The following is a 122,500-nucleotide window of genomic DNA, read 5'->3' as shown; positions in this document are numbered from 1 at the left end:
AGTATGTGTATATTTATATACGAATGTTTAGTTGTGTTTATATAGTATAGAATGAGACTTGCTTCGAGATTAGTTGCTAGTAGGCCTAGTTCGAATATTATGCGAGAATGGGTTTACAAAAACGCTTCGTTAAAACCCCACGTGCTTCCATAGACCTAGGTAAGGAATTTTTGCACTTGGTAGCTAGACGACTACTGTGTTGACAACCAAATTCAGAAAGGGCATTGGTTAACAGCTTCATCTTTAAAGGGCTAATATCCTAGGCCTATCCTATTGAAAGAGAATTGGTTATGGTGCAGGCTATATTTTTCTGCTCACTGTTTGAGAGTTTTATCCCGGTCGCCATGGTAACAACTCAAAACCAGGAACCATTAGCCCGTAATTTCGTCATCTCGGGAGCTCTCTCACGACCCCCTCCCTCCCTCATCCCAGGATCTACAACCCCCACCTCCTTACCTCTCCCTTTCTGCCGAAGAATCCCTTTGCACGCTCACTTGAAATTCTCACGGTCAAACCACGTGGATCGTAGGGTCGACGATCCGCAGCTTTGGACGGAAATGCGTCAGTTGCGGATGGAAAAATCGACCATGTGACCTTGTATTTACTACGACGCCATTCTCCTTCTCCCCTCCCCCCCCCTCTCCCTTTTCAAAGATGAATGGGGCTGTTTTACTACTACGGTATCTTAACTGTGTGTGTATGTGTGAGAGAGAGAGAGAGAGAGAGAATGAGAGAGAGAAATGACATGGATTCATATAGCTTATTGCAAAAGTCATCAATAGCATTTTAACGTTTTTTTTTTTTTTTGTCGCTCCTTTCGAAAATCTGTTTTTCAGTTATCGTGGGGATTTTGTTCCTAATGGTAATTTTGCTGAATTATTTTCAGAATCAGAATAAGTTGTCTGTGGTTTATAGATCTCCCATTCTACCGAATTAAAGTATTTTTGTATTTGAATAATTTAAAAACAATGATGGAAGTAGTTATTGCTTCTTTTGTTTATGGAGTACTGCAGTGCTAATATATATATATATATATAGATATATATATATATATATATATATATATATATATATATATATATATATATGATGTTGTGGGTGCAATGTATGTATTTATTTATCTATTTATAAATGTTATATATAAAATGATATATATGCAATTTTTTTTCAAATCAGAAACGGAAATGATGTTGAAAGCAATGAAAGCAAGATATATATTTCGTACTTGATGTACTTATAAAAAATAATGATTGATATATCATGAAATTAATCTGCTATGGTTTAAATTATGATGACGAAAAGAAAAAATACATCCCCAGGAATGCAGGGGGGTTAGGGGTTAGGATTCCATTTATTACTAATTGGGTGGGGGGATGGGGGAGGGTCCTTTTGGAGATGTGGGGAAGGGGGCGGGTGGGGGAGGAGGAGGAGGAGTCAGGGGGTCCAGAAAATAGTCGGCGGTCTCAGAACATCTGTTTTTTGGGGAACGGTTCCTCTTAGACTTCCGACTTGCGACATCTTTTTGAAGCAACCGGAAGAAGGACGTGGAGGTCCTCTTGAGGAAAAAAGGGGGGAGGGGGAAGGAGGTAGATAGGACGAGGTCCCCCACTCGATCAAAAAAAAAGCAAAGAAGGCTAAAAAAAAACAATTCAACAGCTTATGTTTATTTTTTTCTTATCTCCGTTGCTATTTCATCTTCTCTTACGAAAGACTCAGTGAAAATTTAGCTTTTTTTTTTTTAGTTCACTCTATTTAAAAAAAAAAAGCAATAGAAGGCTAAAAAAAAATTTCAACATCTTATGTTTATTTTTTCTCACCTCCATTCCTATTTCATCTTCTCTTACGAAGAACTCAATGTAAATTTAGCTTTTTTTTGAGTTCCCTCGATTAAAAAAAAAGCTAAAAAAGCAATAGAAGGCTAAAAATAAAAATTCAATAGCTTATGTTTATTTTTTTTTACCCACCTCCATTGCTCTTACGAAAGTCTATGGAAATTAAGCTTATTATGAATTCCCTCGATTAGAAAAAAAAATGCAATAAACGGCTGGAAAAAACCACCATTTTTTATTATCTTTTTTTTTATTCTCTCACCTCCACTGCTATTTCATCTCCCCTTCCGAAAGACTCGGTGGAAATGTTGACACTTTTTTATGAACGCGGGGAGTGAGAAGCTTCAAACAGCAGTTATTGAATGAAAGGCCTTAGAAAGAAATTTTAATATTCAGGGGCGATACAAACCTTTGAAATGCGTCTTCTTACTTTCCTCCGTCTTCTTCTCCTTTTTCTTCTTCTTCTTCTCGTTCGTTCGTTCGTTTTCACGGTATTTCATTTCTTCCACTTCCGTAGGAACGCCGCCCCTTAGGCCCAGGTGTTTGGGAAGTTGCGTCAAAGACGCAGAAGACGGAGTTGCGTCACGGGAGGAATTGCGTCATCTCTTTCCTATGGCCTCCAAGAGGCTGACGGGACTCGAGAGGAATATCTTTTAATCTCCTTATTATTTTCCTTGTTTCATTTTAATGAAGTCAGTTGCATACAAATGAAGTGCCCTTCCAAGGCATCAGTGAGTTGGAGAATGCTGTTGTATGCAATAACTTCGGCTTGAGAGATTCCGCATGTTATGCTTTCCTGCATGTTTATGCATTTTTTGCATGTCTATGCATTTCTGGGTGTCCGTGCAATTCTGCATGTTTATGTATCTCTACATGTCCATGTTTCTGAAATTGTGCATTTTTGCATGTCTGTGTATTTCTGCATTTTTATGCGTCTGCATGTCCATGTTTCTGAACTTGTGCATTTCTGAATGTCTGCGCATTTTTGGGATTGTGCATTTCTGCATGTCTGCATTGTGTGCATTTCTGCATGTCTATGCATTTCTACATTTGTGCATTGTGTGCATTTCTGAATGTGCATTTTTGGGTGTCTGTGCATTTCTGCATTGTGTGCATTTCTGAATGTCTATGCATTTCTACATTTGTGCATTGTGTGCATTTCTGAATGCATTTTTGGGATGTGTATTTCTGCATTCTGTGCATTTCTGCATTATGCATTTCTACATTTGTGCATTGTGTGCATTTCTGAATGTCTGTGCATTTTGGGTGTCTGTGCATTTCTGCATTGTGTGCATTTCTGAATGTCTATGCATTTCTACATTTGGGCATTTGTGCATTTCTGAATGTCTGGGTATTTTTGGATGTATGTGCATTTCTGCATTCTGTTCATTTCTGCATGTCTGCATTTCTACATTTGTGCATTACTTTTGTCTGTGGTGATATCTGTGCATTTCTGCATTTCTCAGTGCATTTCTGAATGTCTGTGCATTCTTGGGTATCTGCATTTCTACATTTGTGCATTTCTTAATGTCTGTGCATTCTTGGGTATCTGTGCATTTCTGCATGTCTTTGCATTTCTGCATTGTTGTGCATTTCTGAACGTCTGTGGATTTTGTGTGTGTGTGTATTTCTGCATTTGTGCATTGTGGGTATTTTTGAATGTCTGTGCATTTTTGGGTGTCTGTTTATTTCTGTATCTATGCATTTCTCCATTTGGGCATGTCTGTGTATTTCTGCATGTCTGTGCATTTCTGCATGCTAAGTTCACAAATAGTTTTCTCATTTTATCAACCAATATTTAAACCTTTGAATAAACAGCATAAAAAAAATTAAGTGAAATTAACACCTGATTGAAAATGAGCGTATTATACACAGTAGAAAAATTCAATTTGAAGAAAACGGAGAATAATAAAGAAAAGAATAGTATCCCTCTATTTCTGATTTATGAACTATCCATTTTCTATGTTCAGTGATCAGTGGAAAACAACTCTTGATGCTGTGGGAACCGCCACGCTTGTCGAGTCTTGACAATGGATCAAAATAGATCAAATGTGGGGCTCTGAATATCTCTCTCCTTACCTCATACAGGCACGTGCTTTCACACACACACACACACACACACACACATACATATATGTATATATATACATATGTATATATATATATATATGAATGTATAAATATTGATTTTTAAGAAAATCTCGAACCTCTCTGTTGGGTGACTTTCTTTCACCAACTAGTGTGTAACTGAGATTTTCTCCCTTATTCGGTGTTTCCTGATTCCCCCTTTTAAGGACAAAACCCTTCTCTTCCCCGTCTTTCCTGGTTCTCTCGTTTTCCCATGCCTGGGGGAACAAAATAGGAAAATAATGAAGTCGGTCTAATCGTCAGCCTTCGCTTAAAACGAAGAACTCCATTAGAGTGAGATTCACAGACCGCAGCGCAGATGGTTTCCCAAAGAGGTTCTCATATCAACAGAATCCAGATCTCATAAACATCTCTATTTTCAGAACCTTCCACCCACAGACTTGGTGAAAAGCAGGGCTTAGACCTATTGTAGACTCTCGTGCACACACACACTTACCCATATTTATATATGCATCACATATTTACACATACAGTAGAGAAAACGGCACATTTTTCCTTATAGTCTTTTGAAAAAGGCTATAAATAATTTACGAAACGACAGCATAACGTGAATTGCGTATTCATTTCAAAGGAAAAGCACCAGATGTTGTTGGCAATCGCTGTGGCATTGGCCATTACATTCTATGCTAACTTTTCACGTAAATACGTTATATGAAAGAGTATAATAAATTATATTCAATCGTATGGAAAGTGTATAATCCACTGTCAGTGAAAAATGTACACATAACAGAAATAAATAACATGTTTATACCAACCACGAATAACATAGTACTAAAGAATGGCCACTCGGTACAACTAGGGTTACATTGAGCAAAATAGATGGCGTTCATTGTCAAGAACCATTATTAAATAAAATATAAGTACAGGGTGATCATCCCATTAAACACGTCACTGACATTGTGCAGGAGTACATAGATCGATGCCCACCATTACGGGGATTTTTTTTCCCCATCCGAATTGACCCTAGGGAGTTGCCTAACGGGATTTGGCGATCTTTAGGCCTAATCAGTGTGTGTAAATCTATAATGCCTTCGATTGGCCTGGCATCGCTTTTGTTCCACTGGGATTTCCGTGAGAATTTTTAAAATATTTCTTTCGTACATCATAATAAGGGCATATACACGCGCGCGCGCACACACACACACGTTTTATGAGTCTGCATATATGTTTATAGATAGACAGATAGCCGCAAATCTTAGTTTACTGTAGTCTACCGTTAAAATTTATGAGGTCATCTCCCCTGCTTAGGAGAAGCTATGTTTTATAGTCATGACTCATTCCATAGTTACACTTTGCGGAGTCACATTCTTCATCTTATCTTATTTTTTTTTCCGGGCTTTGATATCGATGCTCTTCTGTTACTTCGAAGATGGAGTTTCGAAATTGTTTATACAGTAGAACCAGCAAGAAATATTATATTGATTGTTTTAGTTTTTTGCAGTAAACTCAAATCATATTAAACTTTTTGCATTAACTTTTTACAGTATGCTCAAATTATAGTTCATCCCGTTATGGAATTGTGTGGCGTGGATTATTATTATTATTATTATTATTATTATTATTGTTGTTGTTGTTGTTGCAAAGTGCAAAAAGGCAAAAAGAAGAAATTTGAATGGAACCTGGATTGATTCGTTCTGTAAAAGTGTGGTCGTGGAGTTGATAAGTTCTTCAGCAATTCAATTATTATTATTATTATTATTATTATTATTATTATTATTATTATTATTATTATTATTATTATTATTATTGCTTACAGTAACCACACTCTAACAAAGATGAATTTAGATAAAATATTTCCAGTCAGAACGATTTGCAAATTGCCAGGAAAATAGTTTAGGAAATAACTACGGATTGCAAAGTCTCCATTGTCAACCTGAATGTGAATGGAAAATGAATTCAGCAGCGGTTAATCTTTTCATTTCTAAACTGCACGATTTGTGGTTTATTTTCTGATCAATCAATAGATATGTCACAGTTCGGTAACTCGGTGACCGCACTATAAAATATTGTTCAACCATTCGGTCGAAATGGTTGTTATGAACTCAAAAATCGAGTGGCGGAACCGTGAGTTGCTTTAGTACGATGTAACGCGTTTTATTTTGTAGACCCACCACCCCCGTCACACCCGCCCACCCCCTAGGTGGCTTCCCCCTACCAAACAAAACCGCCAATCCCAGTAGCCAGCCGGTTTTTGTTATTTCATCCTTATAACCAGCTGCCTACCCTCTCCTCCTGCTCTGTGAGAACCCTTAGTACAGCGTCCGTATCCCCCGCCCCTTTTATCGTCATTATGCACATGGGTATATTGGTATTAGTTACGTCACGGCGTTGGTGCGTCACTCTGCGCTGGCGGGGGTATTGCCGAGACGGGCGGGAAAAGGGAGGGGGGGGGAGGGGTGAAGGGATGGCAGGCCAGGGACAGATGTAACTCACTTTTACGCACATGCCCCATAACGCATCGGAGGCAAGGACAGAAGGCATCTTTCGTATTGTCTCCAGTGTGCTTTTTCGAGATTACTGGAAAGTTTCGAGTAAATTTTATCGTTCGCGTGGACGCGAGAGGCTTCCGCGTCCCCTAGTCCAGGTTAGCATTGGCCTTTTTTCACCGAACGGAAACGTGGTGACATATTGACCGAATTATCCTGTTGTCAGCCAACCCAGCTGTATAACTTTTGATCTTGCCAGGCGGCCTCTGACTTACTTGGGAGTAATATCTGAACGATAACAGCTAATTTTCCCTTGACCATAATAAAGAAACGTAAGCTCCATAAGAACCGTTTAATGTCATGTCGCAATTGTTTATTTTTCTAGTCGCGCAAACTTTGTTTATCACAAAACCCACCACTTGTCTTCCGTATAGCTAGATAATTGTTGTCATCAGCTGAAGGACACTCGAGAAGGTGTCTAGCTACGGCAAGCTGCATCTGCCCGGCCGGAAATCAAGACAGCAGCTGGCGGTGGTGGTTGTATTTGTGGCAGGAGAGAGAGAGAGAGAGAGAGAGAGTCCCATGGTCAAAACACACTCTTTATTATGAAGCGTGCCGGGCATGGGCGAGGTCCCACGTTTAGTCAAGTCCGGTGAGAAAGAAACCAGTGACAAAACGAGTCGGCGTCGTAAATTTGTGCCACAGTTGAAGGAGTTTGTTGTCTTGTAAAGGGGGATCCTATATATACACAATAATAACCTGGTGACATAAATCCTGTGTTTACAGTCACGAGAAAGGGTCGCTCGCTCGAAGTTTTGGACTGAAACGACGGATGTTTCCGTTGAAGGAATGCTCGTAATCTGTGTTACTGAGCGGAAGGATATCGCTTCGCTGTTTGTGAACAAGAAAAAGAGTTCTCACACATGTGGCAACAACAACTGGAGTGATTCGTCAACGCGGTTGATTTCAGCCGTAAGCCTATAGCAAAACAGCGAAGAAAATTTGTGAAAATATAAAAAAGTGACATGCCCAATTAACCGCCATTCGAGTGACTTGCTCTGAAAAGAGCGTTTGGAAACTCAGCGCGTCTACAAACAGTCCGGATAAGATAAGGCATGATAAAAGCAAAGAGAATGCAGTAAAGAATAAAGAAGGAAAAGCTCACAAGATGGAAGACACAATTAACGCCGAGTTTTTAACTCCACTCCAGGCTCTACTGTGGAAGCGGCAACGCGATCTCTTCAATGCCCGGGTAAGTTGGGGGTGGGGGGAGGGGATGGGATTTGTCTGAGGACAACGGGACCTATTGTAAATCTCTTTATATAGAGGCATGTCGTGTTTGCGTTTGTGGAAGCGAATCATGACATAGTTGTTTGTTTATTCTTTTTTATAGATCGCGTTTTACACCAAGCATTTATATCATTCTAGTGGCGAGTCCTTAGAAGTTTTGTCTACTATACATTGTACTGACAATCCAAGGAAGACTCGAATTTGTTTGTACGTCCGCCAGCCTTGTGTTTATGTGTATGTGTGTGTGTGAGAGAGAGAGAGAGAGAGAGAGAGAGAGAGAGAGAGAGAGAGAGAGAGAGAGAGAGAGCTGAATGGTGGAAGGACGATGGGCGAGTGAGTGAATGTAGGTTGGTAAGGTGGTATTGTTCCTTATTCAGGTACATAAGGATATAAAGGTACGGGACGCCTCCCAGATTGAGCAGTGGACTGTGGGAAAGTGTTCTGGAATTGATTTTTAATATTTTCAGGGAGGAATAGTATTGAATTATAAAAGGCGTTAGGCCTAGAGATAGCTCGAATTTGGGCCTATTTAAATAACTATTTTGCTTGATATAACGAGAACTGCACTTAGAAGTCTTTGATATTGTTATAGTAGATGTAAAAAAGGAAAAAAAGCACGTGGTAGCCTAGTGGCTTGGGCCACCATCTCCTGGGACCACCAGGTGGAATGCGAGTAGCACGCGTCGTCACGAAGCTGTAATCGGTGGGGAAGAAGGGGAATACTCTCCCCCCCCCCACCAGCTTTCCCCCCGACACACACACACACACACACACACACACAGGGGTGATCGGGCACTTATGACACGAGGTGCGTTCTCTTAGAAAGGCTCGTAGGTCTAATGTATACAGGTTTTTTATGTGTAGTCTATTGTGGTATTATAGTCATTTTAACTAGTATCTTGACGTTGCGTCAGTTTTATTATTATTATATTATTATTATTATTATTATTATTATTATTATTATTATTATTATGGAAAATGTTATATAGTAAAATTCTTTTAAAATGCAACAATAATGCGTTTCCTGATAGTATGATTATCCAAAATTTTACACGTATAGTTACATAGATACATGTGTACACGACTATACATATCTTATTTCTCACGTGTCATTCATATACTGTACTGAATACGTTTTTACTTTTTCATAGGGTTAGATTCAATTTCCAGTTATTACAAGTTTTTCTGAAATCAGTTATTGAATGCAAATATTTACTTCATTCATTTCAAGATACTCTGTTCTATTCCAATTCTGTTGGTCCAAATTGCCAACAAATAAAAACCAAAATATGCTCCGAAGTTTCTTCGGCGCAATCGAATTTTCTCTGCAGCCGCTACAGCGTATAATCAAGGCCACGGAAAACAAATCTATCTTTCGGTGGTCTTGATATAATGCTGTATGAGCCGCGGCCCATGAATGTTTAACCACGGCCCGGTGGTGGCCTGTCCTATATAGTTTCCAGAAGCACGGTATGGCCACTTTAGCCTTAAATAAAATCAAAGCTACTGAGGCTAGAGGACTGCAATTTGGTATGTTTGATGATTGGAGGGTGGATGATCAACGTACCAATTTGCAGCCCTCTAGCCTCAGTAGTTTTTAAGATTTGAGGGCGGACAGAAAACTTTTACAGAAAACTAAAAATTGGGACAAAATCAGTAAAAGAGCACAGATCCTCACAGTTTTTTATACGGGTGTCCAGGAGCAAGAGCCTTTGCTGGCATATGGCCAGCTTAAGCTAGACTACTATTCACAGTTGGTATATTTCCATTTAATATCAGGATTTTTTTTATAGCATGTGGAACAGGTAAGTAACTGAAAGGTTTCTCACTTATAAATAAACATAGAAAAACTTATCATTTAAATAAAACTGAAGGCCGTTTGGTATTTATGCTTGCATATGATTATAATTATAATTTCATTATAGTTATTATTTAACAACAATGAGTCTTCACCTTCCACTTTTGCTCATCATCAAACTAAAACCTAAAGTACATTCTTAAAGTGAAATCATTTTAGTAAACAGTAATAGCAACAAGGTTTTAACCAAATCATTCTGAGATTACTGTAAGTGCAGTCAGTACCTTGATACTTCCAGAGTATATCTTAACATTATACTGTATAACTATTTCTTGTTCTGGCCTAAGTTTCGTCGATGTTATGATACTATTGGGTTCAGCAGGTGGAGGCACCTGCTTCCCAACTAAGCAGTCACCTGTGACTGAGAGCCATCTTTCAGTGCTTCCTTAATTACCTGCTGAAGGAGGAAAATGCAAGAGTATTTGAATATGTCTGATATATCTCAGACATTGTCTGTGATTGAATTCTTACAGATTGCATAAGTCACGTTCTCTTTTTGGGTAAAACTGTAGCCTTTGTCATGTGTGTCATTTCTGTCAAAAATCCTATTAATGTGTTATATCTAAGCATTATTTTTAATTGTCTTAACCATGCCGAAGTGTCAGATAATTTTACATGCCTTCTAAAGGTTAGAGTAAGCCGAATGGTTTGACACTGCTTAGCTAAGCCCCGTTGTTTTGGTTAGTATGTTTAACTAGGGATCATAAGGTGTGTCACTTCATGTATAAACCAAATGAATATGGGGACAAGAAGTAATTGCATTGTAAGTGCCGTGATAGTCAGGTGGTAATTGCTGTCTCCATGAAATTACAGACGCGGCCAATGAGAGCAACAGGTCTACGGTAGCTAGGCTAGTAGTTTGGAAAGTATCACTATTTGGTTTCATGTTACATATAACTGTCTTTCAGCTTTACACAATTATCCTTATTTTTTCTATTTTATAATTCTTCACGCTTTTATGCACTTCTACATGCTTATGAATCAATTTAGATTATTTTAGATTAGTGAAAAAGATCACATATACGTGAAATAACATGGAAGCTTCTGAGATCTGACCAGAGATGTCTGCAGTTCATGAAGGCATTATTGAGTAGAGCTTACCACCTAGTTAATACTCATTGTTTTTTATTTCTTTGAAAATGGCAGAATTTGTTACATTACAATCCTTTAAGGGCGAGGTATCTTGAACGTAAATGATGCTGTTCAGGAATCTGAATTGCCTTTGATTCATCAGAATTCGCCAAGTTACAAAGCATCCACTTCCACGTGGTAGAAGGCCATATAGTGATAAAGTTACACTGTCAGAAAGTGACAGCGAGGATGATGTACCAGTTGTTTCCCGATAACTTCTTGGGAACAAAAGAGCGATCTTTCTTAGATAGTGACCCCCAGCATAGTTCGGGTGTCGTTATCCAGGACTAATATTTCTTGGCGGCCATTGTCTATATTATATTGACAGTCTTTTGTTCATGTTTTTACGGTAATCTCCAACGTGCTTGTACTAAACACGTCGCAAAGGTAGACACATAACGGGTTAAAACCCATTGTTTGTGCTCGTAATCGTGGAAATGTTGTGCAATTTGGATCTAGCACTGTAACTAACAACTTGGCCTACAATCATCCTAGCTTAAGAGGTGTGTGAGAATGGTCAAACGTTTTTTCGCACCTTTCCAGACCTAGTATCACCTTAAATATATTTTTTTTATCAGTTTGAAGGACGTTTGGTTGCCCTTAATTGTTATCATGTGAAACCATCTCTTCGTTAGTAAGGTACTCCATTTCTGTAGGACTACGCTCTTGGGAAGTGCTGCTGCTTTCCGAGAACTACTTCGATGTCTAGTACCAGTGGTGGTTGGTTTAGATTAAGCCGTTCTCATGCCAACTGTTGATGGCCAAGAACCCGAAGGTCCACATTTGACCTTCTACTGCCTTTCACACCTGACCATGCCTAGAGCAACTGCTCGAGTTAGGATAAATCTGGCTTAGTCTCGACCAATCAACTGGTTGTGAGGTAAATAAAAGGCTCTCTGCCTAAACAACCAAAACGATAGGCCCTACTTTAGATTTGACTAATCACAAGATTAAAAAAACCCTTCCTGTGCCTTCTGTTGGACAAGTTGATCATGTTCCCATAAAATCCTTTGCAACAAGTACAAGAGAATTAGTGGGTATAACAGTCAAAGATTTAGCAATATGAGTCTAGCTTTTACGAGTCTCGATACCGAGAAGGGTTCTCATATGACCACTTGGAAAATGGCACGTGAAAACAGAGATTAAGATCTGGAATATTTATATGGAGAAATCAATGGCAGATGTGTATTGAGCTATGTCATACCTTCCTTTAACAAATGCTCAACTACTGATGCACAATGGGTGACGAAATTGTTGGAAACTTATTTAAAATAGCAAAGTTGTTTTGTAACTTCCGACAGCCGTTTGTATAATTGGGCTAAAAATCCCAAGTAAGTAACTTTCTTGAACTTGCTGGAAGTAGGATTGGTAATTACGGTACTGAAAGTTCAGTGTTCTAAGCCAAAATAAGAGGCGGATGATCACCCATATTAACGAAAGTTAAATGTGTGGTTTAAGTAACAGACCCAGTCAATTTGGCATTTGATGAATCAGTCAAGGTGAAAATCGGTCTAGCTCTAATTTTCGCCTAAAACACACACACACACACACACACACACATGATATATATACGTGTGTAAAGTAAAATGTGATTTCATAAAGCATTATCTCTTTTTTCACGATAATGTGGTATTTTCTCTTTCCATACTCTATACTGTATATTAGTTTTTGGACTGTATTTCAAATGGTTGAATTAAGGATCTTATTTAATTAAAAAAAATACAGGGATTAGTTACAAAAATACAGGGAGTTAAACAAATTCATTGTATGATGTGTAGTGTTTTCTCCTAATGGGATACCATCAGTAGTTGGATATTTTGTTAAATTGTTACACAACTATGCCTATGGAAATCGTCTCCAAATCGCACCCTATAATTGGTGCTTGGACCAGCAAAGAGTAATATAAGGTTGTTATAACATTACACTTCAGCCCATTCTTTCAAGTTAACTGTTTTTTTTTTTTTTGTAAATCCTTTTAAGGCCTTTGTTACCCTACAACTACCTGGATAACTGCAGAACCGCTTATTAAAACTCTGGCACATGTTGCTTCCCCTTTAACGATTTAGTCAGTGATAAAAGTGTGACAGTGACAGTTCCCGTGGTGGTGTAAAGGTGTATTTTTTAAGTGACCTCGTTAACGCTTAGGAAGGTAAAGGATTACGTACGGAAAAATATTACGTAAAGGAATGTTAGCTGGCGTGTTTTAACGTTTGTTAGTCACAAGAATGCAAGTAAATTAAGAAGGCTAACCAGCTGATTCAGACGAATCGTGAATGGCAATCTTGTTTCTGCATGTTTAATGCTCAGTAACAAAGCGCTAACGCTTTCTTCCACCCAACAGGATTTAGTGTGATTTCGTTTTTTAATTATAGTGCCCGTTTTCTTTCTGTATGGAAACCGTCAGAAATTTAATCCATCTGCTTTGCTGGGATTGAGGAAATAGATTCGGCTCTTAATTTCAGTCAAGTATCCGTTAATCGCAGTATCTTTCAATATTTTATATTCCAGTTGTAAATGGGATTTGGTGACAAGTGACATGATGGTGTGGGATTAGGCCTACATGATGTTCACGCGGTTGAAAGGATTACAGTATTTACTCCGAAGATCTCCGTCATGTCACCTAATTTTTCTGTTACATTCTGTGGCTGCTTGAGATTTATCAGCTTTTATCCAGTCGTTTTGTCCAATTGGGAGTAAGATCGTGAAGAAGGAGCCCCAGACAACAGGTTGGAAACGCCGCTTTAACGAAGTTCCCCTTGAAGTAGGAAAAAACCGACGACTTCTTTAGTAGCCAATGAAAGAAAACGAGGACGTTTGATATATATTTATAATTTTAATCACTTTTTAATTTCCCGTTTGTTTTTCAAAACGCAACAGCGCCGAGACATTTCCCGCATTTAGGGCCTTCGGGGTAATTAGAAATTGAAAAAGGTTCAATATGTCACATTTTTTTAATATCTACCAGATTTGTATTTACATTGAATCAGCTGTTTATAACAAGAGGTGACCTGACCCCGCTTATTTCCCTCTGAAATCTCTGCGTTTTCGGATTATCACGATATTTCCGGCCTTCGAAAAATCTCCAATATACAGGGCATACACATACACAGGCGGGGTGAGTGGAAAAATAATAATAAAATAAGAAATTAATAAATTAAAAATGATTGTGAGGATGCTATTGTATGGCGTCAATCTTACGTTTGTCTCTTATATCGGTAATTATTGTTTTTAATGGCCACATTTTTCCCGCATCAGTGACAGTTGGGCCTGTGTGACCGGTGGGGAATTGGCAAGTGCCCCGGGGGGTTTAGAGGAGGGCGTTTGGAGGGTATTTAATGGTGAAAAGATTAATTCAAACGGGATAAAATTGTGACGTGTGATTGATGGCCCCCTTTTTTTCGGGGGGGGGGTCTCGATTTGCGGTGACCGTTCGCCTTGGCAGCGGCATTGCTGTCGAGTTTGCCGTTGCTCTGGCCGAAAGGACCTGTTATTGCTCTAAAGCAACTCTAAATGACCACAATACATTGTTTGTAGGCTATTCCAAAGGCCAGAGGAACCATTTATCTGGGCAGTCAGGCCTAGCCTGCATCTTGCCCAAGGCTAGAATGGTAGGCTAGCCTAGATCAGCATAGGCCTATGTACTGGTTCAAGCTTTAACAATCAGCACAACATAGCAATTGTAGTGTCTCCCATACTCTGGGGATGATCTTTCAGACGCACGTGAGATTAGGAATTGACATTCTGTTAGCCTAGGTCAGGTTAGGGTAGGGTGGCTGAGTAGGGAATGGCTATAGATTTAGAATATGGGTTTAGTAATATTATGTTTAATTTTGAGCAGGGAAATAATAACCAATGCTTTTGCCAAGATGATTAATAAGAAACGAACTTTTTAAAAATTTTTTCTTCAAAACCATGGGCAGATTGATAAGGCGTATTGCCTATATAGCCTAGGCTAGTGGTTAGCATTGCAAGGCTTGGGAACTTGCAAAGTCCCAATTCAATCTCAATTGTTTCATGAGGTAATCAGAACCTTACAATTCTTAAGTGGAAGCTAAGGAGTGAGGTAGAGGCAAGCCAAGGGTGCCCCACCCCAAATTTAAGTAAAACATAGACAAATATCTTAGGTCACAATTTTGTAGGTGGGTGGGTTCAGATGAAACAAAGGGCTTCTCCCCAACCCCACCCAGTCAGTTGGGACCTTAACTTTCCAAGATGAAGTTAGGTGAAGTCAGGATGTATCCTCTTGTTATTTTTATCTAGGTAGGGTGTTACATCATAGGCGATGCTCTGTGTTTGGGAGGGATGTCTTGGTGAGGTAAGAAGCTAAATCTTATACATCTGAGGTGAAGATAAGGTTGACTTCATTGTGATGATGCACCAGATTTTTGCATTGGGCTTTTATTCTTCTTTTAGTTTTATTTTGCCATTGGCAATCACATGATTTGGTTTTCACCACCCAAAGGCCGTGGTTTCAGCAGTGGACTCCCATGACTGTTTGTGGTATATGGGCAGAGGAAAACATAAATGAGTGGTTTACTCCAACCGTAATTGAAAAAAATATACACACAAAAAACACAAAATAAACACCAGGGAGAATATAAATATACTAAATGCTTCTTGTTGAAAGGCAAGAATTTAGGCCAATTTGTCATTCTGCTGCCTTCCATAGCTTTAACTTTTTATAGTAAACATTTTATGTTCATATTTCACACTGCTCATTTATTATGATGAATAGGCTATGGCCTGTCAGACTTTGTTTGTGGATGGTATTCATTTTTGTATTTCATTAACCCAAAATGCTAGGTTGAAAATATCTAGTGTGCAAACAGTAAGCAGATGTTTTCTTTATAGAGGCTATTTTTTTTATTAAGGATGGCAGTCTTTTACATGAAACTTCTTTAGCTGAAACAAAATTGAAAAACCATGTGTGCAAAAAACCATGTGTGCAATATTGATGCAAGCTTATGAGTTAGAAAAAATTATTGGAATCACATTAGTTTCTGCACAACCACTTCATGTACCGGAGTTATATTAAACAGAAGTTATCAATACTATTATGCCCGTATTTAATCGTATCATAAGAGATGATAGCTGTGATAAGAAGAAAATTCTGTGACATGAAATTTCCCAGATTTATGATGTTGGTAGTTACTGATTGACAATTGCTGAGGCTTGTTAACTGGAAAATAAAGCCTAAAATGGGGTTTGTGAGCATTCCATTTCCATACGTTTTGCGGTCCTAAAACCGCACTTCCTGAAAACCTTTGAATAGGCTGAAGAAAATTTTAAAAAATATTGCATGGTCAAAGTGAGTATGATTAACATAGGAAAACTGTGACAGTGGTGTAGATTCTAGTGAAAAGAAACATGGATATTTGCTGTGTACTGGAGGTACAATATAAAGGAGCAGGAACAAAAAATACTTTTTGATGACAATGACAAGTGTGAGTGTTGGTGGAACAGTTGCAAGATGAATGAAAAAGTGATAGAAGTGGGACAGTTAAACTAAATAATTATGACACTTAAAATTAAGATACGAAAGAAGGTAATGCATGTGTTTTCAGTATAGGCAGTCCCCGGTTATCGGCGAGCTCGGTTATCGGCGATCTGGTTTTACGGCACTTGTCTAGCGATGAAAATGTTCAATTTTCTGTGCCAAAAAATCACAATTTCTGCTTATCTGCGCCGATAATTGGGTATTGGCGTTGATACATACCTAACAGAGGTCCTGATCTCTGGTTATCAGTGCCAATAGGTGCCGAAAATTGCAGATTTTCGGTTATCGCCGATTTTCGCTTATCATCATGCTGTTGGAAAGGAACCACCGCTGATAACCGGAGACTGCCTGTACATTACCACTTGGTGCAAACAGGGAGACCAGAAAAAGAAGAGCGAGAAATTTTGGACAGGTCATCAAATGCAGTGACAGAAGTGCCACAGGCAGAGTATACGCTGGTAAGGGGGAACCTGGATGACCATGTAGGAATTTCAGCTGGTTTGAGGATGTGATGGTTAAGCTCTGGAGAGATAAATCAAGAGGGAGAAGGAGTTCTGGAATTCTGCCAAAGCCGAAGATTAAAGTTGCAGAAGACAACATATTAAACAACTCGTACACTTACAGTGATCCAGAATGGAAGGCTGAAATACCGATTGATTATAATATGACAGAAGCAGACAATATCAGAGAATAGGATTCCACTGTGAGACTTTCTAGGAGATTTGGTAGTGAAGGAAATAAAGATGAAGAATGAGATTTGAAAAAGGAAGAATTTAGTGAAGAATACAATGAAAGCATCAAAAACTACTACTGTATAAGAAAATAAACAAAAGTCAGCAGAAGTAGGATGTTGTGTGACATTGGGTAGAGGAGTCTGAGGAAGAGGGACTTGACGGTAGAATTAATATGTACAGTGGGAAATTTAAGAGAATAGAGCCTTGAAGCACTGGCAAAGCACAGGCAGGGAAGTGGATATTTGAGATATACTTAGGGAGACGAGGGAACCTAAAAGGCAGGTGTCAAGGGAAAGAAAATAATTTTGTAGGAATTTAATCAGAATCTTAGCATAGCAGAGAGAAGAGAGAAAATATTCAGGATAGCAAAATGGGTGAGGAAAGATGTGAAATGGGCAAAAAGGCCCTAAGACTTAACAGAATGACAGAGGCAGTGTGTTTTTAAAATCTGATTGACGAGAATGAATATAGACTGAGGATGTGGACGTTAGAGAGCAACCAATGGGGAATATAATTTCTGAATAGGTTAGAACAACCATAGTTCACTGTTTACTTGAGCTAGGGTCATTCATGTTTGCCCACTTTGGTCAGGTAGTGTTGGTATTGCATTTCTTTCTGTGCTTGGGATTGGTGTTGACGTAGCCAGGGAAATTTTCTTTAACTAGTGTAATATTGCTGTAGTATAATTTGGTGTATTGTAATTTAGGCTCAAAGGTGCTGTGCTAGTTGGTTGCTTGACAACAAGAACCTCTTCATATGAGTTCTGCAGAACCCCTTACCTCCAGAGATGCTATTGTACTTGGATGCATTAAAAGATGGGTGGAGCACACAATTGACAGGAGACAATTTTCATTTGCATATCAACTTCCTGGAGATGCAAACAGCAATGTTACGATTACAGCCCGATAGTCCGAAGGCCCGATAGTCCGAAAGGCCCGATAGTCCGAAGGTCCGATTGTCGTAGGTCTAAGCCGGCATTCCGAGGCAAGCGTCCCCCACCCCCGCCTGATTAATCCCCCCGCCTCCATGGCTAATACGGCAAAATTGTAACCAGTAAACACCCCTAGGGTACGTTATGTTGGTATTTTTATGGGTGTTTACTGGTTACAATTTTGCCGTATTAGCTATGGAGGGGTGGGGGGCTGATTACAGTCCGTCGGACTATCGGGCCTTCTGACTTTCGGACTATCGGGCCTTCGGACTATAGGGCGGTCACCAATGTTACAGCCCTACAAGCATTCCAAGATGGAGTGATGTGCCATTGAGATGTGTTGATAAGCAAAAATACAACTAGTAGCATACATCCACAAAAATGAGGGAGGACAATTCTCTTTCCTTCTGTGTCATTGGGCAAGTCAGATTACTAGATTATTAAGCTGTTGACCAGCTACGTTCCTGGCAGGATGAATCTTGAATTAGACCAGCTCAGCTACCATGGGCAATTCATAATGATAATGGTCTCTTTTGTCATTGCAAGGCAGAAAAGCTGTTTGAGCTCTGGGGAACACCAATAATTGATTTGTGTGCCTTGTGGCTAAACAAATAGCTCCCAGCATTCTGCTCCCTCATCCCTGACCTTGGAAATCGCAAAGCTGCCTTGTTATTGGCAGACAGCTTCCCTAGTAATTTTTGGATTCTCCAGTCCAAACCATCTTTGGAATATATGCATCCATCCGTTAATTACATTAAATGGCTTGGTTTTAATTGTTTCAGGGATTCCTTGCCGAAATCTTCACGAAGGTTAATTGCTGGCTACCATAACACATTTTCTGTTCATGTGTTGTCCCCAAATTTAATGCTTTCCCGTGTTTTTGAAGAACATAGTACTGTAGGCAGTGAGGATATAATTTTCCTTGGTTTAGGAGCAAAAGCAAAACTAGCATATTTTGTTCATCTTGATCACTTCTGCACTCTTCATCATTTTTTGGGGGGCGGGGGAGGGGGACATGCATTATCATTAGTTTGGCAGGATGACCGAACTCCCTATTTTTGCATTTTGGGGTGGCAATAATTAGCGATATGTATAGTGTGTGTGATCTTGCATACACTGTTCTCAACACCATGAATGCTACAGCTTGACTGACGAATAAACAGGGTAGGATTAAATTGGGTAAAGAGATTATTCGTGCAACTGGCCAGGAGGGCATCCATACACAAAATTTTAAATCAAGCGTAAGAATGTGGTTTTCAGTACTGTATGTAATATTTTCCAATTGTGTAAACATGAAACTTTAGAAAATACTTTTACTTTACTGGATGGTTTTTTTTGTCTTGGTGGAAGCTTGTTGAAATTTTTTTATTGAAAGGTTTATGTTTGATATTGATGTTTGTCTGATAGTAGAAAATAGGAACCTTTGAAAATCAGAACTGTATAGTTATATTTTTCTCCTATTTCACTGAACTCCAAATATTTAACAATAACAATGAATCCAGTAACCAAAGAAGAAAAGCTTTGTTACAGAAGTGTTTAAGAAATGCATGTGAATTACTAGTTATTATTATGGGGAAACACAGCCACAGTCACAAGAAATCTCTACATTTTTCACCTGTTAAGGACAAAGCGTCATTCTAGTAAATCTAAGAAATTCAAGGGACTGAATATTTCTTGTTTTACTTCACAAATCCAATTTTCATCATTTTATGTGTCTTGTGTCATTATAAATGTTTTGGTTGTAAGATGCAATATGGACTGTTTGTAAGTGGTTTAAATATAAAACGTATTTCATTTTTCCAGGTGCTACATTTCCTCCTGTGGACAATGAACGAGAAGGAGTCACATGAGGTTGAGACAGAAGATCCCCGCCCCAATAAAGGTGATCACGAAGCAGAGGAGCAGCAGGAGCATGGACAGACTGAGTTGCGCACAAATTCATCCACTGATCGGGTGGATGAAACCAAAGGACTTGAGGATGAAAGATTACATCCGATGTTACCTATTTACATACCAAATCAGCTGGGAACAGAAGGACCAAAGGAACCAGGAGGATATGTTCGGAGGCCTGGATTCAGAAGCAAGTCTGGTATTGGGCCTCCTCCACGCCCATTCAAGAAGGCAAGATATGCTTGGGAAATAAAGAATTATGAACACACTTTAAACAATATGACTCAGAATTTAGGTGAGTGCTCAACTGATCTTCATGATGAGAGCCAAGATTCACAGTCTAGTGATGTGAATAGTGAAGGCAGTCAAGAAGATGGCGTTTTAGACCATCGAGAAGGTTTATTGCCTGGTACTTTAGAAAGAGCAGCTTTTATGGATCCCAGAGCACGCCCACGACCGGATTTAATGCCACCCATCATGCCAGCACCATATCCCACAACCTACGGTATGATGACTGCACCCCCTCCTCCAGATAGTGGTTTACGCCCAAGTGACTGTTTGAAGGAGGGTCAGCAAGTTCCTCCAGATCCTGATGCTGGCATATTGAGATGGCATACAAGACAGTTGTGTCGAAGTATATTTGATAACACTGTTAACCGAATGTTAGAAAACATGGGGTTCTCTCCAGTCACAGAAAGAAGTCAAGGGATCCATCCCTTGTTAGTCTTAAGTTTAAGTGACGATGAAGAGCGTGAGGCAGATGAGGCCCAGCAACGTGCACTAGAAAATGAGGCACTGACTGCAGCTATGCACCACAAAGGGCTTTTTTTGCCTCCCTATCATTATGACGCTTTAGAAAGTGGTGGAACCACCACCGACTATGATTCTTCAGATGATGACAGTGACCTTGGGGAAGACCCAGTTCCTGATGATCTGTCTCATGAAACTCACTTGCACATGACACACATGATCAGCAGACCCTTGCCGCGAGTACCTGTCATTCCTACAATGCCAGCTATGCCGGCACCTCCCACTGAACCTGTTGCTCCCCCTTGCCCCCAACCTGTTTCCCCTCACCTGATTCCGCCCCAACGGCCTCAAGAGCCAGACTGTGATGAGCATGCCTGTGATGCTGCGGTACCTAGGAAAGATATAAATTCTGAAGAGGAAGAATCTGTTCTAGACAACAATAAAAACTCTGTAGTAGGGGACCAGAACGGCTGTATGACTGAGGATACTGAAAGTAGAGGTTCTGCTGAGAGACAAGTAGTGGACACTCCTAATAACAAAACTGAAAACGAAAACAACAACGACAAATATTTTGTAGACCAAGCCATTGAAATGGCTATCAAGCAACAGGGCTTGGGTTACCAGCAAGCGTGATGATGTCCCCACAGTCTCTAGTTAGCTTGATCAATTTGCATTTCTCTGTTTCTGCCATCCCTTCCTGTGAGTGTTGCCGAATGTGTGAATATTAGACTAGATTTTTTGCCGAACATTGAGATTGTCGTTACTATGTTTGCTGTCATCTGCCATAATATCATGACGATTTAAGAGAGACTTAAAGAAAAATCTTTGCTAATGAAAGTCCATAGGTGATGAATGGACATGGAGCTCTAATGGTATTTTCCTAGTCTTTTCAGTCAAAGTATGTTTATATTTTCAGAGCATGATACTCATTACTTTAGGGTTTATTTATAGAATTCTGAATGTCAAATTATATGTGCCTTTTGTAGTGGTCCAGTTAAGCTGAAACTGTTGAAGCTGGCCTTTTTTGCCTTTTGATATTTTTCTTGGTTTTGGAAAATTTAAACTGGTTGATGAAATCACATTTTAATTTTTGGTAATGAGAAAACTGTTACCTGGCATCCATGGTAGGTGAAGTTGAGCAGAACTTGACCACTACAGAAGACATTATTTCCAATCTGACTTTGTTTTGTATGATATTTGGGAACAAAGTCTCAAAATATTTTATTGAAGATTGATAGTTTAAAGATTATTGAAGCTTTAATACTTGCAGACTATGTTAGGTTGTAGCAAAATGTTCCAAATTTATTGTGCATTTTGTTTCCCACAAGCTGATCTTTGTTCGCTGAAGGTGATTAGCGTACAGTACATTCATTGCGATGAATTATCCAGACTTGCTTCAACCTGATGTAAGATCTCATGTTTCATATACTTTTGACACTAAAAATATCTCAGATTGCTGTGAAAGAGTTCCTTAGTTTTAAGACCAAATCAGATTGTATTTATGAACTCTTTATTGTGAATGAGCCGTTTTCTGGTAGCTGACTCGGATCAGATTTCTAGGCTATTAGTGAAGGGCTTACAGTAAATCACACATGATTAGGAGCTTTCTGAATCTCACTACAAAAGTACTGTATGGTATTTTGTACAAATGCTGTTGTAAAAGCACTTGCGACAATTTCATGCCAGAATGAAAGGGACTTCTCAGATGTAAATGCATGGGTGTTTTGATTTACCGTGAGGGCCATAACATAGGGGCATAGACTATGAATGCCTTTATAAAGGAATAGATAAAAGTATATAGACTGATGATGCCATTGTGTTTGTTTTCATGAATATCTTGTCTTTAGGTAAGGTGAGCATACCCATGAGGGCCAGCAGAGCAGTAGACGTGGTCTGGTGGAGTTAGTCAGCTTGGCATTACAATCCGTCCTATAGATTAGTTGCAGGACTTTATGACCCAGTTTTTTTGGAGTTTTCTGCTGTAGTTTCCGCTGCCTTTTGATCTTCATAGTACTCTTGCTTTCGTAGTTACGTGAATATTTCCAAGAGCTCCGTTTTGTAAGTTATGTTTAGTGGTCATATTTTTTTCATACTGTATTGAATTTTTAATTAGCTCAAGAGAAGGTTTACTTTAAACTCTTTTTACAAATGAAGATAACTCCATTATCTCACATTTAGCACTGTCATGCATTGAAGTTTTTCATGAAGAATCTTAACTGGTTGTGATGCTGTAATGTTAAATAGGTGAAGTATATAATTTCATGAGGACTTATATGTTTCCTCTTTAAATTTTATGCTTTTTGTCCACTGATACTGGGTCTTGGGATTCTGTCTCCAACCATTTTTGTATTGCTTAAAGTTGATGCTATTATGAATCCTTAAAGTTTGAAAAGCGTTTCACCAATGTACTGAGTCAGGATGGCACATTATTTGCTCTGTCTGGCCCTGAAGGATATGCTTTACCAGTTACCGTATACATTTGACAAAATCTGAATTATCAAGTTTGGATTTGGTTTTTCACTTTGGCATGTCATTTTAAATACTAAAGGTTTTACATTGATTAAATGGTATTCAAGGTAATATGCTATGTTAATACATTTGTTATTGAAGTAGTTTTCTGGAAAGATTTATCTTTGATTTCACAGTGAGTAATGTTCATAATTTTGGGTAGTATGCAAGCTCTTTAATCTCCTAAATATAGACATGATTCCTGATTCCTTGGGGCATCCCTGTGAAAACTGTAAACTGTAGTCGTCATCATGATTGAATGGTATCTTTGCATTCACTTGGTGGATGCCACACACTGGTGTGAAATTTAGTATGTGACTTCACATCCATTCAAGCGGTTATTTTATTTTTATTTTTTAAGGAAGGTGTCTCTGACTGCATAAAAGTGAAAAAAAGTAGAGTTCCGGGGACAAACCCCTACCCTAAGGCTCAAAATACAGTACAGTACTAGAACTAAGTGGGGAAATCCGACCATATGTTCTAAAACATCTGCACTGCCAAAGGTGCCATAATGAAAATTAATACTTGAGGCTTGGTAGAAGGTTTCCTGTATTCTGGAGAAGACAGCATATATTGAATACAAAAAACCAAAAAGATTTGGCACAAAGCAACTATTCTTTGTACTATATTTTAAATTGTTTAAAGCCAGGTGTATGCTCAGCATCTGACAACATTGAAAAGCTTCATGACCCAATGCATGTTGAAGATCTCTTAATCGGCACTGGCATCTTCAAGTCCCCCTCAAGTAAATTCATAGAGGACAGAAGTGATGAATTGCCTCTCTCTCTTGTCATAAACAATTATTAACCATACAAGTGACTAACCATCAGAGTTATTTTGATAAAGAAACAATTGTGGATAATCAGTCACCATTGTTCCAAGTAAGAGCCAAGTTTTCAGGATTACAAATAAAATGCAATAAAGATGTAAATGACATTTAGTACTCATATTAAAAGGATTCTGGTGGATTTGTAGTGCTGTACTGTAGTTGATAGACGTGTATTTACATATAATACTAGTGGATTGCAGATTTCTTTTGTTCCTGCACGAACGTCATGGCATAAGAAGTCCATAGTATCATTTACTGAACTGTCATATGCTGTGGGTGTTCTGCATGATTTTTCTTTTTCTTCTTCTGTATTCCCTTTGCAGTTTTGTTGGATAAAAATGCTACTTAGAAAGAAAGTGAGTGAGGGTTTGTTTTGCTGAGTACATGCATACACCCAAAACTTTGTACATTATTCACTGGGGAATATGCTAACTTTGTATTTTACATGCCTGTTGAATATTTACAACCTGATAGTTTTTTCTCCTCACAGGAGAACTCATGCGTGCTACATTTTGTAGCTGTTATGGTTTAGTTAAAAGGACAGTGATAGGGTAACTATATTGGAAAGGAGTATAGGGTATGCTTTTTTTAAATTTTATATTCTCAACACAGTGTATGTTGACTCGCAATTGATGTATGTATTATTTTGGAGTAATAACGGGATTGATGTTATAACAGGATTGATGTTATCCAGTCAGAATAGTATGTGTAGGGCTACTTAATTTACAGATCAACTAAAATTTTTGTGTTCATTCAATTTTTCTTGAATGATTCCTTGTGATCTTGTGGTCAGTCATTTAAAAATATAACATCGCTTTCTCAAGTTTTTCAGTGGTTAAATAATGAAGATAATGTCCTCATATTATTCAGTCAACAGGATAAGGTTCGCTTAACATCTGTAGTCGATGGGTACTGAAATAGCCCATGCTAAGAATGGGCCTTTAGGAGAAACTTTCCTAAATCATGTAGTTGCTGAGAGTATTCCCTTCACATTGTGATTTATGGATCTTTTTTCAAACTGTTTGTACGTCTTAGAATAACACTTGTGACTAAAAATATGATTACAGTTGCTGGTTTTTAAACTGGTGTCATGAACAAGATCATTACAGTCTTGTGAAGTATGAGTCACTGTGCAGTACTCATATCAGCATGTCAAATGGCTTCCAAGTTCCATCTCCTGTTATGTGTGCATTTTACTTCGAGGGTTTTATTGAAACTGCATATTCAGTAGGCGAAAGAAATTCCTTCATGGAGATTTTGTTTTTACCATTCATCTGGCAATGTGATAGTGTGTTCTTGGCCTATGCTGGTTACAGAAGTCATTCTTTATCCATACTTACATTTGAAACTTTTGAATATTTTTTTCCCTTGTGTGCCATATTCCACTGCTTCCACTAATGTTTCCCATTTGTATCTCCTAAGATATACATTATCTTCATTTGTGTAAATTCCTTGTTGTATTACTTAATTAGAATTATTCTTAACTTGAAAGAGTAAATCCATGTAAGTGAGTTGAACTTCCATAGGTAGTTGGGTCTTTGCTGTGTGGCCTTGCTGCGTGGAAAAGTAATATAACATTAGTAATTTTGAAAGTGAAAGTGACTTCATTTTAGAAGCAAATTGTGAAATATCCCCAGTTATCTTATTCCCATTGGCCATAGTAGTTTAAGTGAGATTATTAATTGGTTTGTTTACTTAGAGAGAGTTACACAACAGAGATGTCTCTTAATAGAACAAAATTTTTTATTTTCTTTTAGGTATTGTTTAACTTGTGTTGAAGTGGCCCCATCTTTGTTCTGAAATTTTTGGGAAATTTGGTGTCTCAACAGTTAAAAGGAGTGAGTAATTATGTGATCTAAAAATAATTTTAAGTCTTGCACTTATACTTTAGCCATCAGTAGTACATAGGGAACTGCCTGTTAAACATACACCAGGTATATTTCTTTTATAAGAACAAATTAGTGATGTTGGTAGAAGATTCTAGTGATTACACATGGTGGAAGGGTGCTGTCCACAGCATGGATAGTATTCAGGCTGAGAATTGATAAGTTTGTCTCATTGGTGTGGTTAAACCTTTTTTGACAGTAATGGTAATGAACGAAATATAGATTGCTGCAATAACTGGTGGTCTGGAATATTTGCTGGTTATTTGAAGATCATAGGCAATTTGTAAAAAGGTTTCTGAAAATTGCTTAGGTACATCTTTGTGGTCCACTTGAAGAGTTAAATAATAGATTTTTAAAGGCAAAATTTTTCTGTTACAGTATTAGTAAAACTTTGCATATATAGATGTATAAAAACTTATGATAAACATCACTAATGTTTTTAAAAGGTTAACACTAAAAGCACAATACTTTTTAAGAGACCTGGTCTCAGAATTTAAGCTGGTATTATCTTCCATAGATTTGCCTCAGAACTCCAGTGTTAAAATCAAGTAAATGCATGAATTTTGGTGTAATGTTTTATAATAGAATATATATAGGATACTTGAGGGGGTGTAATTTCACTGTCCTTGAAAAAGGGAAATAGGTACTAATTGAAGTTGGCTTTGGTTTTGAATAGAAACATTCCTTTTCTGTAGTAAGGTTTCTCTGTACTGTCAGTGTGGTTAGGCATTATGTTTTCAATAATTTGTTAGCAAAGGATGCTTTGATAATTTATGAATGTAGTACAATATATGTACAGTATATGTAGATTTTATTTTGTGGAAGTTGGGAAGGAGTTGGATAAACTGAATGTTCAGACAAAATAACGGATGTTTATTAAAGCACTTGGGATTTGGTCCTCCTGTCATTATGAATACATAACATACTGAACTCTTGGCTGAATGTGGTTAGCTTCCATTAGTGGGCAGTTCAATGTATTGCAGTAATTCCTGTAGAGATAAGCAAGGCCTTTGCCCTTTTATTTTGCAAACGATTGCACGTATACCTATTATGATATGTGAGAGTAACTTTTATCTCCCTCATTCTCGTTTTAATTCCTAATACTTTGGAAGTAAGAAGTGGTGGCATGTTTTCATTTAGTCGAGATACAGTTCTCAAAGAGGATTGCTGGCGAACTTTAGCTCTTGAAAATGTGCATTTCTTTTTGGGAAACTACAGTGCAGTGAATTAGTATACTTTGTATAGTCAAACACAAATTGTCAGTGAATCGTGGTAGATTTTATTCATAATATTGAATAAAAACGTCATTGAGGGATACAAATTACATTAAAATAGAGAAGATTGTTAAATAAAATGAAGTTCTAAGTTGAAACCAATCTTGGCATCCCAAACGGTTGACATTTGCTCTCTTCCTTAATCTGTAATAAACATTATCCCTTCGCAGTGCTTATAATGCTCATTTTCTTATTTTGACATTGATGTTCATCTTTTTCTTTCATATTAATATATTATGATGGGTAACACTTCAGGATACTAGGAAAATTGTATAATTTTCTAACAGTATATGGGAGTAATAATTTTTTGCAAAGTTCACAACATTTTTTAACTCTCCAGTACTACAGTACAGTTTTATTACCTAGGGGAATCATTTTTTTATGAGAAAATAACAGTTGAGTTCATTGTATTGTTGGAATTTTATGGGCTATAGATATACTGTTTATTAATTTTATTAAACATTACATATTGGTAATATTACTTTAGTATACTGATGTCAAAAAATTATGGTATCATGGTGTGCTATTCCCTTCGATAACTTTAAAATGGACAAGTATTAGGTGTTTATACTTGAATGCCAACCTATCTTGCTTACCAAATACCTAATGTCCTTGTACGAATAAAGTAACTGCAGAATATGAACCATTATGATGATCATAGGTAGTGTGAGTGGGCTTTCTTCATCACATCATCCTTCTGATCTTGAGCACACATCTTCAGTACTCTGACAAATGTTCAATTGTTATTCCATTTTCTTTATTTTGCTTTTAAGCAGCTGTTAGCAATCTTTGTTTTATAAAAATGTCATCTTATATTTTGAAGTCCACATCGTTGGTACCATTTTACGTTAAAAATATTCAGCAAAAGTGAATTGTTTCTAAGAATGCCAACGTACCCAACTGTAATGTAGATTCTTTCTGAAGAAAATAATGTTTTAGAGTTTGACCAGGTGACAGTTTCTCTTCTTTACTGGACTAATTAGGTACATCAAGTATTATTCCCTTGAACTGTGATTGAGTATTGTGCTCGATGGCTTGCCACAGAATTGGATTTGATTGCAAAGTGGCAAGCCTGGTCATAATGATCATTTTTCCATTGCAAGGCTGGTAACTGTGAAATGAATTATGATAATTATTGAATAGTAATTATAATTCATTTCAGAGTTAGGGGCAGTGGGCAAAATTGTTGTGTAATGCCTGTTGACTCGTTTCCGCCAGAACTTGATGGTACACTGCCAGAGTAAAACAATGGCTGGCTCTGGGTCATGCCATTGTATGAAGAATTTTCTCCATGGAAAGCCTTATCCAGGAGACTACAGAATTCCTAAGTGTTAGGGACTTGGCTTGCTGTGTTTATCTTGCTCCTCTGTAAATTAAGGGTGGACTCCGTTTGGTGGCCTTCCAGTTCGTGCATAAACTGCTTATGAAGGACAAGTGGTTAGACAACCAACACCTGAGCAGCAGGTTAGGAGGACCGTTATTCATGTAGCTAAAACAGTATGGTGATTTTTCATTCTCTTCATTTCCCAGTAGTGGTTCTGTGCCACAACTTATTGTATGTCATTTATTTGATTGTTAGATACTATAGTGAAACTACTGCAACCGTACATCCAACCCAAACATGGTGATTGGAGGCAGATGTGTTCCAACACTGAGGCTAGCAGAAAAAACAGTGCTAATTGGTCTGATCAGAGAAGGAAGGTAGGGTCCTCTTATGCCTTAGTGTTTCCCCTTTTTATGTATCCAGTTTTGTTGGAAGCACCTGAGCCAGGTATGGATGTGCTGTAAAGGATAAACACTCTAGTGACATGATCCTGCTGATTAGGCAATCCATCACTTTTTATTTTACTCGGTCAGTAGGATGAGATATGTATCATTTGGATTATTTGTGAGATTACAAGATAGAAATCCTGATTTAAATGGCACCTTAACCTTGCTCATGCATCGCACCTCTCTGGGATGGATGCTTGGGGCTTCAAGGTCTCTGGATAATTGGATATAAAAGGTAGTTTAACCAGACCACTGAGCAACAGCTCTCAACTTAACGGCTGTAAGTAAAACAAATACTTTCATGTTCTGTGAAGCTACCAGATGGGAACCAAAGTTCTAAAACTTTTATTATTACACGGGGAAAGGATAGACCATGATATCTATCAACTAAGTAATTTTTACTCCCAATATTTTTTACACTACCTGGAAAGCTCCTGTAACATATATATGAAATCTTCATGTAAAGATACCATAGAGTTAATTCGAAAACTGTCCTGTTGCATAAATGATAAAAGAATCTTTCACTACCATTTCTTTACCTAATAAGACATCACTTTTCAGAGTAGAACACCTATTTTCAGCTACCAAGCATGTTGAAAACATGCCACCACCAATTTTTATATTCATTTATGTTTTAATATCTGTAGAGGCTCCCGGTACTATTAACCCCAAAAATCTTTTGTATTATAAATTAAGCATTCATTTCACATATATGAACCCAGTATAAATGAAGCAGTATTTTGAGTGGTTGTTCAGTATCATTAAATCCCATTGTCTGAAATAACTGATACTGTATGGAGTTAATACGTAATTAGATATTAAATTGGACTGGCACTCTTCATTCAGAAAGTGTTACTAAACTATTCCAATTTTAGGATTTTTTGTTTCTCAGAATAATGACGTTAGCCTTGATTTTGTAATTTTGCAGGGATCCTTTCAATAGGCAACTCCAGGAGAAGCCATGAAGACGTACATGTTTACTTGCCTCCTTTCCTTATTTCACCTCATTGTTCAAACTTCCTCAAATGATGTCAAAAATTTGTGTCATTTATGTCTTGCAGTACCTAAAGCTGATCATCTGGCCTTGCTTCTCTTTGCATATACCAGCTTAATTAGGTTGTAACAGTTTCCAAGAACTATTTTTTGTATCATTGTCTTACTCTAACTTTTCAGGTTGACTTATTACTAGTTTCCTGAGTGTTAAGATTTGTCTGACTCCAATATCCCAACTTCCAGCCATACCCATTACTGAGTACTTCAAGATCTCTTGGTAATTTCATTCCCAACCCAGCACAGAAGACAGATATACCCTCTTATCCCCATTTTGATATTCCAGTCCTGAATAGATGCAATAGTTGATGTAGGAACTTTTCAAAATTGCTCAAAATGAATTATTTTTTGAACAGACCTTCATTTCAATAGGAAACCTCTCTCCAAACACTGCAGACTGTACTTCACCTGCTGTAGCAGAAGGACGTTTTACCACTATGTTAAGCTGGGACATCTTATTTTGCATTCAGTCACTGTCTTGGTACTCATTTAGCAGTTGCTTTGGATGTGTAACTTTTTCTATATCTGCAGGTTAAAATGCAATGTATGTAATTGAAGGATTTTCTCTTTTGTAATCATCAGTTCTTTACAGAGGTGAAAGTAGAGTAGTTAAGTCAAACGACCACTTACACACGAGCTTTAATTTGGCCTGAAATAGATATAAAAGAGATTTCGTACAGAATTAAGACCGTGCATTTCTCAGATATGCTGTTAGAATTCATGTTCAGAAATTTTTCTTCTCTCTCTCTCTCTCTCTCTCTCTCTCTCTCTCTCTCTCTCTCTCTCTCTCTCTCTCTCTCTCTCTCTCTGTATGATAAAATTTGTCAAGTTTAAATGTGGCTCCAATAGTATCGAAGCTCACAGACTTGCCTTTTAAGACCCCTCCTATCAGTTTAGGCAGTTCCAGGTTTACCATTTTTTTTTTTTAACAGAAATGTGAAGAGATATAGAAGCGGACAGCTGTGCCATGCTTTGCAGTCTTTTTCAAACTGTAAATTTGCCTCTTTTTTTTTTTTCTGGTAAATGGTGTTTAGAATTTTATGTTCTTTTCACCTTTTTCATCATGCCATATCTCCCATGAATTCTTGTTTGTTCTGTCTGGGCAATTTTCTTAACATTAGTACTGTATTCTTTTATTCATTTGTGATTTATGTTATGTACTGAAGGATCCTTTTTACCGAGAGTATTTACAACTGTTTATTGTTAACATTTTATCTTGACTTGCAAAGTATTCTTTTAAGGTTTAAAGTAGATTTTCCCTTTGAACCTTTTAGGTTGAGTTATGTATTAACTGAGGCTTCTTTGGCTATCATAGTGGACTTTTCAAAATGGTTGTTATCAAGAAGATAGCACCATCAGTTATTTGAATACCACCATTGCGATTATAAAATTGTTCAGAATAAAGGAAGAAACACAGATTATGGGCATTTAGAAGTTATTGATTGTGATTTTTGAGTTGAGGGTGGTGAGAACTTACTGGCTTGTTCCTTCTCTTTTGAATGTAAAAGGGGAAATCTTGTGTAAATATGTAGTGTTTGATATGCTGTCAACCATATAAGTCTTTCAGTTGCTTTTTATGTTTGTATGTTCCTGTAATGTGATGTCATAGAAAATGTGATGAACAGGAGTGGCATTTAAGCTCATAACCTGTCCTTACATTTGAATTAAGATGATCGCACTCATTTTGATGAAAACATACTCTCTCAGACTCGTGTTTTGTCAAGCACAAATGGAACAATTTACGGTGTTAGTGTTTTTTTTTTTTTTTTTAATACTTGACATGCACAACAGTGGGCGGTGGTTACTCACTTCAACAAGGGCTTTATAGTGCTCAAAGCTTTTGAGTGCTAGGGGATTTTGAATCTCTCTCCTTTATTTCTTTTTTTAATTTACATGTTCTTAATAGAGATTTTTCAAAAGCTCAACTTTAGATGTATCATATATCACTTACAACATGAAGATGGTGTTTGAATAGGTTTTGAATGAGGAGTTCACTTGTGAGGAATTGTTTGGTTGCTCCTGTACGGTTAGAATGGCCAATTTGTCATCAGAAGTTCACTTTCGTTGGACTTGCTGAGAGATGGAACTTCATGATAAACCAAAAGCTCTTTGAATAAGTCAAATTTATTTTAAATTGGTAAAATTACAAGTCATTGTAAAGAGCAACTTGCGTAATACTTGGTTAGCCCTAAACTTTTTTTGAGGCTAAGGAAATATGGTTAAAGTAAGATTTAGTGGAACAAGAGTTAAAAAGGACTCCCAAATTTATTTGAATAGGCTCATTTTGTAAATAATGTAGCAAAATTATATGTATAGGGTTTATTTACAACGTTAGATATTGACATATTATTTTTTGTTTCTTCTTTTTTACTTTTTTCTTCATGACTATTGTTGAATGTACCTTACACTTACATAATGTAGCATAATTTATTGGAAGTGATAACTTGTTTTTGTATGTAAAAAGTCATTCTATTCAGAAATATTTTAAAACACTTTTATAGTTTTGTTTAAAAGTATCCACCATCTTGAATGCAGATGAATATGCATATCCTTCTAAGTGTCTTTTCCAAAAGGGTGGAATTGAATTCAAAAGTATCATTTTCACAGAAGTATATATTTGTTACATCTCGGCAACCTTTTCACACCAACAAAGGAATGCTGTTAACATTATCTCTGTAGTATGTTTGTATTAGTGGTGAGCTGCATTCAGCAATAGTCTCCGAAAGTGAGCCACACCTTGACAGGATTTTCCGCGAGTACGGAACGAAGAAAGTTTTGAAAAAGAAACAGAAAGGAAAGACATATATTTAGTTGGTGTTTATTATTTTGAATTTTATGTTGAGATGAAAATTTTATTTATTTTCCTTTAGCAAGCATTTACTTTTATTGAGGTGCTAAAGCGTTGAGTTTTTAAGTGAACACTTGTCATACTTGCTAAATTTTCATTTTTATCATTTCCCTAATCTTTTGTTTTAAAATGTTGAACCATCTGCACAATCCTGTAGGCAGAAAGTTCATTTTTCAGTGGACGTGTTATTAGATGCCGTTGCCTTCTGAACTGATAATGATGAACTTAATATTGTGTTAAATGTATTGCCCAATTGTGTTAATACTTCCCATCCTGTGCAGCTGGAGTGGTAATAGCAGCTCAGTCTTAGTCAGCTGAAAGAGAAAATGAATCTGGAAATAAAAAAGTGCTCACCTAATTTTAGTTCCATCAAGGAGCATAATTCTTTGTTCCCTACACCTGCGACATGGCTTTTAACTGGTTTGTCAAAGGTGATTCTCTCTTCTTGGATGCTTTTATTTTCTCATGAAGTTTTTTTTTAAAAAGCTCATATCACAATAAGATAGAGAACATTTTCTTAATCTAATAACAAAATGCAGTACTGTATCTGGATATACAGCGTACCGTTTGCCTTAAACCACGTTATAAAAATGTGGTTGGTAGCAGATCCCTTCAGCTGATGAAGCCTGAAATGAATATTTGTGAAAGCCATCTTCTGAGCTACGATACTTTCTCTATTATAGTTTATTTTTATAATTATGATGCTGTGCTTCATTTATTATTATTGTAGAAAAGCTGTTTCAGTCTGAAACTGAAAATAACTGTGATCACAACTTACTGAAATTCACTAGACGTTGTTTAAGGAGTTCTTGTGATGATGTGTGACATGTTGCAGTGTCTTGTGAAAGATGCAGTGGCAATTTTTAATGGGACACCATTGACTTTTGGGAAAGTATTTTTGCGTTGGAAATTCCACTTTGAAACGGCTGTGGAGAGGAAAGTGTCGTCACTCTCCAATCTCAAAAGTAAGGCTTTGTGAATTATATACATGATTGGTAGCTTTATATGAATTCTATTTGGGGTATTAGGGAAAGCTAGAAAAAATCATGGCATATGCTTTGTACTATACCCTTGGCTGTAAAACAAAACTAAATAAAAATGTTCTAGTACGAGTGGTTTTATTTTTATTCTTGGTGTAAGTTTTTCTTTTATGTAACATAGCAAATGAGCAGCAGTTAGTAGAATTCTCTTTTTTAAAACTAAGATCTTGTGCTTCGGAGTAGCAGTGGGGCACGGTATTGTGGATATTTAAAGCACATTTTGTCAACAAAGATATAAAGCATTAGGCTACTAGTAGTGGTGGTACAGGCCAAAGGTTCCGAGCCTATTGAGTTCTCTTGGTCCCCCAAAGTTACTGCTCTTAGCTCTTAGTAATCTGACATAACGATGTTTGTAGTTTGGATAAAACTATGCACTCAAAATACCACCTACTCCAGTTGTAAATCAATGGACATCGTAATTTGGGTGAGTTTCATTAAAAAATATATATATATATAAATTTATATAAGTAGTTTGTGTACAATCAACATCTTCCTTCAGTGCTTTGCAATGTGATTCTTGTGACAGGTGCAGAACTGCCAGTTTGTGATGTTAGGACCAGTGTTGTCAGAGCAAGACATAATTTTCTCTTTTCTGTATACCAAGGCATTTACAAGACTTTAAAAAAGTGAAGAAATAACCCAACTGAACCAAGTAGGTTGTTGGGAGGCAAATATAAACAACTTTAACACCTTTCCATAGTAGTGGAAATTCTTACATTTGTTCACTCATCTGCAGCTTCTGGTATCCCACTTCAGGACCTTGCTTGAGCTGTTGTGTTATGTGTCCTTTGAGGTTTTCTAGTTGGGTGAAATTTTTCTCTTAGCTGGTAGCCCTGAAAATTTCTCATGGCCCCTGGAGTGGGAGGGAGTTGGGCTATATGGCCTACATTGAGAAAGCCTGGTATAAGCTACCCAAATTAAAATACGTGCAATATTGCACAGTGCTACTGCCAAATTTGGCACCATTTTAGTGATTCTAAATAACCAAAGACAAAGGAAGCTTTTCATTTTGAGGAACCCTTCATTAATTTTAATTGATTCATCCATTTTTCTTTTTTTTTTTATCTTGCTGGTGGATTACCTTTTGATTGTTAATAATAATTTGCCAATTTCATAAAGGAACTACTTAATTTTTTCCAGTATTTAATAGTTAATAGCAATTAATATCCCTATTCAGTTGCTTGTCCTGCATAACCATATAAATGTATTTGTGGTTACTGGCTTAAAGTAATTTCTGTGACTGAAAATAAGATCATGTCCTGATGCTTTTGGGAAGCTATGCAGTTGGCTCATATATCTCTACAAAAATTGACAGCCATAATCTTTGCCAATATATCAAGGGGTAAGGATGAATATGTTGAGAGGGAATGTATGCTATCAGTCAAGAAAACAGTACATAATTGATTCAAGATGTATTACAGTGTTAACAGGCCCCAAACCTGTGAGTTGACCATCAGAGAGCAAATACCTACATCACACTTTAACTGCTAAGATTGATTTTTTTTTTAGATACTGTACTAGATGACTTACTTTATTTCCTCAAATGAAGGTTTATGGGTCTGGCTTGTTTTGAGTACCAAATTAATTCATATTGATCTCGTGATGAATCATTCCTTGTGGCCATAATTATTGTACTAGAATAGCTGAACTACATTAAGTACCCTTTCAAGTAAGTGACCAATAAATAAGATAACTAATGCTTCATAAATAAGTAATGCTTTGGCTGAACACATTGCTAATATAATGAATAATATCAAAGCCACTCCATTTAAAAGGCTTATGATCAATCGAGAGGCATTGTATGGAGCGCTGAGAATGTATGATATAAAAGGTGATTTAAGAGTGAATAAAAGTTATTAAGATGGAATATGTAGAAGGAAGATTTACTGGTTTGGTGTAAAAGCAAGTATCAGACAAGGATGTGTTAAGTCTCCAGGTTGTTCAATAGCTTTATGATTGATGTGGTGTAAGGACAGTAGATTGATGAAAGGCGAGAGACCTATATAAGACAGCAGCATTACTGCTGGGAGTATATTCATACAGCTTTAATATTTTGATACATGGTATGACACCGGGATTATTGGTGCATGTTCTTTAAAACTAGCATATTTGGTACAATTCGTCCCCGCTTACGTAATACCGTTTTGAAATGAGGATTGACAGTCTTCAGTTACAAAACCACTGGTGCAAACATCATGTTAACTCTACTTGTATTTCAAATACTAGTTTTGAAATATACCAAAAATTAATAAGGTCAATACGAGTCATGTTCATGTTTGGCGCCCTGTTCCGGCTAATGTTTACTTGGAGAGGAATGACACGTTGCCATGGAAACAGCGAAGCGACCGTTCGCTCGTTCAGCAATTATTCGGCTTATTTAATTCACATGAATTCAATTAAATTCATTAGCTTGCAACAAAAGCATGAATTGCATAGCACGTATGCAAGATAAACTAGATACATGCATAATATCTCTACGACGATGGAAATAAAGCACTGAAATAACATTCCGGCGTGTTTATTATCTGGTTACGACGCACTCAAAACAGTTCGGTGATTGCTTAGTTCGTTTTTTTATATTTTATTGATTATTATGAATCTTATGTAATAGGTAAATTACAGAGATTAATATTATTAGAAATTTTTTCATCAGTAATGAAACAAACTTCCTAAAATTTTGTGAGTTTTATACTTTTGTCTAAAACTGACAGTGTGGAGGAGGTTAATGAACGCGGCCCAGCTGATTACATTCCGCGTGTCGATCTTTGAAAATCAACAGCTCCGCTTCGACTAGGACTATGGCCAAAGAATAGCACACAAATTAAAATCAAGATGTTCATCTATCTTAGCAAAAAGGTAATTATTCTGTAATTTTTGGAATGTGCAGTTTCTAAAATGCCACGCTTAATTTAATAACTAGGCCTAGAGATACTGCGGTAGGCCTAGAGGCTTTTAAGCTAAGCTAAACTTATAGGCCTATGCCAATTAGCCTGCCTTATTTATGCAGGACATTCGACCTGTTAGGAAAAACTGAAGGCATAAATGTCATATACCGGCCTGTCTTGGTTTAAGGCGATAATCAGGAGCTATTGTATTGCAGGCCTATGTACTGGCGGTGTAGACTCTATAGGCCTATTCAGTTGTACAGTAACTAGACTAACACCATAAATAAAGCAGGTCTTTGGTGCAGGATCACTGCTGGTAGGCCAGTTGAAGTCGATTCGACCGTCAAAGTGCAGTGCTCAAGATTAGTAAGGTTTAGGCTAGGCCTATGACATGGAGGAGCTGTTTTACCAGGACCGTAGGCCTAAGTGGCAGTGCTGCAGAATAGGGATAATGTTCGTTTCTGGTCCGAACATCCCTACTTGATTTTTTTATTCTTTCGAATCTTCACAAAAAAAATTTTTAAATATCATATAATTTTTGCAAACTAATATTTATCACAATAAAAAAATAAAAATTTAAAAATATTCGTTTTTATATGTTATTTTATTTAATTTTGCAAAACTAATGACCTTTATCACAATAGCTAATACGGCAAAATTTATCATAATAAAGTTTTTGTTAAATAACTATGGGATGCCTGGCGCTAGGGCAATTCAAGTCATTTTTCAAAGGTCAAGTTTCAAACATGAAAAATGCACTGTAGGGACTTTGGAGGGACATTTGATAGATCCCCAGCCGGGCAATAAAGTACTAAATAACTGAGGATTTGCAAAATTTGCGAAATGCACTTAGGGACTTTAGGGGACAACCTCCCAGGGACTAGTACTAAACACAGCAAATAATTTGACCCACTGTTAGATGAATCACAGTTTAGAACACTGTAGATTCACTGTTTCGCCATGTTTAGTACTGTCCCTCATGTGGAATTGGAGTTCGGACCAGAAACGAACTTTTTATAGAATAGTTGCAACACATCATTCTGCTGTGCATGATGTCACGCTGGGTGACCCAAGGGTGACGAAGACTTCTCCCTCCCTCCTCCCCCCCACCACCTTAAACCCACCCCTTCATAGAAATAAGTCTTTGATCTTTTAAGTAGGCAATGACCTCCTGAATTAGGCCCTAAATTCACAACTCCTCTGCAGCTTTACTCCCCAAGATAGCAAAGATGTTTAGTCCAGAGTATGCAAAATGGTAAAACTTGAATGTTATATATCCATGCTGTGTCAACAGGTCTCAGGCTCACAAATTTGCTAAAAAAAAGTACATAATAGTCACCATTCTGTAACCTCTGTTTGCCCTGTGTCCCTGCATCATATCTTAGCTATGATATAATTCAAGTTTTGCTTTTGATAAAATACTGTACAGGTATTAAGATCACAAGGTTTAAGGTAAACCAGTTTGATCAGTTCTTAATTTTTATTACCCTTCAGAATTTAACCATGGCATTTCAGTGTATATCTCCAACAAAGGTATTTTCTCCATTATAATATCAATGTTTATCCTTAGTATTTTTACTCATTTAGATGAAACTTTTAGAACCAGATTTATTTTCTTATTTAAAACTTGATACTATGTCTTGATTAGATAAGAAATGGATTTGTTTTTTATATAGATACTGTATACATTTTTGAAAGTGATCACAGAAATTGATACTTAATAATTAAGGAAATATAGGAGGTTGTTCTTATCTGAGCTGTTTTCCCTTCAGATTGCCATCCCTAACAACACTCGTTTACGATGTGTTGGATGGAACAAGGACCAAGGTTACATCGCTTGTGGCGGAGATGACGGATTGTTAAAAGTTCTAAAGCTTGAGGCAGGTTAGTGTTTCGAGTTTCAGTTCATACAAGGACAAACCCCATATTTTGGTTGTATGTATCAGGTTGGCCAAGATATGAAGTTATTCTTCTAAGAATTGTTGGTGTTAGTTTAGCATTTTGTTGCTAGGTAGCATCTCCCTTGCCAAACAACCTTTAGTTTTCATTCTTAACATTCTTTTAAGAAAGAAAATGCTATTTCATATTGCTATTAAAGACTGATATTTTTATGTAATGTAAAGTCAGAACAGTTTTTTTCTCAAATATAGCAAAATAGTACAGAATATTGGGAACAGTGTTCAATAAAGTTTCTAAGGTTGAACCTTTGAACTTGAAGACCCATCAGTCTGACTTTAGCTTCTGAGAAGATACTAGAGCTTATCACAGCAGACAACAGAATTAGAAATTTAGAATCATAATTAAAAGATAATGTTCATATTCTTTATTTCCAAAAGATTTTATAGTTTAATATTTTTGGAAGGCAATTTGGTCATTATTTAAAAAATATCCATTTACACTTTTCTTGCTGCACCTGAGTTTGGCTTGTATGCTTTTTCTATTGCCTCTCCATAAAAGGGCAGTATTATAGTTAGTAGTATGTAAGTCCTTCTTCATAGACTTCTTTTCTGACGTGTGTGGATCAGTTGGTAGTGCCTTGGCCTTCCACTTGAGAGACAGGTTTGATCCTGATGTGAGTCAGAAATTTATGCTGTTCCCAAATAATTTCAGGATGCACCCTTTAGTGTTTTGTCAGCGGGCTTCTTGTAGAGATGCAGTATTACCATAAAATCCAGAGAAAATGGTGGAATGAAACAGTATCATGAAGTCTAGTTTAATTAGTTATTTTTATTTTAATGTTGATGCAAGGAGAGAGAAAACTGTAGAAAGGGGTAATAATGAAAGTAAAAAGAACAGCTGAACTTGACTGTGCACCAGTTGCCGATAGTCATCTCAGATGTGCAGGTAGCAAGTTAATCAGTAAGTTCATTTAGAGGTCAGTTCCTTAATGAGACCCACTGGCTGGCAGCAGCAGTTGACATTTTAGATGTACGATACATATTATGCTGCCTATCTCCAGAGTATGTATGTTGATATCAATGCTTCTACTTAAGGAGGCTAGTTGATTATTTATCAAGTGGTTCAGGTTTAAGATGATAGAAGGGAAACATGATTGTCATACAAGAAGTTTCTGAACCTTCAAGGACTCATAGTGTTATACCTTATAAGAGTACCATTTTTTTTTTTTTTTTTTATTTTAGGAAAGGACACCAAGGTGAAAGGCTTAGCTGCCCCTTCAAACCTTTCCATGAATCAAACTTTGGAAGGTCACAGTGGTGCAATTCAGGTTGTGACTTGGAATGAATCGCACCAAAAGCTTACGTCTTCTGACCAGAGTGGGCTCATTATTGTATGGATGTTGTATAAGGTAAGTTTAGAGTGGATTTGGGCTTTTAGCAGCCCTATATATACCACTTACCATATATACTTGATACTGGATAGACCTGTAATGTAGTAGCTTTACCACTTACCATATATACTTGATACTGGATAGACCTGTAATGTAGTAGCTTTACCACTTACCATATATACTTGATAGTGGACTTACCATATATACTTGATACTGGATAGACCTGTAATGTAGTAGCTTGGAGAACCACTCCTGTTGGTACAAAATCTCTGTCCTCATTTATAATCAGATGTTATGATGTTAATGCTCTATGTATTTTATAGTGATGCTATGGTGTTTCTGAGCATAGGTAAATGAAGGTTATTCAAAGGCCTGTTTACAAGGAATGCTATGTAAGTAGCTAGTGGTTTTTTTGTGGTGGCATACATCATTGAAATTTATTTTGATGGTGACAAGTTATTAATTTTTCTTAAATTTTGTCATTTAAAAATGCACATTTCTCCTAAAGCTCTGCATCGTGTGGGTTACCCCCATTAGGTAAGATCCGAAACATTCATAACTCATGAATGATTACTTAGGGTTCATGAGGCTTACATCTACTTTAATGCTATTTTCAATGGTCCCAGAAGGTGAAGGGTATTTCTTATTGAAACAGCTTTTAAAATTTGTAATGATTTTAGGGATATTCATATAATTTTCATTTTTTCCTGTACTTTTGAAGACATAAAATTTATATTTTTTTATCTGCTTTATGAAACAATACATTTTTCTTTTGAAAGTTTCAGTTTAGTGAGGTTGTATAGTAAATTCGATCCTGTCTTCCAGGGTTCTTGGTACGAAGAGATGATAAACAACAGGAATAAATCGGTAGTGCGCGGAATGGCATGGAACAGTGAAGGACAGAAAATTTGCATTGTTTATGAGGATGGTAGGTAGCTTTGAGTCACTTATACCATTGCTAAAGTCATTACACATTTCTCAGAGTAAATAATTTTTAATATTGTTTGTGTTTCTGTAAGTTCATAATCGAGAGAAAAAAGCACAAGTTGAATGTATTCATATTTAAGCAGACCATTGCTTCTAAATGAAAGGATGAGGAGTGCATTGTAGAAAAATTCTGAAATGGTCAAATGCCTAACCCTTCTGTCTTTATGTATGGGGAAAATCTCAAAGCGTAAGCTGGATCCAGTTTAAAAACAGAACAAGGTTGGTGGCATGAGTGTGTTAGCCAATGGGGAGAGGGAGTAGGTGGAGCCTGACCTCCATCCCCTTCGCATACGGCGTGAAGCAGTAGTTATCTCTCAAACCATCTTTACACAAGATGAGCACTGCCCGTTCTAGCTGAGAAGCCGGTTTTTTATGCACTTCCTGTTCATTCTTCGCCTTGGCGTTCTGGTTTTTTGTTTGTTTCTGTCATATATTTGTGAATATCTGTGAATTTTTTTTTTTTTTTTTTGTACATTTGTCTATTTCAGAACATGACTGACTTCATTTCTATAACCAGCTATGGACAAAGAAAAACTTCCAAGAATAATGGTGAAACATAATCAGCATGTAATTACATGATTGGCAGCAGTCTGGTGATCCAGAGGGTTAAGAAAGGGGTTGCTGTGAAGGTGTAACACATGTTCTTGTGAAAGAGATATCAGATTAGGTTACGAGGGTCTGAGTTGTTCTTACATCATATGGGTACCAGCATATGAGGATTGTTGTTATTAAATATTTTATGAATCTTACAAGAAAGTTAGCCAAGCTGCAAGTGCTTTTAGAGAATGTATCCCTCACTTCTGTAGTAGTGTTACCAGACCAGCAGTTCCTGGCACCCATTGACCACTACCTTGTGCTTGTTTGGTTGTCCACACAGCAGACTGGGCAGTGGCAAGTTGCTCACTGTCAAAGTCGGGCAGCAACCAGAGTAGGTGGTCGGCAGAACTGAGTGCGGTAAGGTAACGTGTTATAGTAAAAACTATCAAAAGACAGTCATAGCTGTAAGTATAGCATATACAGAGAAACAGAAACTGACAGATGGTCCACAGGTTCATGTGCAACTTCATGTGTCTGGCTCAACAATAGGCAAAGGCTTGGAATGTGATTTGTTCCTCATGCAGACCTGCCCCTAGATATGTAGAATGCATCTGGTTGCTTATCTTCCAGAAATTAAAGATTCTACTGAATGACCCTGTTTCCATGAATGTTTTCTCAACTAAAACTATCCCTACATTCATTGATAATTGTTATGGAATTGCTTTTCCTGCAGGTGCTGTGATTGTAGGCAGTGTTGATGGCAATCGAATTTGGGGCAAAGAATTGAAAGGACATCACTTGATGGGAGTTGAGTGGTCACCTGATTCAAGATTGCTGTTATTTTCACTTCATAATGGTGAAGTCCATGTCTATGATAACACTGGTGGATTTGTGGTAAGTACTTCTTATTTTATACAGTAATAGAGATATGTGGAGGATACCTTTTGTTAACTTGAGGTAATAGTAAATTCTTGAAGATCTTTGCAAAGATTCATAACTGGATAGTCACAAATGCAGTTATAACACAAAACACTATTTTTGTTTGGCTGTCTCCAAGTGAAATTGTTGAAAAAGATAAAATTACAGAGGAATACATTAGGTTTTCTTTAAATAATAATTTAAAATTTAACAGAGAAAGTGCAGTAGGTAGTTCCTGTTGAGGGACCCACTTTTTATTGATTTTTGTAATGCTCACTAACTTGGTCTTCAACAACTAACATTTTTAAAATATTATTCATGACAGTCTGTTATATATTGTCATTCAAAAAAAAGAATATTGAATTGACAGTTGAATTTTTGTAGGGACAAGTTATGTAACTCAGTACATGATAATTATTTGATTTAAATTACTCTCAGAAATTATTTTTTTGTTTTGTTTTGTTAGAGTCGTCTGAACATCCAGTGCCTGGGGAGCATGGGTCTTGGAGCAACTATAGTAGGACTTACTTGGTACAATGGAAGCAATGGTTATGTTGAACCAGATTGTCCTACTCTTTCAATATGCTATGACAATGGAAGGATGCAAATAATGCGGAATGAGAGTGACGATAGTAAGTTGCAGATAGTTACAATACTTGAAATTAGAGCAATGTTTTGCTGTGTTGGGTTATATGTTCAGTAGCCAGGTTTACAATACTTGAAATTAGAGCAATGTTTTGCTGTGTTGGGTTATATGTTCATTAGCCAGGTTTACAATACTTGAAATTAGAGCAATGTTTTGCTGTGTTGGGTTATATGTTCATTAGCCAGGTTTACAATACTTTTGCAATGTTTTGCTGTGTTGGGTTATATATTCATTAGGTTTACAATACTTGAAATTAGAGCAATGTTTTGCTGTGTTGGGTTATATGTTCATTAGCCAGGTTTACAATCTGAAATTAACAATGTTTTGCTGTGTTGGGTTATATGTTCATTAGCCAGGTTTACAATACTTGAAATTAGAGCAATGTTTTGCTGTGTTGGGTTATAATTGTTTACTTGAAATTAGAGCAATGTTTTGCTGTGTTGGGTTATATGTTCATTAAGATTACTTTAACCCCTATAAAGAAATGAAATAATAATGTTTACAAAGAAATTCAGATTACAGTATAGAAATGAAACAACGAAATAGAGAGTGCATTAGAAAATGGAAAAGTGAATTTTGGTAATCACCAGCCACTTCTGAAGTTGTGTGCTTGGGCCCATTGCCTTAAGTATCCATCAAAGTAAAACTTGACCAACGCCTTTGCGCATTTACTTGAAACTTACAGTCCCAGAAAATATAAATAATTAACCAGGGGTGTTATATGACGTATGGCTGTTACATATGATTTTGTCAGAAAGGTTCACTTATAAAAGTGGTTTGGATAGAGGTGATTACTGTACAGATAGCTTGTTACAACTACATTGTTTGTATAAAATGGTAAGACTTTTAGTGGTTTTTGCTTTCTCTCCAGCTTTGTAAGTGATGCATTCAAATACTTCTTTACCACGTTTATGAGCAAAGAAAGTCCACAGTTACATGTGTGTATCTTTTTTCTCAGTGAAAAAGGTTTTGCCAACTTGATCTGTTGGCCTCTTAAGCCTTAAGTGATCAACTTGGCAGAAGCTTCTTTTGATAAACATAATAAAATTTGTTTTCACCCATTCTGAAATCACAAATGCTTGATGATACTCATTAAAAACATTCATATCACTTGGAAGGCTTTAGAGTTGATTCCTTAAGCGAGTAATGTTTCACGAACACCTTTATTAAGCTGATATAAAATTATACCTTTTGTGTTTGTTAATCCATGAGTTTACTTTCAAGGTAATGATGTTGATTACTAGTGATTTTATGAAATTTTATCACTGGATGCTTTTATTTTGTTTCTGTAATCTCTGTACTGTATTAAGGTTGACTGTTCTGTATCATGAAAATTCAATTTCAGTGCCTGTCTTGATTGATACTGGAATGTCTGTCTGTTCCTGCCAGTGGAACCACAATGGCAGTGTTATAGCTGTTGCTGGTACATTACAGTTGACTGGTATGGGAGATAAAGATTGTAATGTTGTCCAGTTCTATACACCCTTTGGTGAGGTAAGTTTGCATTTGAGTTTTAGAGAGATTTCATAATGGATAAATTTGTCTAAAGAAGTAAAACGACATTATGGCTTGTTATCTGGTATCATTGTGTTATGCAGCTAAAAACCTTGAGATTTTATTGAAAGCATATTAAAATTATTAGTTGTTCTTACAGAAATACAGCCTGTGCTGAAGACAGTCAGTAGGCAGCATTCAGCTCTTTGAGTATTAGACACACTGAGCATGTTGAGTAGCTCAGTCTGTTTGGCAGTGTTCCTTTATATCATGTATCCCAAGGTTGTTATTGAGTTTATAGCCCAACCCAGAGGTTTTGGTTGCTGCCCACTCGTATCAAAATATTCAAACCAAACTGACGGATTCATCAATTGTAAAATTTTCACAACTTTCCAAAAAGGACTTAATGTATCATTGACCAGATAATGGGTGAACAAAAGTTGGAAAGAGATGCTTTTTAGCAAATGATAACAAGGGTATAGGTGAATAAGTGCATCAGCAATCATTAAATCTATTTTTGTATGGTCTAGAAAGTATGTAGGTACTTGTTATATTTAAAGTATATGTGAAAATTTTATTAAGCTTTTTTGTAGAGATAACGTATATATGTATAAACTGTATGCCCAAAATACTGTACTTTATTATTTATATGGTTGAACATTTTCCACAGCATCTTCGCACACTCAAAGTTCCTGGTAAGCAGATAACAGCTTGTTCCTGGGAAGGTGGATCACTTAGGATTGCTTTGGCTGTGGACTCATTCATATATTTTGCAAACATCCGTCCAGACTACAGATGGTGCTATTTTGCTAATACTGTTGTATACACTTATACAAAACCTGACCGCAGTGAAACATGCGTAACATTTTGGGACACCAGGAACAATGAGGTGAGAAGCCTTGTTTTAATTTGATTATTAAGCATACAGTATATTCTCACATAAACCAGATCCTGTTTGGTGAGCAGTTTGAATGATTGTATTCATATCATGCAGGAATCTTTTCATTTACATTTCATGGAATAAAGATTATTACAGCTACAGTGTTCTTATCGAATAGAAATATGGCTTTGACTGATTTTTTGTTTTTGTCTCCATGACAGCATTTTATTAAGCACATCAAGTACTTAATGGGAATGTCATCGTCAGGAGAGCACTGTGTTTTGGCTGTGCGAACTGACGATGGTTCAGGACAGTTTGGACTTATTTTATGCAATGCTATTGGAACTCCAGTAGATAGTAAGTGGTTGAGGACTTTTTTTTTTATTATGAAATGGAAATTGTAAGTTTGTCATATATTAAGCATTAAAGTAAGCTTCTGTGGATGGTAAAATTGAATAAAGCTTTTGTTCCATCATCATAAATATATTTTTGTCAGCTTTTCTCATTTTGGGGTTAGACTCATTCTCAGCTCCTCTGTATCCCACGCTCTTTCTTCTTGAACTCACATCAGGTCTAGATCTTTATCTATTCATTTTCTCCATGATTTTGTGAGTTTTCCTGTAGCTTTTTTTCCTCGTATGAATTATTTTTCATTTTTAACCTTCTAAGTAAAATTAATCTGTTCATGCAAATAATTGGCATATTATTGATGTCGCAATATGTGTAGATATAATCTTGCCCATGATGGTTTTTCTTTATGTGAGTTATAAGGCTTACTTCTTTTACTATGATGTTAGACAGGCTATAAATTTTTTCACATCCTGAAATAAGAATTTGAGATCGTTTTCAAATGTCAGTAGAAATAGTTTTCATTATAGGTCAACTGAATATTTGATACTGTAATTATTTACTAATTGATAGTGAAATTTGATTTTTGCATGTCATGTGTATCCTAGTTTATCAGTGTGTTCTTACCGTTTTATTTTTGCAGGTAAATATATAGATATTGAACCACATTATTTGGCCATGAGCAGCAGTTATGTCTTTGCTGCTTCCAAGGAAAACTTTTACCTCTGGCATTTCAAGACACCCAAAGCCCATAGTTCTCTTGAATTGGCAAGTAAGTAATTGTTAAAGATAGTCACTCATTCCTTTGCTTATCAAAACAAAATACAAGTGTAAAGTTAGTGTACTAAGTACAAAGCAAGATCATGTTATCTCTTAACATTAGAATTGATATTCCCAAAATAAGGCTGTGGAAGATTTCAAATTCCTGTGCAGTACCAACACCTTTCAGGAAAAGCTTTTATGAAGTGCCTTAGAAAATTGGTCAACTGTTAACATAACGTTATTAGCAGGGTTTGTAAGGGCCATTTATGATATTGTCACTTTTAGGGTTGCAATATTACATGCCCATTACTCTTGAAACCACCGTTCTGTCTCAGCTAGCTCATGCTACACAATAAGTGGCTCCTATTTGCCACGAAGGACATGGGGAAGCATGTGCGTGCACCAACTCAATTGGAATAGCAGCTCCTCTTCCTTAAACTAAGAATGTGATATCTGAGATTTGCACACATGAATGAATAGGCTATGTAAAAGTAAATAGGTTTGTAATAAAAAAATCATTTTGATGTAATAAAAAATGTATTTATTTTCAGACACACTGAAACCTGACCGTCAGGAACGCTTATACCATATTGATGACACACCGACTGGAGTATCAGATGCATTCAGAGAAGGGGATAAAATGTATGAGGTGTGTTTGTTTGAGCAACATATTTGATAATCATGACTCTTAATGAGTCACTACTTTATAGCAGGATTTTGTAGTTTTCATAACTAACAAATTGGTTTGGCCTTAATGATTTTTTTCTGTCAGAGGATGTATTGTTGGCAGTTTATATGTACACTACTGTATGTCTAAATAGTTAATGCTGTTTGTCATTATCCTTTTCATTCAACTAAGACATTTCTTAACAAGTCTAAAGTGTGTAAAAGTATTGAAACTTACAGGCAACTGGTGATCCAGTGTGTTGCATGACTGCAAGTGAAAGAACTTTAGTCATTGGTAGAGAGTCAGGAGGACTTCAACGGTACACTTTGCCTCATGTAGCTTTGACTGCCCGTTACACATTACCATGTCGTCCACATAGACTAGCTCTCAACTGCAATTCATCGTAAGTGCAAGATACAATTTCATGGGGTGTGACTTATGTGAGTGCTATGAGAAGTACCAACTAACTGTCACTTTTGTACATTTTTCTGAGGAAGCTGAAATTATATTTCTATTCTTTTTTTTAATATTTGGCTATTAGAGAAGTGAAAGCTTACATATAACTAGGAGATTGTAGAAAATGTGCTGCTGATGGTGTTCGTTGCATTTCAGACGCCTGGCAATTATTGACATCACTGGTCTGTTGACTTTCCTCGATCTTGATACTCGGAATTCCGATAATGGACAAGAGGTTAGTATAGATTTATAGATTTATTTTTTATCACCTGGATATATAACACTGGAGAGGTTTAGAGAGCTAAGTTCATTTTATAATTATTTTTGCATATATCACTGTACTGTATTTTGCCCTCAGCTTGAGAAAAAGTATTGATTATCTTATTGCCTTCATTTTATTATCTTATAACTTTCTGAGTAGGCTGAGGAATATCTGGAAAGAGCAAACTTGACTTATTTTTCCACTTTACTCTGTTTACACTCAGTCCAGTCACCAAACTGTTTTGCAAATTCCTTACAGCTGTGTTCTGAAGCCTTAGGTTTGTATCTTTTTCATACATGTTCCCATAAATCATTGGTAAGAAGACCAAGAACTTATATCGTGTAATACTCAGCATTATTTTGGATTATATTTTATAGGTGATGGGCTCCATCCTGAAATTTGAACGTAAAGATGTTTGGGATATGTGTTGGGCTCAGGACAACACTGAACTCTTTGCCATGATGGAAAAGACTCGCATGTATGTATTTCGTAATATGGATCCAGAAGAACCTATTGCAAGCTCAGGATATCTTTGTAGTTTCCAGGTAAATCATATTTTTATATAAAACATACAAACATAAAAAAATAATGCCACCTTGTTTTCAATTTGGTTATACTTATTTGTGTATACAGAGAACTACAGAACAGCACCAGCAATTTAAGTCATTTTTATGATTGTCCAGTATGCAATTAACAATTAACATATAAATATAGTATTTAAAACAAACCTGAATGAAACTTTGTCTGTGTCCAATATTTCCAATTTATCCAGTCATTAGATTTCAAGTTGTATTACTGTATATTGAGTAAAGCCTAATGTATTTATCTCAAAGAAATCTAGTGGCCAAGTTAAAAATGTATTATTAATATTAATCTTTATTTTTAACTGACTTGTCCTTAACATTGTTTTTGTGTGTTATCAGTACAAGTACATATCACACCCTGATGTTAGGTGGATGGCAGAGAAGATTTTCTTGACATGATTTGTTTTGCTTTCAGGACTTGGAAATAAAGGCTGTTTTGCTTGATGAGGTTATGCGTGAACCAGAGGCTCCGACTACGGATCATTTGCTGACCTTGGAAGTGAAAAGTCTGAGAGATACACGTGACTTACTGGAGAAAGTGTCTGTGAAGGATGCTGCAGCTTTTATTGATGAAAACCCACATCCAAGATTATGGTAAATGTTGCTTTAAGAGTGATTTTGAATAGAAATCATTAACATTTGTTGGCATGTAAGATATACATGTATTGAAGGCACACCCAATTTTAGTTTAGAATTTTATAGTAAAAACTTCATTGTGAGGTTGAACCTTTAATGGAAATACTGTATATACTGTATATTAGCAAGGGTTACAATAGTTTAGGTAGTTATATGGGCATTTTTATTTATTTATATGTAAATGTATATGAATAGAGGGATAACACAAATAGTAGGCAAATGCTACATGTCCTTATTGATTGATTTTTCTGGTAGTTACTGTCCAAAGTCAGATTTGTTATCATTCTTATCAACTTCACATTTCTATTATTTTACAATACATGTTGAATAATATATGCCATCATTCTTAATGTCATCATCATCTGTATCTTTTGTCATTTTCTGTGGTATTATATACAACATTATTATCAATACTTATTTTTATTTAAAAAAATGCTGTACTGTAGTCTTTTAACCTTTTATGGCCCATCTTCCATAGTGACTGATATTCTGGTAAGAGTTGGGAGAGATGGATATAAAACAAATTAAAAATGGCTTTCATCCCACCTACTGCATCAGAATTCAACTTACTATCTTCAAATCCTAGTTAGTTAGTTATAAATGATTTGTTTAATCAGACCTCCCTCTTCAAATCCTAAGTCTGATGCCTTATCCTTTAGGTCACAGTCTTCCTAAGGAGAATTTGTTCTGTAATTTATATCCTTGAGTCACAGTTTATAGAAGGCATCATGACAGACAACTCTTGAATGAATAAAATTTACTACTACAGTGGTGGCTTCACTCATGATTTTAGAGGAACAGGTTAAATTAACAGAAGCACTGCATAGTGTTGAGTCACCCCACATGCAAAGCCAACCATAATGTGTATAATGTGGTCTGAAGTTTTTTGGATTTGATTTAAAAATTTATTTTTACTTTCTATACCTGTGAAAGATGATTTCAGAACAGCATGTCAAACTTCTCTCCAGTATCAGTTCTTAATTCTTTAATCCTAAACCTCTTACTGTTGGGCCAACACTCCACCTTTCCATTAAACTGTAACAGCAATTTTTAGGGCAATGTTTGAAAAATGTGATTGTGAATGTAGTTAGTCAGTCTGTTTTACTGTGTGCAGCATAGATATTCAATATTTTCTGCAGCAAGCACTTTTGTTTTCTTCAGGCGCCTACTAGCTGAAGCTGCCTTGGAAAAACAGGACCTCAAAAATGCAGAAGCAGCTTTTGTGAGGTGTAAGGATTATCCAGGTATCCAGCTTGTCAAAAGGATATCAAATATTCAGAACGAAACTCTGCGAAAAGCAGAGGTAGCAGCTTACTTTAAAGATTTTGATGAAGCTGAGAAGTTGTACCTGGAGGTGGATAGACGGTAAGGATGTATTTGTGTCTGTGAGTGTGTATTATATATATATATAAGTCCTTCTACAACATTATTTACTGATACAATAATGAATCTTTGTATTTTTGTTTTTATGATACGTTTATTTACTGCAATACTGTAATTAAGTATAATTTTTGCTATATTAGGATGGACCAGTTTGGGAATGAAACTTTTGTGACTATATATTTTTTATGACAGTTTTGTTTATTTAGCATTAAAGTGTAATTTATACACAGTTCTAATTATTGTGTAACAAGGATAACCTTCCGCTTAGGTTAGGATAGGCCCATGAAAAACATAACCTTTGGCCTCTAGGATGTACAGTAGATTTCTGGACTTATTTCTGGAAAAAAATTGCACCTTTCTTGCTGAGAAATGCAGTACTTTGTAGTCCAAAGGCATGAGAGTGCAGATTTTTTTTAGCTGGCTTCATCATCTGTCTACTTTTGCTGCCATCCAAGCTTTTTACTTATCATTCATATGGTAGTTATTTGGTTTCCAAGGAACATAACATTGTTTTATTTCCACTAATTTCTTATTGAACAGGAAAACTAAAGAACTGTGGTAGAGCTTTTCTCCCAAGTAGCATCTTCATTTGTATGTGTACTGTATATACAATGTGTGAATATACAAAATTCAGATTTGTATGAAAAGTCCTTTGCATTTTTGGTGAGTGCATCATTGAAGCTTTTGATTTAAGTAAGGGAGTACCATCTGTCATCATTATTATAGTGTAGTTTAAGGAGACCATCACCACCTTTATATATTCATATATAAAGGTGAAAATTCAAGAAGCATATGAAGAGATCAAAGGAAATGAGTTAGTAAATTAGTAAAAGGTAGACAGCCATGTAAGCTAAAGGGACAGTGCAAAGATTCCAGAAATCTTCTTTTGTGTGATGACTATACTAACTGCTGCATTTTGAGTAGTAGCATATGTAAAATAATAGGCCTGTAATTATGAAACTTAAATATTAATAAGATTTTATTTTTCAGGGATCTTGGTATAAGTCTTCGACGCAAACTTGGTGACTGGTTCAGAGTTGTGCAGCTTTTAAAATTGGGCTCATCTGGTGATGATGTTAAAATGGAAGAAGCCCTTAATAACATAGGTCATTATTATGCAGACAGGCACAAATGGTAAGATGATTTTAATTTTTTTTAATGTTAAAAGTGAATATTCAGTGAATACAGTAAAGTGTTTCCCTTTGTGGAAAGGAAGTTAAATTTTACCTGAATTATGTCAAATTTCTTCAGGTCCATGTATAGAAAATGCTCAGGTTTTCAGCTCTGTTACCTAAAGTGAAATTATTCTTTCTTACACACTCTAAGGATGAAGATTTAGTCACAGAATGAAATGGAGGGTAATAGGAGGAAATGAAATTTTAACAGTTTTCAGCCAAATTTCGGCAGGTCTGCACATGGAAAAAATCTCTTAATTTTTCAGTGTTTAATTTTCAGTTACTCTGTGACCCAGAAAGAAAGTTTATTACTATTCATCAGTTAGAGGAAGATGTAATTACAGAATAAAATTAAATGAAACTGGAAATAAAAATTGACAAGATTTGTCAGTGTATGGAAAAATGTCATTTTTCAGTGTTTATTTTCTGGTATTTTGTTACCCAGAAAGAAGAATTACTGTATTGTCATTTATGTACTTAGTAGATGATTATTTAGTCATAGAATGACAGTAAGAGAAAATGGAGAAAAAATCTTAAAAGAATTTTCAGTCAAGTTCTAGCATGTCTGCATATGTACATTTACAATTATATGTGTTATCAGCTCCTTGGTTAAAACATATAAAGTACTGCACCACTTTCAAATTGTTAAATTTTTTTTTGACGGCCATTTTTACCCAGTGCAGATTTGAAATACTTTTGATGTGTATAACTTCAAGTCTGGTTAGGTGTTTTTCATCAGTTTCTTACGAAGTAGAAATGTAGGAATGATGAACTATTTTTGAAAGTTAAGGGACAATGTTAGTTTACATTGAAGAGAGGTATGTAAGATTTTTTATTTTTTGGAATCAGGGATGATGCAGTGAAACACTTTGAGTTAGCTCACAATCATGAGATGCTGTCTGTATGCTACTATCAGTTGGAAGACTTTGAAGCCCTAGAGTCCCTTGTGCGATCTCTTCCCGATAATTCGCCTTTATTGCCATCCATAGCTGATATGTTTACAAGTGTTGGGATGTCACAGCAGGCTGTTGCTGCTTACATGAAGGTATTGTAACTTGCAGGTTATATACTGACAGGCAACATAAATGCTTATAAGATTAATGTACAGTATACTGTGTGTGTACTTTGAAGATTATTGTGATAGATTGCAATTTTAAAAATAAGTTTTCACAAAATTAGTTTAATTTTGGATGGGAAATTAAACACAGATTTTAATTTCTTTTAAAATGATTTAATATTTACTGTAATAATTAGAAGTAGTTTTCTACCTTAATATGTTAACCTTTGTCTTCATACATGTCTTCTGAATGATATTAAGTTTTTCAATATTTTGTTTCTTCAAAAGTGTAACAAGGTCAAAAATGCCATAGACACGTGTGTGGCATTAAACCAGTGGCATGAAGCTGTGGAACTAGCCAAGCAACATAACGTGACAGAGATCAGCGCTCTTTTAGCTCGTTATGCCTCTCACCTCTTGGAAAAAGGGGATCGTCTCCAAGCCATCGAGTTGTTCCGTAAGGCTGACAAATTACTGGATGCAGCAAAACTGCTATTGCAGGTAAGCAGTCTTTTTAACAAATGTTTGCTTATGACTCTCACCATAGAGCCTTCTTCATATACAGTACAGAGATTATATCAAGGTACTACTTTGTACTTTTATTAAAATTTTCATCAACAGATTGCAGAGGAGGAGGGGAAAAAGAAAGCGAGGCCCTTACGAATAAAGAAAATGTATTTGCTGGCAGCCCAGCTAGTTCAAGAACATAATGCCAAGATGAAAGAAGCAATGAAAGAGGGTAGGATAACTGATCGTATTGTTGTCTTATAAAGTTGGAATATATTTTTCCAGTGAATCTCCCTCATATTATTGTGTTGTTCCATTCATGTACAATGTGGTACAGGAATTATCTCATTCATGTACAATGTGGTACAGGAATTTTCTCAAAAATCTTCATTACACCCACTCCTTAAGGTGCAGATATTTCACAATTACAATTAGAATATTGTATCTGTTAAATTGTCATATATTTGGCATTTTTTACTTGAAGCATACATCATTAAAAGTGTTTGACCATATTATTTTAATGAAGCTTTTAGAAACTCACATTTTTGCATAATAATAACTTTGCTAAGTGAGCTGATCTTGGGAACCTAAATAGGCCGTCAAGTGAAGAATGGGAAATACAGTACCAAAACAACTTGTATTAGTACACTTTTGTCCCTCTTGATAAAATTTAGTTGTTCTTTACTGTATTTGATCACTATGGTGGTTTACTTGCAATAATTTGTGTGCCGATATTTCAGTAAATCCAGAAGATCAGTTTATAACTTGAGAAGTACTGCTTGTCTTTCAGCGGAAGGAAGTCGAAGTGCCGCACTGATGGGCCTTTTTGATGGTGAAGATGGCGACTTCTCTGTGGAAATGAAGGGCTCTGCTAACAATATTTTAGATAATCCATGGAAGGGGGTAGAGGCTTACCACTTCTTCTTGTTGGCACAGAGACAACTGTATGAAGGTCAGTTGAGCTCCATAGTCTCTTTAGTTGCTGTGTAGAGAAACATATGATTATAATGTCAGCATTGCCACTTTTACATTGTAAAATTACATATGTTACAGAATATTTTCTGGCATTTTATACTTTCAGTGTCTTTCTTTTATAGGGTATGTGGATGCTGCCATGAAAACATGTCTCCATATGAGGGAATATGAAGGTATTTTAGATCCCGAAGACATCTTTGCTCTATTAGCTCTGGCTTCATGTGCAAATAGAGCCTTTGCTACCTGTTCAAGAGCTTTCATCAAGTTAGAGGCTCTTACAGAGGTAAAAAACATTGTCGTATATTAATGGATGTCGTAATTTTATGATTGTTTCAAAGGATAACATGGGGTGGCTCCCTTGATGTCTCCAAAGAGGAAGTGTAAACTTTCAAAACTTGATGTTATATTTTTTCCAAAGGTGACATATCATCCTCTAGTAACAGAAGCTCATCATGCCACTCATCTACTCACAGGAGGCTTCTGTCTTATTATTTACTGAGGATACTACATAGTTTTAGTTCAGTATATGTTTCCATGTGATTCCTTTTGTTTAAGTAGTGGGTGTTTCAGTGATTTTTATTTTTTTTGCAATCTTGGCATATAGGTATCTCTAAGTATTTTACACCTATATTGTCAATTTTGGTGGAAAATAATTGATTTAAAAATGGATAAAATGAAGTACCACCTATATCGTCAATTTTGGTGGAAAATAATTGATTTAAAAATGGATAAAATGAAGTACCATCATCACTTTAATGCTGATGACTCACTCTGTAGATCAGATATCATGGTTTGATTCTTCATCAGAGAATTTTTTAATAGTGATCAAGAAGACATATACAGGTGTTTAGTAAGATGATTTTGATCCTCCTGAAGTCTTGCGAGGTTTTTATTTACTTATGCCACATTGCATTAATTGCTAGGGTGCTTTCCTTGCCTTCTACTCAGGTAGGTGACCCCTACTGGCATTAATCAAAACCAGTTACTGCCCCTGTAGCAAGATTACTTATTCTTGTATCACAAGTTGTTTTTACTGTTTTGTGTATTAACATAATGTGTCTTATATGTCTTCCAGTGAATGGCATGAATGACTTCCACTATCATGTAATTCTTAAGACCCAGATTGTGAAAGCCCCAATGTTTGTATGACAAGGTATTAGCTGACATTGAGAAAAGTAGCATAAGCTGAAAATTGAATTATGAAAAAAATTCTTCTAAAAGTTGACATGTAGACTTGTAGTATGAATACTATAGATAAGTTCCTTGCCCTTCATTTACAGTCTGTATAGGTCATTTTAGATTTCTTGGTAGCTTATTAAGACCCTTTAATTGGTTGTATTAAGACCCTTTAATTGGTTGATGAAAACAAAACTGGCTTCAAGACACTTCATTACTTATCTTTTACAAAGTTGTTAAATTACAAAGTTGTTAAATTATCTCCTTCTACAGGTATCTCAATCTAGGAGGGAATCATATGAAGACCTTGCAATGAATATATTTATGAAGTACAGTCCAAAGGATTCCCGGAGTAACAGGGCTGAATGCACCAGCTGTGAAACTATGATTCCTGACTGGTAAGTTTGCATTCTGTACTTTATTTTTCTCTGTTATTGGCATCATCAAAAATGAAAAGTCCATATGCTGGCCATGTTGCAAACTGCCAGATGTGTCATGACAGTCACTACTTGGATGCAGAATCCAATGCCAGTTTTGCACAAGAACGGCAGAAGAGAACCAAGAAAAGTCTGTAGATTGTAAATGCAATAATGGAGAGTTTCACTATCTTGAAGGCTGTCAACAGTACAGAAAACCAAGAAAGTTCAGCGCTGTACAACGACTAATTCTCAGAGGCTTCAGATTTTCAAATGTATCTCTAGGAGGTCATACAGTCCATTCTTACAGAATAGTGCATATGATGCAGATGATGCACTTCCACAAGAATGGACTATATGACCTTTATATAACTGAAGATACACTTCAAGTCTGAAGCCTCTGAGAATTGGCTGTTTTACATTGCTCTGACTATCTTGGTTTTCTCTACTGTTGACAGCCTTCAAGACAGTGTTAGCCCTGAAGCTCTCCATTATTGCATTTACAATCTACTGACTGTTCTTGGTTCTCTTCTGCAGTTCTTGTGCAAAGCTGGCATTGGATTCTACATCCCATATTAGTTGACTATCATATGGTTTTTTGTGAACCTCAGATGGCTGTTAGGCTTGCAACTTTTAGAACTTACTTGTCAGAGATTGTACTAACATACTCAGCTGCACAGTCCAATGTGGAACCACTCTGTGTCAAGGTTTTGTCTCCCTGGTGATTCAGAAGGAAGATACCATCACAACTCACTTTTGACTATGGTGTGGATGGTGTGGACTGTTTCTACATTTTGCATGAGATCTCCCATGACAGACTTGTTTAATAGAAGGTAGTCTCTTGCAGATGGTTCACCCTTGGCTACATTTTTTCTCTGCTGAACCACTTTCAGTAGTGCATTAGGAAGTTCGTTACTTGGAGTAAATTGACAACCTCGATCACTGATGTGGACGTCTTATAGTAGTAAGCAAGCAGTAATCATGGTGGCTGCGAACCAGTACTGATCATTTTTCTTCATCACCTAGCCTTTTTTTCCAAGTCACTCTTCATCATCTTCACCTCTATGATTGTTGCTTGATGCTGGAAGAAATCTCCCTTGCTCTTGTTGTCCAGAAGTTATTTCTGTGGTGCTGTCAACTGTGTTTGGCAAGAGTCTTTCTTAGTTCACTTCCAAAACTCAGTTTGGCCTCCATTATTCACCTCTTTAAACCAGTCTGTCCTCTTGTCTTGAAAGCCTGCATCTGCCACCTGGTATGCTGGTATCAATAGTTTCCTGAATATTTCCACCATCCTGTCTTGAGAGCCTGCATCTGCCACCGGGTATGCTGGTATCAATAGTTTGCTGAATATTTCTACCATCCTGTCTTCAGAGCCTGCATCTGCCACCGGGTATGCTGGTATCAATAGTTTCCTGAATATTTCCACCATCCTGTCCAGGGGTTCAACATCATGACACTTTTCTCATGACCTGTATAGTTGTCATCTGTGAAGTTATACTGATACCACAGCAGTGTAGCATCTTTTAAGTCCATTAGATATTTTCTCTGTCCAGGCCTTTGCAATGATTATCACACTTCATCAAAAACACTACTCTGGATTATACCCTCCTGCTGGGTCCATCATAGCACATGGCTCATCACCTTTCCAGTGCAGTACTCATACAGCTTATTTGTCTCCAGATTCCACATTTGCATTGAGTAGACAACTATCAGAGGCCTTTATCAACTTTTCAATTTAGAGGGTCATTTAGTAGTCTTGTCACATCCAATAACTGCATCTGTAGACTATCATCCACTAAAGTAGGATCATGACCTAACTTCCTAAGTTTTGTCTCCTGAGACTGATTACAAGTTTGGTGGACCTGCTTTTGCTGGTTGATAACCCCTGTGACCTGCTTGGGTTCCTTTTATAAGTTTCATTCTCTGGTGTTCTGGCATCACACTTAGTCAACGGTGAAGATGGCTCAATGTGCTTGACGGATATTTGGCTGGACCTAGTGCCTTTACTAACGAAAAGAGCACTAACTCTATAATAGCCTCACATTGCAGGTTTACAGTGCATTCTACTTTGGTATACTATTTGACCAACCTCCAAATAAGTCTTCATAGTTGCTGATTCTTTGCTGTTAGTGTACTGGTTGATACCTCTCCAGCTACGGATGTCAACTTCCAGCTTGACATTTTCTAGTTGCCTCCACCTTCACTGCAACCTGCCCTTCATTTCAACGTAGTGATGTCACCACTCTGCTTCAATGCAATGTTGCCGAGCCTCTCCAACTGTTCATTTTCCACAACCTGCTTGGCATGAGGAAGAAGTGCCACTCTTGCTTCCTAACCCTAGGCACTCTGGTTGTGACATGCAGGCAGCCTATCCAAAAGACTACCTTCTTTTTCTCAGGGAATTGTATGATGTTCTAGATTCCATTACCATAAGCTCGTCCAGTTGTCATCACTTGCAGAATACAGTCATTCAACACCTTACAACAGCATGTTCTGAGCATGTAACGCTGACTTTTGCAACCAACTCAGCCCATGTCTAGTCTGAAAAATCAGAATTTTACTAGAAACAATTTTATGAAATGTAAACGACATTTATAATGGCTATAAACAAGGTAGATAATTTACAAATTAAAATTTGAAGAAACAAACTTGCTGTTTTTGCATTCATGTAGGCATTTTACTGAATAATTTAATTTGCTCTTTGTGTTCTTGAACACAAGATGACAAAGAGATTCTTCTATTTAATCCTGACACTGAATAATAGTGAACTATGGTGTCCCTCCCAGTGATCCGTTTTCCATTAAAAGGGCTTATTTCTCAACTAGTCAAGACAATAATTACCCCATGAAAACTATTGTACTGTATAAGTAAAATAAATGTTTATATTTTGCAAAATGGAATTAAAGTGATTAAGAGTTTCCACTAATTACTGTACTATCAATGGTGGCCCTTTATTTCAATATGTGCTTGGAAATTTTTGCATTTCCTGAAGCTATGAGGTAACCAAGAAAACTGGCCAGCTTCCTTCCTATGAAATAAAATAAAATCTGGATAATGAAAAAGTACTTATTTTTGTTTCCTTTCAGGGTAAGCACGTGTCCTAGTTGTAACACTCGTTTCCCAACTTGCATTGTCACTGGTAGGCCTATAATGGATATGACATCTGTGTGGACCTGTCGATCATGCAGCCATTCTGCTTTAGAACAAGATATGACTATGAGAGCTCATTGCCCTTTGTGTCATGCAGTTATTATGACTAGTCACTGAATGGGGCTTTCATGTATGCCAAAGCCTGAAGACTGAAAATGTTTTTCACAAAGCTGTTCTAGTCCGTAACAATAAAGGTTTAATAACTAGTCAAGCACCATAAAGTGCTTTAAAAATAATGCACATTTAAAGTTTCAAGTCTTTCTGTGATATTTATAAATGTTTATATTTGAAATTACACTAAATTGTATTTATGTGATATGTTTATATTTGCAGTGACACTTAAATTGTATTTAAGTAATCTGTAATTTTTTTTCCCCTCTAACTGAAACAAACTGCTTCTCTGACAGTTTTCAGGTATGGCAAATATTCATGCTTTCATCTTGAGAGACTTATGATACATTTCGGTTACCTGAGAAGCCATGTGAGGCTACAATGAACTTTTGAATTCTTAACCCAATACTTGGGCCTAAGAACATTTCACTCTGGTCACTAAAGATTAATCTGAGGACTTTTATCTAACACACACTCAAGGACAACGTTTTAAAAACAAAATTTTCACACTACAATTTACGAGCAACATGACCTCTTTATAATACATTATTTCAGAAATATTAACCAACTTTTAAACTCCCACAAATAGCAAAACAAAGCCCACAAATGGCAAAAGAAGGGTTACTACTAATGACACTGGCCAGTATTATCAATCCTCTTACCTTATCTCCTTTAATAAGTCCACCTTGTTCTGTTTACCTCACATAAGTATTTTTCATTTGCTCCATGTTGTGCTTTCAAGGATATCTAGATGTGAAGTCTGTTGAAACATGTAAAAATGTTATTTATGGAGCAAAAAACTACATTATTTGCAAGTTTATCTCATACCAGTGATTATTTACAAGGCAATATCTCAACTGTTCATTGCACCTAATAGGTTGATGAAACTAACAAAAAATTATAAAAATGGCACATTATATGTACGTTATGAATTTACATAGTGTAGAAGTTAACAACTATATGACACTTTTTACCAACCTTCCTTGACTTATGTGGCTGGATGGGATGTATGAAATGTTTCTTTAATCTGTTAAATACTTAAATAATGAATGAATGATTATACAGTACATGACATCAAAACCAACAACACTAGAAAGCTACAATAAAGTAATACAATATATTCTTATTGAAAACAAGACTGCACATGAACAACACACTATTGCATGATGTCATGCTTCTAATATAATACTGAAAATGCCAGTGGTATCATACATCCTCACTTAAAGGATGCCGGCAAAAATTTACCATCATCCTTGTCTTGAGCCTTTAAGAATTTTAGCCTACTACAGTCTCCCAAGAATAAACATCCAAGTAACAAATGCCTCACAGTAAGAAGGATTAGGCAGTCTTCAAACTGTGACTAGTATTAACCCATCATAAAAAAAAATGTTGCGTGGGTCAGGAATGTTGCTATACTTCCAAGAAAATATCATCCTGGTGATTATTTCATTTTAATCTAGCCTACTGTATTTAGCCATACTAGCCATATATTCTGAATAAAACTTATGATTTCTGGTATAAAGTCATTGCACAAGAGAAACCCAACTAAAGTTTACCTGTATTCCTCTATATTTAATGTGTAGCCATTGCACAATCTTTAACATCATTGGATTTGTTGGGTTAAGCAACAGAGCCAGTAAAATGCTATTTGCATCAATAAAAGGTAAACTTTCCTTCACTGGCAGTTGCTACTTCCTCAGCAAGTTGAAATCCCATCAGGTTCTGATGTACAAATACTTTACATGCTGTACACGTCTATATTGTGTTTATTTTGGAATAGATTCCTTATGTATATATATCTGAAGCTGAATGGTAAGTGAATTAATATACACTTCTGTATTGTGTGTATTTTGGAATAGATTCCTTATGCATATATATCTGAAACTGAATGGTAAGTGAATTAATATTTTTAAATTGTATCACGTCTTACAGGGAGATAAGACCCACACTGTACATAACCTAGGGTGCCACTATAAATGAAGTCTCAAGTACAACAATCATTAAAAGCAAAGAAGCACATACCAATGCATCAAAAATTATGCCTATTACTCATTAAAAAAGTTAAGAATAAATGAATACCTGTCATTAAACTATCAATATCTCCTAATAGGCTGCATGGGGCTTGAGTAAAAACTTTCTCCTGCCACTCCTAAATCAGAAGCAGCACACCAGAATGTGCTTAACCAATAATGACCTGTCACAATAAGCATACACTGTGCATTGCTTCTATTGAAAAAATACTTGAGTGTGAGGCAGGTATGTCTGCTCTGCAATCAAAACATTAATATTGTTTGTAAGGGGCTAATGTTAACCCTGCTTTTTTATTTTTTATCACTGGCAAGAAGGGGTGACAGTGGCTTCCCTTGTCACATTTAAAATGTATGACCTAATTATTCTTTTCATATTAAGTAAGGGCCTGGCATCCTAAGACAGGTTAAGTGTGGTTGGATTAGGTCACAACTCTTATAATTCACTTTAATTTACAGAGCCATTGGTGAGATTAGAGGACTAAGAGATTTTTGTGTTATTAAAGCTTTCCCCCTCCCCTAACCTCAGGCCAGGGAAGAGGCAAAAACCTGGTATCCTCAGTTGGGTTAGGTCACAACTGTGGTAATGATTTAAATTTACTGGACCCTAGAATAGGTTAGGTTCGGGGCTGGGGAGGATAAAGACCCTTAGCCAAGAATTGGATCCAGCGCCCTAGATTAGGTTAGAGTACATCTCTGTATCTCTCTCATTGTGTTTTTCCCATCCAAGAAACCAAAGTTCTCACAGTAGTTTCCCATAATTGTGGTATATATGGGGGGAGTCCAACTCTGAAACTTGCTGAAGAAAATGAATTTCAGAAATGTTCAAAATAGACACTAAAACAAAGAAATCATACTTTAAAATGTGGAATAGGCTAAAATTATCATTCACAGTAAATTATACAATACGTATATACTGTATATTATGAATCTGTTTACAGCAAATACTGTAGTGGGTGTCCATGTAACTACACAGCTAGCACCGCAATAATGTGTACAGCCTTCAAAGTTAAGGATAGATTTGGATGTGGACCTATCCCTGTTAATGGCCTTGTGTCATTTTCACGATTTACAATTTTTTGGAAGCTTATGCTTATTACTGTCGGCATATTTAGCATGAACTATGTTTTTTCGAATGATTAAGTTGAGATTTGTGTACTTTTACCATTCTCACTGGAGCTCAGAGTATTATGGTATTACAAAACTTAAGAATTTGGGCGACTCACACTCACCTTATCAATATAAACCAAAGTTTTCCCAACTATGAAGGTCAAAAGTCACAAACTGCTTGGCCAGACAATTGGAATAAGCCTTATAAAACTTCAATTTCGTTAAGAAATTAATGTGCTAATTGAGGCCTAATGTGTCTCATTTAATCTGAGTTACGTTAATAAAGTCATTATTCTTTGCGTACGAAAAGCACCCTTCACAAAGTGGCCCTAGTTTACATAATTTAAGAATATCGGGCATAATTATACGTCTCGGCTCTGGAATTATGACTTGCTACTAAAGTTTTAAAGTAAAACAGTAACTTTAGCTTAACATGGGAAAACTTCCTTGCCAACAGAACACCGTGTAAGACGATATACTTATTATTCTAAACTAATCTAATGATATTATCATACCAAATGATAAAATTCACATAAACTGCCTCAGAACCTTATATCTCTCAGAAGTAAATTTTTGATGCTGCAGAAGGCGAAGTTTCACAGACAACATTTCACAGCGATTGTCAAACACACACTGACAGGAGACCGACCGTCACGGAGTCACCGTCACCGCACTGACACTTGCCAGATATTGCCAGGGTAGTAAAGGTAATTTAAATAGTGTATCTGGCGAATAATTTCACGGTATTGTATATGATTATAGATAATCTTAACTGTTTCTCCTTTTCTTATTTACAGTTTTCGTAAGGTTTTGTACTAACCGGTTACTTATGAAAAACTGCTCAACTAATAGGCCTACAACGCGTCTACCTGCTTTACAGTAGTTTAAGCATTTATTTTTCATGTGTCCAGCAACCAAATGTTACGCCATCTACTTTTATTGAAGTTCTTATGAACATGGTATGTTGCCATTCTAAAATTCAGGACTAGGGGGAGGGGAGGGGCGATTTTCCACCACACGTGGACCTCCATGATAACTGCCCAAGTTTAAGGTGTAGCCATAGATTAATTTCCATAAACAGGGGTTATTGACTGATAACTTTTTAAATTTCCTGATGAGATAAAGGCACCAGACAATTACAACCACGGTTATTCACAAAGCTCTTCCATAAATATGCTGTGATCAAGCTAAACAGAAAAATGGGACAGAAGGGAAACCAGACATGACCATGAAGAGTCAATAACATGGAGTGGCGATCTCCCTGCCCAACATGTTCCCTCGGGTGGCCATATTGACACTCCCAGTCCTGCACAGTACTGTACCTGAGAGACCAAACACTTTGACAGCACACTTTTTTTTTATTGTTTGGTTATTATAAGAATCAGTTTTATTACTGTTAAATTAATCACTACAAACATAAGGAATGGCAGAGAGCACTGCGAATGTGAAAGGATGCAACGTGTGAGACAATTGTGGCCTACAATTTCCCTATGGGAATTAGTCTGTAAAAAACTGACGTTTAAAGTTTTGTAAACTTACTATGAAAGAGCAGCTCCATACAGCTTCTATTTAGACTGGATTTGTTACTTTTCTTTCTAAGAAGTTAGGACCTGAGTAACCTTTTTCCATAGGTATTGTACTCTTCTTCCTCCAGCCAATTTTTGTGTTAGTAAACTCACATGGGTACCTTTATTTCTTTATTTACTTTACAACCTAAAATGACTATACAAATACATTTTCTTTACCAAAATTAACCTTTTAAATAAATATTACATATAAGAGTACTGTACATTTATTTGTACAATGCCAAATATATTTTAGTACTACACAATAGCAAGTAATATACAGGGTATTTAACAATAAATTTATAAATTTTTACAATACAGTATAATTTATCATCAAATGTGTGAATCTTTTATTCTGCCATAATTATGGAAGGAATATTATTCAACAAACTGAACCATGACTGCATTATCACAGCTTTGGTAGTGGAGAGAGTCGGAGTCAGTACTTCTTACTGGTAATGCAGTTGCAATGGTCCTCCATGATACGCTGGGAAATTTATCAGCATATAAATAAGTGCCAATATACATCTAACATACCTCTTCCAAGATTTTTATTATAAATCTAAAATTTGTTAAAACATGAGCATTCGACTGACCACAACCTTACCACTTCTTGACAATATACTGTAAATCTAGAAGTTCATGATACAGTTGTAAATGTTACCAAAGTCCCTCTATTAAGCCATTACACTGTCACCATATTCTTGTCTTCTTGACATATTTCCAACAGAAAACAAACAATAAATTCCTTTAGTACCTAGACTGAATATAGTTACTATAAATTAAATTCATAAAACACGTCATGACAATTGTTAATGGTAAACCAAGCATTAAAAATAAACTTTAAACTGATTCAAAAATACTACAAGTAAAACCATCTTTCAATACGGAATTTTCTTTTCTCTTACGTCAATACTCAGTTATAATTCAGTAAGGAAAATGTTTGGTCAAATTACATCTTCACAATATATAAAAATACAGAGTAATGATACATTCATATTTCACAATAGAATGGAGCCTTACACATAAACTTGTATTGTCTTACTTTGCTGCTTAACAAGAATTTTTAAAAATCTGTGACATCATTTATCCATTCTTATTCATTTGAAAATGAAAAAATATCACAAGATGCAAAAATTTCTTTCTTTTAAGATGCTTTTCAAATCTTCACATATAAACAGGCTTCCGAATATGTTACAATATTCGTTCTAATGTTGATGTCCTGTATTAATCCAATAATCTCTCTCTCCTTTCTGGAGTCACATGAACAAAATTGTATGAATGATCTGAAATCTCTCATTTAAAATTTGTATAATTTACTTCACGTAACTTGAAACAGTGGATATAATGGATATTAATAACAATAAGGTCTTCAACTGATAATGTAAAGATCTATACCAAATACAGATGAGTTAAAAAAGGATGAAATAAATAGTCTGTCATATTACTTCATAGCAGAGTTGAAATCTAAGCATTAATATTAAATTATGGAATATTATTTCAATCTCTTTACATCAAAATAAATCACCCTTGGTCGTTCTACAGCACATCAGTGTACTTACGATTAAAGCATTAAAAATCTATTGCTTGTCATCACAATTATTCATATTGCATTTACTAAAGTTTTACAATGTGTTGTTTAGTGTAAAGGACGAATTCAGGATACCTTTTATACAGAATACAATGCACTTAATTTTGTTACAGTAAAGATAATAAATACAGTGCAGTACTTTTCCTGAAATAATCTCTCAGTGGGAAAACATGTGCAAGTTTGTGCATAAACACAGTTGGTGCATGGGGTCAGTTACTTTTGAAAAATGACTAACAGCTCACTACTGAAGAGAAAAAATAGAACATCATCCTATTTTGAAGGATTTCTTCTAAGGAATGTAAGTATAATTCATTAACTCTCGCAGTGTTATGTACAATCATGCTTGCAATTTTTAAAGAAACAATAATCAATATTTAAGAAAAAGCCATCAATTATCCAGTACCTCAACAATGGTAAGAATTATGAGGGATATTGTTGACCAAAGCTTTATACTGAAGAAGTAAAAAAGATTTGGGGTTCTTTCCTCAATTGATGGGAATCTCACCCTATACAGTACCTGATTTGGAATAATAAAGTTGATGGTTGATAGCTGAAAGTTATTGAGGTACTTAATTCATAAGAAGGAAGATCTCAAGTCTAAGCTCATTAAAATTGATTTCATAATGTTAAAGCCTTACAAGATTAAAAAAAAATCTGTGAAAATAAATCTATGATGGAAACCACTTGTTGGAAAATTCATGAATCCCTTTTACTGAGAGAGAGAGAGAGAGAGAGAGAGAGAGAGAGAGAGAGAGAGAGAGAGAGAGAGAGAGAGAGAGAGAGAGAGAGAGAGAGAGAGAATCTGAAATACCAACATGGAAAGTTTAAGATGGGATGTAATCACTCAAAGATGTTTGATATGTATATCTTCTATTTCTTCCTGTTTTACAGATATTTCTTGAATATCAAGAGTTTCTTGCTTCACTTCTACTTTGGCAATTAACAAAGGATCTAAAGCTCTTGACGAACAGGATTCAAGTTGTTCTTTAGATATTTGACTGTCACCCACATCAACTGTAGTTGACTCCTCACTGGAATCATTTTGTAAACCCACATAAGAAAAGGATTCAGTTTTACTTTCATATTGCTTTTCATCCTCAATTTTAACGAAAGATATTTCTGCTTTGTGTTTACACTCATGTTTACAGAGATCAGATTTACTATTGCAATCCTCCCCACATTCATCACAAGGGAACACTTTGCCCGCTGCATGATGTTCCATATGTTTATTAAACGTGACTGTACTTGGAAACTTCTTGTCACATTTCAGACAAGAAAATGTGTTGTCATTATTCATTTCTACTTTTAGATTTTTTTCTCTACTGATATCACTGCTAGACGAATTAATAGGTGCTTGATACTTTGCATGCACTCTTTTGTGCTTTCTAAGGATATTTTTTAGAGCAAAATTTCTTCCACATAAGTCACATTGAAAAGGCCTTTCTCCAGAATGAGTAGCCATGTGATTTTTCAGATCAGGTCTCTGTGTGAACGTTTTGCCGCACAAGTTACAAGCAAATGGCCGTTCGCCAGTATGAGTCCTCATGTGTATATTGATAACTGTTTTATCTGAAAAACATTTTCCACATATATCACAGGAATAGGGACGTTCCCCAGTATGTATTCTCTTATGCTTTACAAGGGTAATCTTATGACGGAATCTCTTGCCACAAATACAACAGGGAAACCGACGTTCGTCTGTATGACATATCATGTGGACTGTCAGTGTCCCTTTTTCATTAAAAGTCTTACCACATACACTGCAAGCATAAGGTCGCTCACCTGTATGCTGCCTCATATGTTTATTCAAGGTACCTTTTTGAGAAAAACTGCTTCCACATAATTCACAAGAATATGGCCGCTCTCCTGAATGAGTTCTTAGGTGTTTGTTAAGGTCTGGTTTTTGAATAAAATTTCGACCACAGATATTACAAGAAAATGGACGTTCTCCTGTATGTATTCTCATGTGCTTATTAAGGACACTTTTTTCAGTAAAACTCTTATAACAAACATCACAAGAAAAAGGACGTTCGCCGGTGTGCCTTCGCATGTGCTTATTAAGAAGGCCTTTTTCGGTAAAACTTTTTTTGCAAACATCACATGAAAAAGGCCGCTCACCAGTATGTATTCTCACATGCTTATTAAGGTCTGACTTCTGTATAAAACCCTTATCACAAACACTGCACGTAAATGGTCGTTCTCCAGTATGTATCCTCATGTGGTTACGAAGACTTGCTTTATGGATGAAAGTCTTACTGCACATATCACAGCCAAATGCCCTCTCTCCTTTGTGTTTCTGCATGTGTGCTTCAAGATGACACTTCTTTGAGAAACTGTCTCCACAGTCATTACAGCTATGTATAACCACGTCAAATTCAACACCCTTGTCTTTCAAGATATCCTCGCTTACAAAAACCATGCCTTTCTCTTTCTCCATTATCAGACATTAAAGAATGTTGTTTTGCTCTTTGAAACACTTCCAATTAGAACAATCTCTCTCTTTCCTGAAACAATGGTATCTTCTGAAAGACTGCCAATATTCTCAGATTATCTGGAAATCTGAATATGTTTCTTTCATAGTCTATCTTTCAGAGTAAAGTATATATATAATAAGTAAAATACTATGTGCTACTTCATTAACTATAATGCCAAAAATGCAGAAAACTTCAAGAAATTTTTCTAAGTCAAGATATGTTCTTGCATTTTACTTCAGTACTGTATTAACATTGTTTCAAGTTTTGTTACATCAAACTGTTATTTGAATTACATGTTTTTAAAAAATATGAAAATACAAAGTTAAAAGCTATTACTAATTTTAAACTTCTATTTCTCTACTTCAACAAAACAAGGATATTTCTTACCAACTGAACAGCAAACAGATGACATATTAAGGGATCATGAAGATGATCAATATTTTTTGGCCTAAAAAAATATAATATAGCCTTTTGTTTCTATAAGCTCACCCTCTTTCAAACTGACATCAGTGTTTGTATTTTCCACAAGTTTGGAATCTGAAAATGAAAAGAATAACTATTAAAGTTACCATAACTGTTACCTCATGAATCAGGCATATATACTGTAGTTACATATCGTGAGCCTATAAAGCCTATGAGGTGGTGTATGTAAAGACATGATAACAGGATTATGGAATACAAAAAATAAGCAAGTCTGAGTGGTCCCAAATTAGACAGAGAAGTTCATTTATATAACCTACATTAAGAAAAGAACAAAATTACAGTATGTGTCAAATAACTGCAATAGACATACTCAGGTTCTTGGAACTACTTGTTTTGTTTGCCAGTTCACAAGTGCTGAAAAAATTAGTATGACTTTTAGTAAAACAAAGATTAAAGCAATATTTTGGCAATGTTAAACTGAACATGACCTAACAACACAATGTAGTAGTAAAAGTAGTTATTAATCATTTAATGATCCTTCTCTTTACATAACAATTGGAAACATCTTATTTTTACACTAGGAAGCCAGTGACAATCTCATTTTAATTGATTAACAGGGCATTACAGTACAATTTACAGTTCCCTACATTGCATACTGTATTATGTTTATTCCACCATGACAACCACCATCCTAGTTCAAATAATGTGCACACATTTTTATCTCTTAACTTGTTATGATGCAATATCTCAAAATTGCACAGCCCTCTACTTATTTCTCCACTATTCACTTCATTAGAAGATAAAGCAAAATTTAATGCATAACCTAAAGCAAACATCATATTTTGATCAAAGTGTTTGTTAGGCAGGTGGCAACATATTCATTACCAATATTGGTTCTTCAAGAACTTTTGAATTTGCAAGTTCATTTGCATGTTATCATTGAAGATCTTGATATACTTTGTAATTTCTTTGCATCAGTAATCTAATAATAGATCTTTCCATTCAAATGGTATTAAGGATTAAGAATGTTTTCTTTTTCTTTTGAGTTATTCCAAGATTAATAATTTATTAAATATAATGCTTAAAAATTCAGAGGTTGGATGAACTAAAAACACTGATTCTGACAAAACTTCCTTCAAGAATTTGTTCCAAGTTTATATTCACTGTATGTTGAAAAATGGGAAATCACATACTATAAACAGTTATATAGCTGAAATTGTTCTTTACTCTGGGCTGGATCTTGTACAATTATTCATCTGATAACTGTATGCCAAACATATGTGACCAGTTTGAAGAGGGATATTATTTCAATATGACATTCTTTTGACATGCTGGAACACCACAACCCAATCGCAGGTTTATGTTAGGATTTACAATCGTTGACTTCATTTACTATTCCAAAATGTTAGCCATTAATTAGAGATGATGAATTTTGAAGACTAAGAGATCACTTGCATGGATAAATGTACATGACCTAATCATTAGTTGCAGCTTTGATTGCTTCATCAGCATCCCTTATGATCACACATGCAGGAATCCAACATCTATATCAACCGTAATTTTAGGACATTTTGATAGGATTCTAAAGCACTTTTAGAATTACATAAAATTACACATTTTTGTTGTGGCATGTCTAATCCTTCTAACTGCTGACAATTCAGTGGTGAAAACAGAACCACTCTTAGGTAAAGAGAACTGGATTGTTTCACTGAATGTTTTTCCAGCAAATTCTACACCAGGAAACTTGGAGACTTCGACATGAATTCTTTGTGTGAGCCCTGTTCTGTAAGTTCCAGTGTGCTTTGAATAGGATGTTCACAGGTACTTGTGTAATTTGTCTACGGTATAAACATTACAGGTGTGTACAGATTCGTATATCAAAAATAGGTTGGGGGGAGGGAGAGGTGTAATACTGGAGAAAACATTATTTACATAAATTAATCTGAAAAATCTTTTTGGCTTTTCAAAGGAATGGTGATAAATGACCGTTTATAATGCATCTTTGACTGAAAACATACTTAGATGGTAACTCATATGATGTAATTCATAAAGTTAATAAACATGGTGAAAGATATACTTGGTAGGGGACAGGAAAACTCCAGTATGATTCTTAACCCTTCATAAGGAACTGGACTTAAGCTTCTAATTATGAAGTATGATACTGCGCCAGTTGTTTGTACAACTTAATTCGCTTACTGCTACAAAAATAAAATAATTTGAAAGGCAACTCAGTCTGAATAAGCTAAATAATTTAAGACTAGCTTCCTGATACCAAATTATTCAGTCCCCAATTTCCAAAACAGTTATCTGGCCATGGTAAAGTGGACAATAGCAGCACAAAGAATGGCCAGGAAAACTATTTTCTTTATGTTAAGAACATCTGAAAACTTTTATAAATAATGAAATAGTATGAACAAATTTAATGTTTATATAAAGATAAATGAAACAATATTCTAAGGAATTAAAATTTTAATGATGAAACATGATGCTATAAAACTGATCATGAATTACTGATTGTTGCAGCTTACAGTGTTGAGAACATTAGTGCCATAGGAAACCTTCAGTATTGACAAAACTTAATAATTTAAAGTAAAATTCATTACCATAACAATTCATACTTAAAAGGTCAAATCCTGCTATTCATGGATTAAAGAACATACAGCTACTTGTTAACAAAGATTGGACAGAGTAATGAAGGTCACTTACAGAACAATAAATTCTTTCTACCTAATGCTTGATGTCATGCTCCACAATACTACCTCAAGGACCTGGCCTAACCAATCATTTGTCTCCCTATCCAGGTGACTGGTACCAAGACTATTTGGGAAGGAAAGGCCAAGGAAGTTGGCGGTTTCAACTTGACGGAATGGGAATCTCAATGCCATTCAGCATTTTGACAAAATAAAAAAGTAATTTCATAACACTTTCCTACAAAAGAACAAACGAAGACTTGATTTTTGCTATTTATTCAGCAGGAATCTGAAAGAACAAGGAACACAGCTAACAATTCCACATGGAGGAGGGAGAAATGGCTCTACAGTATACGGAATGTTACTACATATATGCACATAGTTAATGACTTTGTTTATTGAAAGGAGAGCAGCAGAGGCTGAGACAAACCAGTGAAAAACAGAGTAACGAAGTCACAGGGTAGATGAATGACAAGTGCCAAGATAACAATCATAAACCGTTTACATCTAGATGTAAAAAAGTCACCTCCATTCGCCTCTGTTCTGAACACTTATCAAGGGTAGGTCTTCATCTCTCCCCTTTAGGTCTTTGTCCTGCTTCTACCATATACAGTATAGTTCTTTTCAGCCCGACTGCTCCTCATTCATTTTCATCACAGGTCCAAATCATCTCCACCTCTTGATAAAACACCTCTCCACCACCTCATTCATAACAGTACAATCTTACACAGTACTTGAGCCACAGATCTTAATATTCAGTGGTTACACCTTTACAAAATCTCCTCAATTTTTCTTGTCAGTGCCCATGTTTCTGCTGCATACAGTAGTGTATGCAGCAAGATTTTATTTAACCATAATAAATCTTTGCCTCTCTACTAGTTGGACAATTCATTTACCAGCAGTATAGCTATATCCAATGTGTTCCTGAGGTGACATAAATGCATTACAATTGCTAATACCTACCCAGCTATCAAAATATACCAAATCTTAAAAATCAGTTTGCATTGTTCCTAGGATATGAACCTACTTTCATAAATGGAGTATTCTGTGCAAAGGTGTGGTGCAGATGCCACTGACTTGCCTACAAAACAAATGCCTGTCAGGTAAGCCTACGAGACATACATGACCTAAGCTGGGTTAGCTCTTCCATTTTGTTCATCACTGCATTCATCGCCCATTAGCCGAGATTTGCTTTTGTGCATGTCACATGTTCGTGCCCTTGTGTACTTATGCTACAGGGACCTTGCCCTTCTAAAGCCTTGTCAAATAGGATATTTAGCTCTCCTCTTTTCCCTATTTTCCTTGTAGTGCATTTTGGGCATCAAAACTTCTTACTCCACTCTACATTTTGTAACCATGACCACCTTATGTGACACCATCTGTTAAATTTGGTAGACAGTACAGTTCACCCCTACAACAGCCACACGACCAATTTCCTGGGTATACTTTGCTTCCTTCCCAATCACCATGAATGTTGTTTTGCTTACACTGATATTCAAGCCATCCTCTCCATTCCTCTCTCCCACCTTTCAAATGTGCAATACTAGTTGATGTACTTCGAAAACTCAAAATGTAACCCTCATAAAACTAGAATCTGATAGAAACAAAAACTTTAATATGTATATATATATACGGAGCTAATAGCAAGGTTGTATACAGTATAGTACTGATCCCCAACTTAAACCCCATACAAGTACTAACAGCACATCCATATGACTGAGTAGGTTATTCTCAGAGTGCCTGTCCAAAAAAACAACTTGAATAAATAAATAAATAACAGTGGTCAAATGTCACTTACATATATAGTGTATTACAAAGTCCCAAGCCTTGTTCTGGTGCAGTTGACAGCAAAACAGCAGAGTTAATACAAAATACAATACTGGTCACTTTCATGGTGACTAAGTTTCAGTAAGCTGGTTTCTCTAGAAATCTGACAGGAATTACGGATTATATTGTCAATTTACTTGGATCTGAGATTCCTGCTCTGTGTACCATTACTAACTTTGTCCCTTAAGTAGCAATGGGTACCCTAACTTCAGGAAAATGAATAAAAGAACTAACTTTGATTTTTCATTGTTGAAGCAGAGTGACTCAAGTCTACAGCATTTTACATTCCCAGGATTTTACAAGAATTATGACTTCAGTATACACTGCATTAAGAATTACATTTTTTCTCATATAAAATCTAGCTGCTTAATTGCCAATAAAGAAATATTGTTGAATTACTACAGTATTACAAATGTTATGGAATAATAACATTTTAACAAGAGAACATGTGCCAAAGCACTGGATATTACACAAAATACAGCATACAACAAATGCAAACAATTTTTCACAACAGAGATTAACAATGCTTTCATCGAAGCTATGATATTTATTTCATTCAACTTAAGTTATAAATTGCATATTTTAGTTAAAATTAAAATGCTTTGGTATAAAAGGCCAGTTTGTCTTAAATTTACCAAATGGAACTGATATTAAGTGTTAAATTAATGAAGAAATACAGAACTATGGCTTCAGATTTGAAAAAAAAAATCTCTAAAAAAAGCTTTATATTCATATATCACAGTTTTCCAGATGAATACTCATTTTTAATTATATTTTAAAATTTACTGTTACTTCAATGGCACAAAGAAAAAACATGGATGACCATTCTTGGCCATCATGTTAATAAATATGAATCCAAGTGTTACCATTCAACATCAGTGCTGTAAGCTTTTACACTCAGAAGTGCTATCCACGACCAACTGTCCAGAGGGCACGCCTGCAGATCCTCAAGCCTGACAAAAACTGATACCTGTCAAGGAAAATTCAAAGGCTGGGGCAAACCTACATCCACTTCTAACCAAGGCTATTATATTTTCTTCTTGATATTTGCTGTCACACAATAGTTTACCAACACCAATTCTTTTATTCTAATGCACAAGATCTTGCCTGTACGTACTCTTATTACGAGAAAACATGGTACAGGTATAACATAAAGGTCACATTTCATGATGTAGTCGTTACTTCCCAGATACCTTTTTATTGCATTTTATACATAACCTTGTATGTAGTTGAGTCAGAGTTTAAAGCTCCTATTTCTTGAATGTAATTTGAGATTTATATTATACGCTGTACTGACTACATGAGACATGTCTTGTGCCTCTGAAAAACCAACACTTTGCTCTACTGTCTGAGGATGTTAGGACTATTGTTTCTGAGTGGGTATACAGTCACTGTATAGTTTTAAAAATTTAATAGGTACCTTTCTTTTGGTATACATAAAAACATTTCCAATTATATGTATTTAACATAAAAACCTCTACAGTAATGGAAAAATCTGTCATATAAACTAGTCATTCACGCATGTATTCCCTCTAAGCTATCCTAACAGGATGTTCAAATTGCTAACTTTGCTCTTACGTCAATAACCACCAGTACAGTACTTGGTCACAGCTTGCTATCTTCAAGAATGTTCAATGCGAGGGAGTTCAATCATGAAATGACAGCAGGAATAAAGGCCCATACTGGCGGGGTTGAGAAGCCCTAATACAGTATAACAAAATTATGGAAAGGGAGAATATAGGACTTTGATATGAGACAAGGAGCCAATGCTGTTTATGTAGCATTTTACTATGATTTGAAGAGATAATTTAATGTAGATTTTATAATAAAATGGCAGAATTACCACTTTCAATTCTTCTATGAAATAAGACCCAACAAAGCTTCTACTACTTTGCAATACACATCCAAGGAAGTTAATCACTGAGCAAGTAACCTTTTCACTTCTACATCCAAGGGTACTGAATGGGCTAGGCTAAAGAACCTTTCATACTAGGTGGATTCAACTCGACAGCAGCATTTACTTGACTACCAGGCCATCAAGGACTCTTACTCCTTAAACAGTCCATATAATGATGGAATCAAAGGACGCTAATCCTAACAAGCTGTAAAGTAATACTGTACATCTCCTTTACTGACCAGAAAGCTTAAGAGAAAAATATAAACAAAAAGATCCCTGTACAGGATTATGTATTACTGTATATGTATACAGAGGAAATGCATGAAATTCTTTCCAAAAACAATACACTCGAGAAAGTCACCAGTCAGGGAAAAGAAATCCTTCCATTCCTTAGGGCCATATGTTCATGCTACTCCTTCCAAGATCCCAACTAAGGTTTTGACTTGGCTCTATACACCGTAAAGCATTTGTCTCTAGTTTAGTTGATTTTACAGTTCATTCCTACTATCCTCCCTTCTCAAAAAAAAGGCTGCTTAACCTAAGCACAAAAAATGAGAATACATGAACCATGAACTATAAGTTTTAGGTGAAAAGGGGTTTAATTAACTCTTATGGAGAACATACCAAGCTCAACTTCCAGGAAGCAAGTTCTAACAATATCTGATAGATAACTTTCCTATAGGTCCCACACTACAATTGTTCGCTAGTAAAATAATAAATACTGCAGAGTTCAATGGGGACATGCAACAACCAAAAATTAATCAGACTGAGCCAATTAGTAATCCTAGACTTCCTTCTCCAAGAAATCAATTGTAACTCATCCCCTGGCCAAACCAGTCAACTCCTCTAAACAGCAGTTACATTATCTGAGTGTAAGAGCTTTCAACCACGAACTTGAATGAGTGCTCCTCCTTTGTGCCTGAATACATAGCCTCAAAAGACTAAAGTACTAGTCTCATTACAAGCAAATTTACATATTTTTAAATTAGGATAAAACAAAGATCACTAAAATTTTTAAATGTGTGTTATAAATACATATCTTCCTGGGAATCTGATGACATTGCTTCTTCCTTTTCTTCTTTTATATATATAAAATTGTCTTCTGGCTCACTCTTCAGCTGTTCAGAAGGCATCTGCGATGTGTTCGTGGACAAAAGGCCTTGAGAAAGATTCTGGCTCCCACGACTCTTTTCTTCACCGTTTTCATTTAACAGTGTATTTGGATCACAATGAATTTCCATACCTTCCACACTACTGTCATCTTCATCAAAACTCTTTTCCGCATTTTCACGATTAATTGGTGTTCTATTCCCAAGGTCTTTCTTTCCAGCACTGTCACTTTTACAGAGTCTCTTTTCTGCATCCTCGACCTTAAAGGACGTTCCGCTCCCGTGCTCCTTCGTACTCGTCTCCCAATTGACCCCATTCTCCTCTTCTGATAGTGGCATTAACTGCATTTCAGAGTGCTCTGCTACATGCATATCAAAAAGTCTTTTCTTATTAAAACCGGTACCACAAAAATCACAAGTGTATAACAGTTTACCTGTATGCTGCTTCATGTGTACTTTGAGATTTCTCTTTTCACCAAAGTCTTTCCCACAAACTTCACAAATAAACGGCCGCTCGCCTGTATGTTGCTTCATATGTCTATTAAGGTGTTCTTTTTGAGCAAAGGTTTTACCACATAAGGCACAAAGAAATGGCTGCTCACCTGTGTGATGTCTTGTATGCTTATTAAGATGCTCTTTTTGTACGAAGGATTTGCCGCACAGTTTACAAACGTACGGTCGCTCTCCCGAGTGGTTTCTCATGTGCCTCCTAAGATTGCCCTTTTCACTGAAAATCTTACCACAAACTTTGCAGGTTATGGCATGCTGTGACATATGTGAATGATACAACCCTCGCTCGGCGAAAGACAAACCACATGGCTCGCAGAAATATGCTGGATCCCTTGTGTGACACTTCATATGTTTAGAGAGGCTTCCTTTTTGAGTAAAATCTCTATTACACATTTCACAAGTGTACGGGCGTTCGCCCGTATGTTTTCGCATATGTATCTTGAGATTTCCCTTTTCAGTAAAATTCTTACCACAAATACCGCAACAATACGGTCGTTCACCTGTATGCTGTCTTTTGTGTATCTCCAGGTGACCTCTACGAGTAAAGCCCTTCCCACATAATTCACACGAGAAGGCCCAGATATTTGTGTGTTGCTTGGTATGTTTCTCGAGTTGGGCCTCCTCAAGAAAAGACTTTGTACACAAATTGCACGGGAAAGGTTTTACTCTCGTATGGCCTGCAACATGCCTATTACGAGTTCCCTTGTGCGAAAATGTCTTGCCACAAATGTCACAAGGAAACTGTCGTGCCTTTGGTTCCGGGAAGAAGGGGTCCTCACTATCCACATTGGTACCCTCTGAGTTGTCAAAAGAATTACTTTCTTCCATAATGAAGGAAAAGTGAGAAAACACTTCCCAAAACTTCCCAGAGGGCCAGACTGGTTTCGTCAAAAGTTTTCTGGCCTGCTCGACCTTGTCTTGTTTTACAATTTAAAGTAACTGAAAAGCAAAAGAAAAAAAAGTAGGTGTCAAAGAAAGGTTTAGCACTCCTCTACAGTTGGTTTATCATTCGCTGGCATTCCTATATTACCTTAAATACAGTGACAAGGATTATGAAAAACAGATTTGCAAATTTCTGACTGTGGAACACCATCTGAAATAATTCTCTTATACTGTATCCTAAAAAATTAATCCACAAGCCTCACAATACTTCATCACAATACTACAGCCTTGGTATTTATGTACTAACAAAATTATCAATTTTTATAGTGATCCATTTCAACACATAAGAAAAACATTTCCATATATGTACTACAATTTTTATTGAAAGAGAAACAAAATACAGTTGTTTTACTGGCTGAATATACTTTTGTATATTTTTCAAGTTAAGTATAATATATCTGGCTTGCTTGATATATTATCAAAAAAAAAAAAAAAAATACACGAATAATGCATCTTCCCTCACATTTCAGCAAATTTAATTGGTAAGATCTTGTAGCATCAATTATAATCTAACTTGGTAACTTGGAGGCACAAAATAGTACTTGTCAGGGATTATGATGTTTGGAAAATTTGTCTTTTTTGCTTCAAGTTACCTTTGGAAATATTTAGGGTTGCTGGCTGTCCATGACTAGCAGAAAGACGAGATGAATTTTGCACCTCTCAGTCAATAGGAATCTGAAAATGAAAATAATGGTCTCAATAATCACTACGGATTATTGCCATTGTTTTACATTTATGACTCCAGCTGTAAGCACAAATCAGTATAACTGCCCTAACCCAGTTCATAGTCTGTATTTAGCAGTTTAATAAAGACTTAAATCATAGGTAGAGACTCTCTCACAGCTTGCTTGAATGATTTCTTCTTAGAATGAAAAGTGAAAAAGCAGCTAAGTAAAGTGGAAGTTGAAAGCAGGAAGCAATGCAGCTGGGGACTGAGGGATAATACACAGAACTTTCATTACAATATATAAAGCAGATTTGAGAGAGAGAGAGAGAGAGAGAGAGAGAGAGACTGCTAGCTAGATTTTGCACCGAAAGAAAAAAACAGTAATAAGCAGAAAGTGTAAAGAATGCGATATCAGCAGCTTCACTAATACTGTATAGAAAAGGAGAAATATACATTTTGTTTCAATATATTTAAAATTAAATTTTATACAGAACATACAGGTTATCTATACTCAACTTACAAGCTACTTCACAATCATGTAATTACTCAAATATTTAAACCCTACTCTCACACACACAATTTGATCAATAAAATAACTGGCAGTCCCTTAAAAACTCAACTTCTAAAAAAAAAATACTGAATAAATACCCAAAATGTTTTACAGGTATTCTGTAAGCATACAAACCATTATTGTACAATGCATTATCAGACAGCCATACATTTATTTCACCATAACAAGACAGTGGTGCCAATCTAATAACAAAGAACAGAAGTACTCTGTAGTGGATTAAGTTTTTCATTCCTTGCTACTTTGAAAAATATTGTTTAACTTTGGGGTCTAAAGAAAAGCATCTTCATCAACATTACCTCCAATGCCCTGTGACACAATAGGATTCTGAGAAATTCTCCCACTTACAATCTTTACTGAGCTTTCACTTCCACAAATCTCCGTGTGGTGACAGTACAGTAATTCATTTTGATCAGCTGTAACATTGAGGGGCTCAGTCGTTAAATCACATAACACTTGTAAAATCCACCCGAAAGTTAGCAAACTTGTCCAGAAGCTTCTTCCAGGTGTTAACCAACATTTGGTGTATAGGTTTGGGATCAGCTTTAACATCATCATCCTTTTAGGAACCTCCAGGGTCTGATGATTGCTCACTTATCTCGTCCTCTGGAAACACCTGGTGCCTTGGTCTCCTTGTCCTTATTCAATCATGCATTTATTGTGGCCTTCTTGTTACTGTCACCAGAAAGTGCAAAATTCACCCAAAAGTTAGCAGATTCATTGAGAAGCTTTTCCCAGGCACTGACAAGCATTTACTGCCCGAGAGATTTTGTACCTTTGGCTTAGGTAAACAAAGCCAGTGAACGTTACACTGACTGGCCTCTTTCCTCTCGTATCATTTTCCTCATCCTTTCATCACCTAGCCTCTCACTGGCATATGGCGTGCTTTTATCAAAAAGCTGAATAAAAGACATGGTTTCTTCAGTAGAAACACTGCAATTTTTTTACGATCAATTGCATTTTTCTTGAATATACAAACCTTAAGTCTTTTTTTATGGATGTAACTTTAAGAACACACTAGTTCAGATATTGAAGCTTGGTAACAAAGTGGTTTTTTTTTTGTATCAGGTAGGTAAGTTGGTGGAGGTACTACGCTACCTACTCACTTTTTCTTTGGACACATGGACAAATGCAGGGTTTGCGGTAGAACTATATAGTAGCTCCGCGGTGGCAACTGCCTTCTAACTTAACTTTTTCTATAGTTTTTTGGTTGCTACTTAGAATTACCGGGTTTGCAAGAGGTGAGATTATGATAAATGACCGAGTTTGCACTTTCTGAAAAAATGCACTTTGTTCACATGAGAATAGAAACTTGCACACTAAACTTGGAAAAAAGAACAAAATAAATGAGGATTAACACTCAAAGTTGCCAAAGTGTCCATACACAATGTCATACCTGGGATGTCGTCGCTGTTCACTCTTTCCACAGAAGGAACTTGCAATTGTCATCCTTACTGATGTCAGAGCCAATCAAAAGCAAAAGGGGGCAACCAAGATATAAAAACTTCGACAGCCACAGTTATGGGAATGTCCAGGAGAGAGGAGGTCTTTCTTCTATCACAGCTGAGGACAATGTGAAGGCTGATAAAGTGAAGAGAGTCGGTGGTACGCCATCCCCGCACCTACCTGTCACTAGTTAACTACTAAGATACCAAGCTTCAATGACTAAACCATTGGCACTGAAAGGTATACTGCCCAAATGAAAGATGGTTTGTATTCTCTTAGGAACAGACTGTATAATGTTTTATATGAACCACAGAGTTGTAAAGAAGCCTACTGCCTTATCAACAGGTGACAAATTCCAACTCAAAAAATACTGTATGTAGCAACCAACCAAAGCATCAGATTTCTGTTATAGCTCTGAAAGATGGGTTTACTGTATTAAAATAAACATCACGCTATACAAACTCGTGAAATATTTAGTGTTAGTTTTTTTTTGTATTAGAACCCGAAATATGTTTTTATAACTCAAAAATATTTTTGTTACTGTATATTTCTGGTAGGTTAGTCATAGGAATAATATATTGGGAGAGAAATTAAATAACCTAGGGTACATTTAATGAAACTGCAGTATATTACAATCTATTGTGTTCCATAACCCATCCTAGGGTTACCCATGGCCTATCAGTTATTTAGGCTCTGCATAAGGCCTCGGCTGGCCTGTTTTAATCCTAAAAATGGTGTAGTCACTATTTATTTCACGAGGGAACCACAATATACAAAATGACAGCAAATAAACACGAAAACCAAACGACATTTACAATAGCGTTTACAAACCCAAGTGTTCCAAATTCTTGGCATAACAATGACTTAACCTATAGTTAGATTACGGAATATTAAAACAGGACCAGTAAAATGGAAAACTGAACTAACCTTCCGTCTGAACAAGAAGACGTGGACCAAGACAAGAAAGTGGCGTTGGGCTTTACCGTAGAAATGTCACTGGCTCCCTCAGCTGAAGTGAGGCTTGTTTATCTTCATATTCCCATTAACGTAGCCGCAATCTCACTACGTCCGGCGTGACGGAATAAACGACGGTGCTTTCACAATTGTCTCTTACTGTTTCCGACAGGTAAAACAAGCTCGGCACTATTGATTTTGCAGGTCATCTACTGCTTGTCGGGCGTGTACGTCTAAGTATCGGCAGGGTCTCGGTTGCACTGCGCTAGGTGGTGTGTGTGTTATGGAGGCAGCAAATGCAGCAGCCGGTCTTACCTTTTTTTTCCTGCCAGACGTACGATTCAGTAAACAGGTGGTTTCATAGATGTCAGATGGTATATAGACTGAATAATCGCTGAGGTTGACGTAGGGGCCATATCCATAGATTTAAGAGTTTGGATATTTATCTCTCAATTTCTGGGCGTTTTTGATGGCGACCTCTAGAGACCGATGACTTTTATCCGTCTGTGCCATGATGATTAAGAAAAACAAAGACACGTTGATTCAACAATACCATTGGGTGACATGGGGCCACATTCATATATTAGCAAGTTTGGATATTCATCTGTCAATTTCTGGGCGTTTTTGGTGGCGACCTCTTGAGACCGATGACTTTCTGCCATAACGATTAAGAAAAACAGAAAGAGAGTTACCACACTGTGCGCTTGCTGGTCAAATGCGTTCTTGTAAGCAGGGCGACTTTTTGTAGTTTTGTCGCAGAAACTGGAACCGTGTATTTGTATCAGAGAGAACCATGTGGTTCTCTCTGATTTATATGGAACCTGTCACAGCGATTTCTTATTTACATACATGCGGCAAAAAAATGAAAAATGTTCTATTTCTGATGGTGTTGCCGGCGTTTTCGTATCACTGTATTCTAGAATACTTCGCTTCCTGAGTATGGCAACAGCATTGACAGAAATATTTGGTATCCTTTTACCAATCGGCTTTTCTTCTTCCTCTCGTAAGCTGCACGGAAATTCAAACTGTTTCAACAAATCCCATTTTGCGTTAATGAAAAACCTTTTCGCAGCTATAATAACTTTCCTAAGCTTAGCTGTCACAATTTATATCGCTCGTTCACTGAAAGTAAACCATTCACATCCTTAAGGTACAATAACTAAGCGTAAAGGTGTTTGTGTGTGTGTGTGTGTATATGTATATATATATATATATATATATATATATATATATATATATATATATATATATATATATATATATATATATATATATATATATATATATATATATATATATATATATATATATATATATATATATATATATATATGTCGATATGTTTGAAGGGAATATCAGTAGAATTAAAAATAAAAAGAGCCAGGTAAAGGGGAACAACTTTATTTGGCAGAAAGTGTTCGTTTTGTTATATCAAAGCATTTTCATGGCCGGTAAAGTTTATAATTCACAAATATTTCCTAAAAAGAGACCTAAACTTACTGCTTCTTAAAATATGAAAGTTAACAGAGCATGGGAAGGGTACAAGCACTCACTAGGAAAACGATCAGGTAGGCCTACAACACATCTCCCATCTCCCGGGGACCCCTAACATACACACACACACACACGTGTTTGTACTCTACATATGTATGTATGTATGTGTATGTATATATATATATATATATATATATATATATATATATATATATATATATATATATATATATATATATATATAGCCAATGCTCATGTTTTACCGATATTAAAATTTAATGTCTCCTTCCAATCAGCTGATAGCTGATTGATTACGTGGCACCGAATTCTGAAATCAACTGTGTTAAATTGAGACTATATGTCCAATTTTTCTTGTAATACATTTACATGTATAATAATCAGAATTTAATGATTAAATTCAGCATTATAATATCATATTACCCCATTTAATGAAGAAATGTTCGCAAAAATTGTTCGAAAACTGCCGTGATGTGGTGTCACTTACTAGTTGACATTTGGCGGGAAAGTGTGCAAGTCGATTTGGTGCAATAATCTGCTGGTCAATAGCAATGGCCACCACACGACAGCCTTTTTCCTCTCAATCGACGCTGTATATTTTACTAGACTACACAGACGAAGAAAAGAGTGATGAAATTGAAATTATATACAAGGCAAGTCTTCAAATCCACTGTCCTTTCTTCAGTCGGAAGTGTGACATTTGTAAATGTATTTCTGCTCAAGAATTTTACTCTTTTCTTTAACTACAATTTTGATGAAATTAGTATCATGTGATTCTTGTAATCTCGTCCAAGGTTTTGTAAAGGACTCGTGACAGCGAGAGCAGCACAAAATAAGTCGAATATGATCGAATAAATTAAAGAGTCGAATTAGGCCTAGGGAAAAAAATGTCAGGAACTTCCTTCCCTGATAAGTCGGATATGTGCCGCTATACTTATCATTTTACTTCAAAATATCTTAAATCAGTAAATGCAAAACCTGCAACCTATAAGCCTATGCAAACCAAACTCTTCCACGCAGTTGGAAATGTTAACAGATTAAGGTATAAAAGTTAAGAGCAATAATTTAACATTTTGCTTTTTAACTGTTATCTTATTCATCCGTTAAACATTTTATTCACACTAGCTTTAGTAAGTTTATATGTTCAAAATATACTATGAGAAATGTATTCTGTACACACTAGCTTAGGCGTTCAGGTATTCATGTTTTCTAAGACTAGTTCCAGGCTCGATTCCTAAAGCAGTGAATTAGGAATCTGGTAATTCGTCAAGATTTGCAACCAGGGTGGAAATGTTATGCATATTTAGTTAGAGATCACATTAACGATGAGCAGCTTACAGTGAATGCAAAATATAATATAATTTTAGGACAAAGAGTATGAACATTTGTTTTTTTCTAATCTCCTATAATTTTTCCAGGACCAAATTACCTTCTTACAGTTGCTCTCTCTCTCTCTCTCTCTTTTTTCTAATCTCCTACTAATTTTGTCCTCCCCAGCTAACCTAACTCCCACCTCTCTCCCAACCTAAACTTCTTTTTCGTTCTTTCCTCCAAGCTTATAACCTGTCAGGTTATCTTCTTACAGTTGTTCTCTCTCTCTCTCTCTCTCTCTCTCTCTCTCTCTCTCTCTCTCTCTCTCTCTCTCTCTCTCTCTCAAGCTAACCTAACTCCCACCACTCTCTCCCAACCTAAACTTCTTTTTCATTCTTTCCTCCAAGCTTAAAACCTGTCAGGTTGGGGTAAACTGAGGTTACGCTAAAGTTATGTTTGGCTACAATCAAAACCATCATACCTGTTATTAAAATGATCCCCAAGTAGATTAAATTTAATTAAATAACGACGTAAATTTCATTGTTAATTTTAATACCATCACATCCCGTGGCATTAACAAAGTAAACTATACTTAATGGAAAGTTAGACGGAATTATTCCAAAGTTAAAACTGATACGTTTTAGGGAGTCATAAAAAAATAAAGTAGATTATGGCGCTAATTTTCTTTCAGGCACTGGAGGACACGATTGTCATCGGCGGTGCCGTCGTTGGGGCGACCCGCCTACCAGGTGTGGGCGTGGGGTTGCTAGGCCCTCCCTTCGCAAGGCTCCTGAAGCTCAGTTCCATCAGGAACAATCTGCCTTCAGTGCTTTCTTCCCTGAGTCGCGTGTTCCAGGAATTAACGCCCACGACACAGTGAGTTCTTGCTTACGCTCTGTTTTCAGTTATGGGTGTACTCAGGACCCACTAAAAGGGTGCATTTGACAGAGGGTGAATGTCGACCTGAATAGTCTCAGAGATACGGGGAAAAGTCCACTAGACTAAACGTTTTTGTGACGTTCTCTCCAGTCAATATCATTATTCTTTCATTTGGTATTATGAGTTCATAGCAAACGTTATCATTTATCTATTCCCATATGATGCTAGACTAATTTAATGTTCTTATTGTTTTTTTTAACTTAAAAAACACTGATATCTTTAACCTCAGATTCACATCAATCTCTTGCTTTTTTTTACCAGTATATAAACTGTTCTACATCTTTAGGACAAGTGTTATGTTCAATCAGATTTGCCATTTATGTAAATACAGCTTACTTAACCTAGTTGTAGACCAACATCTTACTCAGCATGGTCGTAGATGATCATCCTAACCAACAATTTTGTAATTTTACTATAACGTACTTGAACTTATGTAGCATCTGTACACATTCGTTTTGCCTACCAGATTTAAAAACAGCTAAATAAATCGTAGTCACATAAAAGATCTTTCAAAATTTTCAGAGGGACAGAAACCCACATGGAAGTTTGTGCAGCACTGGATGCCATCGTAGCCGAGGCAGAGAGGTTTAGCCCAGCGCTGAGTCATCCACTCCAGGTAATCAATGAGATCATATCTTATTTTCTGGATACCCTTTACTGATGAATTTATATTATCTCGTCTTATCCCTCCTTTCGCAAAGGCCGCTGGGAAAGGGAACCTAAGAAAATTAGAAAGGGAAAATGAGAGAAAAATGAATGCTGTTGTAAGGGATCGGTAGAACACAAATAGGCAGAAAACTCGATAATTCGGAAGTTGAGGGATTACTGATTTCCGTAGACTAAAATACAATGATGTCTGGAAAGCTTTCGTCTTAAATGAACTTCAAATGATGTAACTTACCCTCCCTTATTTGTTTGTGAGGGTAATATTAACCTTCTATCTTTTTATCATTTAGTATCCATTAATGCTCATTATTATCAATTCCAGCTGCTTGTTCTGACTTGGCGCCCCGTCCCTCTCATGATGGAGACATTCACGTCCGCTCTTACGCTCTCACACTCCAAGTACCTCCGGGCCATTCATGTGAGTTGGTCTGTTTATGCATGTTTTGCACAATAATCGTAGTTGTACTCTCTCTCTCTCTCTCTCCCTAGAGATTGCAGTGAACCTAAGGAATCACTAGAAGTTGCATACTTTGCAAATGTTGAGATAGATGAAAAAATTATTTTCCAGGTTATTGGAATTGCGTCCGTGCTACACCCTGACGCAGGAGATGACATGCCCCCAGGCGACGCTGCTGGAGGAGTTTGGGTCACGGGTGCTACCTACACTGCTGATCCATACACGTTCAATGCTCTTTTCAAGGTTAGGATTAGGAAATACACTTTATTTCTGACACACTTTCATACACAGACATTTCCATCAACTTGCATGTCAAGTGTTCATGTGTTTTATTCCCAGGCCCCAGATTTTAATCTCAGACTGAGGACCCCTTGTAAGGTTAGAACTGGTAAATTCTACCATCAGATTCTGAACAAGACGACCCTTGATCCCCATTCATATTCTCTCTCTTTCTCTCTGTGAATTATCAGTCGTTTCCTTATCATTTCAGTCGTGGCTTAGCGAGAGCAAAGGAACAGAGCCTCATGTACAACTCATCTTTCCTTCGTCTCCTGGGGAAGAGGAAGAAGAACCACTGACCTGTAAGTCGAGTTTGAAACCTCACTTATCACTCACCTATTTAACAATTTTGTGGTAACTAAATTTCAGTAGCATTTGCTTTCATCACCTGTCTGAAGAGCCACTTCTGCTCAAGCAACTAAAACAACAATATGCTTTAGACTCAAGTGAATGATGTGGCAAGGTTCATAAAAAAAAAGGGAGATCCAATCAGTTCCAGAAGACTTGTCAGCAGTTCTCAGTCAAGTGCCAATTCTGTAGTAAGATCTGATATGAGAATGCTTGGGTGTTTATGAGATTTAACTGTAAAATAAATCGCATTCACAACCAAAAAATTCTCATATCTACCTTCAGACAAAATCAGCAAATGAATGAACAATAATGAAAGAAAAACTTTGTACTGCAGGGAATGGTTAGCTCAAGAATGCTATTTATTTCAACATATGTTTGTATTTCTATTGTATTTCTATATTCTCTTGGCTCTCCTATCCTTTTTTTCCAAAGTAGTTCTGTTTTCTGCGGAAGGTAGAAGTTAGTTAAGATTTTAACTGCTTCATGAAAATCTTTGTTATTTTTAACAACATATAAAAATGAAAATACTCATAATTTTGCAGTGCTACTCGACATGCAGGAAATAATGATTGATCCACTGTCGCTCCCAAGTGCTATTGCATCTCGGCTGATCGTTCACCAGAACCTTTACAGAACAACATCTTCGACACAAGGTGAGTAATGTTTTGGGCCTATTTTCACATCTGTAATATTCCATCGCGTAACAAAAATATATGTCATTCTTGAAATACAAGCTCATGTATAATTCTAAGTTATTTTAATGATAGTGTGTGTGAATTACAAACGAAAAGAGTAGATTCTTTTGTGCTTTTATCATTTACGTTCCAAGATCTATAAAAATGAAATCTGATTATCCGGCTTAGCTTCACCCACTAATATTAGCCTCATACGATTATCCAGGCAGCAACCTTCCCGTCGTTGAATTGGAAGTCATCAAGAGGATCAGTACATCAAGTTTTGCAACGGCACTCATGGGACCTCCGACGTATCTGCTAGCGACAGGCGCCACCTCACTCCCCTTCGACAAAATATGGGACAATAAGCTGGTCGGTAGAGCAGTATCGTTTTCCAAATAAACGTTAAGCAGTCTGGTTCTGACTATAGATACGGAATATTTATTTGTGTGTCCAGGACAGTGGACTGTTTTTGTGAAGTCTTTTACTATGCAGTCAGATGGGCTGCCTTCAGCTGTTAGTCATTGACATGGATATGATTAGGGATACACGAATTCTACAGTAAAATAAACTCCAATATAATACAGTTTCACTAAAGAACTTCAAAGATTAAAGGTCTTTTCCAAATACTGTAAGAAAAAACTTTTAATTTTTAATATTTTGACTTTATGCCATTACACTGTTTTGCATATACAAGTATATGAGGCTATTAAGTATAGAAATACCTTCAAATGATACTGTGAATAAATTAGGTGCTCAAGTATAATACATTGATTATCACGTTGCTTTGACGTCGTAATTTGCAGTCTCTGCAAGATTTACAAATATCAGAGCCATACCGATGTGAAATTTCTCTGTTTCAGTATGTCACAAAAGTGTCGCAGAAATTAGAGGAGAAGAATGAAGCCTTACTCGCCAGGGTTATAGCACCATCAGGTACTGTGGCTGCCCACGTGGTAATTTTCCCGGCACCTCACTGCTCAGGTGAGATGTGTAAGTTTTCTGTAAATTATGTATGTATTTACATGCATTCAGTTACTCGTCAATTTATGCATTCATGGCAGTTACTCTTTTGTTTGTGTATGCATGCATGAATGGGTTTATGTGGTGCTGTCAGCCTCAGGAGGTAGGTTCATCCACCAACGGGATATTTCCTTTCCCGAAGGGTTCACAACCCTCTACCATGTGCTTCTGTGCCATAGGTTATGGTGCATTAGAATCCCTGTTATATATATATATATATATATATATATATATATATATATATATATATATATATATATATATATATATATATATATATATATATATAATATATATATATATTTTTTCTCTCACAGTCAGGTCAAATGAATTTGACTGCTACAGCTGTGGTAATAAGCAGTACTACTAGGTCAAAGCTGCCCTTAGAAGCACCAATGGCTTGGGATTCTAATGCACCATAACCTATGGCAGAGGAGCACATGGTAGAGGGTTGTGAACCCCTTGGGAAAGGAAACGTTCCCTATTGGTGGATGAGCCTGCCTCCTGAGGCCAACAGCACCACATAAATCCAGTCAAGACACTTCGGCGTAGCAGAGGAATGTGCTGTGAAAGTTTGTAGATGCTTTAGTGGGGAGGAAATTGAACATGAATTGCATTTATATGAAATAATTAATCATTAATATCATGCATCCCAAAGGGGTCCTGAGGTTGCTTTCATATCCCTGTTCCTCTTCAACAGCTCTTTCGATGATCCACGTGGTACCATGTGAGCTAATGTTGGCCGAGAGACATTTGGAAGGAAGAAACAGCCAGCTCATAGTCCCTGAAAAGGTTAATAGTTTTTAATGGCTCCAGTTGACTTTCATTGTACATCATTAGTTTCACATTTTGTTCAGTCTAATTACCTTAATTTTTAATTTTTCTTTGGCTTGTTGACCACTGTGAATGAAAACATTGTCTATAATCTTTTATCACATTTGATTGCTTGTGTATTTCTCCTCGCATAAGAATATCCTATTAGTTTGCTTGAGCATTTTGTTAATGTACGATTCATTGTTGTTTGCATCCTTGTAAAGCCACAAGGCTTCTAAAATGAAGTACTTAATTATTAACTTCTACAATAATCCCTTGTACCTGACTGATATTGCTGTTGGTAATGTTTACAATGGATAGAAAACAAACTGTCCTGCACTAGTTCCAAGATGGCCCCTAGCTTAATATTATCTTTCTTCCTTCTTGCTATCCACCCTCTCCTAACAATTATTTCATAGTGCACTGCAAGGTTTTCCTCCTGTTACACCTTTCAATCAAACCTACCTACTCCTTTCCAGCGCTGAAAGACCTCATAGGTCCATGTGCTTGGCCTTTGGCCTAAACTCAGTACTGTATTCCATTCCTACTAGTTTCGAGACAGAGAGAGAATTTTAATTTTCGTCTAAAGACCTGGATCATGATATGAAAGATCTCATTCCCAGGTAATAAGCGACATCGAGCAGAAACTATCAGAACTGGAGGTCTCAGAACTCAGGCTAGAAGATCACACAACAAATCTTATTCCTTCTCTGGTTCATCACTTCACTAAGCCAGCTAGGGTAACTATTTTGTGAGTGACTTGTTTGGTGCACTGCTTGTCTATATACTTAAAATAATTCCCTTAGCTGACACCTGTTCTTTTTGTCCATAGGATGGAAATTTGCAACATACAGCATCACATAAGAATGTATTGTATATATACAACATTTAGTGTGCATTGTATTCATGTCTGCATACGTGCATGTGTTTCAGATAATTTACCTTTTCTGTTTATAGAAAACTGTCTGTAGATAAGCTAGAATGATTACTGTATTGTGTATGGATTCTTACTACCTACCTCAGACACTACAAAAAAAAAAAAAAAAACACAATCAAACATTTTCTAACCTCAATAACTAAAATATTCACTTGTTTTCTAGGGTGGCACAGCTCGCATTCCACCTACACACATCTCTGCTGTTAATCATGCTGCTGGTAGGGCGCCCTTACTCCAAGCTCGAGGCCAACACGGAGGAAGGGCCATGCCTGTTCGCCAGGTGCATCCAGCCCTCATGACCCAGCCTACACCAGCATCCAGGAGCACAGGACGCTACAACAGGGGCACAGGAAGACTGGGTCAAAGGGCACTAAATGCCTTTCAAATGAGCAGAGGCAGACAAGACTGATGATGTAAAATACTTGCTTTAGTGTTCTGAAACATCTGGGATGTAAATTGTTTAATTATCAATTCATCCACACCTTTAAATTTGTATTTTTTTTTTTTGGCCATTCTCTGGTCCTTGAACCTAAGGGTACCCCTACCAAAAAAAAAAAAAAAAAATCACAATAAATTATTTTGATTTGTAAAATTAGAAAACTGCGTAAGGTGCTTTTGTTAAATCACAGTCATTTGCAGAACTTGAATTGATGCTTTCTGTGGAGACTATTCTGAGTTATAACCAGGTAACCTTGTTTATTTCATGCTTACAGAAAGGAAAAATTGGGAATGAATACCTTTTCTAAAAATGCCAAGTAACTGTAGGCATCTTTATAATCTTGTTCAAATGTACACTGTTTTTTTTTTTATTGGAAATAAACAATTTTCATAATTTGAACTGGACTTTACATGTCTACTAACTGTATATAAAAGGTCTGAATTTGTACCAACCCAAGTGTATTGGGAAACCTATTAAAAAAATCTCTGGATATATAAAACACAACTCTCATCCTGAACACTGGCATCACAAAGGAATAATCTGGGGTCATTTGCATAGCAAAGTTTCCACTGAAGGGATATTGGCTATACTTGTATTTCAAGAGAACCATTACAGTAATTATAATAGTTCATATTTAGGCATTCTGAGGAAGAGGATACAATTTCATCAGTATGAAAGTATTCAATGTTGTGAATGTAATACACAGACTGCCCCAGAGCATGAGGTCACATGAGCAGCAGGAATGTCTAAAAATGAGCACTTGGAGTAATGGCGTGTACTCTGCAAAGACAAACTTAAAAATGGTCACAAAACCTTCCAGGATTGTGTTGGAACATAAATAAAAGCCAACAATGCAGGAGTACAGGTGGAAAGAACAAGTGTGTGGTCACCTGTCTCGCCATGAGAATGAGCAGGAACATACCCAACAGGAGACAAAACTGAAATGTACCAAAAGTGGATGCCCTGACTTATTGGTAGCGCACTAACCCCCTGAAAATCCAAGATACTATTTTTTCACTTTCTCTGGCTTGGTACCATATGCTGCCAACACTCCTACACCTCACAGGCAAGGTCACCAGTGCAACTCTAGCCAATGCCAAATTAACACAGGGGACAACAATTCACAGTCCATTTCACCCTGAGTGCATACACTATTTTCACACGATCATCTCATTTGAACAGCCTCCCATCATTCTCAATACACTACCAACAAAAATCAAAAGCAAGTGCAAAAAACAAGCTATAATTAAGACATATTTCATCAGTAATCATAGTTACTTACACTGTATAGATAATAGGTCTATATCAGTGGAAAAAAAAAAACTAATGTGGGCTATTAAAAGTAGTGGGTTTGTAAGACGTGGCAATGCTGGTACACTTTCATTATTTCCTTTCCTTTTTCACAAGCATTATAGACATTATCATCTCATATTTATGTCAACTTTATGGGCCTGGGGTGCAATGAGTTCTCTCCACTCTTAAAATTTCCACCATAACCCTTACCAGGTCTTGATCTCCATCTAAGCCCATTTTCCATCCTCCTGCCATTCTTACATCTTTGTCAACCTATTTCCTTATTTGCCTCTTCTGACTAATTCTTCTTTACCCCCTTGCATTCTATGTCCAAACCATCTCAATCTGTTCTCCAGCTGCTGGGCAGCCTATCTCTCTTCCTGTTCTACATTCATATGATCTTCACAATACAATCTGGCCATAAATCTTCACATTCTGCAATGGTATGAAACTTTATTCTACATTTTCTTTGTTAGTGCACATGTTTCTGATACTAATACAAGCAGCACAAGTTTTTGCTCTGTCTACTAATGGTATAACTACAGTAGTTTTATTTATCAGCAGTCTAGCCATCTCTCTCCAGTTCATCCATGATGCAGCTACTCTATTCCTTACTGACCTTTCAATCCCTACTTCACAAATCCAGTGGGGTCCCCAAGAGGACAGAAATGCCCTATCTCTTCTAAGACCTGCTTAAGTACTACAATATGGTTCTACACTTCCCTCTCTTCCCTATTTACTCTTTCAACATATTTTGGGCATTGAAATATCTCTTAATGGATATTTTGTAATCTTGAGCATCTTTTTTGACACCATCTGTTGTATCACTTTTTACAGAGTACTGACTTCACCACAATACCTATCCCATAGTACAATAATTAAGTGGCTAATTTCCTGACTGCTTTTCCTTTGTTTCCAGTTACCATAAGCTTTTTTGGCACAGTTTGATTTTCAGTTCTTTTACAGCTGAAATCTTCCACAATAATGAACCACAAACAAATGAAATAAAAAACCAAGATAACTTTCCTTTCATTTATATACAGTATATCTTGACTTTTAACATACACTATAACCATTCCCATTATAAGAAGTACAGTAATTCAGTTTAAAAAAATAACTAAATTATCTTATAAGCTTAGGGTGAAAAACTTAACCCCAATTCATTTGAGCTATAATCGTCATCTACTTCTTTTTTTATAGGAGTATCATCACTTTCCACTTTCAGCACATCTACAAAAATAGATGACCGAATCACCTGGTCGTCATGGAGGCATTTCATATGCTTATTTAGATTTCCCTTCGAGGAAAAGTGTTTATGGCATATCTTACATGAAACAGGGGGCTGATCTGAATGTGTAAGCATATGGCTCTTCAATCTGCTCTTCACAATGAAACTCTTTCCGCAAATTTCACAAGTAAACGGACATGCACCGGAATGCAATTGCATGTGGACCTTGAGGGTTTTCTTTAGGGTGAAACGCTTTTCACAAACTTCGCACGGGAATGGCCGGTCAGTCAAGTGCGTTCTTATGTGCTGCTGAAGTTTGTCTTTTCTCACAAAATCCTTTTCACAAAACTCACATAAATATGGCCTATCACCGTTGTGAATTTTCCTATGTTCCTTTATGTTGACAAAATCTTTACCGCACACATCACAAAAATAGGGTCGGTCGCCAGCGTGCAATCTCATATGGACCTTGAGTGCTCCTTTATGCTTAAAACCTTTGCCACACGCTTCGCAGAAGAAGGAACGCTCTTCTCTGTGAGCAACCATATGTTTCCTCAGATTGTTGCTTTCAACGAAATCCTTCCCACAAACTTCACATAAATACGGACGCTCACCAGTGTGTAATCTGGTATGCACCTTGAGGGTTCCTTTATTTTTAAAACTCTTATCACACATTTTACATGCAAACGGACGCTCATCTGAGTGCTGTTGAATATGCACTTTCAGTGTTCCATTGTGACTGAAAGACTTATTGCAAACAGGGCACGTGAACGGCTTCTCGCCTGTATGAGTCCTGTTGTGCTGCTTTAGGTTTGCTCTGGTAACGAAAGTCTTCTCACATACTTTACACACAAATGGGCGCTCCCCTGTGTGTAATCTTACATGCTCTTTCAAGGACTCTCGCGTACTGAAACACTTCCCACAGAATTCACAGAAAAATGGGCGTTCACCTGTGTGCTTTCTCATGTGTATTCTGAGTTTTGCTTTTTGAATGAATCGCTTCTTACAGATTTCACAAGCATATGGGAGTTCCCCCGTGTGCTGTCGTTTATGTATTTTCAAATTCGACTTTTTAGCAAAACTTTTGCCACAATATTCACAAGGGAAGGGTTTCTCCGAGTTTTTTTCAGTAAAATCACTGGAAAAATTTGGAGTATCTATGCACGTACTTAACTGATACTGGAAGCCACCTGAGTCACCAAAATTTCTATTCAATCCCGAAGAAAACGGCTGTTGATCTGCACACTCCTTCATATGAGTCTCCAAGTCACTTTTTTGTGAGAAGCATTTACAGCAAAGGCTGCATGACCACGTTAGGTCACTTACATCTTCCTTTATTTGGACATCAATGATTTCTTCTTGCTTACATACTGCAACAGATGCATCATCAGGGAAGGAGTCCCCAACGATACGATGGTTCGACATTGTGACCAAGTCACTCGAATTGGAAAAACTTGACTTGGGTACGTCATCTGAGAAATGTGGCTGAGGGCAGCTTCTGTCTTCAGCTCTCATCTTTTCAAAAATGCCAAGGGTAAATTCTTCCTTGATATGCATCATGCTGAAGAGCTCGCAGCCTCAGCAAAATACCTGAAATAAAATTAAAAGTGACAAAAAATGCAGCAGATGGACAAGTTTGAAAATACTGTAGATGCATTATACAAGTATACAAAATAAAAATATTTCCTTGTTTAAAAGGCAAGTGGTACTTTCACTGTTGAATCTTTTCCTGTCACAAGGTTTATTCTGGCTATGCAGAGAATACCATACTAATGTTCTGTTATCAAAACCCTCGTCCTTCCGAATTTTTTTAAGTTCTATATACAGTAACTTTTGTGCAGGTTTGTTTGTACTTCTAGAATCTATTTATTTACTGTCTAACTTTACCTATTTTGTCTTTCATCCTTGCTTTCACATCTTGATAAGTAAATTAATTTCATTTAAGAATTCTTCAGACTTTCGATCCTAGCTTTTTACTTTCTTGTATTATAATTATTTTATATCATTTTATCATAAGTAATATTTTAGATAATTTTATCAAGAGTAATATTTTACTTAATTTCATCGTGACCAATATTATACACTACAAAAATTACTTTTTACCACCCACTTACTGTAATTTACAGTACTGTACTTTCTATTACTGCAATCTCTTTTTTACAGAAAGTGCCTCTACTTCTCCTTTCAGTGTACACCTTGGAGCATAGGCTACTTTGGGGTGTCAAGAACTTCTCTCATCACTATGGCATTTTCCATTTTTCTATAGTACAGTATATATATACATGTATATATATATATAGACAAAATCCACGAAGGAAAGAGAAACAATGGAGTGCTGCAAGGCCTTTCGACTTACTGTCCTTTACTTAGCAGTTGGAGAAATATAAAAATATGTTAACAAAGAAAACTCATATAAATGACAGATGGAATCCAACACAACTGAAGAATCAGTAGAACTGCCAAAATATGGTTAAATATTTAAGAGGTTTTACAAATGATTAGGATCAAATGTTCAGAAGCAGGGACAGGACAATTAAACGATTACACAAGGAGGTGACGGACCACCAAAAAATGTTATAAATGTACAATAATATAAACTAATCTTTATATTTCTTCAGTCTGCTAAGTAAAGGACAGTAAGTCGAAAGGCCTTGCAGCACTCCATTGTTTTTCTTTCCTTCGTGGATTTTGTCTTTATTTACAGTATATATTCATCACGTTCCATATTTTTGTGGTTCAGTTACTGTACTTCTGATCTGTTGATAGTTAGCACCTCCCAAAACATCAAAACATTACTGATGGTAATATCACACTTCAACTATTTTTAAATCACCTTCTCATTAAATGATTACACTATGACTAAATATGTGGTGTAACTGGGCTTTCTCCAAAGGTTTTCTTCCTGGACTTATAAGGCAATTCTTGTTATTGCTAAGTGGTATACAGTACACCTAAATGTTTTAACTGGTGCATCAACAAAACTACTATTTATTGTAGTTGCTCTTTCACATGGGTAATTATTATATTACTTAAGCCTTTTTTCATCTAGTAACAATTTCTATTTGATTCTATTATTACTGTATTTACACTTTTTTTGTTGCTTCCTCTCCCTCGAATGTTAATAGACTACCACCTACTAAAAAAACTGTTTGCTTCTTACTATGACAACTTCCTTACTAAATCCTGTTCTTTAATTTACAGGCTATTAGTCTGAATAAGGTATAAGGCACTCAGGACACCCTTTTCTATAGCTATTGTTAATTTCCATTTTGTTTTTCCTATTTCTCAAAAGTTTTGAATAAACCAATAATAAAGCAGCTTTCCAGTGACACTGTCAGGCCACCAAGATTTCTCAAATGCACGGCAGGGCACCAAACTGGAATAAAGCCGCAATCAAGGCTTTTTGTTTCTTACCAGCAAAACCTTGGGTGTGGCCTTCTAGGGGATAAAGATTGAGTATTGCACTACAGTACATGAAAACTAAACTAAACATGGGTAAGTATCTAAGTGACTTAGATACTTACACACCTTTTGGTGACCCCATTTTGGTATATCATCCTAGTATTGTCCCCCTATCTCAAAAGATAGGCATTATCAAATTTAAAAATTTCCAAGGGGAGCAATAAAACTTGTGTAAGGTTTGATCATGTGAAGAGTGCTATGCAAATAATCTGAAAATGTAAAATAAGAAATTCTGGAAATGAGAATTCACAAACCTAAGGTTACAGAAGCACCTTGTAGCCTAAATAATAGGTAAGGACCTGGTGTCCAAGGTTAGGTTAGGTTAAATGCATCAATACATTGTTTGCCTCCCACCCTAAGACCCAGCTGTCTTAACTGTCATCCCCATAGTTGTATGATATATGGGGAGTTCTAGTTTCTCTATCTAATTTGCTATAAAAAGGAACATCAAAAATATTTAAAGTGTACATTAAAACATAGGAAAATTATATTATCAACCTGAATGCAATCATGGTTGAAAGCAAAAATTTAACACCCAAAAATTATAACAAATACATAAACACTTATTCTTGTACAGCATATTGATCCTGAATTTGGCAAGAAATTAAATTGTTTGTCAAGAACTTACTGTTATTTTTTGTCGGTCAACTGTAATTAACCTGTAATTAACCTCAGAACTGATATGTTTTTGTATGCTGGCCATCCTGGAATGCTAACGTGGATGCACAGTGTTATAGGGGGGTTCTGCCCCAGGCTAAGTAACATGGCCTACTAGGTTAGATTAGGTTAGGGTATGTTAGGTTAGTATAGTTCCTTTTATAATAGGTTTCCTTAGCGATCCCTTCTTGAACATATGGCTCCCTAATGACTTGCGCATGAGCGGAACCATTCCTTAACAAGTCCAGTGTTTCTCCCATCATTCCTGTCCCCCCACACAAAACCCCACATTCCCATAGGGTCCCCAACCATGGATAGATGTGTCAAGTTAATAATAACTGATGAACAATAAACACCACCACCTCCATTATCGGCAACATTAAAGTAGGGGAAAAATCAATTTCTAAGGTAATAATGTGTGCCGAGCTGTTATACAGTTTTACCCAAATTGCAACAATTATTGCAGTTTTCGGCAAAACTTTACTTTAGTTGCGCGACCTGATTCCTGCTAGTTGTCGACCAGGAGAGATTCCTTGTACATAAACAGACATAACCTATCCTATCATGCCAGGTCCTGACCTAACCAGATTTTACCTACCTAACCTAACTGAGGGCAACGTGCCCTGACCTGACTGGGGAGGGGGGTGTGACCCCTGGACTCCCAAGAAGGCTGTAACCTGTCCTGGCAGGTGACTGGCAGGATTCAGACCGCACATGTAACGGTAAATTTTTACCCAGTTCACTTTCAATTAAGGTTGTTGTATAGAAGACACTCGTCCTGCCCATCTATGGGCATTACCAGGGTATTTAATGAACCTCGGGTCATGTTAGGTTAAATAAGGTCATGATTACTCTAGACAAAAAAAAAAGGGCGTATTATCTATTAAGCTAACCTACCACGACGTAATCTAACCTACCCTATTAGTGTGTGTGTTTTTAAGGCCAAACTAATCATACTTAAACTTGACCTTAATTATGTTAATTCAAGACCTTTTCCTGACCTAGGATATTCTGTCAAAGTAAATGTCATAAAACAAAACGTCAAACGCTTCGTACCCAAAAAGTTACCGAGGTTGCTGCCATTCGGTTTAATGCAGGCTTTTTAAATATCCAAAAGGTATTTCCAAAACGCCCATATTAATGGCTAATTAACACTACGTGAAAGCTACACTTTCTAATGGGCTTGGCAGCTGGCTTCCCACTTGAGTCTCTCAAGTACCCAGGACGATCGAAGATGATGTCTTTGCAATGGCGCCTCCTTCGAATCTTCTTCTTTCTTTTCGTTCCGCCACTGCATTTTGGCCTTTGTTGCTTTGTTATGTTGATTGTTTTCTGTTTATACGCTATTATCCTTTATTATCCGGAGAGTGTCGATGCGATTAAAGCGTTGCTAGCATGTGGACTAATCGTGATTGTTAATTCGAGTCAAGTTTCTTATGAAATTTGAGTGAATTTACAAGGAGAGACAAATATTGCTTCTTTGGGCATGACCTAATCAAATGTGAACCGAATATGTCACTTGTGATTCAACTCGAACGTTAATATTTCCTCCAATTCCATATTATGGTATAACATTCTCTCTCTCTCTCTCTCTCTCTCTCTCTCTCTCTCTCTCTCTCTCTCTCTCTCTCTCTCTCTCATACTTCATCACTAAATATGAAAGCCTATAGAGAATCATTTCATCACTATATATAAAAGCCTAAAGGTAATCTCTTAATGTAGTACATCGACAGCCCTGCGTATATGGTTCAGGATTTTAGTATTTTTATGGCAATCATTATGGATTTCCACCAAGATAACAGTGATGGCCTCTCAACTGGGACGAAGCTAAGCCTCAATTATGGATATTCATTGATAAATTCGAAATTTCCCAATGGAAACCAAGTTTCTCTGACAATTCAAAGAAAAGACTAAACCACGAGGTTACATGAGACAATGAAATGAATTTTGAGATGGTGATGTTTTTGAGAAAATGGAATTCAGCACTGCCGACTGAATATGAAGGTGAAGAAGTTGATGATGACATTGAATGTGAGGCCATTCTCAACTGGATTAGAATATATTATTTACTGTATCATTGTCATTTATTTTTTTTTATTTTACTGTCATCATATTAAATAATAAAACAGCAATGTAAGCAATCTATAAAAGAACAATGGGATGATAGACATACGAATCTCTCTCTCTCTCTCTCTGTTGTCACGATTTTCAAAGAGATTTCTCTTTGAAAGTCGTGACGACAGAGAGAGAGAGAGAGAGAGAGAGAGAGAGAGAGAGAGAGAGAGAGAGAGAGAGAGAGAGAGAGAGAGAGAGAGAGAGAGAGAGATTTCGTATGAGTCTATCATCCCATTGTTCGTTTATATTAAGCCAGCCATGTACTGGCACAGGCTCTTGCTTCTAGAGTAGACCATGAGTACTGAACATTCCATGAAACTATCTACCAGATGATTTCATCCATGATAACTTATATACTCCCAAGTATTAAGGGGACCTTTTGGAGATAAATATGACCTACAGACCGAATATTATTATCTATTTTGTGTGTGTGTGTGTGTGTGTGTGTGTGTGTGTGTGTGTGTGTGTGTGTGTGTGTGTGTGTAGAGCGAGGCCTATATATTTTCACGTTCTAGTAATAAAAATGACATTAAGATAATATTTTTGATTTTATACTCTTCTTCGACTATTTTCTGTATTTATGTGGGTTAGTGTACGTGCCTAGAGCGAGAGACTGACACAACGATTAGCGTCCAAAATAATTGAAAAATGATAGAGTATCCCATATTATCAAGACACGTTTTCTTAGGAGGACGATGTTCATAGAAAACGTAAAACAACAGTATTGCATATGGTAAGTAATTCCGTAGTCGAATCTGTTCACGTCAAGTTTATACGTGAAGTTTTGATAAACCAGCACCTTGAAAACAACATATTTATAGAGATTTTTCCTAATTATTGACATGCCTCACATAAAAAGAAAAACCAGAAGTGCCCTGGAGAGGGAGTCATGGAAAAAGACAAAACAAAATAAGAATTCTCGAGTAAAACAGTGAAAATGTGATGCAAATGTCAGGCAGCACTAAGCATTCAGCTAGCAAATCAATGATGAAATTTATGAAGAAAGTCTAAATGAAAATATAACATTGAATGACAGTGAAACCCATTTATGAAAAAAAAGTTAAAAAGTCTTGTGGAAATAAATCTTGCAAAGTGAAGTGTCAGTTGGCAATTAGCTTGGACAGCAAATTATTAAGTTGTGAAGCTGAAAAACTTCAAGTGGGAACTTTCTGAGACTTGAATCGCCTCGTTTTACAAAACACAATTTAGTGAAAGTTTTTTTTTCTCATGTTATTTGTAATAGGACGTACTGCATAAGTTCGTTTCTTTCTACAGTTATTACAGCCAAAATAATAAGCGCTGGGAACGTGAAAAGAAAAGCATTGGGAACGTGACAAGAAAAATCCGAATCCTAAGTTAGGTACAAAACAAATGAGAATGGCAATTCAATTCTGCAGTTAACAGTACACGCAAAATGTTAAAATAAAAAAAATAATTTGAAATAAAAGAAGATCAGACATTAAACATTAAATCATATGGTGCTACACGAGAGAAGAACTAAGTCTGTATGAAACTTGAATTATGTAAATTCTAAACTGTTGCTAATGAAGATAACGTTCGTTTGTAGGTCACTCCTACGTTCTGGGAGATTGGAAATAATAAAACAAACACTTGGAATGGAAAGAACAGTAATATAGCATAGAGTAACCCAATAAACAAGCGTAAGAACTGCGAAAGGTACGCGGGAGAAAACAACGGTACACACGATGCACAGATAAACAAAGAGGAATTGGCAGGGTTATACAACAGATGGCGAACGCAACAATATGGTGATTTACGGAAATTGGTTCCGAGCTCGCTCTGCTCATAAACGTAAAGGTTATTAGATGCAGAGAGAGAGAGAGAGAGAGAGAGAGAGAGAGAGAGAGAGAGAGAGAGAGAGAGAGAGAGAGAGAGAGAGAGAGATTACTATTTATGTCTCGCAGATATCTCAAATGGGTATTACCCTGCGTCATTACATACATCCCTGATAGATGGCGATCCTTGCTAGGCTATGCCCCCGCCCCACCACCAAAAAGTAACGCACTACAGCCTATTATGTTAGCGCTCTCTCTCTCTCTCTCTGTGTAACCATAAAAAAACTTTCCATTCTGAAGGCTAATAACAGAGCCTCACCAAAACTTTTCTCAATCTTGAAACTTTGTTCTTTTGTTCTTTAATAAATAGGTTAACAAAAAATCGACTTTCACGTAATTCACTAAAGGCTAATTCTATTCTTTTCTCCTCTTCTGAATAAATTATACCGAACAAACTCAAATGGGAAAGGACACGTTAATAATGCAGAATAAATCAAAGTTTTCCTCTTACTACTAATTCAACGGACGTGAATAAGTAGCAGAGGAAATTTATAATTCCTTACTTTTGAAGTTTAGACTTACTTTTTTTTCTACTTTTTTTCCAAGTGTTTTTTCGTTCTCATTCAAATTTAGTGAAGCTGCATATTGGAGAGGGCTTCCATTTATCTATTTTCGATCGAGTGGGCTTTCTCCGAGGAGTTTATGCATTTCCCCAAATATATATACTTGAATAAACAGAAAGTCGCCTTTAAAAATGAGTGTCATGCTCAGGTGGGCTAAAACTTTCATATATATTATTTCGAAGGTGCGGGAACCTCACTCTTAGCTTCTGTAGTCTCTCTCTCTCTCTCTCTCTCTCTCTCTCTCACACACACACGCATGCAATAAATGCAAAAGGCTCTTGCTAAGTGTTCTAAATATGCCACTTCCTTTCCATATGTATATATATATATATATATATATATATATATAATATATATACACATATACATATGTATAAAATATAATATATATATATATATATATATATATATATATATATATATATATATATATATATATATATATATATATATATATATATATATATATATATATATATATATATATATATATATATATATATATATATATATATATATATATTTCCATATATATATAAATATATGAGGAATAAAAAGATATATTAGTAAAAGGTAACAGCACTTTGGTCCTCAGCAAGTCTCGAAAAATGAGGTTACCGCCGAATATCATTTTCCCCAACCCAACTGATGCTTGTTCATATTCACAGCTGGGTAGACTGGTGGGGGGCAGGCCAGGATCAAGCTACGGACTTTGCAATTGTGAGCAAAGTGCTCTACACCCATCCTAAAGGAAATCTTTGCCTGACCACTGCACATCAACAACTGCATTTACTCTGTTTATAACAAAAGCCACACAATCGTCTCATAAATCAAGGTCAAACACATGACCGAAACCTACGACTTTATTAAAAAAAAAAGTAAAAAATGCGCCGAGGTTTCTTCGGCGCAATCGAGTTTTCTGTACAGCCGCTAAAGCTTATAATCAAGGCCACCGAAAATTGATCTATCTTTCGGTGGTCTCGGTGTAATGCTGTATAAGCCGCGACCTATGAAACTTTAACCATGGTCCGGTGGTGGACTATCCTATATCGTTGACAGAAGCACGATTGAGGCTAGAGGGCTGCAATTTGGTATGTTTGATGACTGGAGGGTGGATGATCAATATGCCAATTTGCAGCCCTCTAGCGTCAGTAGTTTTTAGGATCTGATGGCGGAAAGAAAAAGTGCGGACAGAATACGGTGCTGACGGACAGACAAAGCCGGCACAATAGTTTTCTTTTACAGAAAACTAAAAATAGACAACAAAAGGTAACAGACAAATGACGGTGAGAAGACAAGAAGCGCAAGAGACGTAAATTATAAGCGCAATAGAGAAAGGAGAGAAGAATCAGACGAAGAATGAAGTGAAAGAGATATTAGTGGAGGAGGAGGAGGAGGAGGAGGAGGAGGAGGAGGAGGAGGAGGAGGAATGAGTACAAAAGGAGCGGTGAACACGTATAATTCTCATCTAAACTTCGCACCGCTATTTTTGACAGTAATTTTTTTTTCAAAGCATCAAAAGCTCGTATGAACCTCCTTCTTCTTCTTCGCTTTTGAGTTTCCAAGACGCGTGAGAGAGAGAGAGAGAGAGAGAGAGAGAGAGAGAGAGAGAGAGAGAGAGAGAGAGAGAGAGAATGATGATACATATTTTTCTAACGTTCTCGTAAAAGCATAATACGATGAAAGACGCCCGAGCGCGTTCCATTAGGTCCGGCATCCTCAATCGACTTTGCGTTGTGGAAAGATTTCGTCCTTGTTTTATAATGATGATGATGATGATGATGATGGTGCCGAAGATAATGATGATGATAATTGCAGTCTCTATCCTTAGGTAGGCTTTTCGGGATTACTGAGCTGCTGAATATGGGGAGGGGTAGAGCTTCCAAGATAATGATCAATTAAAGTCAGAGTATTGAACTTTACTTTCAATGTATTGATGAGACTGACGATGAAGTTGGGTCTTGAAACGGCAAAATCTCTCTCTCTCTCTCTCTCTCTCTCTCTCTCTCTCTCTCTCTCTCCGTATTTGTACGTGTGCACACGTCGGTAAGCGAACTGCAGGGCTACTGAATGGCATAACATAATATTCACTTACAGCCAGAATATGTTAGGTTAATTACGTAGTTCTGCTGGTTTTGCTATAATCCCATTTTGTTGATGCAAGAGAAAGAACAAACTCAAACTGCTTAAGTAACAGATTAAAAGTGAAAGGTACATATTAAACATTGCTGGATGTATATTAATAAAAATAGAACCAAAATTTTCCAGTGAAACCGGAAGTGGTGCAAAGTCTTCATTCTGACTCGATCAAATAAAAGTTTTTTAGTAAAAGGGTCCAAGAGATTTCACGAAATAAAAGGAGAGAATGAAACAGTCTAATGTGATACCACATTACTCCTTAATTACAGATACCTCAAAAGAAATGAACTTGTATCTTTACAAAAGAAATAAACCGATAACTAAACCTGGTCCAACCCACAGTGCGCTGACAACCCCAAAAGGTTATTTCGTTGAGAGAGAGAGAGAGAGAGAGAGAGAGAGAGAGAGAGAGAGAGAGAGAGAGAGAGAGAGAGAGAGAGAGACTGAACTTTTACTTTGTACAAGTCTCTTCGAGGATAAACACAAAATACTTTGCTGACACCAAAATACATTAGCTAAGTACATAACAGAAGTGCGCTCAAGATTGGAAATTTGGTGTCAATCGGGACATTTATTGATGGCGTAACCTATCGTGCCCACTGAGGGCCATTCAAGTATTTTTAAACAAATTACCTTCGATTTCCGATACAACTATGCATTTAATGCAATCCACTCTTCACGATTTCCGCGCTGCTTAGGCTTCGTGAAAATCCCTTTTCGTTTGGAACCAATTTCCTGACGTAATTTTTATCTCTGGTTAATTGGTCGTAAAATTTGTCCATTATTGATGTTCCTCTTACAAGATATTAAAAAAAAAAAAAAAAAAAAACGAAATGGACTTAGAATCGAACGAAAGTTTTGTGCGTTCAAGAGCGCTCCGTGAACGAAGGCGGAAAATGGTTTTTTGTTTCCAAACTGGGTATACTGAAACGCATTACAATGCATTACGATTTGGTTGCAAGCTGTAATGCGTGAAAGCTATTCCCTGGCACTTCAGTTATTACAGACAAGGGCAATCTCATATTTCCAATGAAGTCTTGAGATTCGTAGAGTGAATAAAACATAAATAAATAAATAAAAAAACTGAGGCTGAACGAGACTCGAAAGAAACTGCATACACACACACACACACACACACACACACACACACACACACATATATATATATATATATATATATATATATATATATATATATATATATATATATATATATATATATATATATACATACATACATACACACACACACATATACATATATCAATAAAGAATCCCTGACCGAAGCAAAATTAAAGTGGCATACAACAAGGCTCAATAAATCGGGACAAATGAGCCGGGGGCATGCAGAGTCCCTTGAACTTTTCAATTTCTCCCTCCGGATGTTCTCAGCAGCAGTTTTTTTTTTTTTTTTTTTTTTACCAATTATGACTTCTGAGTAAAAATGAAAGGAGAATGAAAGGCCTCCTGAGAAGAGCCGTTATGGGAAAAAATGACAAAAGTTACGAGGTTCAGGCGACGGAATAAGAGGAGGGAGAAATACGATTGAACCGCAGAAATTTTTGAGTTACGTGGGATAAAAGAAGGAACTCGAGAAGAACAGTTTTTATATTGCGAAAACACAAAGGAAATTTTATATTATATGCGTCTATATATATATTTATATGTATGCATATACTGATACACATACAAAATTTTCTACTTTTAGTTTTCTGTAAAAGAAAACTATTGTGCCGGCTTTGTCTGTCCGTCCGCATTTTTTTCTGTCCGCAGTTTTTCTGTCCGCCCTCAGATCCTAAAAACTACTGAGGTTATAGGGCTGCAAATTGGTATGTTGATCATCCACCCTCCAATCATCAAACATACCAAATTACAGCCCTCTAGCCTTAGTGGTTTTTATTTTATTTAAGGTTAAAGTTAAGCACAATCGTGCGTCTGGCAACGATATAGGACAGGCCATCACGGCCGGCTGAGAGTTTAATACGCCGCGGCTTGATTATAGCGCTGTACAGAAAACCCGACGCATTTTTTACTTGCTTCAGATTACTTCTGTCGGAGAAACAGCGGGATTATTTAACTCTACACACATGTGGCTTGGAAAATATTTTACGGAAATTGTGAGGAAGAGTCAAAATGAAGACGTAATTACCTCGAGTCCTAAAGAAGATGTTAGGCCTATCAAAAAGTGGAGGTCTATGTAAATGTTGATAGTAAACTATGGAACTATATCAACATTACCGTGTAGTAGACTGAAGAACGTAATCTCTAATCTGATTTCGAAAGAATTTTCGTACGGATAACTTTTACCGTTGTAACGTTAATGAAATGAAGCGGCTTTACATATGGCTACGCTGGTCTAAACCAGTGGTTCTTACCATTTTTCAATGTTTGCACCCCTTTCAAATCAGCAGTCCGTTCTCGCATCCCCTGAATTGCTGAAATAAGAAAAATAATAATAATAATTAGTATTATTACTTATTTTAGTTTATTTTATTTTTATTTTTTTGCAGAAAAAAACCATGCGTATATAAAAATATATTTTGCTTTAATTATTCATAGAAATCCTCGCACCCCTTAGGAACCGGCTTCGGGGTGCGGACACCCCTGATTAAGAACCACTGATCTAAACCATCTGATCGTTCTGATAAAGTTTATTTATTTAGGAGAATTATTCAGGGGAACATCTACGAGCGCCATTTTCTAAAAAGAATATGGTCTTACTTGGACACCACAAAGCACACAACGATTCGTTAAACCATATTTAACTTATCAAGATTATCCACACCAGGTGAGGACCTCCGGCAAAAACCATCCAAGGTCACGCCACGATATAAATAGAGCGATGAAAGCTTCACTTCTGCATATTGCTTCGGGCATTAAAACTTAATGCCATAATGAACACAAAAATTCTCGCCGTTTCGAAATAATCTCTCGTAATAACTTAAAACTAGAACAAACCCATCTAATTACGAATAATTACATCTGCATAATGCCTACAAAACGGAGTAAAGCTTATGGAAGAGCATGCACAAGATGGAGGGTTATCATGAATGAATTTTATCACATCACCGAGATTCATATGCAAGCATTAAGCTACAAATGTCCTTTAATATTCAATTCGCTCTACCTCGGAAATATATTTTATTTTCATATACGTTACCCGAAGGGGAATTTTTTAGTTGATTAGTTCGTCGTCTCGTGGGCTCGAACCACGGAAGACAAGAACTCAGGACTACAGTGACGCGCCTTAAACCACACGGCCATCATTCATTGCAGGAAATGGCACTCTTATATAAGACACAGCAGTCTTTAGGGGACAGGTACTTGAGTTTCTGGTACAATTTTATACCCTCACATATTTAACACTTGAATACCTGACGGTAACTGCAGTGTGTTGTAATACCTCTATTTCTCACATAATACCTGCCAATCCAGAAGCATAAATCTGGATTTTATGCATATCATAAAAAGCAATAAAAATTCGCTTTCTCAACTGCATTGCCTTAAGTTTAAAACAGGCAAGATGCATCTGCATTACCTTAAACTTAAAAGGGACAAGTTGCAAAGAAATGGCTCTTTTTGTGTTGTCACTGTATAAGACGAAAAAAAAACAAAAAAACCCACCAGCTTTCAAACTGATCGAAAGGAATGCTGTTTCAAGACAGAGAACCAAGTTATATCTTCCAAGAAAAAATTTACTAATCGCCACAACTAAAAGAGACTAAGATGCAGTTTGCCTGCAGACTGTCCTTTAATGAAGCCAGTACCAATGATGGCCGCTCACAAGCTGATTGTGACTGTTTCAGACTTCTGCAGTCATTAGTGGTTCGATTAAATCGTTTGTTGGCTCCAGGTTCGGGCTTCACAGCTTTTTCAGAAGCTGACTTCGATCTGATTGTAAAAAGCTCCCACTGACTTCTTCGATCTGACTGTAAAAAGCTCCTACTGACTTCACGGCTTTTGCAGAGAATGGTTTCGATCTGCCTGTAAAAAGCTCCTACTGACTTCTTCGATCTGACTGTAAAAAGCTCCTACTGACTTCTTCGATCTGACTGTAAAAAGCTCCCTACTGACTTCACGGCTTTTGCAGAGAATGGTTTCGATCTGCCTGTAAAAAGCTCCTACTGACTACACGGCTTTTGCAGAGAATGGCTTCGATCTGCCTGTAAAAAGCTCCTACCGACTTCTTCGATCTGACTGTAAAAAGCTCCTACTGACTTCTTCGATCTGCCTGTAAAAAGCTCCTACTGACTTCTTCGATCTGACTGTAAAAAGCTCCTACTGACTTCTTCGATCTGACTGTAAAAAGCTCCTACTGACTTCTTCGATCTGACTGTAAAAAGCTCCTACTGACTTCTTCGATCTGACTGTAAAAAGCTCCTACTGACTTCTTCGATCTGACTGTAAAAAGCTCCTACTGACTTCTTCGATCTGCCTGTAAAAAGCTCCTACTGACTTCTTCGATTTGCCTGTAAAAAGCTCCTACTGAGTTCTTCGATCTGACTGTAAAAGCTCCTACCGACTTCTTCGATCTGACTGTAAAAATGACTTCTTCGATCTGCCTGTAAAAAAGCTCCTACTGACTTCTTCGATCTGACTGTAAAAAGCTCCTACTGACTTCTTCGATCTGACTGTAAAAGCTCCTAATGACTTCTTCGATCTGACTGTAAAAAGCTCCTACTGACTTCTTCGATCTGACTGTAAAAAGCTCCTACTGACTTCTTCGATCTGCCTGTAAAAAGCTCCTACTGAGTTCTTCGATCTGACTGTAAAAAGCTCCTACTGACTTCTTCGATCTGACTGTAAAAAGCTCCTACTGACTTCTTCGATCTGACTGTAAAAGCTCCTACTGACTTCTTCGATCTGACTGTAAAAAGCTCCTACTGACTTCTTCGATCTGACTGTAAAAAGCTCCTACTGACTTCTTCGATCTGCCTGTAAAAAGCTCCTACTGACTTCTTCGATTTGCCTGTAAAAGCTCCTACTGAGTTCTTCGATCTGACTGTAAAAGCTCCTACCGACTTCTTCGATCTGACTGTAAAAGCTCCTACTGACTTCTTCGATCTGACTGTAAAAGCTCCTACTGACTTCTTCGATCTGACTGTAAAAAGCTCCTACTGACTTCACGGCTTTTGCAGAGAATGGTTTCGATCTGCCTGTAAAAGCTCCTACTGACTTCACGGCTTTTGCAGAGAATGGCTTCGATCTGCCTGTAAAAGCTCCTACCGACTTCTTCGATCTGACTGTAAAAGCTCCTACTGACTTCTTCGATCTGCCTGTAAAAAGCTCCTACTGACTTCTTCGATCTGACTGTAAAAGCTCCTACTGACTTCTTCGATCTGACTGTAAAAAGCTCCTACTGACTTCTTCGATCTGACTGTAAAAGCTCCTACTGACTTCTTCGATCTGACTGTAAAAGCTCCTACTGACTTCTTCGATCTGACTGTAAAAAGCTCCCTACTGACTTCTTCGATCTGACTGTAAAAGCTCCTACTGACTTCTTCGATTTGCCTGTAAAAGCTCCTACTGAGTTCTTCGATCTGACTGTAAAAGCTCCTACCGACTTCTTCGATCTGACTGTAAAAAGCTCCTACTGACTTCTTCGATCTGCCTGTAAAAAGCTCCTACTGACTTCTTCGATCTGACTGTAAAAGCTCCTACTGACTTCTTCGATCTGACTGTAAAAGCTCCTACTGACTTCTTCGATCTGACTGTAAAAAGCTCCTACTGACTTCTTCGATCTGACTGTAAAAGCTCCTACTGACTTCTTCGATCTGCCTGTAAAAAGCTCCTACTGACTTCTTCGATTTGCCTGTAAAAAGCTCCTACTGAGTTCTTCGATCTGACTGTAAAAAGCTCCTACTGAGTTCTTCGATCTGACTGTAAAAAGCTCCTACTGAGTTCTTCGATCTGACTGTAAAAAGCTCCTACTGAGTTCTTCGATCTGACTGTAAAAAGCTCCTACTGAGTTCTTCGATCTGACTGTAAAAACTCCTACTGAGTTCTTCGATCTGACTGTAAAAGCTCCTACTGACATCTTCGCTCTGACTGTAAAAAGCTCCTACCGACTTCTTCGATCTGCCTGTAAAAAGCTCCTACTGACTTCTTCGATCTGACTGTAAAAAGCTCCTACTGACTTCTTCGATCTGACTGTAAAAAGCTCCTACTGACTTCTTCGATCTGACTGTAAAAAGCTCCTACTGACTTCTTCGATCTGCCTGTAAAAAGCTCCTACTGACTTCTTCGATTTGCATGTAAAAAGCTCCTACTGAGTTCTTCGATCTGACTGTAAAAAAAACTCCTACTGAGTTCTTCGATCTGACTGTAAAAAGCTCCTACTGAGTTCTTCGATCTGACTGTAAAAAACTCCTACTGAGTTCTTCGATCTGACTGTAAAAAGCTCCTACTGACATCTTCGCTCTGACTGTAAAAAGCTCCTATGAAAGGCCACGTTTAACAGACGAGTGTAAACAAGTAAAACTGAGAAGGAAAACTGGCCACAGAGCAATTTTAACTTAACTGACGCTGATTAATATTTGTCTGCACGTAACAAAACTTCAAAAGTTTCCACAACTTATAAAGGCGTGTGATGCACTTACTGCATTTACGTTTGAGCTTTTCATTTTATATTGCATAAACTTTTCTGGATATTTGTTTTCGTTTTTTTCATATCCTCCAAAACAGCCTGATGTTGAAAGAAATGTAAAGGTAATAAAAATAAGATTTGTAAATAAAATAATCACGGCTTCTAAATTGAGTTTCAAAAGCATTATTCTTCCAAAGAAAGCATACTTGCACGAGTACACAATCTAATACGTCTGTTTAGTCAACCGTGCATTGAAATAACAAGGGCATAATCTGCATTAAAGAGGATTACAGAAAAACCACGTGAATCCGGGGATTCACGCCACTCAGACTTCAAGAGATTTATACATATATTAAAAGCATAGCAACCTTTGCAGACAAAATATTTATGAATGTAACTTAAAGGTAATTACGCCGAATATGTGAAAATCTGACCAACGATCCAAAATTTGAGAGTTTGAATAATTCCATTTGCCCGAAAATATTGGACTCAGGGAATGGAATATAGAGTTTAGGCCAAAGGCCAAGCACTGGGACCTATGAGGTCATTCAGTGCTGGAAAGGATATTGAGAGTAGGTATGTTTGAAAGGTGTAACAGGAGGAAAACCTCAAAGCAGTTGCACTATGAAACTATTGTTAGGAGAGGGAGGATAGCAAGATGGAAGAAAGATAATATGAAAGGAGGTACAGTAAAAGGAATGAAAGGGGTTGCAGCTAGGGGCCTAAGGAAGGGATGCTGCAAAGAACCTTAAGTAATGCCTACAGTGCACCCCGTGAGGTGCACTGACGGCGCTACCCCCCTACAGGGATTTGGGCTTAAGGGCACCCTGTGTCACAGACTGAGTTTGCTTTTGGGACCCAAACTAAAGGTTTAGTTTATTCTATCTAAATGGTAAGGCGAAACCAAAAATAAATAAATAAATAAATAAATAAATAAATAAAAAAAAAAATAAAAAATAATGCCTGGAACCCTAAATAACTAAAGCAGCCTCGTTAAATTATCGTATCTTAATCTGGGAAAAGATGTAAAATGAAAAACAAGGAAGCGCGGAGGTTTCGCTCTCGTATACTCTAACTCAAATTAGACCAACTTTTTTTTTTTTTTTTTCCCCCCCATCTTCCCTGAATAAAAAATATCGAACCAACACGAGTGAAATGATGCATAAATAATACAGAGTATACCGAAGTTTCTCTTTCACTGCGACTTCACCAAAAGCAAGAAAGTACTCTGAAGAAATTAAAATTTTTTTTTGCTTTGAAAGTTTTGTCGGATTTTTCCCCACCCAGGTTTTATTAGTTTTCTGTAAGAGAAAACTACCGTCCGTCAGCACTTTTTCCGTTCGCCGTTAGATCTTAAAAACTGCTGAGGCTAGAGGGCTGCAAATTGGTATGCTGATCGTCCACCCTCCAGTCATCAAACATATCAAATTTCAGCCCTCTAGACTCAATAGTTTTTATTTTTATTTAAGGTTAAAGTTAGCAAAGATCGTGCGTCTGGTACCGCTATATATGCCAATAACACATGCCACCACCGGGTCGTGGCTGAAAGTTTCATGGGCCGCGGCTGAGAGTTTCGTACAGCATTATACGCTGTACAGAAAACTCGACTGCGCCGAAGAAACTTCGGCGCAATTTTTTACTTATCTTTATTCTCGCTGAACTTTAGTTACGTTGCATACTGGAGGCGCTTCCATTTCATTTGTGTGAAAGTGGCGATTCTCTCGAGTTTATTTATTACTGAATTGAGTGCAGTTTTCAAAACACGTATTTGAATATACAGACAGTCTTATTTAAAAAAAAAAATTGTGTAATCTCATGGGTAGGATTTGAATATAATTTCACAGACAGTGGTATAGAAAAATTTGTAATCTCATGGGTAGGACTTAAATATAATTTCACAGACAGTCCTATTATAAAAAATTTGTAATCTCATGGGTAGGACTTAAATCCAATTTCACAGACAAGTCCTTTTACAGAAAATTTTGTACTCTCATGGGTAGGATTTAAATATAATTTCACAGACAGTGGTATCAAAAAACTTGTAATCTCACTGGCAGGACTTAAATCTAATTTCACAGACAGTCCTATTAAAAAAATGTGTAATCTCATGGGTAGGACTTAAATACAATTTCACAGACAGTGCTATAAAAAATTTTTAATCTCATAGGTAGGCCTCAAATCTAATTTCACAAACAGTCCTATTAAAAAAATGTGTAATCTCATGGGTTGGACTTGAATCTAATTTCACACACAAGTCCTTTTACATAAAATTTGTAATCTCATGGGTAAGACTTAAATCCAATTTCACAGACAAGTCCTTTTACAAAATATCTGTAATCTCATGAGTAGGACTTAAATCTAATTTCCCAGACAGTCCTATTACAAAAGATTTTGTAATCTCAAGGGTAGGACTTAAATATAATTTTACAGACAGTCCTATTACAAAAGATTCTGTAATCTCATGGGTAGGACTTACGTCTAGTTTCACGGACAGTGCTATTAAAAAATTGTGTAATCTCAAGGGCAGGACCTGAATATAATTTCACAGACAGTGCTATAAAAAAATTTTAATCTCATGGGTAGGACTTAAATCTAATTTCAAAGGAAATATGTCCCCAAAGCATAATCATTTCGTGTCAATTAATATGAAAGAACGAACTTTCAATTCAGTTTTTTTATCATAAAAGGTAAAAATAATCAATTAAATATTACTAAAGGAGAATCACAAATACACAAAACAAAAGTGTCTTTGTTGTGGAAGGATATGGATAAGGATTCTAATATACAAAATATTGTATTTATCACCCTTTACTTTCATATTCATGCTTAGCTTTTTATTCTTCATATTCTCAATCCTTTGGTTTCTTCTTATGACAGAAACATTTTATATACATATGCATCCATAGGACTTATAATTTATAATTCTCCTTAGGTGTAATTTATTCTCAAGGTACAGTGAATTAGACATTAAACGACATTTGGGGCTTCATATTTGTGAGTGATTGTATATATGAATTTTTTTTTTTGAAGAATGCCATAAAAGAAACAAATAGTATTGAATGAGCAGATATATCTCGCCCAAAATACACCGACCTTCGTCTCGCCGGAAAATGACAGGTGTTCCCGAGGCAACATTCACACGAGGTGAAAATGTATTTTGGACTGAACTGGTTCATATTCATACTGAGATAAATATCTCTGTAGGATTATTTCCTCTGGGTTTGTTAAATCCCAGTGACCCCGTAAGGGGGCAGGGCAGTGCCGTCAGTGCACATCATGCGGTGCACTGTAGGCATTACTTAAGGTTCTTTGCAGCGTCTCTTCGGCCCCTAGATGCAACCGCTTTAATTCCTTTTACTGTACCTCCTTTCATATTCTCTTTCTTCCATCTTACTTTCCGCCCTCTCCTAACAATTGATTGATAGTGCAACTGCTTTGAGGTTTTCCTCCTGTTCCACCTTTAAGACCTTTCACTGCCAATTTCCGTTTCAGCGCTGGATGACCTCATAGGTCCCAGTGCTTGGCCTTTGGCCTAAATTCTACATTCAATTCAGTCAATCAAATCTCAGCGAGTTATTGCTCGTTGTTCCTTACAGGAGATGATTGACAGGGTGGTGATTTGGCGATAGTTACCCAGTGGTCAGTCTGGCTACACTGCCCTAAAATGGAAAACTGCAGTATCTGCAAAATCTTCGAAATTGAGACATGCCACCTATTGGGCTCGTGAAACAGTAATACACAAATTACTGCAAGTTTCAGAATGATTCTTCGATGCTTTATTTAAGGGTCCCATTTGTAGTATCTGCAAAATCAGTAGCGAGGCAAGGGAAAACTTCAGTATCTATCATTTTTCTCAGTTTTGTATTTTTGCAGATCGTGCAGTCTTCCGTTTTAGGGCAGCATACTAAACTTTTGATGAACCCGTCTAATGAAAAATAGTATACAGCCAAGTCTACCACCAGATAACTGTCGCTACACGTTTAACCAAAATATTAACCATCGACTTGTGGTCGTACTCATAATATATACGCATAAATTTAACACAATTCCTGGGGTAAACAACTCACAGACCCTGAACATGAAAGAAAGCAACAAACAACGGAAGTTTTTCAGTTAAATGAAGATGAGATGACAAGGACAGAACAAGAGAGGTAAATTAAAAGCACAGAGTGGAGGAGGAGGAGGAGGAGGAGGAGGAGGAGGAGGAGGAGGAGGAGGAGGAGGAGGAGGAGGAGGAGGAGGAGGAGGAGGGAGTCCAGCGCGAGTGATGAACACGTATACCTTCTCATCTAAACTTTGCACAGGTATTTTTCGACAGGTGATATTTTTCAACGCATCAAAGCTTATATGAATCTTCATCGCTTTTAAGTCTCCAAGATGCGTAAAAATGAGAGAGAGAGAGAGAGAGAGAGAGAGAGAGAGAGAGAGAGAGAGAGAGAGTAAATGATGATACAAATTTCAGACGTTTTACTTTAAAAAAAAAGGGTAATATGATGAAGGACGGTAGAAAGCGCTCCATTAAATTTGGTTTCCTTCATTGGCTTTGTGTTGTGGGATGATTTTGACCCATTTTCAATGATGATAATGATGATGACGATGATAGTGATTATCAAACAAACAGTGGAGTTTTGGAAGATGATTTATCCGTCGAATATGATACAACTGCTTCTATGTAAGATGAAGATTAAGGAGGAAAATGAATGACCTTGCATTTAATTGTCATGGAGAATTAGTGGCGCCCTCGCAAAAGTTAGGTACTGAAACTGTGTAATCTCTCTCTCTCTCTCTCTCTCTCTCTCTCTCTCTCTCTCTCTCTCTCTCTCTCTCTCTCTCTCTCTCTCTCTCTCTCACGCACTAGTTTCGAAAAATAATTCCACAGAAATAACGATACCGGAAATCATTGTACGTGTCGTTACAGAATAATAATAATAATAATAATAATAATAATAATAATAATAATAATAATAATAATAATAAGATTATGCATCTGGTGGACGATGTCTCACGTTACGAAAACTTACACATTCAGAGAGAGAGAGAGAGAGAGAGGCTACATTTTGCTTAACTTAGTAAGTTCAAGATAAAGTACCTGACCTTATCCGTCGATAACAAGTTCAGACAATTAAGTTCAGACAAAAATCACAGCTGACAGCTGCCGCGACACCTTTACTGATGGCATGACATTTCGTCTCAATCATAAAACTATTCACCTGCCCCCCCCCAAAAGCATTTACAGTCTCAATCCTCACGATAATATCTATGAATAATTTACTCGAATATCATTTGCATACAAATGACTGCGTGCGAAAGGATTTTGACCTTCGATGATTTTTTTTTTTGAATGTGCGATTCTGGAGTTTTGAGTGTTTCAGCATTAAAACTGATTTCAATTGTATTTGTATCTCTCTGGATGATTTTCAAGACCTGGTGTTTTCAGGGGAAAGAGTTCTCAACTCCTGAGGATTATTATTATTATTATTATTATTATTATTATTATTATTATTATTATTATTATTATTATTATTATTATTATTATTCAGGAGATGAACCCTATTCATATGGAACAAGCCTATATGGGCCACTGACTTGAAATTCAACCTTCCAAAGAATATGGAGTTCATTTGAAAGAAGTGGTAAAGTTTCATCACAAACTATGATATTTTTATTATTATTAATATTATTATTATTATTCAGGAGATGAACCTTATTTATACTGAACAAGACCACAGGTGCCATTGACTTGAAATTCAACCTTCAAAAGAATATGGCGTTCATTTGAAAAAAGTGGTAAAGTTTGATCAAAAACAAATAATCTTATTATTATTATTATTATTATTATTATTGAACACTAAACATATGAAACAAGCCCACAGGAGCTATTAACTTGAAATTCAGGCTTCCAAAGATTATGGTGTTCATTTGAAAGAAATTACGGAAGATAATAACAAATGCAGAAAGAAGACATTACTTACTAAAAGAAAAAGATAATTTTACAAGTCAGAATTTATAGCTCAATGGTTCTGAAGTGTAGAAACTAATTTTCACTGAATATTTAAAGTAATAATATTGAATATATCAGTCTCTATGCACGAAAAGCTTTTGTCATTTTCTTATTTTCATTAGGAAATATCAACATTTAAAGTTCTTCTCTGAATAGAAAAGGAATAAGGAAAAATATAAATACGCAACTATACATACATAAATACATTCATATAAGAAGCGTACAGTTATACACTCGTACATAAATTTGTGTGAGCATGAACATTTACTTGAAGAACGGGTATGGACATACATACATACATACATATATATGCATAAAAGCATACACATACATTCGCACATAAATGTGTATGATAATGAACATACACCTAAAGAACGGGTATGGGCATTCATGCATACATACATATAGATACACATACATACAGACATAAAAGCATACACATATATTCGCACGTAAATGTGTATGATAATGAACACATACTTAAAGAACGGGTATGGACATTCATGCATACATACATACATACATATATATACATATATACATACATAAAAGAAGCATATACTTATACACTCGCTTTAAGTATATTCTCATCATGAGCATATACTTAAAGAACGGGCATGGACATACACACGCACATACATACATACATAAAAGATACAAACACTTAAACAAAGAAATGTTATCTTTAAGCAACAAAAGGTAAAAGTTAACAAGCGAATTTTACAGTGTCCTTTTTACTTCTTCAACGGCGCGCTTCCTCCACTCTGCTTATTATGCGCACGCATGCAAGCACGGTGCGTTTATTATGCACGCGCATGTATGCAAATTGCGTTTGTTCAGTTCTAACTCAGATGTGTATTCTATCTGAAATGAGACGATCTCGGCCTCGGTCGGACCAAACATAAAAATAAAGTTTTTTTTCTCTCCCGTTGGTTCTTGGGATGAAGAGGAATACATTAACAGTTCCGTAAAGCCTTATATATATAAGGCGGAAGCCTTTTCCGTAAATGAAAATGCTGATTATTATATATATTTTTATATATTTATGCTAAAACATCACAATAGCTTAAGGGGATTAGGACAGTGCATTACGATGAACATCGAGATTTAGAAGATGTTCTGCTCGCAACCTACGTATGAGAAGTCATACGACGATTTTTGGGAAATTCATGCTTTATTTATGTATTAAACCATGTATATGTACACATGTATAAATATGCACCACATATGGTCTTAAATAATAAGCCGAATTCAAGGTAAATGAATATAACCAAGGGGATGTGACGTCAGAATCTCGGAAAAAGGATGTAAACAAAGTCTCATAATCTAAAGCATTAACTCTTAACATTACATATAATATTTCAAAAGCAGAACAAACGAAGACTTAGCAGATGATTTAGAGGCGAGAAGGAGAACGGGAAGAGACAAAGACGCAGATAACGGACAAAAGAACAGAAACGAGCAAAAACGGTGAAAATCATTAACGGTCTTTTGCCTCAAGTTTCGAATTTAAACATGAGCGACGGTTGATCGCGAGGAGGAGGAGGAGGAGGAGGAGGAGGAGGAGGAGTATCCAGAAGGGAAAGGAGGAGAAGGAGAAGGAAGAGGGTAGGAAGAAAAAGAACGAGGAGGGAAGGAAGAGATAAAACCGAAAGGGGTTTACATCGGTTGATCGCATGAGGAGGAGGAGGAGGAGTCTCCACAAGGGAAAGGAGGAGGAGGAGGAGGAGGAGGAGGAGGAGGAGGAGGAGGAGGAGGAGGAGGAAGAGGGTAGGATGAAAAGGAGAGAGGAGGGAAGGAAGAGATAAAACCGAAAGGGCTTTACATCGGTTGATCGCATGAGGAGGAGGAGGAGGAGGAGGAGGAGGAGGAGGAGGAGGAGGAGGGAGAAGGAGTATCTAGAAGGGAAAGGAGGAGAAGGAACAGGGTAGGAAGAAAAAGGAAGAGGGAGGAAGAGATAAAACCGAGAAGGTTTACAAAGGTTGATCGCGTGAGGAGGAGGAGGAGGAGGAGGAGGAGGAGGAGGAGGATAAGTATCCAGAAGGGAAGGGAGAAGGAACAGGGTAGGAAGAAAAAGGAAGAAGGAAGGAAGAGATAAAATCGAGAAGGCTTACAACGGTTGGTTGACCGCATGAGGAAGAGGAGGAGGAGGAGGAGGAGTAGTATCCAGAAGGGAAAGGAGAAAAATTACAAGGAAGAGGGTAGGAAGAAAAAGGAAGAGGAGGGAAGGAAGAGATAAAACCGAGGGGGTGGGTTTACGCAAACGCATTAACTTAATAAGGAGGAATGAATGGGAGGACGAGATCTGAGTTTACACAAGTCATTTCAAAAGTTTCGGCGGAATTCGCTCTTATATTCACTCGGGTGGATTAAATTGTTTATTCCGGGCGGAAGAACATATGAAAATTTGAGTCTGAGGTGGGTGAGAGAGAGAGAGAGAGAGAGAGAGAGAGAGAGAGAGAGAGAGAGAGAGAGAGAGAGAGAGAGGCCATACTAGCACGACGGAACTACAATTTATGCAATGTTTGTTATACGTAATGCAAAAATAATATTCAAATGTACATATAGAAATTTGAGTCTGAGGTGAGAGAGAGAGAGAGAGAGAGAGAGAGAGAGAGAGAGAGAGAGAGAGAGAGAGAGAGAGAGAGAGAGAGAGAGAAGACATACCAGCATGATGGAACTATAGTTCATGCAGAGTTGTTGCATATAATTCAAAAGTAATAGTAAATTAATATTTGCAGCTAATTCCTACAGATGATACCTTTTCATAAGATTAATAATAAACAGGTAATGTGCATTTACATGCAAACAGCAATACATCCTAGGACACTAGCGGATCCAGAAAAACTTTATAGGGGGGCCACCAATTTTCATATACACAGACACACACACACAAACACACATGTATAATATATATATATTATTTTTATAACAGATTTTTTATTTTTTCCCATTTCTATATTTCTCATTTATGTTGTTATTATCTAAATCTTCAATATTGTTATTTTGTCATTATTTTTCATGGGAGGGGGCCCAGGTGGGCCCCCCTCCCCTTGGTCCGCTAGTGTCCTAAAGCAAAGCCGTGCCAAACTATGGCAGGTTTTTCGAAAAAGAATTCTTCGATAAACGATTCCGATTTTCTTTTAAAATCCCAAAGAAATTTAAAGAAATTTAATGATAACCACACTTGCGCTTTCCTAAGGTTTAATTTCACTTCCATCTTCCATTCCCAGATTCCAGCAGCAGCTGGTTCCAAAGGCATTATTTCACCTCCATCTTCCATTCCCAGATTCCAGCAGAAGTTGGTTCCAAAGGCATTATTTCACCTCCATCTTCCATTCCCAGATTCCAGCAGAAGCTGGTTCCAAAGGCATTATTTCACCTCCATCTTCCATTCCCAGATTCCAGCAGAAGCTGGTTCCATAGGCATTATTTCACCTCCATCTTCCATTCCCAGATTCCAACAACCTCTAAGACTTCAGCACCAATAAAGAAACGAACCCCAAAATGGATGAAAAATAAATAAGAAAAATTACAAAAAATTAAACAAAGACTCTTAGAGAAATAAGGCCTATTTTTATAACTTTTGGCAACCTTAGGACTTCAACCCCAATAAAAATGGAATCCCAAAATAGATGCAAAATAATTATAAAAAATGACAAAAATGAAACAAAGACTCTTTGAGAAACAAGGCATATTTACATAATTTTGGCAACAATAGGACTTCAACCCCAAAAAGAAACGAATCCAAAAATAGATGCAACGTAAATATGAATAAAAAAAAATTAAACGAAAGTGATTTGAGAAAAAGCCATAGTCACCTTAAAATTTCAACCCCAATAAAAATGGAATCCAAACATAGATGAAAAATAAATAAGAAAAACTGACAAAAATCGAATGAAAAACCTTTGGGAAACATAAATGGAATCACAAAGTTGACGCAACATAAACATAAATAACAAAAATCAAACGAAAGCTATGATTAAAAGCCACAGCTACGTAAATATCGGCAGCAGGACCTCGTACTCAAACCTATTAGAATGACCGTCGCTTCATGGACAGAATCGCCCTCGATTGACAAGGGCATTCAGTGCAGTGTCAACCTTAATCAAGACGAGGGTACTTGACTGACTGTCTGTTGGCCCACCTTCCGACACAAGTAAATTCGGCGAGTGCCGAAATCCACGTCAACTTCGGCTAATAATAATAATAATAATAATAATAATAATAATAATAATAATAATAGTAGTAGTAGTAGTAGTAGTAGTAGTAGTAGTAGTAGTAGTAGTAATAACAATACATGGAACGTAATGGTTAATTTCAATTAAATGACCAAGGAGTGTATGTACAAAAACATAGAAACTGGCCCATTAGTTCGTAAGTTTGTTAAGTTAATGGCTGCAACTAAGTGCTTAGAACAAGTAAAACGGAAGCACTTTACACAGATTTATGCAACAAGTGCCAAACATTTATACTCAACCCGTTTTCAGAGTGTCCAGAAACTTAACTACAGCAATACAGTCTCATCCCTTCCAGGCTATTTGGTACAGATTTTATAATCAAGGAACAGGTAAGACGCACGAATATTCTGTACAGAGACAGAAGAGAATAGAATTTAGATTTTAGGCCAAAGACCAAGTGCTGGGACCTATAAGGTCATTCAGCGCTGGAAGGGAAACTGATAACAGAAATGTTTTTAAAGGTGTAACAGGAGGAAGACCTCGCAGTTGCACTCTGACACAACTGTTAGGAGAGGGTGGAAAGTAAGATGGAAGAAAGGAAATATGAACGGAGGTACAGTAAAATGAATGAAAGCGGTCACAGCTAGGGGCCGAAGGGACGCTGCAAAGACCTTTAAGTAAAGACCTTTAAGTAATGCCTACAGTGCACCGCGTGAGGTGCACTGGCGGCACTAACCCGCTACGGGGCGTACAGAACACTGAGCCTACCTAATTCTCCGCGTTCAGGAAGGTATTGCCAAAGCCTAAGACGAATTCTTGCCATGAGCTTCCACTTCGTTACTGTCACTGGTTCACTGATGACTTCTGCAGGCTGCATATTTAGGGGGATGCAGTCCGGGGGGAGCCTTGCACGACGGTCCCGGTGCCACGGGATATTTATTTGATAACCTGAATCCCGGACGACAAAGGTGTCTTCCGCCCCTCTCCTGGCCTTGACTTGGGGTGTATTGAACTGCAAACGAAGAGATTTGTTTCCTTCCCGGCAAAATATACAGGTATACATGTACATTACGTATGCATGTATGTATGTGTAGCCTGTATATATATATATATATATATATAAGCATACGTCATAAACCATTATAACAAAACGGTCAACAAATTAACTTCCAAGAATCCAGCTAAAGTAAAATAATTCCTTATCATTTTCCCCTACGACAAAAATATCGTGCTCTTCGTATTAACGATAACTTATGACATAACATTACTGACATCATTATTAATAACGCTACTATACTTGCCCATGCAACCAAAAATAATAACGCCCACGACAGCAAAAGTATTAACGCACTTTAAAATGCAAATTTCTAAAAATCACTTTTTAGGTCATCGTGTTTTGATAAACATTTCGGCAGTTTTCACGGGAAATGTAAACACTGCATAAATTATTACCCTTACGCAGAAAAAAAACGGGAGACTTCAAAGGTACAGAGACTACATTTATGAACACATGTGTTGACGCCATGTTTTCGGTGAACAGTGTTTTATATCACTGTATTTTAAAGCGAGCTGTATTTTACACCTCCCATTCACAAACACTTTCCAAGAACGAAGACCTCTATCATAGACACCAAAAAAATTCGACAGGCTTAATAAAGAGAGAGAGAGAGAGAGAGAGAGAGAGAGAGAGAGAGAGAGAGAGAGAGAGAGAGAGAAGGAATGCGTGCGTAAATATACGGAGGAGTCCTAAGGAGTATCCAGGATTATATATATACTGGCCTGATCTCGCGTGATCCCGCCAGTGTGGGCCCTGTCGTGGTGTTGGAAGGACGTCGGTCCGCACGCTGCTTAGCTCCCGGCCGGGCTTTGTCACGTGGTGTTGCGTCCACAGCATAAGCCGGGATTAACATCTATATAGCTGATAAATTTGGTTGGTTTTGTATCTGATCATTAAACAACGTTGGTAACGAGCCGCTCGAGTGGGATTTTTAAAACTGGGAACTTTTCAAAATGTCCCGGAGATGAAATTTGTTATTTCTCCGAAGGGATTCAATCTTTTATATTACGAGAAAGCGAATCTTACGCATAAATAGATGCTGGCTGGACGAATACCTAGACAATTAATGTAAAAAGGAATAACAACAGATAAAATTTATAAAAAAAAACTATACAAAAATTGTTAAAATGCGTTACTAAACCATTAGAATAATATCTACTGACATCTCTTT

At 36.7% G+C, this 122,500-nt stretch overlaps 6 protein-coding genes across 15 annotated transcripts in view; 4 read left to right on the top strand and 2 right to left on the bottom strand.

The window, feature by feature from the left end:
• Positions 1-7,000: 7,000 nt before the first annotated feature.
• Positions 7,001-33,758, top strand: LOC136853670 (uncharacterized). Of its 4 annotated transcripts, none has more exons than XM_067129599.1 (2): positions 7,001-7,655; positions 19,648-33,758. In XM_067129599.1, exons 1-2 carry the CDS (start codon positions 7,572-7,574, stop codon positions 21,115-21,117), a joined length of 1,554 nt encoding a protein of 517 aa, XP_066985700.1. In that variant the 5' UTR covers positions 7,001-7,571; the 3' UTR covers positions 21,118-33,758. The 4 variants fall into 4 exon arrangements, with proteins under 4 accessions (XP_066985700.1, XP_066985703.1, XP_066985704.1 ...); XM_067129602.1 differs by lacking the exon at positions 7,001-7,655 and adding an exon at positions 12,680-12,831; XM_067129603.1 differs by lacking the exon at positions 7,001-7,655 and adding an exon at positions 12,896-13,408.
• A 2,623-nt stretch (positions 33,759-36,381) lies between these two features.
• On the top strand, positions 36,382-59,237 carry Oseg4 (intraflagellar transport protein Oseg4). The gene is made up of 24 exons (XM_067129605.1): positions 36,382-36,545; positions 38,347-38,458; positions 39,715-39,881; positions 40,689-40,791; positions 42,121-42,281; positions 42,772-42,937; positions 44,297-44,445; positions 45,116-45,334; positions 45,547-45,682; positions 46,317-46,445; positions 46,987-47,084; positions 47,342-47,505; positions 47,715-47,793; positions 48,198-48,365; positions 48,820-48,998; positions 50,202-50,405; positions 51,414-51,557; positions 52,448-52,643; positions 52,944-53,156; positions 53,277-53,394; positions 53,953-54,114; positions 54,260-54,420; positions 55,587-55,711; positions 58,816-59,237. The coding sequence occupies exons 1-24, from the start codon at positions 36,522-36,524 to the stop codon at positions 58,994-58,996; spliced, it is 3,558 nt and encodes a 1,185-aa protein (XP_066985706.1). The 5' UTR covers positions 36,382-36,521; the 3' UTR covers positions 58,997-59,237.
• On the bottom strand, positions 58,134-81,119 carry LOC136853673 (oocyte zinc finger protein XlCOF6-like). 6 transcript variants are annotated; one of them, XR_010857525.1, is made up of 3 exons: positions 80,764-80,903; positions 59,653-59,750; positions 58,134-58,270 (listed from the first exon to the last, which is right to left on the bottom strand). XR_010857525.1 is itself a non-coding variant. In XM_067129606.1 (3 exons), exon 3 carries the CDS (start codon positions 67,718-67,720, stop codon positions 66,128-66,130), a length of 1,593 nt encoding a protein of 530 aa, XP_066985707.1. In that variant the 5' UTR covers positions 67,721-67,787; positions 68,145-68,294; positions 80,764-81,048; the 3' UTR covers positions 63,812-66,127. The 6 variants fall into 6 exon arrangements, 3 of the variants coding, with proteins under 3 accessions (XP_066985707.1, XP_066985708.1, XP_066985709.1); XR_010857526.1 differs by lacking the exon at positions 80,764-80,903 and adding an exon at positions 68,145-68,279; XR_010857524.1 differs by lacking the exon at positions 80,764-80,903 and adding an exon at positions 62,660-62,755.
• Positions 81,120-82,557: 1,438 nt separating this feature from the next.
• Positions 82,558-90,590, top strand: LOC136853669 (uncharacterized). Of its 2 annotated transcripts, none has more exons than XM_067129598.1 (12): positions 82,558-82,955; positions 84,305-84,489; positions 85,075-85,168; positions 85,541-85,636; positions 85,787-85,918; positions 86,166-86,256; positions 86,848-86,958; positions 87,206-87,351; positions 87,843-87,963; positions 88,703-88,794; positions 89,439-89,555; positions 89,916-90,590. In XM_067129598.1, exons 1-12 carry the CDS (start codon positions 82,854-82,856, stop codon positions 90,159-90,161), a joined length of 1,533 nt encoding a protein of 510 aa, XP_066985699.1. In that variant the 5' UTR covers positions 82,558-82,853; the 3' UTR covers positions 90,162-90,590. The 2 variants fall into 2 exon arrangements, with proteins under 2 accessions (XP_066985699.1, XP_066985698.1); XM_067129597.1 differs by having other exon boundaries at positions 82,594-82,955; positions 87,843-87,972.
• A 1,912-nt stretch (positions 90,591-92,502) lies between these two features.
• Positions 92,503-98,024, bottom strand: LOC136853668 (oocyte zinc finger protein XlCOF6-like). The gene is made up of 2 exons (XM_067129596.1): positions 97,888-98,024; positions 92,503-94,302 (listed from the first exon to the last, which is right to left on the bottom strand). Exon 2 carries the CDS (start codon positions 94,270-94,272, stop codon positions 92,620-92,622), a length of 1,653 nt encoding a protein of 550 aa, XP_066985697.1. The 5' UTR covers positions 94,273-94,302; positions 97,888-98,024; the 3' UTR covers positions 92,503-92,619.
• Positions 98,025-122,069: 24,045 nt separating this feature from the next.
• LOC136853667 (carbonic anhydrase-related protein 10-like) overlaps positions 122,070-122,500 on the top strand; it is a 221,194-nt gene continuing 220,763 nt past the window's right edge. Inside the window, exon 1 of the mRNA XM_067129595.1 lies at positions 122,070-122,500. This exon is cut by the window's right edge and continues 331 nt beyond it. The gene's annotated coding sequence lies outside the window, so the exon portion shown is untranslated.

The sequence above is a fragment of the Macrobrachium rosenbergii genome, chromosome 27 (assembly GCF_040412425.1).
Source record: "Macrobrachium rosenbergii isolate ZJJX-2024 chromosome 27, ASM4041242v1, whole genome shotgun sequence".
Classification (NCBI taxonomy): Eukaryota; Metazoa; Arthropoda; class Malacostraca; order Decapoda; family Palaemonidae; genus Macrobrachium; species Macrobrachium rosenbergii.
Note: the sequence above shows the minus strand (reverse complement) of the source record. Positions and strands in the feature narration are given on the sequence as shown.

Excerpts from the sequence above, each read along its gene's own strand:
- LOC136853673 (XM_067129606.1), bottom strand. The coding sequence starts at position 67,720 with ATGGAGAAAGAGAAAGGCATGGTTTTTGTAAGCGAGGATATCTTGAAA.
- Oseg4 (XM_067129605.1), top strand. The coding sequence starts at position 36,522 with ATGTTCATCTATCTTAGCAAAAAG. Across the intron at positions 47,506-47,714 it reads GCTCTCAACTGCAATTCATC|ACGCCTGGCAATTATTGACA; the intron begins GTAAGTGCAAGA and ends GTTGCATTTCAG. Across the intron at positions 48,366-48,819 it reads GATATCTTTGTAGTTTCCAG|GACTTGGAAATAAAGGCTGT; the intron begins GTAAATCATATT and ends TTTTGCTTTCAG.
- LOC136853670 (XM_067129599.1), top strand. The coding sequence starts at position 7,572 with ATGGAAGACACAATTAACGCCGAGTTTTTAACTCCACTCCAGGCTCTA. Across the intron at positions 7,656-19,647 it reads GCGATCTCTTCAATGCCCGG|GTGCTACATTTCCTCCTGTG; the intron begins GTAAGTTGGGGG and ends TCATTTTTCCAG.
- LOC136853669 (XM_067129597.1), top strand. The coding sequence starts at position 82,854 with ATGGCCACCACACGACAGCCTTTTTCCTCTCAATCGACGCTGTATATT. Across the intron at positions 86,959-87,205 it reads AACAACATCTTCGACACAAG|GCAGCAACCTTCCCGTCGTT; the intron begins GTGAGTAATGTT and ends ACGATTATCCAG. Across the intron at positions 87,973-88,702 it reads TCACTGCTCAGGTGAGATGT|CTCTTTCGATGATCCACGTG; the intron begins GTAAGTTTTCTG and ends CCTCTTCAACAG.
- LOC136853668 (XM_067129596.1), bottom strand. The coding sequence starts at position 94,272 with ATGATGCATATCAAGGAAGAATTTACCCTTGGCATTTTTGAAAAGATG.